The sequence below is a fragment of the Eptesicus fuscus genome, chromosome 3 (genome assembly GCF_027574615.1).
Source record: "Eptesicus fuscus isolate TK198812 chromosome 3, DD_ASM_mEF_20220401, whole genome shotgun sequence".
NCBI classification, from domain to species: Eukaryota; Metazoa; Chordata; class Mammalia; order Chiroptera; family Vespertilionidae; genus Eptesicus; species Eptesicus fuscus.
Genome location: NC_072475.1, coordinates 54,204,276 through 54,329,370, shown reverse-complemented (window position 1 = coordinate 54,329,370; position 125,095 = coordinate 54,204,276). Strand labels below are relative to the sequence as shown.

Sequence of the window (125,095 nt, the reverse complement as noted above, 5' to 3'; positions counted from 1 at the left end):
TTTTTTCATTTTTAACATTTGTCCCAATCTAGCAAAAAATTAAGTAAGTGCACATACCCTAGCCCTGGTCAGGCACATCATAGCGTAATATAAAGGATTATAAGAGAGTACTCTGAATAATTATACACCAACAAATTGGGTAATCTAGATAAAATGATCAATGTTTGTTTTAAATACACAAAACCTATCAAGACTAAATCAAGAAGAAATAGAAAGTTTGAATAAACCTATAACTTGTAAAGAGTTTGAATCGGCAATCAAAATATTCCCAATAAAGAAAAGCCCTAAACCTAATGGATTCACTGGATTCTACTAAACATTTGAAGAAGAGCTAACACCATTCTTCTCATACTTTCCCAATAAACTGAAGAGGAAGGAACACCTCCCAACTCATTTTCTTAGGCCAACATTATCCTGATACCAAATCCAGACAAAGACACTATTAAAAAAAACAAAACACATAACCACTATATCCACTATGACCAATATTCCTTATGAATTAATGCAAAAATCCTCAACAAAATAGCAACAAATCAGGTTCTGCAACATATTAAAAGGATTATGCTAGTAGGCCATGAAATATATTAAGGAAGACATACTCATTAAATACAAATTGCAAAATAGATAATTGAGAGACCAAGCCTGTAATCTCCCTACCCAGACAACTACATTGTTTTTATGTCTTTCTAGGATTTTTTTCTATGCTTTAAAAAATATGTTTCATTTAACTTACCCAGTATTTATAACTTGATATCCTATTTTTAAATTTTACCTAATATCATGAGCATTTCTTCATGTTTTTATTTTTTGTAAACATAGCCTTGGATAGACAAATCTTTTATGTCTTGGATGGTAGTTTTTTTCTCTCTTCCCCTTTTTGGACAGTGGAGGAGCTGGCTCCTGGGGACTGGACCAGCTAAGCCCAGCAGCAAGATTTTGGGTGTTGCATGTAAATAACTCCCCTGGCTGAGCTCTGGAGGGCCCCTTTTCCAGCAAAGCCATGTCCTCAACCTGAATCCTTTCATTGTTGCCATTCCCATGCCCCCAGCAGCACAGGGTAGGTCTCTGTCCTGGAACACTTCCCTGAGTGTGTCCAGCTGTAACCACCTCTCTGTGGCTTAATGAGAGCTTGGGGCTTGTGCACTCTATTGCTTCTTTGCTTGTCTTTCTTTAATAAAATTTACTTCATGCTTGTTCTATTGTGTTGCTAGTATGTTTGTGATAGTGTGTGTGTGTGTGCCCATGCCCTTTCTGGAACATTGGACATCGCCTTTATACATTAAACTAGAGGCCCGATGCACAAAATTTGTGCAAGGGGCTCAGCCCTCGCAGCCCCAGCTTCATCCAGAAGGTCATTCAGCTGTCTGGTCTAATTAGCATATTATGCTTTTATTATTATAGATAATAGTCATCATAAGAATAGCCCATAATTAACTTACTATTTTCAATGTGTCTCTATTATACGAGAAGCTTTGATGACTACCTTTGTGTATAATATTTTGTTTTATTTTTATTATTTCAGCTCATTTTCTTAACATAAGTAGAATTACTGGTTAGTGCTGTTATAAAAGTTTGCATGTCATTAATACACGTTGCTAAATTTCTTTGCAGAATGTCATGCCAATCTACAGTCCCATTAGCAGTATATGAGAGTGTACCTATTCCCAAAGATCCTCCCCCTTTGAAAAAAAATATTTGCTTGGTAATACAAATTTTAAATCTCATCAAACAGGTCTGAGTCTCTCTTTTGAATCTTTACTTAAAGAACTCGCTAGTCCTGAGCTGAGTTGATTAGATGCTTCTCTAGGGAATAGCAAGGTGGGCCACTTCCTGTCTCTGACAGTTTTATTGTGTAAGGGGAGTAGGTGCAGTCTTAACAAGTCTCTAAATCTGTTGGGCTTGTTGCTAGAAGGAAGAGATTAGCATTAGTTACCGCAAAACTACAGTGTTGTATTTGTCTTTCATCGCCATTTAAATAATACCTCTCAAGCCACTCCTTCAACGGATTGTTCAGCTATTTATGGAAACAGTTTGCAGTTAACCCAATGTACTGAGCTTGACTAGGTTATTCTTAGGCTAGTAAACTATGGGGGGGAGGGGGCGCTCCAGCGTTTCTAGAACGAACTGCCTTCCTCGTTTACCAGAATGCAAGCCAGGCTATCCAGTTTCCATCAGCGTTGGCCAACCGAAGCTTATTGATCTCACCTTGGCCAAATACATAACATATTTGCAGAACAGAGAGCTAGGCTTTTGACTGTGAAGAATTGATATCTGAGAGAAACAGGTTCTCTTCTCTTCTCTCTCCTTGCTGTATGACACTTAAACTTTACCAAAAAGACCTAAGCCACCTTACTTCATCTCCTTTGAAGTCCTAGAATCTTCTCCATCAGGAAATGTCTCTGCCTTCACCAGGCCCCCTATCCCACACCAAAAGAGAGGTGCAGTCTCCACTGAAAGGCTGAACACACACACACACACACACACACACACACACACACACACACACACACACACAGTGTCCTGTCTGCTTCCCTCCCCTGTCCTTGGATGGTATAGTCCATCACTTCTCTCTGTCCATGAGTCTCTTTCTGCATTGTTCCTTCTCTTCCACTGAAAATCACATTTAGGTCTCTCTTAACGTAAAATAAAACCCTTTTCATTTGTCTTGTGTCCTCCTTATCCCCAACTTTGTTTCACCCATGAGCATTCCCTTTCTCATCATCTACTTCTCAAAACTTACTGAAAACACTTGCCTCAAAAGTTACCCAAAAAAATTTCTTCCTAATTACCAAGAATAATTTTCTTCTCAGTTCCCATTAGTATCTCTGAAACTTGGCACCATCAATCCACTCATTCATTCAACAAATATTTACTGAGCAGCTACCTCAATATTCTCTCCTTGAACAGTGTCCCTTGATATTTGCACAGTCTTGCCTCCACTAAAGTTGGACGATTCTCCACCCAACACCTTTCCTTTCCTTCTGTTCCTTTGCTACTTTTCTTTGCTTTTCATCCCACAGATGAAGTTAGTCTTCTGGGTATCATCTCCAGTCCTATCCCTCTCCTTCTACACCTTTTTTTTTTTCTGGCTAAATTACATCTACTTTCATGCCTTACACATCTGTAATACTACCCTGACTTCGGACCCATTTTCCAGACTCATCTTTCCAGTGATTTCCTGGCTGGTAACGTCAGTCCCCCAGGTACTAGGGCCAGAAACCCCTGAGTCATCATTGATTCCTTCCTCTTCCTTGTCCCCAACATCATAGTTTGGCAGCAACTATTATTCCTCCAAATTATTTCTTCCATCATGGTCTTTTGTGTTAACCTCATTACTCTAACTTTTTGTTGACATGCTTATCATTGATTTCAGAGAGAAAGGAAGGGAGGGAGAGAGAGAGAGAGAGAGAGAGAGAGAGAGAGAGAGAAACATTGAATGGTTGCCTCCTGTATGCACCTTGACCGGGGATTGAACCCCAGGTATGTGTCCTAACCAGGGACCGAACCCACAACCTTTCGGTATATGGGACAATGCTCCAACCTACTGAGCCACACTGGGCAGGGCTCATTACTCTATTGCCACAGCCTCTTAACTGCTCCTCCTGACTCCCCCATTCTCTACCTTGACTCTTAGCTTCCATCACACCACTGCTGAATTGATCTTTAGCTATGGAACCAGGGAAAAGAGTTTCTTATATCACCTCCTTAGCAGAGATTGCTATAGAAAATGCCTAATTGCCTGCCCTGGAACACAGAGGCTTGGATCCTTAGGGTGTGGGTCTAATTGTCTTATTAGAACCATAGAGAATGATGACTGCAACTGTTCTGTAATCCTCTCACAACTGTCATAAGAAAATCAGAGTCCTGAGGCATGTGTCCTCAGAGGGAAGCCATTTGGAGCTGGTTAACCTTCCTCTGGTTGTGGCTGAGAAGTGTTTAAGAGTCTCGTCAATAGGTCTGTTTGCACTGTGGAATGTTTCTGTAATGAGGAATGCTCATTACCAAGGCATTTCTACCCCATAGGCAGTTTCTGTGGAAGACATAGTCTTCACTTTGAGTTCTTGTGTATCAATTGACTTGTGATTAATGACTCATACAGTTGAGAATACGGATTTCTTTGCACTTTTCTCACTAGGTACATAGATATATTGATACCGCATATTTGTATAGTTTGTTATAGTTTCTCTTAGTTAAGAGTACCCCCATTTAACAGGTGTGGAAAACTGAGATTTGAAGAGGTTAAGTGACTTGTCCAACATTGCATAGCTTGTAAATGACAGGGCTGGGGCTCAAAGGTAAGAGTAAAGACTTGGAAGTTGTGAGCTGCGGCTAAGCTGTGGGACTGTCATCGAGTGCATGGCCTCTCCACAGCTGGGCTCTTCTAACCCTACCTCAAAAGAGCTGACGTAAGAAATGGAGAAATGGTGACCGTCCTGCCCTGAGTTCTTGGCCTGCCACATGCACAGAGGTCTGAGTCTGGGGGCACGTTTTCAGGAGCAAATGATGTGACATCAGGCTATTTCTGCCAATTTTCCTAGTGTCTCCTTTTCTGTGATGATGTCAGGGTGAGTTGTGATGGGTGTTGACCCCTTGGAGTGACAAAACTATTGTCAGAAGACACACGTGGCATCCTCCTAAGATGGGTAGTTTTTAAGAAGTTCTCTCAGGGACAGTGAGGGCCCTGGAGCTGGCACTGAGATGTGGCATTCCTCACTCTGAGCCCTGGGATCCTCCATGGATTTCTCTGCTACCACTGCAGCCACACAGCACTATTTCTTATCCCTTGAACTGTGTCTGGTGGGAGATGTCCAACAGTTGTCCTAATGCTCTCACGGCGGCAGGGATGACAAGGGTGATGGTGCCCATAGGCAGCATTTCTCCTGTGTGGCCCTCTGGTGACTCCACAGGTATGAGGAGGCAGTGGGTGTGCTGTTGACTCAGGGAAAGGAGTGGTGGCAGAGATGGTGATGATGGCAGGAGATAACATTGCCACAGAGTGGTGAAGTCACTCCCTGCCGAGAAAACAAAGCCTGTGTCACGCATGCATATGCTGTGGGCACAGGCTCGTTCTTAGTGCCTGGTCTGTTTGTCTTGAGCTATTCCTGCTAATAGGACTCAGGAACCCATTAGCCACATCACCCACAAAGTTTCACTTTTCTGCTGTTATTTCCTGATTGGTGAGGCTCTTTGCCAGGCTGTGCCTAGGACGGTATAGAACCAAGGAAAGCACCTAACTGCAAGGATAGCTTTGAAGAGAACATGGACTCCCAGATGTGGGTGTCCTGAAAGGGGTGACGGTGGAGCGGGGAGGCAGCACCACCAGCCTCGCTTCCCTGTGTAGAAACCCCAGAGCTATTTGTGTGTCTCAGTTTTGGGATTGGCACAGCCAACAACCCCCCCCCCCCACAACCCCCCATCATGTCGGGATGCAACCTCAGCCCCCTCACGGAGGAGGAAGCAGGTTGTGCAAATTGTTGCTCACACACAAATCTTCACTTCCCAGGATCAAGGATGAAGACTGTCATTCCCTCAGAAACTCTTGGTGTCCTAAGACTGAAATTTCTGAGAGGTTCCTGTGCTGTGGGTGGTTTCAGGAGTCTGCCCCTCTGTGGTCAGGGTTTGTGTTGCTATCTTAGAGGAAACAGAAACTGTGACCAGCGCTGTGACTGCTGGGTATTTTTCCTCCATTGTTCTGAGAACTCAAGAAGAGGAAAAATGCCACCTCGAAATGCCCTTAGGATAACTGATCTCATGATATCTCCAGCACCTGGAACGGTGGCTGGAACACAGGAATTACTTCACAGACATCTGTTGAATAAATGAAGTCTTGTGTCCCCATCTCTTGGTCATTGGTTCCTTCAGCTGAGATTGGAGAAAGGTTTGAGGTTACACCTATTTCTCCTTTGACTGTCACAGTGGTCCTGGAGCTAGGAGGAAACCAACATGAAGGTTGTAGCCTGTGAGGTGTGACCAGCACTGCTGTAGAAGGTAGCCAAACTCCTGGGGGCAACTCTAGGCTAGGAGGGTGTGCCTGCCTTAGATGGAGCCAGGGAGAGATGAGCTCCAAAACCAGGATGGTGGAGGCTGGAGATTGAACTTTTGAGGAGAGGAAGGCATTGGGGGAAAAGAAAGTTGGACCTGTGCTGGTGAGCATATAATCAAAGCTGGGTTTTGATGTTGTTGGCTTAGTTCTGGAGCTTCTAGGATTATCACCAGAGGCAACCTTGGTGCTTGTCACACCAGATGCTGGGAGAAATTAGGTCAAATGACCTGTGGTGATAACAAAGGTGAAGAAATGTCTGGTCAGTAGGCATTGTTTGAGGTGTGACTGCAGTGGTATAGTTGGCAAGAAGAGATAAAGTTCTTGCCTTGGAGCCAACTGTGCAGGGTGGATTCTAAATTGTTTTCCTCGGTGTTATTGAATTAAATTTTTGAAGGCAGCTCAAAGGAGATGGCTCCACTTACTAATAAGGAAAAGGAAGGAGATACGTGAGAAAGCTGTAATGATGTCAGTGACTTTTCTGATACCCCAGTTTCCTCAGAACACAGGTCAGCTGGACTTTGACTTAGGGAGAAGGGAATGAAGCAGGAAAGTGATGGTTGTAGTAACTGTTGTGGTTTGGTGATTCCCGAAACACATGGTTTTTCTGATACCCTCTAATGAGGCCCTTTCTGAGCTTGAGATGGACAATTAACAGACCATGGAATGGTTAAGAGCACGGGTTCTAGAGTCAAACTGACCAACGTTTGCTGTGTGACTTGGGCCAGTTATGTGATCTCTCTGAGCTTGGGGTCTTTATCTATTAAAAGTGGGATGATGGTAGATAATGCCAATACCAATTGGGTAATGTATGCAAAGTGCTTAGCTAGGTACCTAAGCTCAATAAATGGCACTCTGTGCTGCCTATTATCTTGGTCTCTATAAATTTCTGGGACCCTGGCAAAGGCAGCAATCCTTGTGACTGTGTCCTTATTAGGGCAGAATTTCCGTTTACTATTGTTTTCACACTTGTCCCTTCCCTTCCCAGATCCCCACTGCTACCATCAGGCCAAACCACAGCATCTTCTGCCTGAATTCCTGCAGCCATCTCCTATCTGGTCTCCCATTTCACCCTTGCCCTCTTCCAATCTGTTTTCCCACACGGTATCCAAAGCGATTATTCCAAGGTTCAAATCCAATCATGAGACTCCTTCACCTAAAGCTCATCACTGCCCATTTTAGTTCCTTAAAATCCACAACCCATTCCATGGCTTACAAGGCCCTGCATGATCTAGCAGCTGCCCGTTTCTTTCAAGTCTTCTAAAGGGTCAGCTTCATTTTTGACTCAGCCTCTCTTCCCCTGCCTGGCTCAGGCTTTCCCGCCCCCAATGCCCACCCCTCCATCTGGCTTACTACTCAGCCTTTAGGACTCAGCTCATATGTACCACACTTCCTCAGAGAGGCCTTCCTAGATGTACTAATCTAAACAAAGTCTCCTTCTTTTCCTCTCGCCATAACATTTATCCAATACTTATAACACTATCATAATACTTTTCACACTACATTTGTAGTTGGGAATTTTTCTGTAATTATTGTATGTCTCACTGTATGCTAGCTCTTAGCTACAAGAGGCTGGGCCCTGTCCCATTCCTCACTGTGTCCACACAGTGCTGCCCCAGAACAATGTCAGCTACATGGTAGGCACTGCTTCAATAGTAGTTTAACAAGTGCATGGATGAATGAATGATGAATGAATATCTCAGCAGGGGTTGTGAACGCTTCTGTTCATTGATGGGCTGGGCTGCTGTGGAGGTGTGTTTGTCAAGGGTTGTGAGCTGCAGTGCAAACCCAGGCAATGAGGAATTAGAACACTGGGTTGTAGTCCCAGCTGCCCTTTTTATGGGCTGTGTGGCCTTAAACAAGCTTTGGAGGTAGGAACCATGACTTACTCATCTTTGTGTCCAAAACACTTGGCACAAGTAGAAGTTCAGCAAGTAAAATCACTCCAAACTCTTTCCTCTTCTGAATTCCTCCAAACCCACTATCAACAGGACTTTTAGAACTCAAATTGCAACTTGAGTTGGGGTATCTATAGAGAGAGCAGATGTCTGTGTAGACCTTAAAAATGCACACGTGAAGAAGTGAGCTGCCTGCAGCACAAGCCAGTGCCCTCTGTGCGAGCAAGGCCAAGGCTGCAGAGGCCACAGGCACAAACACAGATGCCCAGCTCTTGGGGCCTGGTTAGAGTCTCACAGAAAATCTTTAGTATTTCAACCTCTACGAAGAGCCAATAACTTGATTTCATGTCAGATCAAGTCCTCAGCACTGTGCTGGGGGTTGGGGGATACAACTATGACTAAGTATCTGCTTTCCATGAATCCAGCTTAGTAGGAAGGAAGATGAACAATAGAGGCAAAAGTCTGGAACTAGGAAGAGAGACAGCCTACAATGTCTTCAGTCCTGGTCTTCAGAGAAGCGGCTCTAAGAGCTACATTCTGTGCCTATCTGGAAGGTTTAGCAGTTTCACGAAACCAGAGGACACAGTAGCAAACCACTTGCTTGAGCACATAAAAGGCTAACTGCTCCTTGGCCTCTCAGGCAATGAAGATAGATATCGCTCGCCTGTAAAACACTACCAGGACAGCGTCTGCCTCCGGGGCTGTGCCCAGAAACCAAGGGCGTGGAGGAGATTGCCAGCCAAGGAACCGTGAAGCACTGGTGTCAGCCAGAGCGGGGCCTCTGACTGATGGCAGAGCTGGCATTCAGTCCGTCCGTAAGATAAGCCACCTTCTGAATAAACCACGCTGGCCCGTGCAACCCCACAGGAAGGACAGGGTTTGTTTTCAGAGGTTCAAGGATTCCTGGATGAAAGGAAATGCCTCTGAGACAACAGAGGTGCCCATTCGGTTCCTGGCTCCATCACCCTCCTCACCCCCAATCTCCCAACTCTAGAACGGAGTGGTTCCTGTCTCAAACAAGATTTCATGGCTCTTCCATTTTACACCAAATACTACCTCGTTTTATCCTCTCCACGGGCCAGTGAAACAGCCTCTTCCCATTTGACTCATCTTGTCAATGCAAACACTGGATTGAAGGGACTTTTCTCATGTTCCCTGGGCTGCTAAGTGGCAACCTGACATGGGGTCTTCGGATTTGAAAAACCTGCTCCTCACTATCCATTTTGCTGAACAATTCGCCTAAATTGGATTGATTTTCTTGTCAGGACCTCTTGTTCAGAAACTCTCTCCTTTTGGGTGTCCCCAAGACCAGTGAGAGTTTTTGGAGGAGAGGGAGTAGGTGAAGGGGAAGATGGCCTGTGGAGGGTCTTGGTTCCCTTGGTGGCAAGTTGGGTAGGTCTCTCCCAGACCAACAAACAGATTGGAGGTCCCCTGAGAGAGGGAGAGCAGGAGACCCTTCCCTCTGGGGCCCTCTTGATCATGGATGTCCCTGACCTGCACTTGCTACAGTCCCATAACGTCCCTGTGGCCCCACAGGGTGGTGGCCCCTTGGTTACAGGCCACTGATAGCCTGAGACTGAGGCTTATTTTGACCCAATTTTCTTACTGCAGGGCATGGAATCAGGGTTGCCAGGCTTCCTTCTGAGTCATTCCTGCCAGGAGCCACGGAGTTCCTGTTGGCCCCCTGCCCAGCCCACCTTTTTCACCTCCTTTCTTCCTTCACATTCAAGAGCCAGGGCTTTTCCTTAAGGAAGCCCTTACCACTGTGACGCCTTTGTGGTTTCTCCCTCTGGCCTGTGCAGAGGCTCTGATGCCTGCTCCAGGGGCGACTTGACAAGGGTGTTGGCAGCAAGCAAGTGTAGAAATAGACCCTAGATTCAAATATGGGCAGGTGACCCATGAGCCTCCTCAGGCATCCAAGGGAATGGTACCAGCCAGTGTCCACTCTCCCAGAAGCTCCCACGAGAAGATATGGGAGGCTAACTACCCATTCTGGGGAGACTACTTTCTCCTTCAAGGCCCTCTTGATGCTCAATCAGATGCTTGGGATGCCACCTCCCATCCCACGGCCACCACCTTTCCTGGCCCTTCTTCATTCTGTCCCCTGGATAAAGCACAGGACTCAGGGCTCCAGGGCATCCTTGCCCTTCTCCAGGGTTATCACAGGGACTCCCTTTCACCTTCATGGTCCTTCAACCCCTCACAGCCCATCATTCCCCACCTCGCTTTCCCTGTCTACTCCCACCCCAGTTCTTGCCCCTTTAGGCTCCTCTCCACAGACTTCCTGGCTCGTCCTGAGCTTGAGGACTCTAACTCAGGGCCACGTACGGAGCTGGTACCAAACACTTTTTGTATTGACTTTAAATGACAGAAAATCAAAACTTAAGAGCTTTGGAATCTGGAGGCCATGCCATTCACCACCCCACTTTTTATACAGAGGAACTGAGACCTGGAGAGAGACACAATAGGACCTAGTCACGGGGACCAGATCAGTTAGTGGCAAAGCCAAGTCTGGGCCCCCAAATGCCTAACTCCAAGCCAACTTCTCCCCATTGTCCATGGTCAGGACTCCCACGGACATGCCTTCTTCGCATCCTTCTATTTTATTCCCAGGACAAGCCAAGTGGCCTGGCTCTAAAGGTTCCTTCCTGTGTGATGAGTCGGAGGAAGGGGGCCCTGGTGGGGGAGGGTTGGGGAGGTGGTGGTTGTTTCATTTGCTCTTCGCCAAGCCTTTAAACTTTTCGAAGGCAGACTATTCCCTTCACCAGCATTGTGTCTCTTATTATCTGTGAGAGAGCCTGTTCCTTCCAACCCACTACCCACGAAAGGATTCCTTGGTGAGAGCCTCCCAGGCTTGTTGAGCAGGGAAAGGAGCGGTGATCCTCTCTTTGGTTTGGGTTCCTGGCCCCTCACAATCTCCTGGGCCCCAGATTCTCTCAGGAGACTCAGACATCCGGAAATACAGAATAAAACCTGGTCCTAGGGCCAGGGGGGCAGCTTGGAAGGTGGTGAGGAGAGGTCAGGGGAACGTCATCAACAGGCATAGCTTCCAGCTCCATATACAGAGGGGCCGGGGGGAAGGCCAAGGCCAGCACCCGGGCTAAAAGCCCTCCCCTAAGGACGTAAGCCCAAGAAGAGGCTTTTAAAGCCAAGGTCAGAGGCAAAAGGCTGACTGCCCTCATGTCAGCTGCCCTCTCGTTCCCGCTTATTTCTTCCCACCAGCCTGCCTCTGCCTTTCAGTTCTGCCTGTCTCCTCTGATTTTTCTCCCCTCTGTGTGTCTGTTTTGATTCATCTGTTTCTCATCTGTCTTTTCATCTATCTCTACATCATTATAGAAATGTTTCTTCTGATTCTGTCACCTAGCTCTCTCGTGGGTTTGTTTGTTTTTCTGTCAGTCTCTCTCTTCATCTTTCTATAGTTCTGCCTACCTGTCTTTTTCTCTCCACAAAATAAATGCCAGTTCTCCCAGTGGGTTTCCCCAAACCAGGGGACTCCTGACCCCCAGATATCTCTCTTCTCTCTGTGTCTATCTTTTCTTTTCTCTGTCTCTCTAGCCTCTTCTCTCTGTGCCTAGCTTCTCTGTTCTCTGTCTCTCTATCATGTACACCTCTCTCTCTCTCTCTCTCTCTTCCCCACCCCATGACATGCCCCGGCCTCCCTGGTGATCTTTCCGTCCCCAAAATGCTACCCCAGGTGCATCACTTACCCAGGACCACTGGCCAAAGGAGGCAGGAACATAAGCAGCTCAGGAATACCCAGGGGACCCTCCTCCGATGAGTCCCCCTCATGGCTCCAGAAAAAGTCCTTCAGGCTCCCCGGGGACTGAGCGTGGAGCAATGCTGTGGGAAGCAGAGGTGAACCTGTCCCCACTGGCTGCTGGCCTGAAACAGGTGTATTTCCCGGAGGGGCCAGAGTACCAGGGAAAGAGGACAAAAGAAGGTGGGGCCCCATGCCAATCATCCTTGCCCTGTCTTTTCTTTCCTCAATCTCCGCCCCCTTCCCCCACGAGGAAAAAAAAAACACCCTATACAGTCATTGCTGTGCTCCTCGTCAGCCTGAGCCAAGTAGGAGGAGGGATGGGAGGGAATGTGAGGGAATAGAAACCAGGGAACACTGGAAATGAATGGGCCACCCTCTGGCCCGAGATCCTGGGCCCTCTCCTGCCTCCCCAGGGGCTGCCTCTGTACTGCTGGAGCTGTGGACTGTTGCAGTGGAAAGCAGCTGGGTCATCCCAGGAGAAGGCAGGGGAGAATGAGAAAGAAAGGGACCAAGCAGGGGTGAGTTCAGGGCTGCATGAGTAAGAGAAAGAGTGAGATTTGAACAAAACAACAAGAAAGCCCGCTGCATGGGAGAACGTATTTGCCAATGTTATCTCCGATAAGGGTTTAATCTCCAACATTTACAGGGAACTCATACAGCTTAACAAAAGGAAGATAAACAACCCAATCAAAAAATGGGCAACTGACCTAAATGATACTTTTCGAAAGAAGACAGAAGGAAGGCCAAAAGACATAAGAAAACATGCTCAAAGTCACTAATCATCCGAGAGATGCAAATCCAAACGACAATGAGGTACCATCTCACACCTGTCAGAATGGCTATCATCACCAAATCAACAAAGGACAAATGCTGGCGAGGATTCAGAGAAAAAGGAACCCTTGTGCACTGCTGGTGGGAACGCAGACTGGTGCAGCCACTGTGGAGAACAGTATGGAGTCTCCTCAAAAAACTAAAAATGGAACTCCCATTTGACCCAGTGATCCCACATCTAGGAATATATCCCAAGAAACTAGAAACACCAATTAGAAAGGACATATGCACTCCTATGTTCATAGCAGCACAATTTACAATAGCTAAGATTTGGAAACAGCCTAAGTGCCCATCAGCAGATGAGTGGATTAAAAAACTGTGGCACATATACACAATGGAATACTATGCTGCAGTAAAAAAGGAGTTCTTACCATTTGCAACAGCAATGGATGGAACTGGAGAGCATTATGCTAAGTGAAATAAGCCAGGTAGAGAAAGATAAATATCACATGATCTCACTCATTTATGGAATATAATGAATAACATAAACTGATGTACAAAAATAGATCCAGAGACAGAGAAACATCGATCAGGCCATTAAACCTCAGAGGGAAGGTAGGGGAGGGGAGGGGTAAGGGGGAGAGATCAACCAAAGGACTTATATGCATGCATATAAGCCTAACCAATGGACACAGACAACAGGGGGTTGAAGGCAGGAGGGAGGGTATGGGGGGGGGGGGGTATTGGGGAGATAAGGACACATATGTAACACCGTAATCAATAAAGAAATAAAAATAAAAATAAAAATACAAAGAGTGAGATTTGAGGAGACCCTAAGGAGCATGGGGAGTGGGGGAACAATGTGAGGTAAGAGGTGGGCATCAGAAATACCCTGTATGAGACTTTGGGGAAGGAGCGTTGGGCTTAGAATGTCTGCTCAGTGCCAGGCACATGGTAGACCTTGGCCAGATGGTGGATTTGTTGAGATAACAAGAGTCAGGATCAGGAGAGCCCGTGGCAACCTGGGAAAGTAGCTTGAGGCATCTGGGATGGGTAGTGGGGTGGAGGGTAGAACTGGAGAGAAGGAATTGTGACCCCATGAGGAAGCGAGGGTGCTAATGGAGATGTTGAGGCTCAGGTCACCTCATTTTGACCTTTTGGGATTCACAGGCACCCAGAAGGGATAGGAACCCCAGACAGGGCGTGCCGAACAGAGTTCTGAAGGTGAGAGAAGGCAGGTGGCGTAGCTCTGCAAAGGAAAACAACAGAGGCCTTCCCCCACCCTTTGCCCAGTGAGAAGCTTCTGGTTCCTCCGGACTTGATTCTGAGTGTGGGGTCTGTGAGTGAGTGGTCCCAGAGCAGGGAGCTCAGGCTCTCAGACACCACACAGGCCAGGGAGAGGAATCGACGTTTCCACATTCCCCGGCAACACTGGCCTTGCCCAAGGAGAGGGAGATGCCTGACACAGGGTGCCATCTCAGAGGACCCATGAAGGCCCACCCTGTTGGCTCCTTGCTTTCTGAAGCCAGAAGTCCAATTATAGCCGAGGCCCAAAGGCAGGACCTTCCAGCTATAGCGCAGATACCACAGAGAAGGAGCATGGTCTCCCCAGCAGTCCCTCCGCCTCTGCATGGATGAGTTGATCTTTTCTTTCCTGGGAGCAGGAAACTCACAAAGTTAAGAGGGATTTTAGGCATCTGGACAACATAGGAGGATATCACTGAAGAGAACTTTCGGACACGCCAAGGCCCAACTTGGCCTTCTTAATCTTTTTTTTTTTTTTTTTTTTTGGTCAGTTCTTGCTCATGAGTTCTCCCTATTAAGTTGCTGTGTGTTTTGTTTGGTGGCACTCTCTGGACTAGAGTTTCCCGGCTACAGGAGAGGAGGAAGAAGGCATTTCAGGGTAGACCAAAGTAAGAGTTGGACATCTTGCTGACTCAGCACAGATAACCTCCCACTTTTCAATACTAGGAAGGCCAGAGGGCCAGAGCGTTCTCCAGAGGCTATTGTGGTGGCCAAGACTCCAACCCAGGATACGTGGGCTCCATCACCCAAGGCAAGTCACAACCTCTTCTTTTAAAATGTATTTTTATTGATTTCAGAGAGGAAGGGAGAGGGAGCGAGAGCTAGAAACATCAATGATGAGTGAGAATCATTGGTTGACTGCCTCCTGCACACCCCACACCGGGGATTGAGCCCACAACTCAGGCATGTTCCCCGACCAGGAATTGAACCATGACCTCCTGGTTTATAGGTCAACACTCAACCACTGAGCCACATACCAGCCGGGCAAGTCACAGCCTTTTTGAGCCTTGTTTTCCTCATTTATAAAATAGGGGTAATATATCAAAGAAAAGCCAGCGCTGGACAGTAGTCGATGTGGTAAAAACTATTCAGGACTACTATTATGGGGAAATTATATTCAGGACTACTGCAGTAGGAGAAAAGGGACCTCAGTATAGAACTGGGCTCTACCTGGAATACAAGCAGGAATGGGCAAACAGGAATTTACAGCCAAGGAGCACGGTAGGGGCCAGTGAATAAAACATTACTAAGAGGAAACATCAGGGGGAGGGGGATTCTGGCTAAACCAACCTAACAGGATTTTTTTTGCTGATGACAGGTCAGAGCGATCAGACATCGTCTGGGGGATGGGGGAGGATGAGGAACCTGATCAGACATCGTGGGTGATCAGATATGGAGGAGAGGACACTCCTGCTAAACTGACTTGGCAGGGTTCCTGCTGAAACTGGATTTTACAAATAAGTGCACAGATGGGCCTCAGAGAAGGTGCTGGAGCCTGTCTAAAGTGTGGTCAAGCAAAGAGTCTGTGTCAAATAGCACCTACCCAAAAGGTTGTGAGGCTGGAAAGAGCTCATAGACGTTAAGTGCTAAGTGGTAAAACGTTAAGACACATGTAGAGGGCACGTGGCTCCTCATTTCTTCCTGACAGGTAGAAACCAACGAGGGAAGCCAGGAAGCAGAAGGAGGTGGAGTCTGGAAAAGAATGTCCTGACCCATCTGCATACCACGGTCTTTCCTGTGTCCCCTTAGGGTTTTATAACATTGGCATGTACAAATCTAATTCAGCTTTTCCTACCCCCACCCCCTCCATTTTCCTTCTTAGCGCCCCCCCCCCCACCTTTCTTTTTAATCGAATGTAACACAGCAGTGTTTTAAATATATTTTTATTGATTTCTGAGAGGAAGGGAGAGAGAGAGAGAAAAACATCAATGATAAGAGAGAATCATTGATTGGCTGCCTCCTGCACACTCCCTACTGGGGATCGATCCCGAAACCTGGGCATGTGCCCTTGACCAGAATTGAACCTGGGACCCTTCAGTCCACAAGCCAACGCTCTAGCCATTGAGCCAAAGCAGCTAGGGCCTTAGTTTCCCTTTGAGCCCAGCTTGGTCTTAACTGGCAAATTTTCCTGAGTTCAGATGCTTTTAGGTCTCTGTGATAAATGCCTCTCTCTCTATCTGTTTGTTCTTCCTTCTCCCCTCCCAAGGCATCTGAAGGAGACAGAGAAGGGTGAGGAAGAGGGAAGGAAACAGGAGAGTCTCTGAGTTCCATCTGGGGGAGACCTCCTAGGCCTGCAGGTGACTTGGTTCACCCAGGTTCAAAATGATATTCCATAGGTGGGGGCAAGAGAACTCAGTCTAGACTTGGGGTATAAATAAATTGGAGCAAGGATGAGATTGTAACTTTTTTACATAGAAGGAAGACACAGGCTTGGCTTGAACAGACACAGTCAAGATCTTAAAGGGCGATTTCTTTCCTAAGCTAACCAAAGTGGAAGGCCCTCATTTTGGGAGGACCCCCTAAAATTGCTTATCTCCATATAATATATGTCCTGGTAGACCCTCATAATGCTAATGAAGTTTCTTCTGTCACACTTAAGCACTCAGACTGAGATGGGGCAGGAAGTCAAACATTCGTTTGGTCTGATTTATTAAGTCTTGAATAGAAAGACTTGTAACTAGAGTATCAGGCCCTGTGTTTGTCCCCACGACCCTGTGAGGAAACTGAAGTTCAGGGAGATGAACATGTACTCTCGTCATCACTGAGTCATGGTCCAGGTTGGGTGACCAAGTGAAACTGGAGGATGCTCACTTCCTTGATCACACTTGCCCAGGTCACACAGTAAGTCACAAAGCTGGAATTCGAGACTAGTTCTGTCGGGCTCAAAAGCAAAAGAAGGAACTTAACATGTACTAAGTGCTTACTCTACCCAGAACTGTGTTATTTCCCGAAGGCAAACACGGAGATGCACCTTTAAGAAAGGATTCAGCATCCAGTTGCAAGGAGAGTGGTTAGTTGACAGCCTCTAGCTCTGAGCTCCTTCAGAGTGGCCTCAGCTATCAAGCCAACACATACCAGCTATCAAGGGTCAACTCTTCTCGGGGTGACCCTTGGCCAATGACTGAGCAAGGCAGTGGTGCAAGGCGCTGGCTATTTCCACCCTCACGGGGCTCCTTTAATGGGCAGTCTTCACTCCAGAGCACCCCCTAAGGCTGGCAGAGACATTGTGACTTTGTCAGCTCCCTCCCCCTACCCCCCATGCCCATCCCTGCCTCCTCCCTTTTCCTTTCATAAGTATTACTCCGCAGTAAGCCTCTTCATTTCACTCCATCTCGGCGTCTGCTTCCAGAAGGACCCAACCTGAAACACTCACTTAAAAGAGGATGCCCACTGGGGTGTGGTGCAGAGAGCCCTTCACCCTGGGAAACGGGGTGCGGCTGGAAGAGGGGCCGCCCCCTAGTCCTTTACACAATGCACGTGCACGTTCGTGGGGAACCTGGTGCTAAACCATTGGTAGATGACCTGCTTCTGGGTTGGGGTTTCTGACATAGCAGAGCAGTTCCCTCGCTGCGATCTATTGAAAGTCAGCCCTCGACACAAGGGTTTGAAGAAGAGAAAAAATAAAATAAAGTATTTTAATTTAAAAATGTTTAATTTTCTTTAAAAAATTTTTTTAAATAAAAATAAATAAAAGAGGATGCCCATTTTACAGATACAGAAACTGACCCTCTGAGCTGGGATTCCAACGTAGATCTGCACACCTCTTTTCAATGCCCCATTCGCAACTTTTGGGCAAGAGGGTGTGCGAGGTGCTTGCGGGCCTGGTGGGACTGATGCCTGCTGCACACAGTCCCGGTCCTTGAGAAGTATGTGATCTGCTTGGCAAGACAAGCTTCTCGCACTGCAAAAGGTAAAGACCAATGGGGTTGATGCCAGGCCGGCGGCTTGACCCCGATCAGGAGGGCGCTGTGTGCTGCTGGCAGTGCTACTGCAGACGAGGACACCAGGATGGTAAAAGGGAAGTCCGGCTCCTGAGGGCTTGGCTCCCAGGTCATGGTGAAAGCAAGGGCCATGGCGTTTGGGCCACACAAAGGCCCCCATCATTCTCCCTGGATTGTGTTTCTTAAAAGTACAGAGCATTTTCACACCAATTAGCTCATTTCCCTTCTCATTTTACCTCTGAGGCAGACGGAGGTATAATGCCTACCCAAGCCATGTCTTCTGAGCATGGGGTCCTCCTGAAGGAGGGGCCATCCTGAGTGCACAGGCAGGGGTCAAGGGGCAGTACTGACTTGAGGCCAGGAATCCAAATGTGTCCATTCACTCAACTTTAAGAAGAAGAAAACTAAGGCCAAAAAGTGAACAACAGTGTTAAGTCAAAAACCCAGAATCCTGATGCCCAGATTTGCTGTCTGTGTTATACGGTTAGGCTTCCCTCTTTAAATTCTGAAAGAAAAAAGGAATCTCAACATACTTTTAGAACGGGAAGAGACCTTGGCAATCAAGTAGTGCACACTCTTCATTCTACCAAGGTAGTGTTCAAGTTCACGCAGTTGGTAAGTGGCAGCTGCGGGCCTTGAACCATGTTTCCAGTGCTTTTCCTGCTTTGCTGCTCTGCCTCCCATGCTTATTAAGTTGCCTTTGAGTACTGCTGGCACCCCAGCAGAACCACTGCCCCTAGGCTAAACCTCTCTCCAGGCAACAACCCGTAAATGTTGTCATGATGGGGACTGAACGATGATAGACTATCCTCTCAGACATAGCAGCGGCAGAGATCTCCAACACAGGGTTCTGACAGAGAGCCCAGCCCAGGCCTAAAATAGTTTTTTACAATAAAGTTTACTAGTTGTTGTTTTCCTTATTATGAAAGCAATACATGCTCATTTTAGCAGGTATAGAGAATACTTAAAAGTAGAGAGAGGCCTGGCCGGCGTGGCTCAGTGGTTGAGTGTGACCTATGAACCAGGAGGTCACGGTTCGATTCCCAGTCGGGGCACATGCCCTGGTTGCAGGCTCGATCCCCAGTAGTGGCTGTGCAAGAGGCAGCCAATCAATGATTCTCTCTCATCATTGATGTTTCTCTCTCTTTCTCTCTGAAATCAATAAAAATTATAATAATTTTTTAAGGAAGTAGAGAGAGCCCTAACTGGTTTGGCTCAGTGGATAGAGCGTCAGCCTGCGGACTCAAGGGTCCCAGGTTCGATTCTGGTCAAGGGCATGTACCTTGGTTGCGGGCACATCCCCAGTAGGAGGTGTGCAGGAGGCAGCTGATCGATGTTTCTCTCTCATCGATGTTTCTAACTCTCTATCCCTCTCCCTTCCTCTCTGTAAAAAATCAATAAATATATATATAAAAAAAGAAAGTAGAGAGAAGAAAAACATCATCAATGTTTTTGATAGATTTCTAGTCTGTTCCCCATAAATAGCTCATGCACATAGTTTTAATCTATCATATGATAGATAAAATTTGAATTCCTACTTTATTATGCAACTTTGAACCTATACATTTCCTTCTGTTGGTACAAACACTTTATTCACATATTTTTAAAGACTGTATAATATTCCTTTGGGTGGCCTGCCACCATAACTTATTTAATTACATTGGTCACTGGGGTTATTTACAGCTGCCCCTATTATAAGTAACTCAGAGGTGAAAGTCCTTGTGCCTGAAGCTGCCTGTGTGTTTAGGCTTATTTCCTGAAGCTAGAATCAGGCCTGGTGTGGTTTGTCAGACTGCTCTGACCTTCCTTCTCCTACAGCAGGAAGTCAGTTAGCATGATTTAGCTAAGTCTACAGGATGTGGGTGTATTCTTGGACACTTGAGATCCATTAAAATCTCAAATGCTGCCCGGCAGGTGTGGCTCAGTGGTTGAGCGTCGACCTATGATCCAGGAGGTCATGGTTCGATTCCCCACCTGGGTTTCAGACAAAACCCCCCAGTAGGGGGTGTGCAGGAGGCAGCCCATCAATGATTCTTTCTCATCATTGATGTTTCTATCTCTCCCTTTCCCTTCCTTTCTGAAATCAATTAAAAAAAAATTTTTTTAATCTCAAATGCTGATGGTCTAATGGTAGAGGGAAAACCAGCAGTAAAATTAGATGATTACTCAGTTAAAATGATGGGTAGATTAAGGACTCTGCAGGTGAGTTGGGAAACAGGTGAATTCCCTCAAGGACGCCTTCCTGGGTGGGCTCCCAGCCATGATCCATGACGAACTGCCGGGCCTTCCATTTGAAAGCTGAGCTTTGATCATAGCCCCGGTGAATATTCTAGAGAAAATGATCCAGAAGGAATTTGAAAGAGACAAGGGGTTGGGGGAAGGCACTTATGCAGAGGATTGGAACAGAAAAGAACGTAAATGCCTGGAGCAAAGCCTAGCTGGGGAGTGAGGCCCACCCTCCTCCCCCAGTTCTCTGGGGAGAGGAACCAGCTGAAGCTGGAGAGGAGGCCAAGGGGTGCAGAGCCAGGCAACCCAGCAAGCCCCGATCCACTGAGTGTGGTGGAGGCCCCAGAACTCAGACGGACAGTCACCACAGCACTCCATAGCTAGCTTCCTCCATGAACCTGTGTGTCGGGCACAGTGTTGTATCATAAATCAACGAGTGAGATACCAGACGCCTAATGAGACAATTAATTAGGAGTCGTTTATTGCGAGAGCACCCAGAGGGAGGTGTCTCTTCTAAATCTCTGAGCAACACATACAGGAAGTTTCCCGTGTTTATACTTTCGAGCTTCTTTGTTTGCAGATATTACAAAGAGATCTGTGTGAGTTATTGTCACAGTTTGTAATCTTGGATACATAAAGAACAAACATTTGGCATAAGAATATGGGAATTATTATCAGTGTTAGTCCATTATATTAGATGGCTAGCTTGCAAGGTCAGACAGTTAAGTTTTTGTCTTTTTCTATTATTCAAACTAAAACAGTTATTTTATAGAATAAGAGACGGTCTAAAAATGACAGACTTTACAGAACAAGGGACTATCTAACAATAGCAGATAATTCAAACAGCAGTTTCATACAAGATGGAGGTTACTATGCTTCAACAGGAGATGCTGAGAGGGTGGAGGCACAGTCTCTGCCCTCATAGCATCACAATCTAGAGCCGTGGTCGGCAAACCGCGGCTCGCGAGCCACATGCGGCTCTTTGGCCCCTTGAATGTGGCTCTTCCACAAAATACCACGGCCTGGGCGAGTCTATTTTGAAGCAGTGGCATTAGAAGAAGTTTAAGTTTAAAAAATTTATCTCTCAAAAGAAATTTCAATGGTTGTACTGTTGATATTTGGCTTTGTTGACTAATGAGTTTGCCGACCACTGATCTAGAGGGATCTAGACATGGGGAAAAGGGCATTTAGTGACAGGTCCTCTGGGTCTGTGGCCCTGCAGTCTGGGTGTGTACTGGGCAAGGGAGGAAGCTCATCGAGGGTAATCCAAGAGAATCTCTGAATTCATTTCCTAGGGCTGCCTTAACCAAGTACCACAAACTTGGTGGCTTCAAACAACAGAAATTTTCCTCCCTCTTACAGTTCCGGGGACTGGAAATCCTGAATCAGGTGTTGTTAGGAACGCGTGCCCTCTGAAGGCTCCAGGGAAGAATCCTTCCTTGCCTCCTCAACATCTGGTGGTTGCTGGCATCCTCGGCTTGCAGCTGCACAAGTCCAGTCTCTGCCTCTGTCATCACATGAGTCATTGGAGCTGTACCCATGCTAATCCAGTAACTGATACATGTGCAAAGACTCTGTTTCTAATAAGGTCACATTCTGACGTTCTGGGTGACATGAATTTTTGAGGGGACGCTTATCCAACTCAGTACAATGCGTCTAAAGAAAGTCTGAGAAAGGTACATATGTGAGTCATCACAATAATGATGACCTCTGCGGGAAGCCCAGCAGGGGGGCCCACTCCATCTTGGGCTGGCCTTGGTCCCCAAAAAGGCCTGCCCTCGTCACCACTGTGTCACAGGCCAGGCTGGGTGACCGAAGGAAACATGCTGGACTAATCCCTTGATCAAACAAACTTCACAGGCCAGAAGCTGGGCAGGCAGCAAACTCTCATGTCTGCGCTGAGACCACCCCTCCACTGCTCAGGAGGGCTGAAGAGAAGTGGAGAAAAGAGGGGAGCAGGTCCCACCTGGAGCTGACCACGTCACTGCCGGCCCCCCATTCCCCTCCCCGCCCCCGATTTCAGCCCTGCTCGCTCAAAAGTAAACTTGCTACATCTGAGTGAAGATTTATGTCATACTTCCTGGTTTCCTTCTGAACCCAGAGAACACAATAGGGTGGGCAAGGAGAGAGGGACAGGCCAGTAGATTTAAAAATAGACTAACCCCACCCTGTGCTTGGGCATTCCACAGCGGGGCATGTCTCCAACTCCCCACCCCCAAACTGACACCCCCTACTCTCCAAGGGTGGGAAAGAATAAGACGGAGACATTTTCTTTTTCGCCTACACAATCCCAGACTCTCCCTTTATAGGAAAAAAAGCTACTTCTTGTCTTGCCCCGCCCCGCCCCCTTGACACTACTTCAGGTGCATCTGGAATGTTCTCTCCCAGCCCTGGGCTCCTGCACACATACCCTGGAGCCCTGGAGAACTGAGGTCCAGGCAGGGGGAGGAAGCCAGAGCATGACGATGAGTAAGCCTGTGCCCCACAAGGAAGCAATCTCTGCAAGTTCACTGAAGTGAAAGTTCAGCTTCTGGGGTCTTGAGGCTGCTCTCACCATGAGGTACCAGGTCCAGAATGAACTGCCCGGGACCGGGACCCAGGTCCAGGAGACGAGCCTGGGGAGGAATCACCACCTGTTCTCTTCAGGAAGGAGGGTGCGAGAGGGGCTGTTGTCACCAAGGAGTCACCAAGGGCAAGCTGATTCCTCGCTGAACCTCAGCCTCCCCATCGGCACAATGGTATAGTAACCATAGTTCCTATTAGCTTAGCACATAGAAGGGTCTCCACAAAGATTATTTTACTCCCGGGGGTGGGGATGGGGGGCAATGGTAAGATATGTACACATATAATCCTATATAATAAAACCGTGATATGCAAATTTGTCAGGAACCAAGAGTCGGTCAAAGGATTAACTCTGACCTTCAGTAAGTTACTGTAACTAGGCCCACTTCCTCTTGCCTGAGGACAAAGCATTTCTTCTGTAGCCGCCCTTCAACCGCCACACCCTTTATCTACAGTTACGACTTTAGCCGATTATCTAGGTCAGCCCCCACCCCTCCTAGGCATCCACCCTTCTAGAAATCACATATAAGGAACGCTGTAAAAATAAAGTTTTGAGGCTTGATCAGAATCCCTTTTGTCTTGCCTCCATTCTTTGCGTCCCTTGTCTGTTTCTCATTCTCTTAGGTGCGCCGCCTCGGTACCCCCGCTAGAAGACCCCGCAGGTCGGGGAAATAATGGCGCCCAGACGTGGGGCACGAGAGTCGGCTCTCCGGGGAACATCTGCACATCGGTCCGGCCGGACACCCTTGAGTCGCCACGGAACTCCCGTGAGTGAAGACTCGCCTCTTGAGTCGCCGCGGAACGCCCGTGAGTGAAGACTCGCCTCTTGAGTCGCCACGGAACGCCTGTGAGTGAAGACTCGCCTCTTGAGTCGCCACGGAACTCCCGTGAGTGAAGACTCGCCTCTTGAGTCGCCGCGGAACTCCCGTGAGTGAAGACTCGCCTCTTGAGTCGCCGCGGAACTCCCGTGAGTGAAGACTCGCCTCTTGAGTCGCTGCGGAACTCCCGTGAGTGAAGACTCGCCTCTTGAGTCGCCGCGGAACTCCCGTGAGTGAAGACTCGCCTCTTGAGTCGCCGCGGAACGCCGCGAGTGAAGACTCTGTCCCTTGATCGCCGCGGAGCTGCCCGTCCGTGAGTATGATCTGATTGCAGTTGAGTTTTGCAGATGATTTTTTCAGACAAGATTTAAGAGTGAATTCCTTGTGAGAATGAGTTTTTGTGCCCTTTGATGGATTTCCTACACTTTGAGCTTCTTGATTCAACCTCCAGTCCGCTAATAAGCACTCGTCTCGCCGATCCGGGAAGAGTTAAGGGTACCGCGATCTGGCTGAGCGAGAACTCTGAATCACCCTGAGGAGTAACTTGTCTCTGGTTGGTTCCTCGTCACGTCTCTCGCAAACCCTGAGCACATTTTGTCTTAGTGGTCGCTAACCTGGCATGGGGCTTATACATCCCGACCTATGATACGTGAGCAGGGGCCTTTGGGCAAACAGAGATTGTTGATGAGACAACTGTCCTAGGCAACGGAAACTCAGGGCTGACCTGGCACGGGGTTTATACGTCCCAGAGGCTTACGCGGAGGAGGCAAAAAATTGAGAAGCTCCCACATCAACATGGGCACCTCTCTGTTCTCACAAGGAATTCCTCGGTGGGCTCAAGGAGTCCCTCAGGACGCAAGGAGTAAGGGTAAAAAGAAAGGCATGAAACATGTCCCTGGTTTCCACTAGTGGGCACCATCGATTCAAAGCGATGGAAAAGAGTAGACTTTTGACCCAGAGAAAATCCCTAAAGGTTTAAAAAGACCCCCTTAGATGATAAACTCTCCCCGGAAGATCAGCAACTGCCAATCTTTTTCTTTTCTTAATAATAAATAAAGAAATAAAAATTGAAAAATAAATAAAATAAAAAAAGATGCCAGACCATTACTGAATCTTCCCCCTAAGAAGGAGGTGGGGGAAGGGAGACACGTGGCGATCCAATATGGACGCCACTCCCCAAGAAAGCCACTTTGAAAGGCCTCATCTTCGCCATCTTTATTTATTTTCCAGCTAATGACTTAAAGCTTTTACAAATTCATAAGTGCATCTGGGATTTCTGTGCACATGTGAAGGGAAAAGGACAGTTTAAAAACGAGTGCACATAGTTTTGAGCTGAACTTGACCTTTTGCTGTGTACAGAATAAAAACCCGAGACTGTTTTGGCCTTAAAAATGGCGGAGATGAACCGAGGAAAGAGATATAGGCAGGCTTCCCAAGGCTCTCTTGAAATTTCCCACCCAGAGGCAGTTAACCACCAGGAAGTAGAAAGCAAGTTTACATGTGAATAGCTAAGGGTTTGTTTCTTGACTTCCTCAGCAGGAAAAATTCTTTAAAAAATTTAGTGGCTGTGCCAAGCCTATTGGCTGGAAATTTAAAACTTTTAAGTTCAAATGATCTAAATGTATTGAAATTTAAAATAATGGAATGATGATCTAAGTCTAGATGTTGTAAGTTAACCTATTAATTGAATAAATGTATCCTTAAAAATGTAAAAGTTTTATTGATTTGAGAAATACTAAGTATTTGATTTGCTACCTGAAAAATTGTAGCTCTGAAAGTTTAAGTCTTTTTTCTAACCATGAAAAGGCTACAAAAATGAAAAACCCAGAACCTTTTTTTCCTAAGAAAAATGGTGGATTTGACCAAAAGGAAAAAACAAGCTAGTTCCAGCAGCAGATTGGCATTTCCATAAAGTAATTTTTAAAATGCTAATGGAAAGTATTAAAAATTTAACCTTAAGGTCTTCAAGACAAAATTTATCCAAAGTAAATGCCTTAAAACAATTGTAATTGGATTTGAAACTCAAAACTGTTGAAAAAAAATAAATAAAAATAAAGTAGCCCAGATAAAGACTGGCTATGCCCTTTTTAATGCAGGAAGGCGTAGTCGCCCTTCCCCCAGCATTCAGGAAGGCAAGTTCCCGCCAATAGCCATTTTTAAGAATGTCATTTACATTTGAATAGACCAAACCTGTTTTCGCCATCTTTAAATAGGTTTGGCTTTGGCTCTTAAAATCTTAAAAGTTTGCTTAATTATATAAATAATAAAAGTTTATTAAATATCTAGATATTTTGAAATGGAAAAGTGCTAAGATATTAATCTAAATTTGCTTCATGAAAGATTTAGGAGACAGAATTGAATCTATTTATGTCTTGTGTTTTAGAAATTTATTAAAAATATAAAGGAGTTGTTAATCAAAGAACTGCTAATATTTGACTTGCAAGCTCTGAAAATTTAGAGTGCAAATTAAATTGAGAGAAATTATATAAATGGTAATAAAATATAAAAACGTATTTTTGAGAAAATAAAATGTTTTCTCTTAAATAATTAGAAATTCAAAATATGTTACTTCTTGGTCTGATTTTAAAAAGGGAATTCTGTGATATAGTTTAAATTTAATTGATATTCTTAAGATAATTTAAGTATATAATCTTTAAATCATATATATACATATATATATATATATTATATGTTTGATCTTTCCAAGGTATTTCAAGGTTTTGAGAGTAGCTTTTAAGACATTTCACAGGCCTTGAAATGTATTTCAAAAGTCTATTCTCTCTTAAAAGAAGTATTTTTTTAATTAAACCGATTGATACTTGAAATTGCATGGAAAGCTTTATCAAATAAAAATTAATTGATATATTTTACTTACATACATATATATTAAGTGTTATGAAAGTTTTCACCTGTAAGAAAGGCGGAAACAATATATTTCTTAAATACAAAAGCCTCAAGTAGCCTGCATTTTTGAATCGGCTGGAGGTGGAACAGTGTTTATACTTTTGGGTCAGACCAATAAAGTATCAAATAAGTTTAATGAATGTTTCTTTCCTTTTTTAAATTAAAGATACCTACTTAGGTTACCTTATAAATTGGATTTTTAAAATATAATCAATGTCTCATATAAATTAAGTTACATGAGAAGCCAATGTTTTATAAGTAATTGAATCCTGACTCGTAGCCGCCTGCATTCTTAATTAAGCTAGAGGCGGGCAACATTTGCAGCTTGTGAGGCAGCCGCCATCTTGCCTGCCCCTCTGGCCACGTGGTTACTGCCCGCCATCTTGAAATAACAAAGGCCAACCCCTTTCTTTAAATAAGCCAATGTCTTTGTAAGCAATTTAAATAAATCTTCTAAGAAAGTTACTGAAGCCTTCCCATGATCCCTCTGTATATGCAAATAAGCCTAAGAGGATACTTTAAAAATATAATTATGAATTTGATAAAAAGGAGAAATTTAAAATTTTAAATTCTATTAAACTAACATTTACAGTATAAACTGAAGATTATTGTTAAAATGTTAAATCTGAAAGTAAATTAGTAGTCAGCCTTACTGTAAGAGTACTTGTAATATAGCTAGCTAGTCGCCTGAGGCTTGTCTTTCAAGCTGTATCCATACAGATTGCTTGTTTTAAAAAGAAAGACAAAGATTCTTAAATGAAACTCTGTAGCCTGAAAATTATTTTGGAAGGAAATAGAGAGCCTTCCTTCAAATATCATAGGGATTGTAATTGATAACCAATGCATTAGGCCTCAGAAGGTGTAGATAAGAAAAGATTGAATGACTTTTAGAAATTATTAGGAGACTTTAACTGGTTAAAACCTTTTCTATACAAAAAGAAATTGATAGCCAGTTTGAGATTGAATTGCCATGGCCTAGAACAAAGAATATTCTTACATGGTATTTTACAATTTCATTATTTTTGATATTTTACAACAGCATATTGTACAGTTATCCCAAACTTACAAATTGATTATTTGAATGTTTGGCAGCAATTTATAAGTACATGAAAGGATTTAATCCCTTCCACTGTGTGGAAGGCCCCCAAGGAAAGCATTTGAGGGTTAGATTTGCTCACGGCAGAACAGGGAGGGATATGTTTGGCTCTACAGGAACCATGCTGCTTCTACGCCAACAAGTCTGGCATCGTCCGAGACAAGATCAAGAAGCTACAAGAACCCTCTCTGGAGTGGACTTAATGGACTCCCCTACCTCCTCCCCATCCTTGGTCCCCTTGTTGGTTTTCTCCTTATTCTTACATTTGGCCCTTGGGCATTTAGAAAAATAACCGACCTCGTAAAACAGCAAATAGATTCAGCTTTAGCAAAACCCATTCAGATTCATTATCAACGACGGGAAATGGCCGATAGGTGGGAATCGGATTACCAAGAGCACGAGCACCTCCAGACCCAGACTCGCTCCTTCCCTATGGGGACAGCATCTTAACCAGAGGGATGCTTACCTACGCTCTAGCCAGAGCCAGAGGTATGGGTATCGAACCGGGTGCAGAGCAAAGCATTGCAAGGGAACGTTGGGATATTTTTCCAACCTCCTCTGGATTTCCCTGAGAGTATACCTGGTTTGCATAGAGGTTGACATCGATAAAAATAATGGCTCTGCCTCTCCTCCCCAAAAGATGTCAAGAGCCACACACGGTGGGTATGCAAAGCCCACGGGAGGAACCAGGTCAATGTCTCCTCGGTCGATTAATGCCCACTCCCGTTTCTTAAACAGAGAGGGAGGAGATGTCAGGAACCAAGAGTCGGTCAAAGGATTAACTCTGACCTTCAGTAAGTTACTGTAACTAGGCCCACTTCCTCTTGCCTGAGGACAAAGCATTTCTTCTGTAGCCGCCCTTCAACTGCCACACCCTTTATCTATAGTTAAGACTTTAGCCGATTATCTAGGTCAGCCCCCACCCCTCCTAGGCATCCACCCTTCTAGAAATCACATATAAGGAACGCTGTAAAAATAAAGTTTCGAGGCTTGATCAGAATCCCTTTTGTCTTGCCTCCATTCTTTGCGTCCCTTGTCTGTTTCTCATTCTCTTAGGTGCGCCGCCTCGGTACCCCCGCTAGAAGACCCCGCAGGTCGGGGAAACAAATTGACCAAATGGCAGAATGACCGGTCACTATGATGTGCACTGACCACCAGGGGGCAGACACTCAATGCAGGAGCTGCCCCCAGTTGAGTGTCTGCCCCACCCCAGAGGCAGTGGGGCGGCAGGGCAATCAGGGGGTTGGGCTGGCCAGCGGGTGGCCACCCATCACCCGGCCAGTCGCCCCACAGATGGCCCTGATTGCTGGCCAGGCCTAGGGACCCTACCCTATATATTGGGAACAGCGTCTTAGATTTCTTAGATTTAAAAATTAAAACCTGGCAAGGCTACTCTAACACTGAAAAAACAGGATGATGCAGCGATGACATGCGTGGACTCTGGTTTGCACATTTTGTGGTCAGCCCTGATTCTGACACTTATAACCGTGTGACAAAGCCAATTACTTAACTTCTCTCTGCTTCAGTTTTTCTACCCATTAGATGGGGGAAATGGTACTACTGCCTCAGAAGGATCATGTTATGTACTACTTTTTATAATCAGGGCAAAAAAATGTAGCTGCCCATACACAGCAAGATGCCTTTCACCTGTATGAAAAGTATGGTCACTGGTGCATGCAGCGTCCCAGTTGCAAGAGGGATGTCCAACTGCCAGTTTAGGCCTGTCCCCTGAGGGGTCCCGGATTGCGAGAGGGTGCAGGCTGGGCTGAGGGACCCCCCCCCCCCATGCATGAATTTCATGCACTGGGCCTCTAGTATGTAGCCAAGTTCTTAATGCATTTTTGAAGTCCACGCCTGAGAACGTGCTTCATTGATTTGAGAGAGAAAGAGAGAGAGAGAGAGAGAGAGAGAAAGAAACATCATCAATTGAACTGGCAACCTAGGTATGTGCCCTGATCGGGAATCAAACCACAACCTTTTGGTGCACAGGATGATGCTCCAACCTACTGAGCCACACCGGCCAGGGCCCAGATACGATAATTTTATGCCGTGACATGCAAGTCAGTAAGTTGTTCAAGAACTATAATCTAGAGGCTGGAGGAGAGGAGCATGTTTGAGAAAATAAGCTTTTAAGGATCAAAAGTAATAGTATTGAGTCAACCTACTAAAAAACATAACATGCAAGGGCAAGGACGAGGTGGGTCCCAGGAGGACATGATTTGATTTGAGGGCTTTTAAAAAATTCTAACACCAGACTATCTCACAGAGCAGTGAAAGCCTGCAGGGCCTAGATGCAACCTGACTATACAATGGGAGTCCAAATGTAGGCTTCAATATCTTACTATAGCCACGACGATAATGTGTAATAATTAATACACTGTGATATGTAACACAATAGTTTATATTACATATCACTGTTATATTCATCTAATCTAAGTGTGAATTGGTTTTTTAAAAACGTTTTAATGGCTGTTATTGCCTGGGGAGTCCCTGGATGTCTGATTCCCTGGGCGATCAAACCCCTGGTCACTCTGAGACAATTAGGCCCCTGTCCTCGGTTAGTTTGCCCCTCTGGCACGAGGCAGGCCCATACATGCAAGGACCTGACTTTCAGGGGACCCTGACTGTGGGAAGAACGACCCCATCCCCACCCCATGGCACCAGAGTAAAGGTCACTGTACTTTGCCTGAAGCATTAAAAATATGAAACCCAAACTCTTGTTCTTTTATTAGAGACTCCCCCAACGCCCCATACACACACACACACACACACACACACACACACACACACACTAGCATGGGTAGGAGTGAGAGGCAAAATTAAAATTCACTGGTGTTCTGCCAGGCCTGTGTGTTCAGTGGTTGAGCGTCAGCCTATGAACCAGGAGATCAGAGTTCAATTCCCAAAAAGGGCACATGCCTGGGTTTCGGACTTGATTCCCAGTAAGGGGTGTGCAGGAGGCAACCGATCAATGATTCTCTCTCATCACTGATGTTTCTATCTCCCTCTCCCTTCCTCTCTCTGAATAAATAAATAAATAAATAAATAAATAAATAAATCACTTGTTGCTATCCATGTCTGTGAGTCTGTATTTCCATATAAATGACTGAAGCATTAAAAAAACACACACACACATACAGTGACTTCTAGTCTTCCCAGGTCCTAAAGAATGACATTTCATCAGATGCAGACAGGGGGTGAAGAAGGAGGGAGGAAAAGGGGAGTCCAGGAGCAGTGCTGAGCAAACCTACAGGTTCATTCCGACCTCCAGACCAGACCTTGAACTACTGAATGACAGGAAAGGGCCGCTGTGGGCAGAGTCCCTGGGACAGGGAGGACAGTCGTTTGGACAGAGGCGAAATCTGGGGTCCAGCCCTTGTGAGTGCAGCCCGGGTAAAGGGGGGGAAGGGTGGGGGGGAGGGAGTGTTAAAAAAATAAATGAGGCCGTGAAACCAGAGCCCCTTCGCCGGGGTGCCAGTGGTTTAACGTTGCCACCCTGTGTGGCACCATGAGAAATGTGAGAAGTTCTGGTTGCTGACTCACCCAAATTCCCTAGAATGTGGGTGAAATCCCTTGGGTACCTGGTTGGAATCCAGCATGTCTGCCTGGAGTGGAGGGTGTTACCAGAGAGGGGACCTGGCCCTGAGTGGGTCTGCCTAGGGCCGGCCAGTTGTGTGTGGGTTCTTGTCTTCGTACAGGAAAATTTTCACAACACGAGTCCAAGTGACTGTGAGGGAGCGTTTATTAACGCTGGGGAGAGTGAAACAAGAAAGGGCTTAGCATAGAAGAAGTATCAGGAGAGCCTAGGCTGGGCTGCCTCAGCTCTCTGGGAAGTCAGAGAAAAGGGGGCCTTGGGAGCAGGTTCAGGGATTAGCCAGCAATGAGCTGCCACTGCCCATTGCTCCCCTGGTTGCAAGTCCTCTGGGGTCCTGAAGGGGTTAGGAGATGCATGCCTGAGGGGGCAGACGTTGGGGAAGAAGAGGGGAAAGGGAATGGCACAGGCTGCTCCCTATAGGGAGAGTGAGCCCTGGGTACTTTGTCTTGAGGTTTTATCTCTTTCTCGAAGGTAAAGGCGGGAATCTTAGGGGAGGTCTCAGGGGAGGGTTTCAGCAGAATATTCATCAGTGTTCTAGGTGTGCTCCTTCAGGGTCGTGGTCTCCATCGATGGGTCAGTGTCAGGGCAGGAGGTCGTTAGTCATTGCAGCTGGTCCTGGTCTCACTGACCTGGTTTTGCTGCTTTTCTGGGTCTGGAGCTGAAGTACAACTGAGTCCTAGATGCTATCTCTAGGGAGGTGACCTTCTGCATCTGCTGTAAGTGGCTCTGCCAGTTTGTTCAGCTGTCTGTCTCCGTTTTCCTGTTCCACTTGTCCTGGCTCACTGGCCTGTCTCAGGGGCGCCTCAGAAGGAGGAGAAGTGCAGAGAAGAGCCCTCTGGGCCTGCTTCGTGAGAAGCAACATCTCTCATCTCCATGCTGGCCGGTGTGTGGAAGCGGGGAGGGGGGGTTGTGCAGAGAGTGCTGGTGTTTGGGGCCTTTCTGGGCGTGGGTGTCTGCTTTCTATCTGGAATGTAGGACTTTGAGTTCATGGAGGGAAGTGAGAGAGAGAAGGTGGGTGGGAACCAGAAGGTGAAAATGGTCAGGTCAATGAAAAGGAGCTTTCACAGGAACAGCCATAGCCAGTCGCCCCCAACTTCCTCCTCCCCGGCCGCACTCAGAGGTTAAGCCACTTGTCCAAGATTATGCAGATCATTAACCACTCTCCACTCCCAGGTTTCCAGACCCTTGCCTTCCACGGCCTCTTCTGCAGTCTTCCTCTCTCCAGCCGCCTGGCACACACACAAACACACCCACACCATGCCAGGCCATTTTGCTCATTGATTAATCCATAGATCCATTCAGTACTGCATGCCTAGCTCTGTACTGGGTGCAGGGAAGACAACCAGAGAGGAAGAAAGACCTAGCCACCTGCCTTGGGGAGCCCCTGGTCTGGTGGGGTCACCTTGGCCATGACCAAGCTAAGTTGCCCACGAAGGCTGGCTGAGAGTCAGCTGGAATCACACGTACCCAGGCTCCCAGTGCAGCCTGCAGTCACCCTTCTGCTTGAGCAGAGAGAAGCCAGCCTCTGTGCACGGCGCATTGCCAGCCACGTGCCCTCCAGCTCCTCTGGGCCTCGACCAGCTCCTGGACAGGCATGTCCCTCCAGCAGGCAGCCCCAGGCCACACCAACGTCTGCCCTTCACCCACACCCACCGGAGGCTGCCAAAGGCCACTGACCAATGCCACCACATGCCCAGGTAAGAAAATAGAGCAAACCATTCATGACAGAGAATTTACTTGCTACTAACAATAAAGCTCTCTGCCAGCTCTTTCATGATGTTATCTCATTCGACTTTTCAAGCCACCGTGTGTTGAGCATTCACTGTGTTTGGCATGTTGACATATTAGCTCTAATCATTCATTGAACTTCTTTTTAATTGTTGACACTATTACAGATGTCCTCCATTCCCCGCCCCTCTACCCTCCTCCACCTAGCCTCTGATGATTAGTGATGTTGAGCCTACCCCAGGCCTACCACACTATTGTCTATGTCCATGGGTTATGCATTTATGCACATGTGCTCTTTGGTTAATCTCTTCCCTTCTCCCCTCTGAGATCTGTCAGTCTGTTCTATGCATCCATGTCTCTCGTCCTATTTTGTTCATCCATTTATTTTGTTCATCAGATTTCACATACAAGAGAGATCATGTGATATTTGTCTTTCTCTGACTGGCTTATTTTGCTTAGCATAATAATCTCCAGGTCCCTCCATGATGTCCAAAAGAGTAAGAGTTCCCTTTTTTGTTTGTTTACAGCTGCGAAGTATTCCATCATGTAAATGTACCACAGCTTTCTTATCCACTCATCTTAGTGGGCACTTAGGCTGTTTATAGATGTTAGGTATTGTAAATAACATTGCTATGAACATAGGGGTGCATATATTTTTTCTGATTGGTGTTTCAGGATTCTTATGATATATTCGCAGAAGTGGGATCGCTGGGTCAAATGGCAGTTCCATTTTTAATTTTTTTTTTTTTTTTTGAGGAAACTCCATACTGTTTTCTACAGTGGCTACACCAGTCTGCATTCCCACCAACAGCGCACCCGGGTTCCCTTTTCTCCACATCCTCACCAGCACTTGTTGTTTGTTGATTTTTTGATGACAGTCATTCTGGCAGGTGTGAGGTGATGCCTAATTGTGGGGTTTTTCATTTGTCTGTTTGTTTTAACCTTTTGCACTCGGATGTCGAGTGTGACTCAACACAGTTAGCATTAGAATAAAGGAATCGAGAAAAAAAGCAAGCGAGTGCAAAGAGTTAATATGTTTTTATTGATTTCAGAGATAAGAAGGAAAAGGGAGAGATAGGAACATCAATGATGAGAGAGAATCATCGTTGGCCACCTCCTGCGCACCCCCTTCTGTAGTTTTAACTTGCATTTTCCTGATGATTAGTGACGTTGAGCATTTTTTCATGTGTATTGGCTATCTGCATGTCCTCGTTGGAGAAGTGGTTATTCAGGTTATCTGCCCATTTTTAATTGGATTGTTTGTCTTCCTGGTGTTGAGTTATATAAGTTCTTTATATATATGTTGGAACTTTTTGAAGTAGGTGTTATCCTGTTTTACAGATGAGAAAAATAAACACGGAGGCTGTTTCATTGTGTAAATAATGTTTATTGAGCGCCCATCTGTGCCAGGTACGGGGCTAGAACAGCAGTGGGGAGCAAGACTATCGGTCTTTGACCTCAGCAGTATGATAGGAAGCAGGTATTAAACAAAAGGCAAGCAAGTAATTATAATTGTGGTAAATGTTGTGAAGGAAAAGTGGGGCGTGTTCTAGGGAAAAGCAGCAAAGCATTTACTTTAGTTGGGGTAGAGGAGGCAGGTAGAAGCCTAAGCTGGGCTGAAGGAGGAACACCAGTTAGCCAGGTGGAGGTGGGGCAAGACAGCTGTGAGCAGAAGGATAGCATGTGCTAAGGCCCTGGGGTGGATAGAGACTTTGCCTAGTCAAGGATCTGAAGAAGGCCAGAGGGAGTGGGGTTGAGGGGAGAGATGAGCAAAATGGGGCTAGAAAGCTGGGTAGGAGTCAGATCCTTCAGGTTTTCAAACTCTATGGGCATAAGACTTTCCTGTGGGGAGCTGATTTCAATGTCTGCTCCAGAGTCCGCCCTCCGCCAAGGCTCAGTCAGAGAACCTGCACTTCTACCTGTTTCCCCGAGGGATGCTGAGGCAGAGGCAGGTGGCTGGAGGCGGACACTTTAAGGAATACAGATGTAGGTCTTTATCACCAGGTCTTTAGGACCTGGGCTTTTCCTAAGAGGAGGAAAGCTGTTGAGACCACAGGTGCACATTTGAACCCAGCTCCATCTGATTCCCAAACCAGAGGGCCACTGTCCCTTCCCAAAAGGAAGGTGATGTCAGATGGATGCAAAGAGGATCGAAGGAAGGACCCTTCAGACAAGGGAACGGTGTGAAGCCAGAGGTGGGTGGGGCAAGGCAGCCACAGCGCCCTGGCCTGCTCAGAGCCAAATGTCACTGGTGCAGGTGGCCTCTTCCCATCCCCTTGCGGGGGGGGGGGGGGGGGGGGGGGGGCGCTCCACATGCCTGCCGGAGGGCTTTTGCACCTGAATCCCATTTTAGCTTTACAAAGCCTCTGTGCAGAATTCCTGGGATCATTCACCCCTTTTCCAGATGACACCGAGGCTCAACTCAATGCCCTATGTTTAGGCAGGGAATAGAAAAATGTGGGAGGGAGCCAGGCGAGACTTGTCAGTGGGCAGCCAGGGTGGTCCTTGCACCCACCAGAGGTTAGGAGGTAGCAGTGGCTGCTGTTGTCCTGGACCCTGTGGAGGCAGGAGGCTGGACAGAGGGACCGCTGCATTTTGACCCCTGGGGCTCTCTGCGAGGGCACTGCTTTGGTTCAGGGAGGTCATGGAGATCCCAGAGCCCGAGCACCCTCACCGCTGTGTGACCTTGGGCAGCTACTCCCCGCTCCGTGCCTCGGTTTCCTCTTCTGTGAAATGAGGTTGGACGAGTCGGTCACTGTAGCCCGGAAGTCCTTCCAGCTCTGATGCTATCGGACTCTGAGTTCGGCCTGGGTGGGTCCCTGATTCAGGAGGGTGCAGGCACAATGGGTGTTTTGGGCCAGAATGACAGTGACCCAGGTGCCAAGAGGAACAAGGAAGTCAGGCAGTGTTTCAAATGCAGTTTCAATCTGAGCTTCTCTGAGAACCGGGAGGGAAATGAGGTTCAGGGAGGGGGCTGCCCCAACTCCGGTCTACTGGGCAGAGAGGAGGTGGCTGTGCGCTCTGGCCCGGGGGCCAGGAAGAGGAAATGGTACCAGCTGCCATGGGACCTGGCAGAGAGGGCTCGCACCACTCTCCACAGGCTCACCAGGAGCCCCCTCTCCTCTCACCACCAGGATGGGTCCGAGGGCCAGGACCACGGCAGCGGCTGACGAAAGGGAGGTCCGATGGGAAAGGGAGAGGGGGGAGCAGGGGAAGCTTTGAGTCGTCAATTCCCAGAGCTTTCTTGCCATCACCCAGACCCCAGTCAGGCCCACCAAGCTGGTGCCTCCCCCAGGGGTGCCCACGGTGCTCCGTTGCCCCTGCAGAACCCCACCAGGGCGCAGACCCACAGCCAGCTCGGTCTTGCAGGAAAGGGCACGTGTCTCCTCCTGGCTGGTTCTTCTGGGTTCAGCCTGAAACTGGGTTCAGCTCGGAAGCCCAGCCCACAGCAGCCTGGCTCCTCTGCCTTCCTGTTCCCCACCCCTTTCCTGTCCCCACTGCCCTCGGCCTGGGCACCCACCAAATCTCCCGTCCACGTCTGACCTCCCACCTCTCTGACTCAAGGTGCCTCTTCCTTGTTGCACTTCCCCTGTCTCTCACCTCTCTCCTTCCTCCTGCACGCAGGCAGCTAACTGGTATTTTGCCCATTGCTATGATGGCTGACCCAGGACGACCCTTTTGGCCCTCAGAAAATTGAACATTTATGGAAGATCCACGGCAGGGGTGAATGAAAAGTGAAGGGATTAAGAAGTAAAGATCGGTAATTACAAAATAGTCACGGGGATATAAAGTACAGCATAGGGAATATAGTCAATAATCCTACATAATAAAAGGCTAATATGAAAATTGTCCCCTCAACTGGGAGTTCGACCTGGAGAGCAACCGAGAGTTTGGCCAGAGGGTGGGGCCGGCTGGCCAACTGCTCTCAGCTCCTCCCCCTGGCCAGTCTGGCCCGATTGGTCCTGATCGGGGTGGGCCAGCCAGACCCCACCCATGCACAAATTCGTGCACTGGGCCTCCAGTTTATAATAACTATGTATGGTGCCACGTGGGTCCTTGAATTATCAGGGGCACCTTGTAAAGTATATAATTGTCTAACCACTATGCTGTACACCTGAAACTAATCCTATCTAATAAAAGAGTAATATGCAGATTGATCATCACTGCAACACACAATATAGCTGCCCCCATGTGGTCAAAGATCCTGCCCCCATGTGGACACAAGATGGCCACCACAGCAGCAGGAGAGGGCAGTTGGGAGGCACCTGGCCTGCAAGGGAGGGCAGTTGAGAGGGACCAAGCCTGCAAGGGAGGGCAGTTGGAGGTGATCAACCCTGCAGGAGAGGGCAGTTAGGGGTGACCAGGCTGGCAGAGGAGGGAAGTTGGGGGCAAACAGGCTGGCAGCAGAGTGGTTAGGGGGTGATCAGGCTGGCAGGCAGAAGCGGTTAGGGGCAATCAGGAAGGCAGGCAGGCAAGCAGTTTGGAGCCAGCAGTCCTGGATTGTGAGAGGCAGGCAGAAGCAGTTAGGGGCAATCAGGAAGGCAGGCAGGCAAGCAGTTGGGAGCCAGCAGTCCTGGGTTGTGAAAGGGATGTCCGACTGCCCGTTTAGGCCCGATCCCAGGGATCGGGCCTAAACGGGCAGTCGGACATCCCTTGAGGGGTCCCAGATTGGAGAGGGTACAGGCTGGGCTGAAGGACAATCCCCCTCCGTGCACGAATTTCGTGCACTGGGCCTCTAATATAAAATAACTAGCGGCCCAGTGCAAGAAATCTGTGCATGGGTAGGGTCCCTAGTGGCTGCCCGCTGCCTGCTGCCGACTGGGGTCTCCCTTCCCATGGTTGGCTGGCGGGCCATGCTCCCTCGTCGAACTCCCAGTCAAACTCCTGGTTGAGGGGACAATTTGCATATTAGGCTTTTATTATATAGGATATGGAATGGCAACCGTAATTGAAAAATAAAATGAGCCCTAGCTGGTTTGGCTCAGTGGATAGAGCGTCAGCCTGCAGACTGAAGGGTCCCAGGTTCGAATCTGGTCAAGGGCACATGCCTGGGTTATAGGCTTGATCCCCAGTGGGGGATGTGCAGGAGGCAGCCAATCAATGATGCTTTCTCATCATTGATGTTTCCATCTCTCGCTCCCTCTCTGAAATCAATAAAAATATATTTTGAAAAAGAAAGAAAGAAAAATAAGATGGGGAAAAAAAGATCCACATTTTCTAAAGCCCATCATTCTAGAGTTGGAAGGTGCTCTGTGGGAGGAAACAAGGAGCCTACTGGTCACTTTGGCCGGGCCTGTCCTTTCAGCCAAGCCTAGAGCCGGGTCTTGTCACTGTCCAGCCTCCGGGGAAGTGATTCCTGCTGACCGAACCCCTGAGGACACCTGGTATAGAAACCAGAATGCAGTTTATTAACCGAAAATGTAAGCTGGAACTCCCCAACTGGCTGAATGAGTGACACCTATTGATTTATTCTTCCCTGTTCCAGGCCATTCGTCTTCCCTGGAGGCTGTCGCTTCCCAGAGATCAGATGTAGGGTGTCCCGTTCACAGCCTCTGGGTATCTGAAGGCTAAAGGAGGCAGCGTGGTGAGCCCGGAACCAGAGTTAGGGGAGGGGAGTGCAAGGCCACCTTTCCCAGAGCAGAACACTCCTGCGTGAACACAACAAGGGATCTGAAAGCCACTGTGGTTTGGAGAAGGCTGCGTTCTTCGCCTCCTCCTGGACACAGTGTGTGTTGGCCTATTCAAGGCTCTGAAGTGAACACTGCTTTACCGGAAAATTTCCACATTTATCTGGCATCCCCCTATTCCCTAACACTAGTGGATGGCTCACACCAGGGAGCTGTGTGCCTGTCCACAGGGCCTCTCCCCACCCAGTTCAGCCTCCCGGGCCCCCTCTCTTGTTTTCCTTAGTGACTGGCCTCTGCCAGTGAATCTTTTTTTTAATATATATATATTATTTCAGAGAGGAAGGGAGAGGGAGAGAGAATAGAAACATCAATGATGAAAGAGAATCATTGATCGGTTGCCTCCTACACGCCCCCTACTGGGGATCAAGCCTGCAACCCAGGCATGTGTCCTTGACCAGAATGGAACATGGGACCTTTCAGTCCTCAGGCCGATGCTCTATCCACTGAGCCAAACTAGCCAGGGCTGCCGGCGAGTTCTTTAGCAGTGCTGTCTGCATTGGGTAGGCACTGTCCGGCTTCCGACACCCTGGTGTCCGCCGGGAAGCCTCTGTGTGTTTAAGATGACCTACAGCAGCAGCGGAGGAGGAAAGTGCTGTTTAGGAGAACAGGATGAGAAATTCTGGAAAAGGCTGTAAGCTGTGGGTGCAGTGAGCTCATAAAGGAGCAGGTGTCCTTGAGGGATTTAGAAATGCAGGCATGAACCTGGGCTGAGCTTGGGAATGAGATCTGGTGGAGAGGAGAATTGCTCTGACTTATACAGTGAACGGAATCTGAGAGCCAGGAGTGAGCTTGAGGGGTAAGGAGAAGCCTTGGAAAAGGTCAGGCAGCCAGATTTAACAGATAAAAATATAGAATGTCCAGTAAAACTTGAATTTCACATAAACAATGGATATTTTTTTTAATGTAACAGCCCCCATGTAAGATTGGAGACATACTTATACTAAAGAGTATTTGTTGTTTATGTGGAATTCTAATTGAACTGAACATCCTGTATTTTCTCTGGCAACCCTGTGCAGCAGCAAGAGGGGGAGACCTGGGTGGCTGGGGGAGGGGAGTTGGGGGAGAGGCGGGCTGGGTCGTGATAGGAAGACTGCCTGGTGCTCTGTGACAGGCAGCTGTTTGCTGTGCAGTGTGGCCAGTGACCTGGAGACCACGAGTTCTGCTGAGGTGGGCGCCTCCTGGGGGTGGGGCGTGGTGGCAGGGATGAAGGAGAAAAAGGCCATGTCTCACGTTTGGGTTGACACAGGGACAGAGAGAAAAACAGAGCAGCCTTGTGCAGGGTGGAGTCCAAGACGCCATGAGGCAGGAAGTTGGAGCGGGGATTTGGGGGATTTGAAGGTTTGGGGGTGGCACAGAGCATCACCTCTCCCACGTGTCACCAAAGGATTCTGGGTTAGGGAGAGCATTAGACTTGATGAAGGAGGTGGAATGGGGCTTAATGTCTTTAAACCCCAAGGAAAGGATGGCTCCAGTTGACATCTGGGTCACATACTAGTATGTTTATATACATACACACGTGTATGTGTCTGTGTGATCTCATCTCTTACATGTTAGTTTTACTAGCCTAACTCTTGGAATCCTAGTGGTATCTTGTTATCCTTGAAGGGACCTCAGAGACGGCTTATTTCAGTAACTTCATCGTAGACAGGAAGAAACTGAGGCCCAGAGGAATGAAGTGGATTGTCCCAAGTCACACAGCTGAGCCAGAATTAGAACCCCCTGCCCTAACCACAGCTGTTTTTGCTCTTCTAGGTTCTCTCTCCACATTCAGGAGAGTTGACATCCCTGTGTCTCGGTTTCCTCATCTGTAAAATGGGGACAATAACAGTGTCCCATAGGACTGTTGTGAGGATTCACTAAAAGAATAGGTGTTTGGCAGTGTCCGCCGCTGCGACGTGTTCGGTGAGGCGTGGCTGTTTTGATTGTCATCTGCTGAACCCTATGTTGTTTCAGTCCTCTGAGAAGCGGATGCCGTGACAAGATGAGGCACGAAAAAGATGGGAGGAAATGCCTCAGAGAGAAAAAAGGCGTAGATTAATTATCTGTTGCTGCAAAATAAATTACTCCAAAACTTACATTTATTATTTCACCCTGTTTCTGAGGATCCGGATCAGGAGAGGCTTAGCTGGTGGTTCTGACTCAGGGCCTCTGAGAAGGTTGCAGCAGGGGCTGCCATCAGCTCAAGGATCCGAGCTCACTCACGTGGCTGTTGGCTGGAGGCTGAGAGAGAGAGAGAGAGAGAGAGAGAGAGAGAGAGAGAGAGAGAGAGAGAAGCTGCGGTATTTTTTATAACCAATCTCAGAAGTGACGTACTATCCCTTGTGCCATATTCTGCTGGTCACACAGACCAAGCCTGGTGCAACGGGAGGGGGCCACATAAGAACATAAATAAGGGAGGCGGGGTCACTAAGAGCCATCTTGGAGACTGGCTACCACAGGGAAGGAACCAGAGAGGATGAGCAGAACCTTCAGACCTCAATGCAGGCCTGACCTCTGGGAGGGAAGGAAGGAGGACTGGGTAGGAAGAGTCCTAGACTGCGGCCCAGTCTAAGAAGGTTTCCAGCAGGCCAATAGGATGTCCTCAAGCCAGTGTCACCCATCGTAGGAGTCCCTTGTTTGCTGGAATGTGCCTGCATCAGACCCTCTGTGCTCAGCATCGACCAGGAGCAGCCAGGGGAAGCATGGCCTCTGGGCAAAGGTGGTGGTGGATGCAGGGGGGCTGTGCCTTGGGTGTTATGCTCCCTGCAGCCGGAGAGCTGAGCAGTGTATTTTGTCCGTCACAACACGAAAGTGTCTCCTCACTCTCTATGGAACATAAATGTAATCAAGAAAGCTGTTCTTCAAAAGATAGCACGCGTGGTGGAGGGAGTTGTGGGCCCTGGGAGATGTGAGGCCAAGGGCCAAGTCAATCACAAACAAGTAATCTTTTTCAGTTGGCAAATATTTTCTAAGTTTCAGCTCTGCCTGTTCCCAGCCTGAGCCGGCCTGGCAGGGAGATGTGTATCCGGGAAGGCTTCCTGCAGGAGGTGATGCCATAGCTGTCTTCCAAGGCAGTAGAAATTAACTAGGCAAAGTAAGGAGAGGGGCTGAAACCGGTTTGGCTCAGGGGATAGAGCGTCGGCCTGTGGACTCAAGGGTCCCAGGTTCGATTCCGGTCAAGGGTATGTACCTTGGCTGCGGGCACATCCCCAGTAGGGGGTGTGCAAGAGGCAGCTGATCGATGTTTCTCTCTCATCGATGTTTCTAACTGTCTATCCCTCTCTCTTCCTCTCTGTAAAAAATCAATAAAATATATTAAAAAAAAAAAAAAAGAATAGCAGATCTGTTCACAATTTTAAAAAAAAATAAGGAGAGGGCTCCCGGGCAGAGGGAGAAGCATATGGAAACATCCAGCAGTTTCCTTTCTCCCCCGCCTTTGAGTGGGAGAGATCTGGGCCTCCAGGTGGCCCCAGGCCAGCACTGGGTGAATTTACCCCTAGCCATCAGTCAGTTGGCTAAGTTTCTGGGCCTAACCCTGGCTCCTAGCCTTATTGGACTCCCATGGGGAGAACAATGGAGAGACTGACTAATCAATCAAACCCTCAGGTGTGAGCAGGTAGGACTTGAGTCGTGGAGGAGGAACCCAGGTGTGGAAGGAAAGGTGGCTGGCACAGGGAGGGCCAGACCACACTCTTCCTCCCTGCAGGAGCTGCTGCATGTTTACTTCCTTCCTGGGGTGAGGAGGCAGGGCCCAGAGCCCATACTCTGAAAACAGGATTGCAAGGGGGGGAGGGGGGGTGCTTACCATCAAAACACTGTCCCAAATACCTGCAACTGGGAAGTATTCTCTCCCCTCTCTCCCTCCCTCTCCTTCTCCCTCTCCCTAATAATTGTTTTGCTCCCAATTTTCTCATCCACATATATATTTGAACATGGCTGGAATAACACTGTATATATAATTTTGCATTTAGTTGTTTTATTTGATTATTAAGCATCTTCAATATCACTACATGTCCATAATTTTAATGGTAGAGTTTCATCAGTAGTAATATCATAATTTATTTAACTATTCTCCTATTATTGAATATTTAGATATTTTGTTTGTTGGTAGATTGGTTTAACTATTATAAATAACTAGAGGCCTGGTGCACCAAATTTGTGCATGGGGGTGGGGGTGTCCCTTAGCCCAGCCTGCATCCTCTCTAATCTGGGACCCCTCGAGGGATGTCCGACTGCCCGTTTAGGCCAAATCCTGGTGGGATCGGGCCTAAATGGGCAGTCAGACATCCCTCTCATAATCCAGGACTGCCGGCTCCCAACAGCTCGCCTGCCTGCCTGCCTGCCTGATTGCCCCTAACTGCTTCTGCCTGCCAGCCTGATCACCCCCTAACCACTCCCCTGCCAGCCTGATCAATGCCTAACTGCTCTCCTGCCAGCCCAATTGCCCCTAACTGCCCTCCTCTACCAGCCTGGTCACCCTAACTGCCCTCCCCTGCCAGCCTGGTCCCTCCCAACTGCCCTCCCCTGCTGGCCTTATCGCCCACAACTGCCCTCCCCTGCCAGCCATCTTGTGGCAGCCATCTTGTGTCCACATGGGGGCGGCCATATTTGACCACAGGGGGCGGCCATCTTGTGTGTTGGAGTGATGGTCAACTTGCATATTACCTCTTTATTATATAGGACTAGAGGCCCAGCGCACATGAAATTGTGCATGGTTAGGGTCCCTAGGCCTAGCCTGGCCTCTGTCGCATGGCCTCTGCCACCCTACTATGCTACATGAAGCTCCCTGCCCTGGGATGCTCCGCGATGCTCGTGGCTCCTTGACTGCTCTGCGAGGATCCCCCTGCCCCTCAACTGCTTCATGAAGCTTGCTGCTGCCCCGTGAAACTCACCGCTGGATGCTCCATGAAGCTCCCCCTGCCCCGCCACTGCTCCATGAGGCTCCCCGACCCCACAACTGCTCCACAAAACCCCCCTGCCCCTTGACTGCTTCACGAAACTCCCATGCCCTGTGACTGCCTCATGAAACTTGCTGCCGCCTGGGTGACTGCTCCGCTAAGCTCACAGCCAGCCCGCAAAGCAGCCCACCATCGCCGCTCAACAGTCCCCAGTCCTGCCCCACTGCCAGCCCCCCGTCATGGTGAATGGCTTGAGGGCTGGGGGAAAGGGGGGACTGAGAGGTGCTCCATGCACTTCATGGTGACCAGTTGCCCATTTGGTTGTGACGCCACCTAGCTCTTTTTTTTTTTTAATTTAATAAATCTTTATTGTTCAGATTATTACAATTGTTCCTCTTTTTCCCCCCATAGCTCCCTTCCACCCGGTTCCCATCCCACCCCATGCCCTTACCTCCCCGCCACTGTCCTCATCCATAGGTGTACGATTTTTGTCCAGTCTCTTCCCGCACCCCCCACACCCCTTTCCCCCGAGGATTGTCAGTCCACTCCCTTTCTATGCCCCTGATTCTATTATATTCACCAGTTTATTCTGTTCATCAGATTTTTTATTCACTTGATTTTTAGATTCATTTGTTGATAGATATGTATTTGTTGTTCATAATTTTTATCTTTACCTTTTGCTTCTTCTTCCTCTTCTTAAAGAATACCTTTCAGCATTTCATATAATACTGGTTTGGTGTTGATGAACTCCTTTAGCTTTTTCTTATCTGTGAAGCTCTTTATCTGACCTTCAATTCTGAATGATAGCTTTGCTGGGTAGAGGAATCTTGGTTGTAGGTTCTTGCTGTTCATCACTTTGAATATTTCTTGCCCCTCCCATCTGGCCTGCATAGTTTCTGTTGAGAAATCAGGTGACAATCGTATGGGTGCTCCCTTGTAGGTAATTAACTGTTTTTCTCTTGCTGCTTTTAATATTCTCTCTTTGTCTTTTGCCCTTGGCATTTTAATTATGATGTGTCTTGGTGTGGTCCTCTTTGGATTCCTTTTGTTTGGGGTTCTGTGTGCTTCCTGGACTTGTAAGTCTATTTCTTTCACCAGGTGGGGGAAGTTTTCTGTCATTATTTCTTCAAATAGGTTTTCAGTATCTTGCTCTCTCTCTTCTTCTGGCACCCCCATTATTCTGATGTTGGTACACTTGAAGTTGTCCCAGAGGCTTCTTACACTATCTTCAACTTTTTGGATTCTTTTTTCTTTTTGCTTTTCTGGTTGTGTTTTTTGCTTCTTTGTATTTCAAATCTTTGACTTGATTCTAGCGTTCCTCTAGTCTGCTGTTGGGTCTCTGTATAATATTTTTTGTTTCAGTCAGTGTATGTTTAATTTCTAGTTGGTCCTTTTTCATATCCTTGAGGGTCTGGCTAAATTTATTGGCCTTTTCTAGGAAATTCTTGAAAAACCTTATAACCGTGGTTTTGAACTCTATATCCAGTCATTTTTTTTCCCTCCATTTCTTTCGTTTGTGATCTGTTTCTTTGTCTCCACATTTTGCTGCTTCCTGAGTTGATAGGGTAGCTTTGTGTGCTAGGTGTCCTATATGGCCCAGTGGCTCGGCCTCCCCAGTTACCTGAGGTGGACACTCTTGGTGCACCCCTTTGTGGGCTGTGTGTACAGCCTTGTTGTAGTTAAGTCTTGATTGTTGTTGGTATCACTGGGAGGAATTGACCTCCAGGCCAATTGGCTGTGAGGATCAGCTGTGTCTACGCCAGGAGAACTTCTGTGATGGAGACAGTCTTATGAGACAAGACTTGCAAAATTGCAAAAGCCTCTGTGCCACAGCTTGGATGGGGCAGAGTCTCAGGGCTGAGCAGATAGTCTTGGCTTCCTGTCAGCCCTGCCCTATGAGGCCCCTGTGTCTCAGTGTCCCTCGGTAATTGCTGCAAGCACCTCTAAGAGTAAGCCACCCTCGAGTTTCACACGCTGCCAGACAGTCCAGTTTCTCCCCCAATGAATCTGGATTCCCAGATTCTTGCCCGGAACTGGAGTTCAGCGTAGTGGGGGAGCTTCCGTTTCCCACCTGCTAGAGAAAGCCAGCAGCATTCAGCAGTCAGTCCTCTCTGTGCGCACTCGCATGCGCACCTCCAGACCTCTGCCTTTCGTGGCTCCCCTGAGTTTCCGCCTGACAGTCCATATTCCCCCCATATAAGCCTGGGTCCCCAGGGTCTCACCCGGAACTGGGGTTCAGTGCAGTCAAAACTGGGGTTCAGCGCAGTCGGGAGCTTTTGTCTCCTTCCCGCTAGAGAAAGCCAGCCAGGCACTCAGCTGCCCGCGCACGTGTCTCCGTACCTCAGCCTTTTGCAGCTCCTCTGATTCTCCGTGTGCTTTCCTCTTTCCTTCTAGTTGTAGAATTTCCACTCAGCCAGCTTTCCTATGGTTCTGGATGATGTCCATTTTGTCTTTTAGTTGTAGTTTTGAAATTGTTGTGTGAGGCAGCAGTTTAGGTGTTTACCTATGCTGCCATCTTGGTTTCTCTCCCACCTAGCTCTTTATATATGTTAGGATGCTATGATAAATATGCCAATAGCTTTTGCTTCTAATTATCCTTTTCTTAGAATAGATTCCAAGAGATGGTATTACTGAGTCAAGGTGTATCAATTCTTTGACTCTCAATACATATTACCAAATTACTTTTCAAAAATTTTATATATATATTATAGGCCCAATGCATGAAATTGTGCAAGAGTAGGCCTTCCTTCCCCCGGCTGCCGGCACCAGCTTCCCTCTGGCACCTGGGACCTGGGCTTCCCCTGCAGCCCCAGCGTCATCCGGAAGGATGTCCAGTCTAATTAGCATATTATGCTTTTATTATTATAGGTATATATATATCTGAGAGAGAGAACAAGACAGACAGAGACAGAGATTTGAAGGAACTGGCTCACACAATTGTGGAGGCTTGGTGAGTCCAGAATCTGATGAAGGTGGCTGGGTGGCTGGAGACTTGGAAGATTTGCAGTTCAAGTTCAAAGGAAGTCTTCTAGAAAACCAGGAAGAGTCAGTGTTCAGATGAAGTCAAAGGCAGCCTTCTGGAGAATTCCCTCTTGCTCAAGGAGATCAGATTTTGTTCTATTTAGGCCTTCAACTGATTGAATGAGGCCCACCACATTATGAAGAGCAATCTACTTTACTCAAAGTCCACAAATTTAAATGTAAATCTTATCCAAAAACACTCACAAAGAAATGTGCAGAATAATGTCTGACCAAATATCTGAGCACTGTGGTCCAACCAAGTTGATGCATAAAATTAACCAGCTCAGTGCCACTTTCAATAAACCTTTGCAAGCACTAGGGAGTATTTGAGAAATCACTTTTATAGTTTAATAGTTTAAAAAGTATACTATTAGTTTAATTTACATTTTTACCACTTCTGAGAATTGAACAGCTTTTTCCCCCATATATACATATGTGCATGTATAGGTATGTGAATATATATTATTATGATCTCTGAATGCATAATAATCTGGCCACTCAGTGTATATCCTATATAATAAAAGGCTAATATGCAAATTGTCCCCTCGACCAGGAGTTTGACCAGCAGGCAGGGCAGCCAACTGCCCATGTCCCCTCGCCCTGGCCAGGCTGGCCGGACCCCACCCATGCACGAATTCATGCACCGGGCCTCTAACACACACACACACACACACACACACACACACACACACACACACTGAATGGCCAGATTATTATGTGTTCGGAGATCATAATAATCTGGCCACTCAGTGTATATTCTCATAGTAAATTATTCCTTTCAAATCCTTTATCCAGTTAAGGAATAGGTAATTTATCCAGTTGATCTTAGTATTTTTCTTATTAATTTATGTGTGTGTGTTTTAATATTATGAGGGACTCCTTGTCAGATTAGTTGCAAATATTTTTCCCATAATTTTTGTTTCTCCTTATCTTCTTTTTTCAAAATGTTAAAATTGTGTGGGGCCTGCAAAAAAAAAAAAAAGATTTTGAAAGAAATTCCAAGAAAAAGAAGCAAGGTAAGAGCAACTAAAAATGTGAAGGGTTGGCAAACTATGACCCATAGACCAAATCCAGCTGCTGCCTATTTTTGTAAATAAAGTTTTATTGAAACACAGCCATGCTCATTCATTTTGGACTGTTTATGATGGCTACAATGGAGAGTTGAGTAGTTGTGACAGAGACCATATGGCCCTTGGTAGAAAAATTTTGCCAATCTCTGCTCTATATAGTTGAACTAGAATAAATTAAAAGTTAGATGAAGGATATCTAATTATGCTATAATTTATTTTTGGTCAGAAAAATGCTCTATTTAATTAATTATTGTGTATTTATAATCACAAAATAGATGCAATTATATCTTACAATTTGATAAATAAAAGGTAAAATTAACATTTTTATGTAAAGTGTAGGGGTTAATATTTTATATATCTTTGGTTTTTATAAATTTTCTTTATCTCATAATTCATTTTTTAAAAAGTATACTTACTTGATCCAAACTGAGGATATATACTGGGGAGTAAGATCTCAAATGCTCTCTCATAATTCATTTTTAATAGCCTTTTAAAAGAGAATAATTTTAGATTTACATAAAAATTGTTAAGGGTAACACAAAGAGTACCCATATACTCCACACACATTTTCTCCTTTTATGAATCTGTTATATTAGTGGGTACACTTGTCACAAATAATGAGTTATTATTAACTAAAGTTACTATTAATTTATTTGTGATAGTTATCCATACTCTGTTCAGATTTCTTTACTTGAGGTCCTTCTTCTGTTCCGGGAGCCCGTCCCGGTTACCACATCACAGTTAGTCGTCAAGCCTCCTTAGTTCCTCTTGGCTGTGACAGGTTCTCAGACTTGTTTTTGATGATCTTGACAGTTCTGAGGAGTACAGTCAGGAGTTTTGTGTTATGTTCCTCAACTGGAATTGTCTGATGTTTTTCTCATGAATAGACTGGGGTTGTGAGTTTTGGGGAGGAGAATCACAGAACTAAGGTAACATTCTTTACTTCAAGTGTACATGCTCCCAACGTGACCTGTCACTGTTGATGTTGACCTGGATCACCTGGCTGAGGTAGTGTTTGTCAGGTTTCTCTCCTGTGAAGTTACTCTTTTCCCACCCTTTCCATACGGGGCTCATTAGAAAGAAGCCATTGCAGCCCACGGTGCAGTGTTGGGGGTTCTGTTCCACCACCTTGAGGGGCAGTATCTCCTAAATTAACCTTCTTCTGCAGAGAAGGTTTGTCTTTCCTCCCCTATTTGTTCATCTATTCAATACTTTATTTCTATCAGTAGGGACCCCTCAATATTTACTTTATACTTGGGGTTATAATTCAGTACTATTTTATTTATTTTGTTGTTCAAACTGTTCCAACTTTGGCCATTGGGAACTCCTTCCATTGGCTCCTGTGTCCCTTTGACATACTTCATCGTGTGTGTGTGTTTTTTAAGCACTTCCTTACTTTCTGCACTTCTACAAGATGCTCCAGTTCATCTTGTGTATTTCTTTCTTTTAAAATATATTTTTATTGATTTCAGAGAGGGAGGGAGAAGGAGAGAGAGGTAGAAACATCAATGATGAGAGAGAATCATTGATCAGCTGCCTCCTGCACACCCCACACTGGGGATCCAGCCCGCAACCTGGGCTTGTGCCCTAACCTGGAATCGAACCATGACCTCCTGGTTCATAGGTCGATGCTCAACCACTGAGCCATGCCGACTGGACCATCTTGTATATTTCTTGCCTCAGTCATAGAATTAGTCCTTTCTCCAAGGAACTCAGGCTCCCTTTCATTCGAGAATGGCATTAGAAATTAAGATCTTGCCTAGCCGGTGGTTGAGCGTCGACCTCTGAACCAGGAGGTCCATGGTTTGATTCCTGGTCAGGGCATATGCCTGGGTTTTGAGCTTGATCCCCAGTGTGGGGTCTGCAGGAGGCAGCCAATCAATGCTTCTCTCTCATCATTGATGTTCTCTCTCTCTCTCTCTTCCTCTCTTCCTTCCTCTCTGAAATCAATAAAAACATATTCAAAAAAAGACCAAAGAGAGATGAAAAAAACAAATGTTAGCATTTATTGTGCTTTCAAATACATGGTAAGTAATTGAATGACTGCAAACCTTTTGCTTCATTTGGCGAGGGAGGAGAATTATAAATGGAGTTGTGAAATGTGGCAAAGAAGCTCAGTGATTACGTTACAAAAGAAGCCAAAAATCCCTTTTGGTGATTACAGTGGAGGTGGAAAGACTTTCAGGTGGACTTTGGGTTCATTTTGATCCAGGAGAAACCAACCAGTGAGTGACTGTGAGTGTTGACACTGGGAAAAGCTGGATTCCTATTCCCAGAGAGCTGACTCGTGTTCCCATAGGACATGCTCTGTGCCAAACAGTGTAAGTCCTGGTGGGCTGGGTCTGCCTTGGGAGCCCGTTTTGTCATACTGTGTGCACACTGAGCCAACCTCTCTCCTGACATGAAAATACAAAAAGGCTGCATCGCAAAGTAGACGGATAATGAACACAAAGGGTGACCTGGCCTTTGTCTCCATGGGCACGGACCTAATGCATCCACAGGGGCTCCCTAAATAGAATGGATTGGAAGAATAGGGGCATTTTTTTAAAAAATTATATATGTTTTTATTTATTTTTTAGAGAGAGAGGAAGGAAGAGGGAGAGAAGAAAGAAACATCAATGATAGAGAAACATCCATCGGCTGCCTCCTGCAGGCCCCCTACTGGAGATCAAGCTAGCAACCTGGGCGTAAGCCCTGACCCAGAATCGAACCATCAACCCACTGATGCTCAATCCACTGAGCCATGCCAACTGGGCAGGACAGGGGTATCTTGAGGCTGAAGTGGTTGGTGTCTGTGTGGTTCTCTGTATGGATAACTCCATTTGAGGCCTCTTTCCTGAGTCAAATGCCACGAATACCTACTGGGCAGTTCCACCTGGATGCCTCAGGCACTCCAAGTTCACGTCTCCCCCCAAAAGCTTATCATTGTGTAACAAACTAGCTCTTTTTTAAAAAAATTAAAATTTGTATTAAGATAAAATTCACATAACATAAAATCTAGCATTTTAACATTCACTCCCCATTCCTTTCTCCCCCTAACTCTTAATGACCACTAATCTACTTTCTATTTCTATGGATTTGACTATTCTGGACATTTCATATAAATGGAACCATATAATAGGTTGTCTTTTGTATCTGATGTCTTTCACTTAGCATAAATTTTCAAGTTCACCCATGTTGCAGAATGTACCAGTACTTTATTCCTTTTTATCATCAAATAATATTCCATTGTAGGGATAGACCACCATTTGTTTATCCCAAACCTGCTCTTGCATCTGTTTTCTCTATCTGCTGAGTAGCGCCCTTCATCTAGTGTTCCAAACCAAGACTTGGGATGTCTTCCTTCGTCTTTTTCTCTCATTCACCCTCAAAATCCACTCAGACAAGAGGGAAATCTTGTCGATTTTCTTCTCCTCTAAATCTCTCCTCCCCATCCCTTCCTCGACCCTCTATTGTCATGGACCCTCCCCTACTTCAGGACACCCTCCTCTCTCACCCAGATGACTACCCAACTCCCTTAACTGTCACTGCCTCCAGCCCTGTCCCTTCCATCCATTCTCTACCTCATAGTGGGAGTGATCTTCCTTATTCTCAGAGCTGATCTTGTCTCTCTCCTGCTTACCCTCCAATGTCTGCCCAGTGCCCTCAGGATAAAGTCCAAATTTCTCACCACAGCTTATAAACCCTCCCGGGGCATGTGCCCTGCCTGGCTCTCAGCCTCATCTTACATTCCACACTTCAGCCTACTGAACACTGTCTTGAACCAGCCGGGCTGTCCCCCGACCAAGACTCACCACTTTCTCTCTGAAGTTCTTCTCGAGCTGCCGCCCACCCTGCAGACTGGACGAGACCTCACACAAGCCTCCCCATGGCATCATGTTTAGCTCTGACCCCTTCTCCTTGTTCAGATCTCCACTCAGTGTCACAGTGTCAACTCCACAGAGAGGCCTTCCTCATTGATACTAGGTCATTGCCCACCCGTCATTCCATCACATTTCATTTTTAGCACTTACAGCTATGTGAAATCTTGCTAACTTGGTCGCTTGCTTATTATCCATCTCCTTGCCCTACAATATACACTTCCTGAGAGCAGGAACCTTGCCTGACTTACTTATCTCTGAACCTCCACAGGAGAACAGGGCCGGGCACACAGAAAGGACTCAGTAACTATACATTCAGTGACTAATAGATGTTCAATGTGAAAATTGTTTTTTAAAATCACATAATGATGTTTTTAAGTCACACATCAGAAGACCCCTTCCCAAAGGCCCTCTGTCACTGGGATGCACACCTCTCCTTGACTTCATCCTTCTTTACAAAAGGTCACTCTCTGACCTCCATAGCTCCGGGGCCATCCTGGTTCTCTCTCTGACTGGTCCTTTGTCTACTTGTTTCCTGTTTCCTCTTCCTTTCTTCTCCTCCCAATTGTGAGCTCTCCCCACGCACCTGAGTCTTACTTCTTTCCTTCAGCGTATCACGCACCCTCTGGATGGCATCTGGCTCACTGCGTGGACGGCTCACCAGTCCTCGCACCACCTGCAAACCACAGGGTCCCACTTGGAATTCCCTTTGTGCCTTTATTTATTTTTATTTTTTAAATATATTTTTATTGATTTCAGAGAGGAAGGGAGAGGGAGAGAGAGATAGAAACATCAATGATGAGAGAATCATTGATCGGCTGCCTCCTGCATGCCCCACACTGAGGATGGAGACTGCACCTGGAATATGCCCTGATTGGGAATGGAACCGTGACCTCCTGGTTCATAGGTAGACACTCAACCACTGAGCCATGACAGCTAGGCCCTTTGTGCCTTTAAACGGTGTCATGGGAGACTGCCAGATCCCAGCAATGGACTCTTGGGGACTTTGTAATTCCTATGAACTTACCCTGTCAAAACCTCATTATAGAATCGTCACACCATTGTATAATGTGCGACCAGTGAAAAGAATGAGACGGCTGCACACATATTGATTTGGAACAATTTCCACAATGTGTTAGGTAAACAAAAGCAAGATGTGGAGCAGTGTGCAGGGCAGTGCTGTCCAGTAGAAATACAATGCAAGTCATGCATATAATTTCATTTTATTTTATTTATTTTTTTGCAATTGTATATTTCAATGTAAAGCTTTAAAATTTAGCTTGGAGAGAAAAGAGGTGAAAAATGATAAATTACCTCCTGGTACATTATTGGCCATAGTGAACCAAAATGTTATAATGCAGCAATTTTCAACTGGTATGCTGCAAGAATTTTTGAAACATGCAATACCAGACTATTTGGTCAGGGGCACTCACCTCTTTTTCACTTAGATTGTCAAATTAAAAAAATGACAACAACCAACACAACAATAGCCATACAATGTGAACATGCATGTAATTTTGAATTTTCTAGTAGCCACATTAAAAGTAAAAGAAAGAAAGAAAGAAAGAAAGAAAGAAAGAAAGAAAGAAAGAAGATGGGTGAAATTAATTTTAACAATATAGTTTATTTAACCCAATATATCCAAAACAGTATCATTTCAACATATCAATATGAGAAAGTATTAATGAGATAGTTAATTTTTTTTTCTCCTACCAAGTCTTGGAAGTCCAGGTTACTTTATATTTCCTGTACAACTCATACTGGCTTGCCCATATTTCAAGTGCTCAAAGCCACATCTGGCTAGTGGCTGCCATATTGGACCATGCAGGTGTCCCCCTGGAAGACAATGTGAATAGCAAGCACATGCCAGGAACAACTACACAGCACATCCCGGAGCACATCCTCCGTCCTCAGTCATCGTTCCCCCTTGAATGCTCTGTGGGACCATGGGCCACAGGATCAATTGGAGGTCCCTTCCCATGGCCCTGCTTAGATATTTCAAAAGTATTGCCAGTCTAAATTTTCGCCCAGAGGCTGTGTCTCTCCTAAGAAGCAAGATAGCTCCTCTGGTTGAATCTCTTTAATATCAATCAGTCAATCAACAATGCTCGTTGAGTGCTCACTTTGTGCCAGTTGCTTGCCAGGCTATGGGGACATGATCCAAGCCTGGTTCCTGCCCTCACGGAGCTCCCCATTTGTCGGGGAATTTCTTCCCATCCTTCCTGACCCACTCTCTCCACCTGCCCCTCTTTTTTCCTTTGGCCCCCTTCCTTGCTCTCCCTGGGCCTCAGGTCTCTCTCCCGGCACCCACGGACCATGATGAGTGGCTGCCAGGGTTGCCAACCACATCCCTTTTGGGCTTGGTTTCCACTGCCATGGTCAGGGTGGTCTCTGTTCTCCCTGGGAGATTTCTGTGCATTAGTCACTTTGCTCGGGAACATGAGATGACAGAAATAATGTGGTCACCAGGAGGACAGGGAGGAAGTCTGGCCTGCAGAGCAAGGACTCAGCTTGGGGTCCCATAGCCTCTGGGCTGCTCTGAAATGGCCGAGGCCAAGCGTGTCCTGGAGAGGCAGGAAAGCGTGGGCCGTGGTGAGTGCAATTGAGCTGGTCCTGGTGTAGGGTTCCAGCAGGGATCTGCCTGCTCTGTCCACACACCCAGTGGAGACAAGTACTAGCTGCCCGGGGTGTCCAGTCCTGCACTAACTCTTCTCTCCCCTTCAAGTCTGTCACAGATCAACTTCCTGCTTGTCCCTCAGTCCTGCTCCCTGAAACCATGCAACAGCCTCTTTCCTAATCACCTCAATGCCAAGAGCCCCTCGGTGGTGCCCACTCCTGCTGAACAACCCTGCACAACACTTTGCCTTGGGGTTGCCTGAGACCATACCATCTCAGGTGTTTCTCCTACTAACCTGGGAACAATGTAACAGGCCACCACATTCACCCCACCCCACACTCTCCCTGGGGTGGGTTCTTTAGGAAAGTGAAGGGGAAAATACCACTCTTAGCATAATAGTGCACCAAAGTTGTGAAGCTGTCCGTGTTGACAAAAGAAAGGTTTGTTGGCCCTCACCGGTTTGGCTCAGTGGGTAGAGCGTTGGCCCTCGGACTGAAAGGTTTCGGGTTCAATTCTGGTCAAGGCAAGTATCTGAGTTGCAGGCTGGATCCCTGGCCCTGGTCTGGGCACGTGTAGGAGGCAACCAATCAATGTGTCTCTCTCACATCGATGTTTATCTCTCTCTCTCCTCCCTTCCACTCTCTCTAAAAATCAATGGAAAAATATCCTCAGGTGAGGAGTAACCAAAAAAAAGAAAGAAAGAAAGAAAAGTTTGTTGGTTTTGTGGATGTGCCTCTCTGAGGCTCGACAGGGAGGGCCATCTTCCACATCCTTTCCCTCCCTGTTTCCTCACCAGCTCCAGGAGTCGTAAAGGCTGACAGAGCCAAGATCCTGGGCTGATGGAAAGGCCTACAAAACCCAGTGTGTGTGTGTGTGTGTGTATCTGTGTGTATGTCTGTGTTTGTCTGTGTGTGTGTGTCTGTGCCTGTGTGTGTGTCTGTGTACCCGTGTGTGTCTGTGTGTGTACCTGTGTGTGTGTGTGTGTGTGTGTGTGTTTGTGTGTGTGTGTCTCTGTGTGTATCTCTGTGTGTGTCTGTGTGTATCTGTGTGTGTGCCTGTGTGTGTGTGTGTGTGCCGGTGTGTGTGTGTGTGTGTGTGTATCTGTGTGTGTCTGTGTGTGTGTGTGTGTGTCGGTGTGTGTGTGTGTCTGTGTGTATCTGTGTGTGTCTATGTGTATATGTTTGTTTGTGTGTGTGTGTGTCTATGTGTGTATGTGTGTGTTTGTGTGTGTGGGGGGGGGACGGTCTTTGGGGTCAGTGCAGAAGACCCCCAGTGCCCCCAGCTCCCAAGCAATGACTGACTGTGGCAGGGATAGTGCCCGTTCCTGAGAGACACAGGCTCCAGGACCCCCGACGGCCTTGCTGAACCCCGTGTAGACAACCAGGGGTCCATCACACGCCCCTCCCTCCCCTCCCGCTCCCCTTCAGTGGGCTCAGACTTGTTGGCAGCGGAAGGCTCTCCCAGTGTCTCTGGATCCCTCCTTATTTCCTCTCACACAGTCACTTCCCCAAATGAAAGCCTTGACGCTTGGTCGCAAGTTGGTGACGGCTTCTCGGAGGATCTGGACTAACACAATTGGTCCGTGCATATTCTCTCCACACACCCTCAGCCCAACCAGACGCAGCTCTCTGAAGAAGGTGCGTAGCAGGGGCTGTAGGGACATGGAGGGAGTGCGCTCAGTGCTCCTCCTGCAGGCCAGTGAGGGGGCACGGGGAGAACGTGCCCCTCGCCTCCCATCTTGGCCCCTACCTCCACGTCTTTGTCGGCTCCCACTTACCCCTGCCACACTCAGGCGTCCTTCTAACCCTCACTCAAGGTCAAGTCAGTTCTCGGTGAAGCCGCGTGGCCTCTGAGCTAGAAATTGGAACACTCTTCCCTCCATCTGCGGCCCAGGTGTGGAGGGTGGGGAGGGCCTGCAGGGCTGACTGGTGCCTCCTGGATCCTGGCCTGCGGGTCTCTCTGGGGGTCTGTTTGTGATGTGTGGGGTGGACAGCTACTTGGGTGTCACCAGAGGAAGGAGGCCTGGGCTGTGGCCCCATCTGCCCACCCAGGCTCTCGGGCACAGGCAGCGAAGGTGGGAGTTCTCCAGGGAGGCCCAGCAGCTTCAGCCTCAAGTTGCTATAGTTGCCCTGTTGTCCCCAAACAGAGTGGGTTTTAAAGGCTTATTCTCTTCTGTATAAACAAACCTGGCCACACCCTGGTGACCATGAAACTCTTGATAAGCTGCAAACACTTGCAAAACAACCCATAGGGGGAAACAGGGGCTTTGGCGATGGGCAGAGTTGGGCTCAAATCTTTCTTGCTCCCCCAATTACTAGCACTATGAGCTTCTCTAAACTTGATTTTCTCCGTTAAGGAGAGGGAGTCAAAACACCTACCTCCTAGACACTGGGAGGATTCGATGAGTAACTTTCCCAAGTTCCTGGCACAGGGCTTTCTGTAGGGCCCAGTGGTTTTCAGCAAGGACAGTAGCGACCCCTAGTGGAAAGTGCTGGGTGTTTTTTAGTGGTCACTGACAGGCCACTGCTGTAAAAGGCAGGAACCACGGATCGCCTACACTGCACAGAGCAATTGTACAATGAGGACAAGCCCTCTATTCTACATGGCAAAGTAGGTGTGGGTTTTTGTTGGTGGTGGTGGGTTTTTTTTTTCACAATTTTAAGACCCTGAATTTTCCAGGAACACAGCTACTGGGTAGATTGAGGGGATTTCATAATGTCTTTTGTTTGGCACTTTTCCAAGAGTTGTTCACTGATTTGGAAAATCTTATCACTGACAGTACTTCCACTTAGCGGCCAGGTGATACCCGTGCGTCAGTCCACATTCGTAACGTCACACCTGACCCGTGCGGTATCTCTCCGTGAGGCTCTTCTCACGCTCTCTCTGCGCACACATCCCCTGGGGACCTTCCTATGGGACAGATTCAAATTCCTGCAGGTCTGAGGTGGGGCCTGAGGTATGCATTTCTCACCAGCCCAGGAGAGGCTGAGCTGCCAGGTCCTCGTGCAGTCACAGCTGAGCAGCGACGTGTACAGAACACGTGTTATTGTGAGTTACATTTGTTATTCCCGTCCTTTGTATGACAGGACATTGTCTCAGGTCGAGTTCTCCAGGAACCAGGCTCGGAGGGAGATTTCTGTGCAGGTGGTGAGCCGGATGTGCTCTTGAAAACACCGTGAGGGGTGGCAAATGCAGCACTGGGCAGAGGAAGAGGTTGGGATGCGAAGCCAACACAGCAGAGGCCTCAGCTTACCCCTTGGGGAGCTCAAGACCCGGGGTGGCCCTTCAGAGAGGTTTCCAATTTAAGCAGGGGACCAGGCTTCTGCTCTGACTCCAGAGGATTCTGGTCGGGTTTTTGTGGGTTGTTTTTTATTTTCACCCATCCTTTAATTCATTCACTCACTTATTCATTTATTTATTAAACTAGTGGCCCAGTGCATGAAATTCGTGCACATTAAAGGGGGATTAATTAGAGGAAATAATTTAATATTGCTATTTGTCCTTTCTCTATAATAGAAGTGTCAGAGATGAAAGAAAATGAGTAAAATGTATATAAAACCTTCCTCCTGTCAGAGTCTGGGGCGCACCACAGGACCCAGAGTCAAGTCCCCACCTACCCACATACACCTCAAAATCGCGTGAGACCCAGACCGGGCTGGCCCCCCACCCCATTGGGCTAGATCCAGACCCGGCCAGTCCCACCCTTGTCAAGCCCTTCCAGGCAGGGGGCATAGCCTCAGGTCCCCTGGCCCAGCGCCAGGATGGGAGGCATGGCCTGAGGTCCCCAGACCAGACCGGGAGGGGGGCACAGCGTCAGGTCCCCCGTCAAGCCCCACTGGGCGGGGGCATGGCCTGAGTTCCCCTGACCCAGCACTGAGGGTGCACCTTGAGGTCTCCCATCAAGTCCCACTTGGTGGGGGGCATTGCCTGAGGTCTCCCGTCAAGCCCCACCTGGTGGGGGGCGCGGACTGAGGTCCACCGACCTGGCGCTGGGGCGGGGGGAGCAGCCTGAGGTCCCCTAGCCCAGCACCAGGATGGGAAGCACACCTTGAGGTCCCCTGTCAAGCCCTGCCAGGTGGGGGGCGCAGCATGGCCTGAGGTCCCCCGGCCTGGTGCTAAGGCAGGAGGCGCGGTCTGAGGTCCCCCAGACTGACGCCAGGGCGGGGGGCACGGCCTGAGGTCCCCTGTCAAGCCCCACGGGGGCAGGAGAGGGCGTAGCCCAGGTCCCTGCTGATTGCTCTTTAAGGCTCCTTAAGGGAACTTGGCCTCAGCTGTGGGTGCAGCCATCTTTGTATGGAGTGATGGTCAATTAGCATATTCCCTCTTTAGTAGATAGGATTCTTACTGAGGGCCTGAACCCACTCCGGGCCCCCTTCCCTCTGCGGCTGCCCCTCCCCCATGTCAGCTCGTACCCCGCCCTCACTGACTCGTGTCTGGGAGAGAGTGCGGAGACTGGGGCTCAGTCCAGGAGAGCAGGGGTGGGCCCCGAGCAGGAGGCCCTGGTGTCCTCCCACAGCAGCTGTGTCCTCCCCTGGTTGCACGGGCCCCTCCCTGGGGCAATTCCACCTCTGCCCCGAGTCAGGGTCCTCATGCCTCAGATCCAGCCCCAAGCCCCAAGGAGAGCCAGGCAAGGGCCCAGGTTGGGGAACAGAGTGGCCATTTTCTGTGCAAATGGACACACACGCGTTTTTCTGCACATTCCTGAGTGTCCATCGTGGCAGTCAGGACCCAGTAACACAGAATAACTTTCTAACGCACCAAAAGCCACAGTTATTACAACGGTCTATTTCTATAATGTTTGATTTCCTCTGAGCATAGAACACCCACACACACATACATGATTTAGAAAGTTGAAAAACCTTTATAAAAACAAAAGAACTGAAAATCACCCACCATTTCACCACCCACAGCCAGGCACTGCTAACATCAAGATGAGTAAGGTCCTGGGCTCTTTTCTCTGCAGAATTACAACTGAACTGCATTTTCCCTTTGATTTTTCCGAGAGAGTGGAAGGGGAGACAGAGACACATCAACATGACAGAGACACAGTGATTGGTTTCTCACACACACACACACACACACACACACACACACACACACACAGAGGACCCGACGGGGGGCAGGGATCTGACCTGCAACCCAGATACGTGCCCTTGACCGGGAATCCAATGCATTTTTATTAAGACCTTAGCATGTGTTCAAGGAACATGTGTTCCAGCCACATTGCTGTCCACCGATTAGGGCTCCACCCCTCCCGGCACCTTCTCCTGCATCCCTAGCCTCTAGCTTGCCCCACCCCCTCCAAGAGGAGAAACTGCCATTTGTGCCGAGCACTTTACATTCTTTACCTCATCGAACCTTTACAACCGCCTCAAAATAGGTTTTATCACACCGATTTTACGGATGAAGGAATGCAGGCTCACAGTCCAAATAGTTTGCTAGAAGTGGCCCGTGGAGCACCCAGCTCTCTGGGTTCCGAAGCAGCGGGCATGTCCCTCGGGGACTTTCCAGGGTGGAGAAGAGACTGAAGGGAGATGCGGGAGCTATCTCCTGGTCCATGTGGAGGTTTCATTGGGCTGGTGCCTGTCCTGACCCGAGAACAAGGCCGAGCCTGTGGCCAGAGGCGTGGCTTAGCATCCCCCAGTGGTAGGGTGACGCTGTGGGGTCCGTGCTGGGACACTTCTGAGAGTGCAACACCCCGTGTCCTAGCAACACCCAGGAGCAATGGGCATCAACAGGAATGTGCCAGAGACACTGGGAGGGAAGGTCACCCTGCCCGGTGGAGGCGGGGGTGGTGGAAGGGCTCTCCTGGGGGATTGCCCCGCGTGGCCGGAACACACAGCTCGGCCCCCTGGGTGAGCTCTGCGCACCAGGAGAGGTTCCCGTGGTGCCTGGTGCCCTGGCTGGCGTGGCTGAGTGGTTAGAGCGTCAGCCTGCAGACTGGAGGGTCTCGGGTTCAATTCCCAGTCAAAGCCAGGTGCCTGGGTTGCAGGTCCGATCCCTGCTCCCCATCAGGGTGTGTGTGGGAGGCAACTAATCAATGTGTGTGGGAGGCAACTCTCACACGGATGTTTTCTCTCTCTCTGTTCTTTCTCCCCTTCCACTCTAAAAAAAATCAATGGAAAAATATCCTCACTCCTCGGGAGAGGATTTTAAAAAAACCACAAAAAGTTCCGTGGTTTCTTCAGTTGTCCTCTGACTCTCTTCATGGCTGGGCTCCTAGGATCCAGTTTGGTAGCCACACTGGGTGCTTATGCAGCAGGCAGCTATGTGGGTGCTGGAGTCACCCAGATCTGAATTTGGATTCCAGAGGCATCTCTTTCCATGGCTTTCGGTAAAGTCAGCTGACCTTTCTGACCCTCAGATTCCTTGTCTATAAAATGGGACCAATAAAATCTAATTTGTGGGTTATTATCCATATAGTAAAGAGGTAATATGTAAAGTGACCCTCACGCCATTGCACAAGATGGCCGCCCCCATGTGGTCAAAGATGGCTGTCTGGGGAGGGCAGTTGTGGGTGATCAGGCCAGCAGGGGAGGGCAGTTGGGAGCGACCAGGCCAGCAGGGGAGGGCAGTTGTGGGTGACCAGGCCAGCAGGGGAGGGCAGTTGGGGGCAATCAGGCAGGCAGGCAGGTGAGCGGTTGGGAGTCAGCAGTCCCGGATTGTGAGAGGGGTCCAAGATTGGAGAGGGTGCAGGCTGGGCTGAGGGACACCTCCCCCCCCCCACCCAGTGCATGAATTTCATGCACCGGGCCTCTAGTATGGGATAAGGTCTGTGAAAGAATCAACTGCTTAGTAGGTGCTCAATAAAAATAGTGTTAGCCTCTGAGGTGGGGTTTGTGGGCGGGTGGGAGTGGGGTCATCAGGGTGATGTTAATTAACTGATAGGTCCAAGTTTTCTAGACCAGGGTGAAGCCTCAATTGGCCCGTGGCTTTCTCCCACATGGACGCCTCAGGAGCACGAACCTGGGAGGCAGATCCCTGTTCTAGCCTGCGACGGGAGACTCTGGGAAGTAAATGGTGGCCGGTGTGTGAGGAAGAAAACCAGAGCCTGAAGCAACACCAAGCCAGCAGTGAATTTTCCTGTTTTTCCTTTTTTGCTGGCATCTCCCAGCCTGAACTCAAAGACAACTGAGTGGAGAGAACTTGTACTGAAGGGTCCCAGGTTCGATTCCAGTCAAGAGTACCTGCCTGGGTTGAAGGCTCGATGCCCAGCCCTGGTCGGACAAGGTGCATGTGGGAAGCAACCAATGAATGCGTCTCTCTCACATCGATGTTTCTCTCTGTGTCTCCTCCCCTCCCTTCCACTCTCTGAAAATCAATGGGAAATATCCTCTGGTGAGGATTAACAAGGAGGAGGAAGAGGAGGAGGAGAGAGAGGGAGGGGGGAAAGCTCTATTTCTGGTCAAAGAAGCAGAAAAGGGGGCTCCTAGGAAGTAAAGTGAGTGGAGCAAATCTAATTTTTTGTTGTTTTGTCCATCCTTCTCCACCCAGTTTCCCGGGCACACCTACAGCATCAGTGGCAGCAACAGCTGGACAGGCACCTAACGCTCCAAAGGACGGGGTCGCCTCTCTGATTAGAGAATCTGTGGTCCCAGAAGTATGGAGGCAACCCCACTGCTTCTTTCCCTCTCCCCATTCCTGCTCTGCCTGCTCAGAGGCCGTTGTGGTAACGCTTCCAATGATCAGAGCGCGGGTGTTTGAGGGTGTTCTGCAAACCACCGGAGGGTAGGCGCCGAGTCGCAGGACAGCACAGGGCGTATAGTCAGCCGTTCTGCACCTGGTAATGACTACGCATGGTGGCAGGTGGTACTAGACGTATCGGGATGATCACTTAGTAAGGTACAAACATGTCTAGTTACTATGCATACACATGAAACTAATATAATAATGTATGTCAACTGTAATTGAAAATGTAAAATGATTTAAATTAAAAAAATAAAAAATTTTAAAAGTCAAGAAGAGAGTTAGAGAAGAAAAGTGGGAACTACTTCTACTCAAACAAAGGAGAATGATTAAGACTATTTGGCATTTGTACTGAATGAACTATGTTTATGAATCTATGGTGAAGTGAACATAATAAAAATAAATAAACAGAACTGGGGAGGGCAGTTGTGGGTGATCAGGCCAGCAGGGGAGGGCAGTTGGGGGCAACCAGGCCAGCAGGGGAGGGCAGTTGGGCGCAACCAGGCCAGCAGGGGAGGGCAGTTGGGGGCAATCAGGCAGGCAGGCAGGTGAGTGGTTGGGAGTCAGCAGTCCTGGATTGTGAGAGGGGTCCAAGATTGGAGAGGGTGCAGGCTGGGCTGAGGGACACCTCCCCCCCCCCCCCCCGTACATGAATTTCATGCACCGGGCCTCTAGTATGGGATAAGGTCTGAAAGAATCAACTGCTTAGTAGGTGCTCAATAAAAATAGTGTTAGCCTCTGAGGTGGGGTTTGTGGGCGGGTGGGAACAGAACAGAAACATCAAGATGTTAAATAAACAGTAGTTGTATTCAAGTATCTGGCTACAAATGAACTGAAGATTCTATTTTTCTGTGTTCCAGAAATTCTATAACGAGAATGTCCTTTCGGCAAAAAAGAAAAGTGTTTTATTTGGGGGGGAGGGAAGCCACTCCTTTATTTTGGTGGGAGGACAACAGGTGGAACAATAGCAGCCTCCATGGCTGGTAACCCATTTGTATTTTGCTCGTGACTATATCTCTACCTCCTAGTACAGTGCCAGGAACCCCATAGGAATACCGGAAATGTTTGGTGATGAATAAATGGACGGGTGGATGGATGACATATTTGGAAATATTTAATACTTGAAATTTAAAAACACCTAGTCGAGAAATGAAGGAATTAAGTTTTATTCCAAACAGGAACTATGTAACGGAGACAAAGGAAAAAAAAATGTGCATGATAGAGGAAGCTGTCAGCCTTCTTCCCGTGGATTAGGCTGTGGTTAAACACACAGAGCTCAAACCCAGAGCTACAGCCGCCAAACCACCTGTCCAAGACGCAGGCCTGACGCTGATTTCTGCGCCTCGGCCACCCTGCTCCCACCAGCTCTCCCTTCCCTCCACGGCCAGGAGGCGCTCTGAGGTTCCCAGGCGAAGCAAGTACATGTGAGAAGTGGGCAGCTGGCTGGCCAAGAAGCCCTGGGGGCTTTCCCTCCAGGCTGTGTCCCCCCAGAGGCCCCAACAGGTGCTCACGGCCCCGAGGGCCTCTCTGGTTCTGGCTGGGCGGGGAGGGGCTGGGGAGGCAGTGATTTACCATCAGAGACAGTGTGTGTTAAAGTAACACAACTTATGTATTCTAAGCACCCAACAGTAGCCCCTCCATTACAGCAGGGCCACTCTGGGTAGGAGGGAGGGGGGAGTGAGGGAGGGAGGGAGGGAGGGGGATGAAACTGAAGCAGGATAGTAAGAAGCTAGGCAGGAGGAATGGGGAAACTGACACGGTAATTAAATGAGGCCAGTTTGAACTACTGACAGCCAGTGAATCGCAAGACCTTACCTTCCCTAACCAAAGTCACTGAGAACAAACACTTGATACCTCTCCTCTATGACCAGAGAACACATCGCTTAAATCACCATGGCCAGGGAGAGAGAGGAGAGACCCAGTTAATGCCATTTGTGCCAGCCAAACGCAAGGGCGGATGAGGTTGGGGGAACACATAACAAGGTGCTTCTCCTCCAGGAGCAGGCTGGCAATCCCCTGGACAATGGAACAGGCAGGATAGAAGGTGCTGGTGTGCCTGGAGGGAGAGCCGGGCCCACATCACGGGCTGGAGAGAAGAGAAGGCGGAAAGCAGGATTCCTAAAGCCAGTGAGCCAGATGGTGAGCGATGAGGCTCCAGGTCATGGGGTCCAGCAAAAGCGCAGTTAGAATGACAAAAACCCAAACAACCCAATTAAACAACAGAAAACAGACAAATGACCAACAAGCAACAAGATGCTCCCCATCACTAATCATTAGGAAAATGCAAATCAAAACCACAAGATACCACCTCATGCTCAGGAGAATGGCTGCTACTTTGAAAATAACAACAAAAAGCCCAAATGTTATGTTACGCGTATTTTTTAAAATATATTTTCTTGATTTTTTTACAGAGAGGAAGGGAGAGGGATAGAGTTAGAAACATCATTGAGAGAGAAACATCGATCAGCTGCCTCCTGCACACCCCCCACCAGGGATGTGCCCGCAACCTACGTACATGCCCTTGACCGGAATCAAACCTGGGACCTTCCAGTCAGCAGGCCAATGCTCTATCCACTGAGCCAAACCAGTTAGGGTATGTTATGCGTATTTTACCACAATAAAAAAGTTGAAAATAAAAAGTATGACAGAAGCCATTTTGTAATAGAACAGAATACAGAAATTAAAAAAAAAAAATAGCCACAATCTCATCACTCAAATTAGTTAAATATTAATGAACTCTCTTAAGGATGAATGGATTGCTGTGTTATTTCCCATTCTGTGGATAAAATAAAGTCTATTTAACCAATCCCCTATTACTGAACTTTTCCCCTCATCAGAGGATATGTTTTTATTGATTTGAGAGAGGGAGAGAGAGAGTGAGAGAGAAACATCAATGTGAGAGAGAAACATCATGAGTTGCCTCCTCCACACGCCCTGACCGGGGATCAAACACAAAACTGGGTATGTGCCCTGACCATGAATCAAACCCACAACCCTTCAGTGCATGGGACGATGCTCCAACCAACTGAGCCACATTGGCCAGGGCCTATGACTGAACATTTTGATGGTTTCCAATTGTTGACTATTACAAACACTGTTGTGATTAAATTTCATGTATATTTTTTTAAGTTTTTCTATTCAGAAAACGGGGGGAAGTTAGGATGGGTGATAGGTCATCGAGAAGGTGGGCAGGGAGCACAGCCCCTGCTTGGAGAGGACCAGGGGCTCCCGGGAGCCAAGGCCACCAGCGTTTTAGGATAGAGCAGAGCTGCCTTCGTTCAGGGTTCCACACACGTGACTGCATCCACGGATCCGGGAGGAGTCTTCGGAGAAGGACGATTCCAGCCAGTAGGTCCCGGAGGGGGCCTGGGTTCTGCATTTCTAACAGGCTCGCAGGTGTTGCTGATGCTGCAGGACCTCAGCCCACCCTTGAAGGCGCACGGCCCCGGGATAAAGGGTGAGCACACTGGAGGCTGTGGCGACAGGACTGCTGGTGTTTCCCTCAGAATTTGGCCCGGTGGTCTGTCGAGCTCCACCTTGTCTCTGCCTCACACAGGCCAGCAAGGGAAGGGGGTTCCGTCCATCTTGTGCTGGAGCCGAGAAGCGAGATGCGAGGGAGAAGCCGTGCATCCCAGGGGCCATCCTGGTGGTGGCAGCAGGAAGCAAGTGAGAAACCTCCGAAGGGTCAGCTCCAGAGAAGACAGCTGGGCCGGTGGGGATTTCCCCACCTGGAGAGTGTGTGCATTTCTGTTTAACTTTTCCTTGTGTGAAGGTTCATTCATCCTCTTAAGTTGAGGAGTACAATGACCAGCTTCAACAATTACCAACTCATGGCCATTCCCTCCAACGGTCCGGACTCTTCTCAACAGATCATTTCATTCAGAAAATATTTCACAACACATCTGCAGAACAGAAGTCCTCTCTTTCAAAACATACGTATTTTGTTTTAATAAGGGAGACAGATCTTTCTGGAAAGCCATGTAGGAACATTTGCCAAGATAATTTGTTACCAAATAAGAAGGTTAATAAAAGAATGTGTTGAATAACAGAATTATATTTCATTTCTATCAAATGGAAAATATGCAGCGTCTAAATATTTTTTTCAAAAGATGAATTTTAAGATATAGAAAACTGCTTGCGATATAAAATATTAAGGAAAAAAAAAGTCAGGTTACAAAACAGTACAAGCCCCATGACTTTATTTTTATAAAACCATAATGCATACAGCATATATGTTCCCAGGAACCAAACTGGAATAAAATATTTCCAAATTTCAAGTGGCTTTCTGGGTAGTTTAAATTTTCTCATTGTGCTTTCCCAAATATCCCAATTCAACAACGAGCAGGTATGACAATAATAAAAACATTATAAGGAAAATAGTGGTGTTGCTTCACGAAGGGCCTTTTCATTGGCAAGCGATTGTATGGGCTTCCTTAGCCTCTATTATCTCCCAGAGAACCCCTGGTTTCCTTCCTGGGTTTAGGGGTTGCCTCCTTCAGAGCCCCCAACCTAGTCCCTTTTCCTGGCTTGACTAGTTGGCTTTGGCTTGCCTCCAGATGGTGTTCCTTTCCCTCCCAGCTTCCCTGGGATAGAACCCTTTCAGCACCCATGGGCCTGGACCAGCAGCTCTTGGACTTAACTGCTTTATTGGGCAATGACTTTACACAATCTTACCCCTCCCCTGCGTTACCGAGACTGCAAAGTCACATGCTGCCAATAGGTGGCGCTGCCTCACACAAAAGCACTCTGCCCAAGGGATCTGAAGATTGATTTCAGGGATCATTAAAATAGTAATTGCTGGAGCGGGCATACTGACTGGCACAGCACTGCTACATAAAGGCATGGGGACAAATTTCCCCCTACCGCTACTGTTACCATCACAAGAATAGTCATTTCAATACCAAAAAATGTAGGAAGTCAAAAATCTCAGAGTAAAGACAGTCCTTGAAATGCAATACGTTTCATTTTAAGAAAAACTCAATTGTGTGGCTCTTATTCTTTTTATTTCACCTCAGGCCTGTGAAAACTTGAACCTAGATCAGCACTGGCCCTGGTCTAGACTCCAGGAACCCCTGCTCTAGCCAAGGATTCCCCAAGCTCAAATTTCTGTAAAAATTAATTTGCTTCAAATTAGGAATACCTTTGTGTTCCCAGTGTGCACTGGGACACATGCTTTCCTCCACTCGTGGCTGAGCGGAGCAGCAAGCCTCTTTTAAGCGGAATCCTCTCTCTTAAAAACACATAATTTATCTGCTTATTCTCCTTTGCTGTCTCCTTTTGTCTATTAAGTCAGAAAACTCACCATTTCACACCATGGCTTCGTGGTCCAGGCCTGCCTCACTCGCCAGGACCACATGAAAAACCACCTCTAACCCACAACCAAAACATAAAAGGATGGGTGCTGGCTTTGCTGGACGTCAGCACTGAGCCAGTTTGCACCTCCACAGCTTTGCACTCACAACTCCCTCCACCTGCCATGTTCTCCTGCCCTCTCACCTGCCTGGCGAATGCCGTTTCCCCCATCAAGTCAGCACAGTGTCACCTCCTCCTCCGGGAGCCACCTCCTCTGCTCTCAAGGCACCTGGCATGTAATGACCTGGGGCACTCATATTCTTTCTGTGATGCCAGGCTGCTGGGGCACAAACTGTTCAACTCGTATCCCCCCTTCAGGGCTTGACACAGAGAAGATGTCCAATGACTCCTTGCTGATTTATCGATTCTCCATGTTGGCAAACCAACCCCAGTCAGCTTTTTCAACATCCTCCCTTACTGTCTTTTCAATAACCCCAGGAAATTCTGGCAAAAGCTAGCAGGTTGATTTTTTTTTTTTAAGATTTTAATTTTTTTGCCGAAGCCGGTTTGGCTCAGTGGATGGAGCGTCGGCCTGCGGACTAAAGGGTCCCGGGTTTGGTTCCGGTCGGGGGCATGTATCTTGGTTGCGGGCATGACCCCAGTGGGGGGTGTGCAGGAGGCAGCTGATTGATGTTTCTCTCTCATTGATGTTTTTAACTCTCTGTCTCTCTCCCTTTCTCTCTGTAAAAAATCAATAAAATATATTTTAAAAAATAAAAAGATTTTAATTTTTATTTCTTTTGTTAATGCTCAACCAAGGGTATTCTTTTCTATTGATTTTTAGAGTGGAAGGGAGGGGTAAAAACAGAGAAACATCAATTGGTTGCCTCCTGCAAGTACTCTGACCTGGGGCCAGAGATCAAACCTGCCACCAAGGTACGTGCCCTTGACTGGAATCGAACCTGGGACCCTTTAGTCCTGGGGCTGACGCTCTAACCACTGAGCAACCGGCTAGGGCTAAGTGAGAAAAACAGCAGGAAACCCTGGGGTCTGGAGAGCTGTGTCTGGCAAGAAAAGTACATTGGGTTTCCTGATACCTTGAAGGACCCCCAGGTGCTTTCTGGAATGTATTACCTCTGCCATCATTTACAAAAAAAAACAAAACATTTTTTTTTTAGAGTCGAAAACATCCATGATCTGTAAAATAGGAATGACTTTGTAGCAAAACAACAAATTGATTTTTTTTTTTTTTTTAATAAGGGAGGCCCTAGCCAGTTTGTCTCAGTGGATAGAGCAATGGCCTGTGGACTGGAGTCCCAGGTTAGATTCTGGTCAAGAGCATGTACCTCAGTTGCAGACTGGATTCCTGGCCTTGGTCAGGACACTTGCAGGAGGCAACCAATTGATGTTTCTCTGTCTCTCCCCCTCCCTTCCACGCTCCCTAAAAGTCAATGGAGCCGAAACCGGTTTGGCTCAGTGGATGGAGCATCAGCCTGTGGACTGAAAGGTCCCAGGTTCGATTCCGGTCAAGGGCATGTACCTTGGTTGCGGGCACATCCCCAGTGGGGGGTGTGCAGGAGGCAGCTGATCCATGTTTCTCTCTCATCAATGTTTCTAACTCTCTATCCCTCTCCCTTCCTCTCTGTAAAAAATCAATAAAATATATTTAAAAAAAAAAGTCAATGGAGAAATATCCTTAGGTGAGGATTAAAAAAAAGAAAAAAGGAGCCCTAGCTAATTTGGTTCAGTGGATAGAGCATCAGCCCACAGACTGAGGGGTCTTGGGATTGATTCTGGTCAAGGGCATGTACTTCGGTTGCAGACTCAATACCCAGGATGGAGCAGGCAACCAATTGATGTGTCTCTCTCACATCGATGTTTCTCTCTTCCCCCTTCCTTCTACTCTCTCTGAAAATCAATGGAAAAAAATGTGAAAATTAACAAAATAATAAGGGGAAATGTGAAAAGACAACCCTGTATACAGAGTTGTGGTCAGTGTATAATGTAAGCTGTTGATTGGTAGAGAAAGGCAAGAACCTGGAGAAGTAAAATGTATAATGAATACCATTTATTGAGTACTTACCATGGTCTATGCACTAGGCACAATGTTCTACCCACATGACCTCATTTAATCCTCCTGACCGATCTATAAAGCAGGAATTACTCCCCAGTTTATAAGCTCAGGAAGGTTAAGTAACGTTCCCAGGATCAAACAGCTGAGAATGGAACCCAGGTCTAATAGCAATCCCCTTAGGTTACCTAATACTAACGTTGCCCTTTTATATCATATTTGACTACATTTTAAAAATCTCAGTTAAACATAATTTAATTCCTTTCTTGGTGAAACTGAAGGCTCCAGAGCTCCCAAGCTTCAGGGCCCACCACATAGACCAGTGATGGGCAACCTTTTGAGCTTGGTGTGTCAAACTTAGCCAAAAAACTGAGCATAACTCGGGTAGTGTGTCACTTTGAGGAAAAAACATTATTTCGCAAATGTTTCATCCTCAGGAGCAGCAAATGTTTCATCCTCAGCATGCGGCTGCCTCAGCGGCCGCGTGTCATCAGAAATGGCTACGCGTGTCAGTGCTGACATGCATGTCATAGGTTCGCCATCACTGACATAGACCAACCTGGGGCCAGACACACAAAGATCATCCTGAACGGCCTTTGTTTTATTTTTAACAACCCAAGCCATCATCTCACCTTTTTATGATTTACCTCTTTTTTTAAAATTCAGGAAATATGGTAAAGCTCAGAGGACTAATTGCTTTGATCTAGTCATTTCCTAAAAACCAATGAGAAACAGGTTAATAATCAAGCTTTTTTAATGGACCAAGGGTAGTAATAGGTAACTCATAGGAAATATAAATGGTCTAAGTTTTTTTTTTTTTAATGTTCATTCATTCATTTGAGAAATGCAGATTAAAGCTATAGAGACACATTTTTCACCTGTTGGACTGGCTAAAACCAGAAAGCTCCATAAAAGCTCTCACACCCCGGTGGCTGTGACAACTGGAACCACCCCTTCTAAAGAGAGCAATTCAGCAAGATCCATCATTACTGCGCACATTCTCCGACTCAGGAGTCCCATTTCTGGAAACTCATCCTTCAGTTGGAGGTGAAAAATAACCCGCATATGCTATTTATTGCAGCAGGGGTTGCAATTGCAAAGGATTAGAAACAACCAAAATATCCCTTCATCAAAAGGGGCCTGGTTAAATAGATTATGGTATATCCATACACACATGCCACCCCAACCAAGAACAGTGACGCTCTTTCAGTGGCTAGGGAACTCTTCAAAATACTGTTAAGTGGGGAACACTCACACACACACACACACGCACACACACACACACACACACGAGAAACTGATGATCAGATCAGCTTATGGGGGGCGGGGGAGGTGGGCCGCTGGGGTGGGAGACTTCACTGTATACTTGTTAGTACCTTTTGAATTTGAGCCATGTGAAGTATCAGGTATTCAGAAACACGAAATTAAAATACGTATCCACATTGAAGCCTTGCTTGTTACTGAAGTTTCTGGCTGAGCCCCAGCTAATTCAGTTACTGTACTCTCTCCTGCAGTCTCTCCTGCCTTACGTGGCCTCTGCAGCAAAAACATGGGGACTGTGAGCCATGGGGGCTCTGCCCCTCTGCCAGCTCAGGAAAGGGAGAAACCCTTAGGTCCACCAGCCCTGCACTTCCTTCCTCTGCCCACAGGTGGCGCTCTGAGGCCTGCTGCTCTGGACAGATGCTGGTGGCCTAGGGAGCACCCTGAGGTCTCAGGCTGCTGACCAAGATGCAGACACAGGCAGGCACAAGGAAGTAACATAAAATAGAAACTAATTTTATTTCTCTGGAAGAAGCAGGTATCCATAGCTGGGGCAGCAGCTTTGGCGACAGAGACCGGTGGGAAAACGGAACAGCACAGGGGAAGAGCTGGATCCGAGGAAGCTCTAGTATCCCTCCAGGGAAGCTACCCCTTTGGTCTCCTTCCAACCTGGGCCTTGGGCCCTGGTCCCGGCCAGAGAACTCCTGGCACCAATGCTCTGCTTCCTGGGCCACTTCAGGCTATTTCCAGGCACAAGATCCCGAGAGCAGCCAAGTCCCAAAACACTGTCTACGGTGAGGCCCCAGTTACATCCTGTCCGACACCCCAGAACCCAGGGGCTCTCTGGAGAAGGGCCCAGCCGCGTGCTCGTCCACCTTTCAGTGTGGCCAACACATCCTCCCCGCCCAAGGTCAAGCCTGGCTTTCCCCTTGGCAGGTCTTGGGGACACACTCCAGCGGCAGCCCTACCAGGGTGGATGCAACCAGAGGCACGTCAGCCGCAGGCCTGCTGAGGCCACGGCCATGATAGCCTTCACGGGCAACTTCTTGCACCTTGGCTTGGGGCCCTGTGGGCTGAACCGAAGTTGCTGGGATGGTGCTGGGTGAGGGAGGGACAGGCAAGGCGGGGCTCCCAGCCTCCTGCTGCCTTAGCCTCGCTCTGCCCGTGGGTGTCCGCAGGTTCTCCAGGCCTGGGATGGGCATCTTCCCACCCTTGTCAGACGGACAGGCTCAAGTGATTCCTTCAGGGCAGATCTCCTGGCTCTCCAGACAGCTCAGCGCCTAAAGGAGGAAACACAACCAGAAAACCCTTCATCAACAGTGGCCAGTGCAAAGAGCAGGCCCAGTGCGGGCGTGTGCCCAGTGCGGGCGTGTGCCCAGTGCGGGCGTGTGCCCAGTGCGGGCGTGTGCCCAGTGCGGGCGTGTGCCCAGTGCGGGAGTGTGCCCAGTGCGGGCGTGTGCCCAGTGCGGGCGTGTGCCCAGTGCGGGCGTGTGCCCAGTGTGCCCAGTGCGGGCGTGTGCCCAGTGCGGGCGTGTGCCCAGTGTGCCCAGTGCGGGCGTGTGCCCAGTGCGGGCGTGTGCCCAGTGTGCCCAGTGCGGGCGTGTGCCCAGTATGCCCAGTGCGGGCGTGTGCCCAGTGTGCCCAGTGCGGGCGTGTGCCCAGTGTGGAAGTATGCCCAGTGCGGGCGTGTGCCCAGTGTGCCCAGTGTGGAAGTATGCCCAGTGCGGGCGTGTGCCCAGTGTGGAAGTATGCCCAGTGCGGGCGTGTGCCCAGTGCGGGCGTGTGCCCAGTGCGGAAGTATGCCCAGTGCGGGCGTGTGCCCAGTATGCCCAGTGTGGGCGTGTGCCCAGTGCGGGCGTGTGCCCAGTGCGGGAGTGCGCGCAGTGCAGGAGTGTGCCCAGTGTGCCCAGTGCGGGCGTGTGCCCAGTGCGGGAGTGCGCGCAGTGCAGGAGTGTGCCCAGTGTGCCCAGTGCGGGCGTGTGCCCAGTGCGGGAGTGCGCGCAGTGCAGGAGTGTGCCCAGTGTGCCCAGTGCGGGCGTGTGCCCAGTGCGGGCGTGTGCCCAGTGCGGGCGTGTGCCCAGTGTGCCCAGTGCGGGCGTGTGCCCAGTGCGGGCGTGTGCCCAGTGTGCCCAGTGCGGGAGTGTGCCCAGTGCGGGCGTGTGCCCAGTGCGGGCGTGTGCCCAGTGTGGGCGTGTGCCCAGTGTGCCCAGTGCGGGCGTGTGCCCAGTGCGGGCGTGTGCCCAGTGTGGAAGGGCATCTCTGTACCAGGCAAATCAGTTGAAAACTGGTAGTTCTAGGCAATAATTCTGGAACTTATCATCCTGGGATGCCTTTTTTCTTTAAGGAACTGAAAATAAGAGACCAGCAGGATTGTGTATTAAGAGTATCCATGATGACAGGCACAGTAAAGCCTAAATTTATTTGGAGGCAAATTAGTAAGAATTTACTCATGGTGTTGTGTGTGCTGTGAAGTGTGACAGATGCATCCCTCATTAATTCTTCTACTCATGTCTGAGGCAGGCAGCGTCATTCCAACACCGATGAGGCCCTGAGAGATGGGGACACGTGTAAGCTGACGCTATGTGAGCGGGCACTAGGCCCCAACCCGGACTGTCTGCTGCCACAGCCCAACTGCTCTGAAAGCCCACATCCCACCAGCACCTCCCAGAATGATGCTGGAATTTACCCATTCCACCACTTTTTAACTTGATAAAACTTTCATATATTTATACTACATATCGCTGTATGTTATTTTTATAACTATTATTCTATTACATATACACTAGAGGCCCGGTGCACGAAATTTGTGCACAGAGGGGGCGGTGTGTCACTCAGCCCAGCCTGCACCCTCTCCAATCTGCGACTCCTTGAGGGATGTCCGACTGCCTGTTTAGGCCTGATCCCATAAACGGGCAGTCGGACATCCCTCTCACAATCCAGGACTGCCGGCTCCCAAAAGCTCGCCTGCCTGCCTGCCTGATTGCCTCTAACCGCCTCTGCCTGCCAGCCTGATCACCCCCTAACCACTCCCCTGCCAGCCTGATCGCCGCCTAACTGCTCCCCTGCCAGCCCGATTGCCCCTAACTGCCCTCCCCTGCCAGCTTGGTCACCCCTAACTGCCCTCCCCTGCCAGCCTGGTCGCCCCTAACTGTCCTTCCCTGCAGGCCTGGTCCCCCCCCCCCAACTGCCCTCCCCTGCAGGCCTGGTCACCCCTAACTGCTCTCCCCTGCCAGCCTGGTCACCCCTAACTTCCCTCCCCTGCCGGCCTGGTTGCCCCTAACTGCCCTCCCCTGCAGGCCTGGTCCCACCCAACTGCCCTCCCCTGCAGGCCTGGTCCCCCAACTGCCCTCCCCTGCCGGCCTGGTCACCCCTAACTGCCCTCCCCTGCAGGCCTGGTCCCCCAACTGCCCTCCCCTGCCGGCCTGGTCACCCCTAACTACCCTCCCTTGTGGGCCTGCGTCCCCCCCAATTGCCCTCCCTTGCAGGCCTGGGTCCCTCCCAACTGCCCTCCCCTGCTGGCCTGATCGCCCACAATAGCCCTCCCCTGCTGGCCATCTTGTCGCAGCCATCTTTTGTCCACATGGGGGCAGCCATCTTTGACCACATGGGGGCAGCCATCTTGTGTGTTGGAGTGATGATCAATTTGCATATTACTCTTTTATTAGATAGGATATACTTACATTTTTTTACAGAAAAGTAATGGACTTTTTTGGTTACACATTCCTTTAAAAAGGCACTTAAGCTCTAAATGTTACTTTGAACTTGAGGTGCAGAGGTGAGAAATACCTATTTAAATCACTGGGTCCCAAACTGCTGCCCCCCGGAGTGGCTCAGGGTGCTGTGGGGCAGCTAGGGAAACAAACCCCAGAAACCAGAGAGGCTCCAACGTCCTCTTTCACGTATTAGTTCATTTGAACCACGTGGCTAAAAGTCTAAGTAAAGGCACTTAGGAGAAACTGCTTTTACCCCGAACTACCTGCGTCCTGGGATTGGGCCCAACTTCCCTCCTCCAGCTGGGGAGCCTGTGTCCCCTGGCTGTGTGTGGCTGTGGACACCCCTCTGGGAACAGGAAGGTGACAGGGTACGGGGCTCACTCACTTGTGGTGGGCAGGGCCACAGGAGCCCAGGAGGTGGCAGCCGGCTTGCTCCAGGTTCCAGTCAAACATCTCCAGCACTTTGTGGCACTCGCCTCGCGGCCGCAGACCCAACCCAAAAAGCTGCTCCACCTGAGGGCAGAGGGTGGTGCGTGGGACACACGGGGCCGAGGGGAACCGGACAAGGGTGGGGCCGAGGAGAACCAGAGGGGTAGGGCGTGGGAGAGAGCAGCAGAGCCAGTCTTCAGGGTCCCTGAAAACCAGAGTGGGCAGGCGGTCGTGGTACCTTCAGATACTGGGCAGCCCTTTGCACGTTCCAGCTGTGGCTCTGCAGGGCCGCCTGGCACTCCTCTGTGGTCACCCCATGCACCATGGCCTGCAGCTGGGCACACCCACCCCCGGTCAGCACCAGTTGGGCCCATTCCTCCGGGCCCCTCAGGCTCCTGCCCGCCTCACCCAACAGCCAGGCCTGATAACTCACCATCTGGATCTTCTCTGTGGGCCGTACAGCCTCTGGCCCGTCCCCCGGGCAGCCCCTCTGTGACAGCCAAGCGGTGGCCCTCGGGGCTGGCGGCCGGACCCCTGGATTGCTGTTGTTGGTGGAGAAGTTGGCCTTGGGGTCTGGGGCAGCCTGGGGCATGGGTCGAACAGTGGCAGTGGGGGCAGCAGGGGCTGGAGTGCTGGGTGGGGGCAGCAGGGGCACAGGCAAGGGGGCGGGTCCTTCGGGGCTCTGTGCCTCACGCAGGAAGCGCTGGTAGCGCTCCAGGTAGGGCGGGCGCTCAGGCAGCAGGTAGTAGTGGGTACTGCTGACCTTCTTGCCGTCGCGGACGATGGGCAGGATGCAGGGACCAGCCCGTGGGCCAGGTGCCTGGATCACCTGGGGGGTGGCGTACTTGGGGTCTGAGGCAAAGCTCTGGGTGGTGGGCATGGCCTTCCCAGGTGAACTGGAGAGCCGGGGTGGCAGCGGGGAGCTGCCACGTGGCACTAGGGGGCTGGGGGTCCTTGAGCCTTGAGGGGACAGGGGCTCCCGGGGAGGCACCCGGGGAGGGGAAGCAGGTCCAGGCCACCACCCCGTCTCCTCCTCACCCGAGGGGGCTGGAGACAGCTCCCCGCGTGGGCGCGTGGGCCTCGGGGGGATGGGCACCCGGGGGGGCACCTGGGGCTTGTCATCGCCCCCTGGGCTGGGTGAGAGGGCCAGCGAGCTGGCGGGGACCTGCAGCCTCAGCATGCACTCCTGCTGCAGAGCCTGGAAGATCTCCGCGGTCTGGGCCGAGCTGGGCGGCTTGCTGCCGCCCTGCGGAGGGAGGAACAGGTTGTCCTCCAGGGGCGCCAGGAGCCGCGCCTGCTCGGGCACGAAGCCGTAATTCGTCTCACCCTGGCCGGGCCCAGGAGAGACCCCTGCGCCCACCAGGGTGCCGTTGATGGAGCAGACTTCGAAGTCGTCCTCGTCCTGGGCCACATCGTCGTAGGCGGGCGGCGGCGGCAATGGGCGGGCATCCCAGTCCACCACGGGCGTGGGGTGCAGGGGCCGGGGCAGCGCCCGCGTGGGGCTCTGCGGGGGTGTCTTGTCCAACAGGGAGCAGGCATCCATGGCCAGCTGCGCCAGCGAGGGCGTGCAGGGCCGTGGGGACGGGACCACCGGCTCCTCGCCGAAGTCAATGAGCGTGACCTCGGCGCCGCTGCCCCCGCGGCCGGTCTTGGTGCCTGACACCCGGGCCGAGGGCTTGGTCAGCCACAGCCCACGGGGCAAGCCCGGCTTCCTCACAGCCGGCCTCTTGAAGTCGCTGGACAAGGGGTCTTGGTCCTCGCTCACAGGGTCATAGGTTGGTTCTGCAGTGGACGGGAGACCCGGACAGGGAGGCAGTGTCAGGCAGGGGGACAGGGAAGGTGGGGTGTGGGAAGAAAGCCAAGTTGTCCCTCACCCACTCCCCCCGGAAATTGGCCCTCGGCCGCCAAATTCTCAGTGCACAACAACTCCATTCAAACAGGAGGGCAAAGCCTGCTCTGGACACTGTCAGCCCTCTACATGGGCGGGTGAGCCCCTGCCTCCCTCAGCTAGAGCAAGGGACACCCACACCCACCTGCCTCTGATGCCCCTCCATCAACACAAGACCCCAAATGCCCCTGCCCCTGGTTAGCAGCCCCTCTCCCTCCCCGTTACCACACACCATTAGTGCAGGCGGGGGGCTACGGGCAATCTCCCACCACCAGGAGCAACAGGAGCTCCTGGCCCCCCCTCATGAAAGCCCAGCCTCTGCAGGCTGCAAAGGGAGTGAGGCAGCCAGGCAGGGGGAGAGGCAGCGGTGGGCACCAGGACCGCACACCTGCTCCAGGAGCCCAGGCTTTTTTGGGAGGGGGAGGGGCGGGGGGAGGTTGTTGAAAGGAGAGGCAGGCATGCTGGGCCAGGTCAGCAGCCAAAGCTCACAGCACACTCACTTCCCCTCCCACCCAGCCAGCCACAGGGCTCTGTACCTTCCAGGAGAGGAGGAAGGAGAGGAGAGAGGGAGAGGGGGCGGGGGCCAAGGCGCCGAGAGCAGCCCCACTTACTCTGAGTGAAGATGGCAGGCTGAGGTGGGCGAGGTGGAGGCTCCCCTGCAGGAAGGGCCATGCAAAGAGTAGAGGGGGCAGAGCAGGACAGACAGAGGACAAGGGAGGAAGGCAGAGCCAGACAGAGAGCGGAGGGTGGAGAAAGAGAGAGAGAGAGAGCAGTGAATAGGGGCGAGTGAACGTAGAACTAAGAGCAATGGGAAGCAATGGGGCGGCAGGATGGGGGACTGTTCCGGAACGACAGGCCCAGGATCCAGGGGGCGGATGAGGCTCCTGGCCAAGATGAAGCCTGTGGGGTGGTTGTGGCTTAGGAGAGGAGAGGGGGGTTAGAGTGTGAGGAAGGCCCGGCTCTGAGCTTGGCGAGGAGGAGGGTGAAGAGAGCTCAGGCAGCCGATGCAGGGCCGACCGAGGAGGCCCACCTCGGCGGATACAGCTGCCTCCCATCTCCCACCCCACACCCAGCTGGAGCCAGGGACACGGCTGTCGCCTGCTGTGCTGTGCTGAGCCAACCACCGCAGAGCCAGGACAGCCGGCTCGGAGTGCACCCGAGAGGACGGTGCCCCTGGGCAGCCAATGAACTAGGGGACGCCAGGGAGTGGGGGCTCTTACTTTTCACCCTTCCCAGATGCTGGGTGGGGCGGGAGGTGCTCAGTTCCACGCTCAGCAGGTCGGGAGGGTCCATAGGGTTTCCCAGATACAGTCTGTGGGGAGAGCACGGGGTCAGAGGGGCGCCGGCGTGCAGTGGTGGCAGTGAGGACACCTCTGGGGGAGCTGCTGGGGCTGCCCCCTGGGGTCAGGCGTCCAGGGCCCACCTCGACCAAGCCCTGCAGACGTGGGTCCGGGGCACAGGACTCTGACTCCCAGCAGCGCCCTTCGGGAGAGCCGGGCTGCACCCAGGGGAGGGTGTTGTGGCGAGAGGGCAGGGAAAGGACTCCTGGCTGCAAGTCAAACGTCTAGGACTGTCGGGGCTCCAAGAACACCCTACAAGGGCAGAGCTGGCCCTCTGCAACCCCCACAGCACCCCAACCCACACCCAGCAGCCACCTGCTGGCACGCTTTCTTCTCTCCTGCCAGGCCCGGAGGCATCCGGCTACACTCCCCGGTCAGGGTGGGCAGGAGACATCCTTCTGCCCCACTGCCAGGGGCGGGGCCCCCGCCCTGCTCCCAGTTCACCCTCACCCCTGTGCCGACTGTCAGGATCTGGGACTTAGTCACCGGGGCTGATTAAAGCCTGGAGGAATGGGGCTGGGCTGGCACGGCACGCCAGGAGCAGGGCAGAGGGCACCCGGCCTCCTTGGGGAGGGTGCCTGTGCTCTCCTGCCCCAACTCTCTCGGGCCCTCACCTGGCTCCTGTGAGCGAGACACACACACACACACACACACACACACACACACACACACGCGTAGTGTTCTGGTGTGGGGAGCAGGGGAGCATGGAGGTGAAGGGTCTGCTTCGCCATGTCCCTCGGGGCAGTACCGCGTCCGAAGTCAGAGGAGCAAGGGCTGCTGAGAGGGGCCTGGAAGTCCCCGGGCAGCAGAGGCTGGAGGCCTGGTAGGAGGAGCTTCAGGGGGAACCCTGGGGCGGGGCCCCCAGGAAGTGACTAATTCTGCTCCTCTCTGCTTCCCCAGATGCCCCCAGGGACCTCATCCTTTCACTTAAAGGAGACCGCACCCCCTCCCAGGTAGAGCGGGTAGAGCGGGCAGGCAGGCGAAGCACTGAGCTGCTGCCTCACAGGAGCTCTGTGCCGCGCACCTGGGCCGAGCCAGTACTCACTCATCGATCTTGTCGGGGAAGCCCCAGCAGTGGCGGGGGTCGCTGTCGCCATGCCCCGTGTGAATGAAGCTGTTCTGCAGGGGCTGGCTGATGTCGTGGGCCGACAGGCCAGCCACGGAGGTCACCACGTTTCGGGGGAAGGGCCCCACACACAGCGTCCGTGTGTTCTGCCCGCGCCACCAGTAATTCTCAGCCCTGCCCGAAGGAGACGACATGGTCAGCACCAGGGTGTGGTGGGGCGGCCGAGGAGCAGGACCCTTTCCACACCCAGCTCTTCAGCGAGGCCATCGAACCCGCTGGCAGAGGGGACGGGAAGGCTCAGGCCCAGGCCCGGGCTGGTCTGCCATCAGCCTGCCTCCTCCCAGCAGCCCCCCAGGACCACACCCCAGCACAGGGCCTGGCTGTTTGCACTCAGCCTTACTCTAAGCTACCTCGGTGAGTCACCCAGCTCTCCCTAAACTTTACAATAAAGAAACAGGTTCAAACAAGTGGCACGACTTGCCTGCTGTTACCAGAAAGATCGCAGAAGACCCAGGATCCAAACCCAGTTGTTAGTCTGTAAGGCCAGGGCCCTTCTCCCAACCGTGTCACCTCGCCTGCCTCCTCCCGGACAAGGCCGGGGCTCCGGTCCTTTTCTGGCCACCCGGTTTCACTCTCGAGCCCCGTACCAAGAGTTCTGAGCTTCAGGGGCCCAAGGGAGCGCCATGGCAACCCACACTGCACCTCACCCATTTCCACGTCTCCAGTGCCTTCCACCAGCTCCTGCCGGGCTGTGGGACCCTCGCCCTTGCCCCATCCTCCTCCTTGGAGGAGCTCCACTCCTGTCTTAAGACAGGACACAGAAAGGAGCCCAGCCTCCCAGCGTGGCTGGACCACCAGCTCCTCGCTCTGACCTCAGACACAAAACCTGGTAGGCAGCCTAAGCCCCCTGGGGCGGGAGGGGGGGGGGGCAGGTAGAGAACAGAGCGCCCTCCTGGACACTTCAAACACCAATAAGCCACAGGCCCTAAGGCTCCTGCCTCTGCTGCTGGGACCACCCACCCCGAGCGAGGACGTGGGCCGAGTCGGGGCTAAGGCAGAGGTGGTGACAGCGCACGCTGCTGTGGTGGACACGTGTGGCACCAAGCTGCATGCTCTCACTGTCACCCCCCACCCATACGTCACCTGTCCACAGCCAGGCGCGTAAAGGAAGGTCTCCTCCAAACCGCAGCTAGACCGGAGGGACTGGAGGCTGGAAGGAGGCGGAAGGCCTGAGCACCTGGACCCCCCTCTGGGAGGGGGTGCGACCCGCTGGGGCAGCAGCAGCCCCACACGGCGATTTCCAGAGACCCAGAGTCGAATCCCACGAGCGTAACCGTCCTCGGGGAGCCGAGAGGTGAGGTGAGGGATGGGAGCCCAGCCTCCCTGTAAACAAAGCCACTGACCGGCCCACCACAGACACAGCAACCCTGCGATTACCACCCTGCCCTCCGGGTGGGAAGGGCAGGAAAGGAAGGAAGGAGTGAGGACAACACCCGGGAAGGAAGAAAGCCCGTCCGAAAATAGCAGGCCATTCCGAGGAGAAGAGTGCTCCCCCGCCCGGGGCCGACGGAGGGAGGGCGAGGGCCGCCTGCGAAGAGGGTGGGAGGCATGTCTGGCACCGGGGACCCTGCTGCTGCTCTCCCCAACACTCACTGGCTCCCTAGGTTCTGCGGGCCCCTCCACAGAACCGTTTTAGACACCAGCCCAGGGCGGAACGCTGGACTCTGCTCCATACGCCTCGTCAGGGGCCCTCGCTATCCTGGTGAGGAGCACGGCGGAGGCAGAGATGCAGTGCAGAGCTCATGCCCTCCCGTGTGGGCCTGCGCAGAGCCCGACTGGCGGGAGGGCACTCGCCGCTTCTTTCCTTTGCCCACAAGCCAAGCTCCTTCCCTAGGAGCCTCATTTGGACTCACTTCGGAGAGCAAGATGGGGCGCCAAGCCCACCTCCCTTCATCACAGGGATGGCGAGGTGAGAGCCCCCATGCCTGCTGGGCGTCCTGACGCCCCTCAAAAACATCTTGTTCCTAGGAGGGGAAGTCAGAGTGTGAGTGTGTGTGTGTGTGTGTGAGTGTGTGTGTGTGTGTGTGTGTGTGTATGTGAATGTGTGTATGTGTGTGTGTGTGTGTGTGTGAATGTGTGTATGTGTGAGTGTGTGTGTGAGTGTGAGTGTGTGTGTGTGTGTGTGGTTCTGAGTGTGAGTGTGAGTGTGTGTGAGTGTGAGTGTGTGTGAAAGAGGCCCCTTGGAAATTGCACCCCAAGCACATCGGCCTGACAAGACTCAGATGTACCTCCTGAGACAGCCAATGAGTGGCCACTGCTGCGCCACACTGTCCACGTCTCCCCTGAGGCTCATGGGGCTGAGGTTCCAGCAGCCCAGAGAGGACCACGCCCAGTGCTCCCACCAGCCTGCTCTGGCCACACCCTCCCTTCCGCTTCCACCAACAGGCCAGCGTCTCCACAGCAACAAGAGGGCCAGGCCCACCATGCCATCAGTCACTGCTGCAAAGACGGACACAGAGGGGGAGTCCCTGGAGGAGTGAGAAAAGGGCCCAGTACCTCCAGCAAGAACTACTTCCTGCTTCCTGTCAGTGTCCTGGGACAAGAAAAATGTGCAACAGCACCTAGGAAACCCAGGTCTGGCTACAGCGGCCCCAGCCCCATTGGGAACCAGCCTCTGTAATCCCAGCCCCGGTCCCAGTCCTGGCCTAAGGTAATCCAGAAATGGCTGACACATGTTTAAGCATTCAAACCCACCCCACCCACTTCTCTCTGGTGTCCCAGGAGCCCCCGGCCTCGAGGAACACCACAGGCCTTGCCTCCCCGGCCCCACATACTACAGGAATCAGAGGCTCCAGGGACCTGCAGGACTTCAAAGCCTTGTCCCTGTTTTCCAGTTCTGCAAACACCGAAGAGAAAAGTGCCACCAGCCATCCCAGCCTCCAAATAAGAACCCCCGAGAAAGAACAGGCACTGTCTGCCCAATCTAGACCAAGCCCCACAAGCGTGGCTCACACGACATCGAGGTGTCTCTCTGCCTGCTGCCCGGGACCCCGAGAAGCACTGAACCTACATATAGAATCAGAGCCGAGGACAAGGGGGTTCCCAGACTCCGGACCAGGAAACAAATACCGGAGAGAGCTTCTGGCAGACTCATTCAACACCGACAGAAGGGGCCAGATACGGAGAGAGCCGAGAGCCAGGCTAAGAGGAGACGGAGAAACGGCCAGCAGCCCACACGTGCAAACACAGACCCAAAGGGACACACAGGAACAGAGAGCCCATCCACCCGGACACCCGGAGACAGAGCCAGCCCAACAGAGACCCGGGCCCTGAGAAAACAAGGGGGCAGGGGTGAGGCTCTGGTACCACGGACATACAGGCCCACTCCCAAAGCCCCACGGCTGTCCCGGCCTCCCGCCCCTCACCTCCCACCTCGGAGCCGCTCCAGGGACCAAGGGCAGGCACTGTGGTCCACGTCGCCGGTGCCCTGGAGGAGGAGCCCAGCGAGCCCACACTGGCAGGCAGCAGGGAGTCTGTGACAGAAGGCGGGGCAGGGCATGCCCACGGCAGCCTCCTGGGAGGAGCGGTCCCCTCCTACCCCCTTCCTCCTCCCCCGCCCCCTCCCTTGCTCCAGAGGTGACCCGGGTGCCAGCCAAAGAGACACACGCCTTAGAAACACAAGGAGCTTCTGAGTCACCCCTGAGGAACACTGGGCCTGGCACACAGAACCCCCACTGAGAGCAGGGACGGGGCAAGTGAGGACTTGGGGACTGCAGGGCACGGAGCGGGCAGGGTCCTGGGTTCCTGGAGGTGGGAATGGCTGTAGGCCCAGACTTCTGGCTTGCGAGCTGCCATGCACCTCCAGAGGGGCCCTCACCCTAATCTTCCTATTTCCAGAATGTTCCCCAAAAGGCCAGGCCTGCAGTCCCTTCTCCTGGCCCCTCAGCTCCACACCACAGACTATGTTCCTTCCTGTCCCTCAGGCCTCTATCCTAGAAGCTCTCTGCTTTCGGCCACTGCCACCAACACGCTGGTATTAATGCTTGTTCCCAGACGCTGTGCCCACAGGCGATGGGCGCCTGGCCTAGGATGAGGTGCTGGGGCCACGGCAGGTGCAGGCCATGCTCCTGCACCACCAGCCTGGGTCCCAGCACCAACTCCATCACTGACGCAGCCCAGGGGCTCCGCCCTGTCACCAACCCCCACGTGGCACAAGGTTTAACCAGAGGCCCCGACGCCCCACGCCTGAGGTCCAGGTGGAAAGGGCTCTGTGGGGAAACAGCCTCTGCCCCATCCCTGCCTGCCTGAATCAGAGGAGCTGGGACCACAGGGCATTCCCTCTCGCTCCCTCCCTCCCTGGCCCTCCATGCCCACCCACCACCTACTCCAAAGGTACCTCAAGCTCGCCCTGCCCCAACCAGTCCCTCAGACACCCCGAGGCTCAGATAACAGAGGGTGGGGTGAGGGGTGGGTGGAGCTCCAAGGCAGGCGTCTGTGGGGCTGTGGGGGCTGCTGGTCGGAGATGTGACTCAGAAGATGCTGCTCACAGGCAGAGAGACACGCTGCCAGGAGTGGCGGGGACGGAAGGCTGAGGAACAGAGGCCCTGAGGGGGAGCCTGAGGACGGGGGCCAGGGTGAGAGGCCCCGCAGAGGACCGAGGGGAGTCCTGGGAGCAGCAGGGGGGCTCGGTGGGAGGGTGAGGCTGCGAGGGTGGGCGTGGGGCTGCCTTGGGGCTCTGAAATGCACCCAGTCGGGTAGTGAAGAGTCCTTATCGTGCCCCACCTGGGTGGCTCAGTTGGTTGGCGCATCGTCCCATACACCAAGAAGGCTGTGGGTTCGGTCATGGCACATGCCTAAATTGTAGGTTTGCTCCCCAGCCGGGGCAGGTGGGGGAGGCAACTGTTCGATGTTTTCCTCTCACAGCGATGTCTCTCTCTCTCTCCATTCCTCTCTCCCCAAAATCAATGAGCATTTTCCCCAGGTGAGAATTAAAGAAAAGAAAAAGAAAAAAAAGAAAGAGTCCTTCCCCTGGGAGGAGGTGGGAAGGGAGGGGAGGCTTAGAGGAGGAATGCTGAGGAGTTCCAGAGTCTCCAGGTGTGGCCCTGAGGCCCTGACCCACACAGCCGAGGCCGGAGCCGAGTGGGAAAAGGGTGACGGAGGCGGACCTCGCAGGGGAAATCCCTCTGAGCCGTGCACCTGCAGACTCGGCCCCCAGCGCTCAGATGCAGACCCGGCCCTGTCCTCCCTGCCTGCACAGCTCAAGCCTACCACAGCCTGCGTATTGCCGCGAGGACCTGGAGGCAGGGCCTCGGAGAGCCTCGGCCCGCAGGACCTCCACACTGCGCTCCTGGAGGCGGTGCAGGTGCAGCCCCAGGCCCCTACCTCCCCTCGATGACGGTGATGACATCGTTCATCTGGATGTGCAGCTTGTCTGGCTCCTCAAAGTCCTGAAGGGCCCGCATGTCGGTGGGCTGGGCCTGCGGTAGAGACAGGTCACTCCCCGCTCTGGGCCCGACCCCTGCTGGGATAGCCCAGACCCCGTGGGCAGACCTGCCCTTACCTCCAGCAGGAAGTCCCTCAGGGCCACGAAGGTGGGCCTGTCCTCCGGTTTGTGAGCCCAGCACTGGACCATGACATTGTAGATGTCTTGGGGGCAGTCCTCGGGCCGGGGAAGACGCTCCCCTTCCTTGTCGATCTTATGCAGGATCTGGAGAGGGGGTGCAGTCTGAGTACAAGCGGAGCGCCCAGCTCTTCACGTCCCACCCTCCCTCCGGCCCACGGAACACCTGGGGCTTTGGGCTGCCGTGCCCGCACCCCGGAGAAGAGGTCTGCCTCTCGTGGGGGACAGAGTCTATCCCCAGGCCTCACTTGTATCCCCAGGTCTGGGCCTCTGCACAGGAGGCTGTGGCAATGACGAAGAATGGGAGCAAGCCCCACCTGTCCCTCTCCTGACCGCTGGGGGCCCTTCTCTTCGCTCAGCTTTCTGAGAGGTCACACAGACATGGAGCCTGGGGGACAGGACTCCCGCAGGTAAAAGCCAGTTCTAACAGGGTCAGGTTGGGAGCCAGGAATCAAACCAACCCCCTCCCACCCTATAGGGAGCACATCCCCAGCCCCTCACCTGACTGCCATTAAGGCCAATCCAGGGCTCCTGGCCGTAGGTGAACATCTCCCACAGCGTGACCCCAAACATCCAGGTGTCGCTGGCATGGGAGAAGGTGCGTGTCTTCAGGCTCTCAGGGGCACACCTGGCAAAGGCAGGGGTCAAACAGAGGCCTCTCCGAGCATCCTCACCCACATCAGCCCCAATGGACATAAAATGCTCACTCAACAAACATGCCGCTGCCCCATGTACTAGGCTCCACAGCAGGTACTAGGGACGTGGTATGAGGAGGAAGGGCAGGGCGTCCCGACTGTGGGATACACAGATTTGCAGGAAATAATGAATGCTCAGGTCTTTTACCCACAGGCGGCCTACAGTGGGAAGAGGGTGAAGCTGCCAGGTCAGGAAAGCAGGGAAAGGAAGACAGTCAAAGGCTCTAGGAGGAGCAGAGGGAGGGGGAGAGAGCTCAGGCTGTTTTGTAATTGTGGTGGGAGGATGACAGTTTCCAGATTTGGGGCAGGATCCTAGCATTTGGGTCATTTCAGCAGGAAGGTGTGGGTGGGAAATCTGGATGGGGCGTGGGGGAAGGACACAAATGGGTGAAAACAGTCACACCAGCTTCACACAAATACCCCACACGCTCTCTGGGGTGCCCTCTGGCCGAGGAGGACAAACACCACTGCAGCGAGGCTGGCAAAGGGGAATTCCAGCAGCGCCGAGGCGCAGAGTGAGGAGGAAGCCACTCTGGATGAAGAATCAAAGGATCGCTCATGGGACTGGACTAGCCCTGCCACCCAAAGGGGGTGGAGCCAGACAAGTCACTCCAAGCCTCCTATTCCTCATCTGTGAAATGGGAATAATAATAATCTGCTCACTTCACAGAGCTGTTCCAAGGGGGCTGCATAAAAATAGGTGACCTTGCCCTAACCGGTTTGGCTCAGTGGATAGAGCGTCGGCCTGCGGACTCAAGGGTCCCAGATTTGATTCCGGTCAAGGGCATGTACCTTGGTTGCGGGCACATCCCCAGTAGGGGGTGTGCAGGAGGCAGCTGATCGATGTTTCTCTCTCATCGATGTTTCTAACTCTCTCTCCCTCTCCCTTCCTACCTGTAAAAAATCAATAAAATATATATATTTTTAAAAATAGGTGACCTTATAATTACCATCCAAACCAGGATGCTTGGGTACGAAAGGGGGTGCTATCAATTACTCCAGGACAACAGGCACAGCCTAGGATGCATGATCCCCTAGGTATAAAGTCCATTACTAAGTAGGGTGACTGTACATCCTGGATTAGAAGGGTTTTCCGGCCAGCTGAACTAGACCGACGCCTTCCACCTCAAAGCAGGGAGACCAAGCTCCTTAGGGTGCTTTTGACACCAGAGGAACACACTGGTCTCAGCACAGGACTGGCTCACACAGGGGCCAGGGCAGAGCCAAGGTGAACATCCCTGCTCACGGAGGACAAAGTCTAGCCTGGTCTGGCCCTGCCTTCCACTAGCTCCACCTGGAACAGGCTTACCAACCAGTCTTTACCTGGCTAACTTCTGATATTTTAGGAGCTTAATACTGAGTTCTCCAGAAAGCCCTTATGAGTCCCCACAGCACTTATCCCTGTGTTCCAGGGCCTGGCACATGAACATTCCTGAATGAATGAGTGAATGAATGGGCACACAAGGACACCCCAGGCCCAGAAGAGACAAGGGTTGTTGTGGGTATAAAGGACCCAGATACTCTGAGCCTCGGTGAGCGGGGACCAGGGTGGGGTGGGTGGGGCCCAGGCTCTGAGGCAAAGCCCTCACCAGGCAAAGGGCACCTTGCGATGCTCCTGCATGACATAGTGGTCGTCATTCTGGGGTAGTGCTCGCATCAGCCCGAAGTCCCCAATCTTGACCAGGTCGCGTGTGGCCAACAGCAGGTTGCGGGCAGCCAGGTCCCGGTGAATAAAGCGCTTGGATTCCAGGTAGCCCATGCCCTCAGCCACCTGCACAGCATAGCGGCTCAGAGTCCCCAGAAGGAAGTGGCCCTGGTGCTTGCGAAGCCGGTCCAACAACGATCCCAGAGGCGCCAGCTCTGTCACCTGAGGCCACAGAGAAGGTGGGAGGAGTAAGTGTGGCTGAGCCCTGCCCCGCCCTCAGCATCCTGCCAGAGCCACGCTCACTGCTCCTTCCTGGCCTGGCCTCTGCGGGCCTCTAGGAGTCCTACAGCTTCCCCAGCCTCTCTCTCCAGGCAACGTGGGAAACGGAGGCCCAGAGAAGCAACCCGAAGAGGCTCATGTTAGAAATCCCAAAGATTACACTCTAGGACCAGCTCCTCCCACAGGTGTTACTCTGCCAATGAGTACAAGCAAAATGCAGAGGTGGACACGGTCAGTCCCAGGCTAGGCCCCTGTGAGCCCCTCTGCCACCTCAGGTGGGGGACCACAGCAGGCTCTGGGGGGATCCCTGACCTTCGTCAGGATGGGAGTAACCACAGCACAGGCAGGAGAAGGGGCGGGCCTGGGGCCCGGAGACCACAGCCAACTCACCATCTTCATGGGTGGCGTGAGCACCACACCATAGAGGCGAATGAGGTTTCGGTGGTCAAGCGAGTGCATGGCATTGACTTCCCGGATGAAGTCGTCCATGGCCTCCGGCTGGCTCAGCACATCGGGCTTCAGGCACTTCACAGCCACACTCACCTGCCCAGAGTGGAGATTGCACGGAGTCAGGACAGGCCCCAGCCCCCAGCACTCTGAGCCAACCTGCTCCTCCCGCCAACTAAGCTCACACATCCTGGCTTCAGATCTGCTCATCTGGGTGGGTGAGCACGGCACCGGTGCCCTGGCCTGGCTGGGGAAGGGCAGCTGGCTGACCCCCAGGGCCATTCGCTGGGTCTCCCTCTCCTGAGGGAGTGCCCAGATTAAACAGCAACCATTTGGTGAAGATGACCAGTGTGAGACGGGACGTTAAAATGTTACAGACGTTATAAAACACGAAAAGCGGTTTTGGTGAAGGAGGAAAATGCTTTAAATATAATAATACCAAACCACGAATCTATGGTGACAGAAGTCAGAACAGTGGCCTTCCCTGGAGGAAGGAGACACTCAGCACAGAGGCAGGAGGGAGGCCAGGCGGCGGGAAACGCCCGATGCCGTGACCTGGGCGTGGTTCCCTGCGTCTGTGCACAGGTGAAAATCCACTGAGCTGGACACGCAAGAGCTGCGCGTTTTATTATGTACACGCTATTGATCCCTCTGGGGGGAAATTTTAAATAAAATACCAAGAGAAAGGGCAAGATTTCAGAAGTTGTATTTAAAATTTGTATCTTAGCTAAATCCAACAAAATACCTGAGGGGGGGAAAAAGGCAGAAATGCTAGCTGCTTCCTGACTGATGAAAGTACAGCCATTTCCCCCTTGTTTTTAAAACAGTTTCCAAACTTTTATAGTAAGTAAGTTATTTGTGTAATTTTAAAAAGAAACAGCTGTGTCTGGGTAAACCTGAGTGAGAATCCAGGGCAAGGACTCTGCGACCTGTCCCCACCCCCTTCACATCCTGGCCGAAGGGCCAGAGCCACTCGGAGGGCAGAGTGGGGGGGGTCTCTGCCGGTCTCCTAGGGGCCTGTCTCCTTGCTACACCCCACAGGACCCGGACAGCTCACCGTCTTCCCCGAGGGGGCGTCCCACTCGCCCCTGCGCACCACGCCGAAGGAGCCATCTCCGAGCTTCTCGAAGAGACGCAGGTCCTTCTCCCCAATGAGGCAGGTGAGGCTCTGCAGGGGCCCCTCCCCTGCGGGGCCACCAGGGGTGGGCGAGGTCTTCGGGAAGGTGCTCTGAGAGTGATGAGGGGGGAACTCAGCCTCCAGCCGCTTTCCACTGAACACCTGTGTGAAGGCAGCCCGAGGCCAGATGGAACCCTGAGGCCACAGTCCAGTCCCAGCCGGCCCTCACCCAGCCTCCAGAGAGGTCCTGGCTTTGCCGAACTGCCGGGGGCAGCCTGGCTAGAGGTCCAAGCCCCCTCCTGACCACACCCCCACGACAGGAACCCAGAGCTGCGGTGTGGCCTCAGGGTGTGTGTGTGGCAGACATGGACTGGCAGGCATGTAGCTTGTGGCTACTGTGGCCCCACACCCAGCTGGGGGACCCGGGGCAGCCCAAAGCTACTCTAGGCACCACCTTCTACGCCATCCCTCCCTTTCTGCACCTCCTGCCCCGAAGAGACTCCCGGCCCTAACCAGAGCCGATGGGCAGGAGCCGGAGGGGCCTGCCACAAACACCTCTCTGTCCATTTTTAGCCTCGGCCCCTTCTCTGGGCTGCCCATTTGGTGCTGTCTGTCTCCACCCTCCCCGGGGAGCCGGCTGCCCTTCTTCCTGCCAGCGCAGAGGATAATTTGAGCCTGAGGTTAGGCTGTGAGTGTGTGTGGGGTGCAGATGAAGCAAGGCCTTGCTGGGGAAGGGCCTGGGAAGACAGCTGGGTTTCTGGAGGGGCGCCTAGAGCTGAGGGCTGAGGAAGGAGGGAGACGAGAAAGAACTCTGCAGCCGGAGCTGGACAGGGAAGAGGACAGAGGTCAGGGGACAGGAGGAAGGAGGCCCTGAGGGTCAGAGCTGGCCTGCCAGTTGGATTTGGCCACCCCTTGGCTTCAGGCTGCAGAGTCTACCCAGCTGGGCCCTGCCCCCAAAGCTGGAAGAGTCTTATCGGTCCGGACAGGCTCCAATCCGAGAGCCTCTTCTGGCTGCTGCTCTGTCCTTCCTCCCAGTAACTGGAATCCCTGACGCTTGCAAACCATGTTCAGCTGACAGGACGGTGCACACAGCCGGTGAGGTGAGGTGAGCTGGCCAAGTGTGGCAGCACCGTCTTACTGAAGACATGCCTCACGCCTCAAGTCTGGAGAGGTTCAATGACCGGCCCGGAACCTCCTGCGAGTCCACGGTAGATCCAAGACCCCGGAAACCTGGCACACTGCACAGCTTTTCCCTCCTGCCTTCACCCGCCCCAACATGCTCATTCTTCCCTAAAACCTGGGCAAGGGACCAGGACAGTGTCCCCAGAAAAGGCCACAGGATCCCAAGAGACAGCCCCTTTGCCAGATCGCAGCCAGGAAATCTCTGCTGTCCAATCCGGTCCAACTGTGCTGCCCTGCCTGCCCCCCACCCCAGCCCTGAGGCCAGCAGTGGGGAGGGAAGGCCCTGGCTGTTTCATTTCCTCCCTCATTGTCTTCCAGACAATGGGCAAAGTTCCACTGAGTCAGACAGGGACTCACCACTCCACAGACCCAAATTAGGACAAAGGGGGGGCGGGGGAGGGGAGCCTGTGGGGAAAGGAGCTGTCAGCAAAGCCAAATGACCAGAGGAACCCTCCACAGACTAAGGAGGGTGGGGAAGAGGGAAGCAAAGCAAAGATGTCCTGGGTTCAGACAGTCCGCACCGCCCCAGGCTTGACACCAGCCCCGATACTCAGACAGAACAAGGGCTCAAGTTACGGTGTACTTGTCAGCCGGTGCCTGCTCCAGGCCCAGCACCGTCGCTTAGCGGGAGCGGATGTGAAGCCATGGCTGTACACAGGCTACTCACGTGCCGTCTCTAGCGGAGACAGACACTTAGCCAGGCAGCTCCACAAGTGCCCTGCCCGATAAGATCCTGGAGGAGGGAGGTCTGTACCAAGTGTGAGATTATACTGCCCAGGAATGGGGGAAGTTTCCTAGGACTGACATCAGAGTGGGGCCCCACGAGGCTGCTCCAGCACGGCTCACTCCTCGTCCACCTACCTTGCTCATCCAGGACTTGCGCTTGCACATGGCCTTTCTCCTCTTCACAGCCTCCCACAGCCGCCGCTGGCCTGCAGGGGGGACAGGGAACCCAGTGTTATTAAAGCTCACGCCCCACCCCCCCCCCGGCCCCGAGAGGCCCCTGCCCACTGCAGGCTCCCTCTGTCTCCCGTGGCGAGTCCACCACTAGATACTGCCCAGCACAATGAAACCAAGGAAACAAACCATCCCAACCAACCAGGGGCTGCAATTATTAGATGATCCTGCATTCCATTTCCAGGCAGTGGTTCTTGAATTGGATGGAGGTATTTAACCACCAACACCGACCAGTAGTTCTCTGTTCCAATTTTCAAGAGCAAAGGAAATCAAGGTAATAGAATTTTCCCCAATTTTGAGTTTTTCTCCCATAAAATGTTGTTATGTGACTGGCATCAGACACCAACTCTCCAGGCCAAAAGTAGCAGAAGTCAATGTCTAATTCAGCACACTACTACTTATTTAGCTACTTTAAGTTGAATGCACAAATAAGTGTCTATGTCCTATAAGGAGCACCACGCGTTCTATATGCTGTGACCACTACTTTTAGGATCAATACGTCCTGGTTGAGCAGATCTTTGTGAGAGAGACAGAGAAAGAAAGACAGATCAAGAGAACATCAGCAAAACCATCTGAGGGTTTTTATCTTCTCTTCTTCATACAAATCTCTGGATACTGAACCCTGGTGTTCAAAATGGTGACTAGAACAGACTCAATTCTACAGGTATAAAGGAGGAGAAGATGGAAGAAATACGTCCTACAACTGTCTGAACAAACCACAGGGGCGGGAGTTAGTTCTGAGTGGCCAGAGCTTTAAGGAAGACTCCTCAGAGTCCCCTTCACCTTTACAAGTGCAAACTGTTCTCATGCACTAACCGTGTGCGGCATCGACCGAGGCCCCTCCACCCCACCCCGGGGGCTCTCGGGCAGGCAGGGAGGGTTCTCAGCTATGCCACTCCGTGCAATGAAGCAGGGAGGACCTTCCCTGTGCTTGGCAATCCTGAGGACAGAGGAGGCAAATGGTCAGGGGGGAAACGACGCGCAAGGCCAAGGTCCCCACCTACCAGGCCGGCCCATGCCAATCTTCTCCAGGTCCTCGTTCTTGACATACTCAAAGTGCGACAGGCGGGTCACATTGAGGTCGTCGCGGAGCCGCAGGAAGTACTGCTGCAGCTGCACCTCGGACAGCAGCTCCAGCAGCCAGCCTGTACCCTCTTCTGGCTGCATGCTGCTGCTCCCCAGCCTCTGTGGGGAAGAAAGAGTCAATCAGGGCCCGGCCGACGTGGCTCAGTGGTTGAGCATCGACCTACGAACCAGGAGGTCATGGTTTGATTCCCAGTCAGGGCACATGCCTGGATTGCAGGCTCGATCCCCAGTGTGGGGCGTGCAGGAGGCAGCCAATCAATGATTATCATCGTGGATGTTTTTCTCTCTCTCTCCCTCTCCCTTCCTCTCTGAAATCAGTAAAAATATTTTTTTAAAAGACAGCCATAAAAAAAGAAAGAAATATATTAAAATAAATAAATAATTTTAAAAATATTATTGTTTTTTTTTAAAAAAAGAACGAATCCGGGAACTAGGGATACAGGGAGGTAAAAGGGGATCCTGCCCGAGTGCCCTGGGCTCACCCACATCCCACTATGCTACTTCCAGGATGGATTAAAATCACCTTCTTGCTCCTCAAATCAGCTGTACAGAATAGCAGATACCCACCTGCCCCTTTCTTGCCAGCAACAAGGGTAGAATTAGGACAGCTGGGATACAGCCCAGGCGCTGGAGTCAGGGTCTTACTCACAAAATCTGTGGCTCAGGGACCTGAGATCAACCTCTGTGTTCTCAGGTTCCCAGTCGGCTCAAACGCTCTTGGGGCCACAAACCCTTTGAGGATTTGATGAAAATGATTTGTGTCTCCAGGGGAAATAACACATTCTTAATCGTAAAGTTTCACTAAAAAAATGGGAGGTGACAGGGTCCCTTGAGACACATCCATGGGTTGGTTCTCCAGACCTGATGGACCCCACAGAAAGGACTCAGGACTAGGTGAGTCCTCCCAACGCTTGACAGAGCAGAGCCTCTCTCCCCAACCCAAAGCCCTCCCCACAAGTGCCTCCAGGACCACAACGTGGGAGACAGAGGGACAGGCAAGGGCTGGGGAGAGCGGGGGCTTTCAGATCCAGCTCGAAGAGGCAGCAGTGCTCAGCTCCTGTCAATGGCTATCACAACAGACTATGGCCCGGTATTGCCAAAATTTGCAATTCTTAATCGTAAAGTTTCACTAAAAAAATGGGAGAAATACTAGCTATCTAAATCTACATGTGAAATCAGTAATAATAAAAGCGCAATATGCTAATTAGACCAGACGTCCTTCCTGACATCCTTCCAGACGAAGCCGGGGCTGCGAGGGAAGCCCAGGTCCCAGGTGCCAGAGGGAAGCCGGTGCCAGCAGCCGGGGGAAGGAAGGCCTACTCTTGCACGAATTTCGTGCATCGGGCCTCTAATCTTGCCATATACATTTTTTTTTTTTTTTGAAAAGGTAATATAAGCACATGGTAAAATATTCAAAAGGCACACAGGAGCCATAAAGTCTCATTCCCTCCTCTATTGCACAGACACCTAGCTTCCCTCCCCAAAGCCAGATGCCATCAATAACTTTGCAGATCTTTCCAGATTTTGTTTTGTTTTTTAAGGAGGAGCTTTCTTCTAAAGCTTTTAATGTGTTTTTTTTAATCCTCACCCAAGGGTTATTTTTCCCATTGATTTTTTTAGAGAGTGGAAGGAAGTGAAGTGGGAGAGAGAGACAGAGAAAGAAAGACATTCACTGGTTGCCTCCCATTCACACCCCAACCTGCCCCGACCAGGGCCAGGGATCAAACCTGCATCCCAGGTACGTGCCCTTGAATGGGAATTGAATCTGCGACCCTTTGGTCCAAGGAATTTTTAGAGTGGAAGGAAGGAGGAGAGACAGAGAAAGAGAAACGTTGATGTGAGAAAGACACATCAATTGGTTGCCTCCCGCATGCACCCCGACCAGGGCCAGGGATCAAGCCTGCAACTAAGGTATGTGCCCTTGACTGGAATCAAACCCAGGACCCTGCAGTCCACAGGCCGACGCTCTATCCACAGAGCCAAACTGGCCAGGTATCTCCTGACTTTTTAACTATGTCAACTAATTCAAGTTTGAAACACACACACTCACACACACACACACACACACACACACACACACACTCTCACACAACATACTCTATGTTGGCCAAACAACACGTGTTTGCAGGCCACAATCAGCCAAAGCCCCACCAGTGAGTGACCTCTGATCTACACTTCCTTGGGCCCAGAAAAAGAGGCCAGTGGCACCCTCAAAACTAAGCAACCTGACCCACCAGACACCCAGCCCATCCCTGTCCAAGTAAGACACCTCAGAGCTGAGAGCTTGGCCAGGCCAGCCCCTGGCCCATGTTCAATCCCAGAGCTATTTAACAGGGAGGAAAAGGCAAGAGGCTAAAGGTCAGCTGCCCGAGACCTCATCCTCCCCAACTTAGAGGTTGCCTTGTCCCCCAGCTCTCATCACAGGTCACACTGAAAAGCAGGCTCTCAGAGCCGCTCACAGCCTGGGCCCAGCACGAGCCTCCCGCTCCCACAGTTCCCAGCGGTGCTGCCAACCCAGTGCCAGGAGTCCAGACTTTCCCAGGCAGCTCGGGCAGTACAGAGTGACAAATGGGAACCAGAGGACCTCAGTTCAAACCCGGGCTGGCTCTCCTGCCAAGGTGGCTGGGCCACAGGGGGTTCCCAAACTGGAAGCCGGAACCCTTTGCCCAGAAGGTTCTCAGGAAGGCTGTACAGCCCCCTAGAGGGCGTTTCTGGTGGTCACAATGTTGGGGGGCCACTGGTGGCCTTTAGGGGAGACAAGAATGTGAGTTATCCTGTAATGCACGGGAGAGTTTCACACACTGTCCCAAATCCCATACAACTTAATTCACGGACGTGAAAAATCTGTTTGTAGCCCTAGCCGGTTTGGCTCAGTGGATAGAGTATCAGCCTGCAGACTGAGGGGTCCCAGGTTTGATTCCAGCCAAGGGCACATGCCTTGGTTGCAGGCTCAATCCCCAGTGTGGGGCGTGCAGGAGGCGGCCGATCAATGATTCTCTCTCATCATTGATGTTTCTATCTCTCTCTCCCTCTCCCTTCCTCTCTGAAATCAATAAAAATATATTTTTAAAAAATGTGTTTGTAATTATCTGAATCTAGAGTTGAATTTCATTTTACATTTGAACAAAAAAGTATTTTTGCAGTCTTGATACATACTGAATTTTTCCGGAATGGAACTAGCGTACTGTGTAAACTGAGGGAAAACCGGCCTTTGCTTTGTTCAGAACTTAGCAAAAGTGGTTCACTATTCAAAAAAAAAAAAAAAAAGTCACTGAAGGCAACCCATCCTCATTCTTTCCAAACACCCCTCGGTCAGCACTTGCAGAGGTGCTTCCTGGTGGTTCTACGTGAGGTCTTAGCGTCTCCTTCACGATGTCAGAGTGTACTGACATGGAATACGTGAAGTGGCGTCATTACTTGCCTTTTATTTCTCTTTTATAGTACAGGTGGCATTGCATTTGCTGACTGACTGACTATAACACACACGGTAAGCATGTTATATTTCTGTTAATTTTAAGAATAACAATAAAAATAGCTAACACTTCAACTCCATTACTATATGCTGGGCACAGTGCCAAGCATTTAGCAGTATTAACTCATCCTCAGAAAACCATCTGTTATAAACAAGGGGTGTGGGCTTAGGAGGGAGGGACACCACTGCCTTCCAGAAGAAAACCCCAAAGGTGCACTGTGACATCACTGCCCTCAGAAAGTTTCCATGGCCTGGGCCGGTGGGGCGGGGCCAGCTTCCTCACGGCCAACCCATCCCCAACATGGCTCAGCCCCCAGATGGGGCTTGCCACCAGGGCAAGCGGTCTGAAGGTCCTCTCCTCTTCTTCCCCAGTGCCCAAATTCCAGGGCTCCAGGGTCCCCATGCCCACCCTCCTCTGGGGCAGGAGGCAGCCGCTCCTAAGGACAGCTCAAACCCACGCTCTGGTGTTCAGGGCTAGGGAAGACCCAGAGGTCCCTCCCCTGAAAAGCACAGCCCAACCTGTTCCTTTTCCCTGAAATAGCAGCTAACAAATCGCCCGACTCAGCTGGACACTCTCCGCCCTGCTCCGCAACCCCAGGCAACAGGGCTGCTCTGCACAGGGCCGTGTGTGGGAAGACTGAGAACACTGGGATCCCGGTGAGGAGATAGCAGGCAGGGTCCCAGTCCTGTCGCTGCCGCCAAGCCCAGGATGACCCTGGACCAGGCCCCTCCTCGCCCCTACCTGCCCCTCCGGCCCACGTTTCTTTGTGAAGCACAGAGCACGGCTGCAGCTGTCCCCCATGTGCCTGGGCCCCAGCGGAGCCCAGAGCCCGCACACCTATGGCTGACACGTGTAGCTCTCCAGGCTGCATGCACATTTCCCAAGTCCACTCCTCTACCACTCGCCAACAAGAACGCAGCACCGGAGGGGAGAAGCCACTCAGCCCGGACCCCCCGGTCAAACCCTCACTGAAGGGGTCCCTCGGCCTTCCCCAGTCCTGCTCTCTGCCCCTCAGCGAAGCGCTGCTGGCTCTGAGGAGCTGATCCAGTCTCGTCAGTCCGCCTGGCCCCAGCCCCCCACTCACTGTGTAGAGTCTTCTCCGCAGTCTGGCCAGGAGAGGAAAGGAGAGCTCTAGGCCAGGGAACCGACGGGCTGCTGGCATCTCCACGGAGCTGGGCCCCTGACTGGGTCCCTTGGACTTTGGCTTGAGAAGTGGGGGAGCAGGGACCTCAGCTCCTAAATTTCAGGTCTTGCCCAGAAGGGAAGCTGGCCAGAGGTCTGCCCTAGGAGCCCCCAAAATCCCACACCAGGGTTGGGATGTCGGGCAGAAGAGTAGGGTAGGTCCCGCTCTCTGCTGCACAGCTGTTTCTACAGCTGGCTAGTCTGCCAGGGAGCGGGTTCGCTCTCCCCTAGACTGCCTGCAGCCCGAGTCCTCTCTGTCCCGTTGCTCTGTCTTCTCTCCAGTGCAGTGGCCACAGCTCCAGCCCTACTCCCTGGCTCCCCCTCCTGACTGCCCTCCCTCCCTCCCTCCCTCCCTCACTCACTCCTCCCTCCCTCCCCAGCTGAGCAGCTCTGACACTGGCTGAAAAAGGACCTTTCTGAATCACTGCCAAGAAGGCGGCGGGAATGGGGGGACTCTTCCTTCCAGCCACCCGCACTGGCCCCCCTGCCTCCCCATACACAAGGCCCCCTGTCTCTGGCTTCCACCCCAGCCCCCATAGTTGCAGACAACTCCTGGGATTTTAGGGTGGGGGCTATGTGAATCAAGCAGCAATGTACAAAGAATGGTTACAGGCTCCCCTATGGGCTTATCTGGGGCTTGGGAGCTAGTACAGAGCCTGAGTTAGGGGCCAGGACCCCAGAGTCATTCTTGGATCCTGCAGGCAGACCCTTTGGAGACCCTCCCCCATCTCCCAGTCCCAGCCTTGGCTGGGTGTCTCCTGGCTCAGGCCCTAATGTGGCCCTGTTACCCTGGTGCCCGACGGAAATAGGAGGCCGGCAGCCTGCCAGAGTGGGGCAGTCCAGCCAAGATCGAGAGGGGGTGGAGGGGGTAAGGAATCTCCACCTCCTCCCCTGGGGTTGCCTTGTCTGCTGCCCACAACACCCAGGGTACCTCCTCCCCAGACCAGCTGGCCAAGTTCCAAAGCCCCCTCAAAACAAACAAATATGCTTCTAGACCCAGCTGGGATTTATCCCCACCCCAAGCTGTAGGATTCAAGGCTGTATGATGTCTCTTGTATAGCACCCATACACACAGACAACAGCCCCAGCTAAAGGGAACTAGAGACACTCCATCAAGCCCCCATGGGCCCCCCATGTTCCCGGAGCCGACAAATGATCCCTCGGCCCCTCCTCAAGAGAGCCAGCTGCTCTTACACCTCCCCTCCCCACAGCCCCCAGGCACACCTGACAGCTGCAGGAAGTCCTCTCGGCTCCCTCAGCTCCCCCACCCCATCCCCCCACCATGCCCAGGGAGCCCCTGTTCCTTTCACACTGCTCTCTTGTCCCTATCCAGCTGGCCACCAGCACTGAGAGCCCCAGCTGGCTAGTGGGGCAGGCAGCTGGGGTGAGAATTTGGGGGAGTCAGCATCCCAGGCTCTCTTTCCAAGGCCTCTCTCAATGTTTGGAGAGGAGGTACCCAAAGGGACAGCCATTTCCTGGTCTGAGCCCTGATTGACAGGGCGGGGGGGGGGGGGGGCGGGTTAAACACACCCCAGCAATCAGTCCTTCTTCCCCACCCCCCTGTCATCCACTACCCAAAGCTTGTGGAGCCAGCCAGGTGCAGCCTCCCCTCTGTCCAAGTGAATCACCAGTCTGAGGCTGGGGTCACAGATAATGGACAAGACCAGGCAGAGGTCACCCTGGAGCGGACTTTTCCCCAAACCCTGGCAGGCAGTGTCCACAGCTCAGAAAGAAAAGCCTACCGCCTACCTCCCACCAGGCACCACTCTGAGTGAGGCCCAGGGACCTGATCTCGGGAGACAATTTAAGCAGGATTACTACCCGAGACGGGGCTGCTGGGTCAGAATGGCCAGATTAAAAATCCTAGGCACCCCCTGAAAGATGTGGCCCAAATGCACCAGCACCCCATGCCTGACTCTCCCTCGGTCCTGAGGTAAGAACAAGCCTCAGCAGCTTGCTCAGCAACCCAGCTGTGAGAAGCTGTCAGAGAAGAAAAGCAGGGGCAGGGGTCTGAGCTCAGGCCCCGTCTGGGATCCCTTTCTCCCAGTCCTGGAAAACAGCTCCCACCTTTTGGCCCATCTTTGTCCTGTCAGCTATTGCCCTCTGCCGGCCAAGAGAGGAAGTGCTTGATCTCCAAGGAGAAGGAGCAGTGGTCCCATAAATATGGATGGTGACCTTATTTTCTAGAGCAAACAGGGACATTTGGCTTGATGTGTGTATTGGAACGGAATGTCCACGGGACCGTCCAGGCACAGGGATGCAGTGCCCGCAGAAGACTAACCCCAAACCCTAGTGTGCCCAGGGCTCTCCTGGAGAGCGCTGAAGAAAGCCCAAAGGGCAGCTTAATTGGGACCCAAGGGACCCAGAGACACTGAGGCCAATGTCAGCACCAGTAATTCATCACCCTTGATTCACCCCACCCCCTCAACTCCCCACAGCAACACCAGTTCCTTACCCAGCCTCCCAGGATCTGTCCTGGGCCCAGGAGCTTAGACACCCCTCACTCCTGGCAGCAGAGCGCAGGGCTGGGCCCTCAGCTCACCAGCAGATGATGGGGGCGAGGGCCCGGGTACCTGGCTACCCCCCAGGCTTCCCCCATTACCTGCAGTACCTCCTCGCCCCCAGCCAGGCGCTGATAGGCAGAGGTCTCCCCCATGGAACCCAAACTGCCCGCGTTCAGGCCAGGAGGGGAGCAGCGCCCTCCCGCAGCCCCCGCCCCTCCAGCGGCACTGGCGGCGTCACTGCCCTGCGTCCCGAGGGGCCGGGCCTGGAGCATCCTCTAGTCTAGAAGGGCAGGGCTGCTGAAGCACAGTAGCCGGGGGAGCTCTGGTCCTCGCCCCCACCCCGCACTCACCCCACAGCCTCCTTTCCACCACCCACCCGCTGGCGGGAGCCCCCCGTGGTTGCCGTCTCTCCGGCTCCGACCGCGGCAGGCCCCTCCCCCAATCCTGTCCTGTCTGCTCTCAGCCTGATCCCCAGAGAGCCATGGCTCCCTCGGCCCCTTGGTCTCCAGGATCCCAGAGCTCCACAGCCACCAGCTTGGTTCTGGGGATTCAAGGGTCCCCATAGTCCATGATAAGGAGGGGGTGGGGGGTGTTCCATCCCAGAAGCATACAGAACAGAAGCACCCCCTGTCCTGAACCAACCTGAGACCCCGCCCTCTAGCCATGCGGCCTGAAGCCCATCCCTCCTCCCCGCGCAGCGTCCACTGAGCTCCACAAAGAGCCCACCTGCCCGGCTCCCTGCGGCTCCTCTTCACTCCGCTCCACCCGCTCTGCCAGCCGCAAACCTGCCGGGCCCTGCACGGTGAGAGCCACGCCTCCTCCGGCACGGCCCCAGCCCCCACCCCCCTACGCCTCCTCGTAGCCCGGCCTTGACCTTTTCCCTTCCGCCCCCTCCCCCGGAGAGCCCGGGCTGTGCGCACGGAAGGGCAGGGCGGAGTGCTGGGGCTGACCGCTCCGGCCTCAGGAGAGTGCCCGGGTGCCCACGCTGCCTGCTGGAGGGGCCGCTCCTATGCCTGCCCACCACGGACTCTCACCCAGCATGCAGGTGAGGCCTTGGCTGGCACAGGAAGCCCCACCGCACAGGCTCCTCCTCCCCCGCCGGCCCCAAGGGCTGCAAGGCGGACGCACACCCTCTCATTTTGCTGGCATCTGAAGCATCCACTGACTCCACAGGAACAGGTATTTGCGGCTGAGCTCAGGGAGCTTCACCCCTTCCAGGGTGGGGGCAGAGGAGGAGAGAGAGGCTGAGACGCCCGGCCACACACTCACCCTCAAGAGTGAGGCGCGATCCCAGGCGGGCACTAGGCGAGTTTTCCCCAAGGCTCCCCCCCCCCCCCCTTCACAAGCATGACCCTGCCAGGCAGCGGGTTTATTCTAGGCAGAAGCTTCCCTGCACCTTACTGCAGCTATGACAGAAACTAGTTGTGAGAGTAGCTGCAAGAACCCGAAGTCCGATGGCTGTGGAGAAAAGAGGCTGGGAATGCCAGGCCCCTTCTTTCTTCTCCTGGTCGGGTGAAGGGTCTGATCCAAACCATTCCTCCTCCCTGCTTTTTTCTCCCTTCCTCCTCCCCTATCAGCCCCCTGCCATCTTGCTATAAAGATATCCACAGGACCCAACCTGCCTCTAGGATTTGGGGAATCCAGCCCACTCGCACACCTCTCTGGTCTGTAACTTGCCCCCATATCTCTAAAAGGGAGCCGGGAGTAGCCAGGAATCTGCTGTGGACCCCCCCCTCCCCCAGCCTCTCCAACAGCATCAGTGAAGTGACAAATCCATACCCAGGAGCAGACGTGACATGTAATTTCCGGCCAAGAGGATTTTTCCAAAACAATCTACCGTATTCTCGGGAATATATGCCAATCCCACCTCCAAGCCAGCCCTCCCTCTGCCACCTCTGCCCTCCCTCTTCTCCAAGCCCTAGAGGAAAAACAACATATTGGGGGCGGGGGGGGGGGGGGGGCGTAATACTGGTAGCTCCTCTCTCAGCCAGAGGATTATCTTGCCTTACATGTCAGTCCCACGAAGCCCAGTCAGCTTCAACTCACCCTCTGTGAGCAGGACCCAAGCTTCTGGATCCAGGCCAGGCTGGTTCCCTCAGGTCCTCATCCCAGAGGGAACTGCATTAGGCAGCCCCACACCTTCAGGTCAGCCAGGTCTGACATCATGCTGGTCTGAGGAGGAGGCTGGCCAGGGGCCAAAGGAGAGAAGGGGATGATTCAGATGCATACCATGGCTGTTCACACCCTCTCCATCTCCAGGACACAGCGGCCCGCTCCCTCCCAGGGGAGCTTGGCATCTGAGAGCCTGAGGACTGGCAAGGCTGAGGCATACTTGGCAGCAGGGCTGGGCCCACAGGCCCCGAGTCCAGCCCTAAAGCCTCTTCGCCCTTCTCGTTAGCTGTTGGTGTTTCCTAAGACTTTTGAACTCTCCCTTCTTGATGGATGTTCTGTCCGTGGGGGTCATCACCTCTCCTCCTAGAACTCGTTACCACCATGAGCTATCTGTCTCCGTTCCCGAGTTCCTGAAGCTCTAGACCCACATTCCTATACATTACAGGACAGCCCCACCAGGAGGATGCATAGTAAGTACCACAAATTCTGCATCTCCAGACTGAGCTCATCATGAACCACTTAAACCAAGCTCATGGGTGCTCCTGCATCCTGATTGAAAATCACAAGCCTACACCAGCCACCCAAGCTAGAAACCTCACCCCTGGCCCCCACAGCCATCCTACCTTCCCTAGGCAGGCCACAAAATCTTATTGTTTCTGCCTCTTTATTATTCCTCCCATCAATACCACTGGGACCAAAATGCAGGCAGGCCTGGGCTGAAATCCTGACTCTTGTCACTTTCTAGTTGGGCAACTTTTGGGCAAATGACTCAACCTCTAAGCCTCAATTTCCTCATCTGTAAAATGGGGACAAATAGTACCTCCTTCATAGAGTGTAGACTCAATGAGATCATGAATAGCACACTTAGCACAGCACCTGGCACACAGCTGCCTATTGTTATTATTGTCATGTGAACACAGATCTGAAGTCCCTCCCCTGCTTAAAGCCTTCTGTAGCTCCTCATTGAGCCAAATACAAGGCCCTTCAGGATCCACTCCTTGTCTATTTGTCCATCTCTTACCACTTCCCTTCAACTCCATCTCTTACCATTTCCCTTCAAATGTCTCCATGAAAGGGGAGTGACAGGGAGGAAAGGCAGGGCACAGAAGCAGAGGCAGGTACATCAGACCGAGGGCCCCTCCTATGCCTCATCTCCTTAGACCTCCATGGAGAAAGAGGTGTAAGGATCTCCAGAGAGGAAAGGATCTGACTAAACATCATGACACAGACCAACACTGAATTCAACACCTCCCCGCATGTACCAACTTGGTCTGGAAAGTATTGTGTAACTGTTTCATGCTCCACCAGCTGGACACTGGCATGCCAATCCTGACACTCAGAGACAGGACACTGCGAGCCCTAATGTATTCCTAGAGCACTCTTCCCCTCCAACACACACACCACTCAAGTGCGACAGGATAAATTCCTGCAGCTGCCCGGGTCTTACGCACACCATGCCACCCTCTGGCCCAGGCACCAGCATGGCACCAAGGCCCGGCAGTGTCTCTGAGGAAGGGGAGGCTGTACTGCCAGCAGCCAGGCACTCCCAGAGCTCTTCCAGGGCTGGGCCGAGGACGCCCAGCTAGTCACCCGCATTCTGGCTCAGGCCTCACCCCACCCCCACCCCTGGGGAGAGCCTAGAGCTGAAGTGGCCTATTGTTGGGCCCTGGAGGTGGGGTGGGGAAAGCCGGAGCTGTGGATTGTAAATCATTGACTCGGCCAGGGGGACTGCTCATCCCCAGGTCCACAGCAGAACCCCAGGAGCTAGGTACATCCAGTGCAGATCAGGCTGTGGGGGCCCAGGAGACAATGGGTCTGAACCTGGGAGAGAAATGTCAGGGACTTCAAGATATTTAAGATACCATAAATCCCACCATCTCCTGCCCACCCATTTTAGCAATAGGGAAACTAAAACCCTAAATTGGAAGGGACTGGCCTGGTCCAAAGCACTTAAGAACCTGTCATAGGGAATGAATCTCCAGGAGCTGGGGGAGGTCAACACTTCAGAGTGGCCAGCAATGGTCTCTTCTGACCATGGAGGAGGAGCGGCCCGGCCAAGATCAGGGACAAGTAAAGGTCAGGGGCCGAAAGAGGAGACCCTGACTCCGTAGGAGACAGCATACAGAGGAAAGGCAGAGATGAGAAGAACCCGGTGTCCTCAGACCCGCGGAGGCCCTTGGCTTCAGGTTCCTCAGGAGGTACAACCGCTGAAAGGAGAGACCAGGCCAAACCTCTCACCCTGCACCCCTCCTCAGTCCCTCATATGCCTACTATGTTTTCTCCGTGTGCTAGGATTTGGGGGAAGTATAAAGGAGAAGTCACAGTCTGGGCTCTCAAGAAAATATTATGTGCAGGTTCTTTACTAAAAGCTTTATTTTCATTGGCCGGTTTAAACCCCCACCCCTTACTACTCTACATTATTCCCATCCTATCTAATAAAAGAGTAATATGCAAATTGACCATCACTCCAACACACAAGATGGCTGCCCCCATGTGGTCAAAGATGGCTGCCCCCATGTGGACACAAGATGGCCACCACAAGATGGCAGTTGGGAGGGATCAGGCCTGCAAGGGAGGGCAGTTGGGGGCGATCAAGCCTGCAGGGGAGGGCAGTTAGGGGTGACCAGGCCAGCAGAGGAGGGAAGTTGGGGGGGACCAGGCCTGCAGGGGATGGTAGTTAGGGGCAATCAGGAAGGCAGGCAGGCGAACAGTTGGGAGCCAGCAGACCCGGATTGTGAGAGGGATGTCTGACTGCCCGTTTAGGCACGATTGGACATCCCTAGAGGGGTCCCAGATTGGAGAGGGTGCAGGCTGGGCTGAGGGACACTCCCCCCACCCCCATGCACGAATTTCGTGCACTGGGCCTCTAGTTTTACAGATAAGAAAACTAGCTCTGAAGAGGTGGCCATGATCACCCAGAAAGTAAGCAATGAAGCCAGAATGCTGTACACTACATTGCTTGGCTCAAGGATGCAGGCCCATGGTGGATAGTGCATCGGCCTGCGGACTGAGGGATCCCAGGTTCGATTCCGGTCAAGGGCATGTACCTTGGCTGCGGGCACATCCCCAGTAGGAGGTGTGCAGGAGGCAGCGGATGGATGTTTCTCTCTCATCGATGTTTCTAACTCTCTATCCCTCTCCCTTCCTCTCTGTAAAAAATCAATAAAATATATTTTAAAAAAATAAATAAATGTATACTGGATACTGAATGAATTCATGGATTCTCTGGTTAAAGCGGGGATAGATGTTCTAGGAGAAAACTGTAGATTGCAAACATGCACATAATTTCACTCCTTCCCAAAACTCTACCAATACTACAATTGAAAAAGGAGAAATTTCTGCATGGCAGAAGTCCCCAAGGATAAGAACAGTAGAGACAACCACAACAAAACTTCGGAAGCTGGAAAGCAGATGGCCCTGTGACAAGTGAGAGGGTGTGCTCCACCAAAAAAAAACTACAGAGTAAACCAACAAAGGAGAAGACACCAGATACAGGAAACAGAAGATCCCAACTCCGAAGGGCTGTGAAGGAAATGCCCGGGATGCCAAGAGGGCAGCTCAGCATCATGATAGAAAGCAACCAGTCCGTGCTGCTTCAGGGCACAGGGCTCTGAAACCTCTTCAGAAAGATGAATCTGACAGCATACCGAATGGAAAACAACATCTTGATAAATTTAGACAGTTACTGGAGAGTTCGACGAATTGAAAGATACACAGAAAACTAAGCAAACAGAAAAACCAACTCCAGGGAGAACAAGGAGTGGTGCAGGAAAGGAAAAGTCATCATAGTTTACTATACCATCACAAGGTAAACTCGGACAGTAGGGTGAAGAAAAAAAATGAGATATACCTAGAGTGGATGGACTGAAAGATAGGAAGCATTAAAAGGTGGAGAGGTGGAATGAGGGAATTAAAGTCAAATCCTCATCTTGGACCAAGATGGAATAATAGAGATTAGATTTCATTTCCTGTCTGAAATAACAATGACAGAAAAATAGATAAGATATACAAAATGGCTTTAAAGGAATCAGATATCAGCCGAAACCGGTTTGGCTCAGTGGATGGAGCGTCGGTCTGCGGACTGAAGGGTCCCGGGTTCAATTCCGGTCAAGGGCATGTACATTGGTTGCGGGCACATCCCCGGTTGGGGGTGTGCAAGAGGCAGCTGGTCGATGTTTCTCTCTCATCAATGTTTCTGGCTCTCTGTCCCTCTCCTTTCCTCTCTGTAAAAAATCAATAAAATATATTAAAAAAAAAAAGATGTTTTAAAAAATAAATAAATAAATAAATAAAATAAAATAAAGGAATCAGATATCAGGAAACAAAAAACACTGATACCCATGAGACAGGAAACAAAGACCCCAGCCCTACAGTGGGGTTTCCAAACTACAGCCCAAGTAAGGGCACCAGTCACACCCCAAAAGACGCCCTTAGTTGGGGAGATGGAGCTGAGTCTGGTGATACTCATGTGGCCAGAGTTCACAGAACAGATCATCAGAAAAGAGAGGGCACTTTAAAGGTCTATAAAGGGCCCTCTCCAATATTCAGCTGAGTTCTGATCATCACGTGAATGTGCAGAAACTACCCAAGTCTGTGGGGGAAAACACTCAAAAGGATAGAAGTAACAGTGTCTGGTACTCACAAGTCTGGGAAAAGTGCCTATTCCTAACAGGTTGGAAAAGCTAGGCATTGAGTAGAATATACAAATGGGCCTTGCCTCAGCAGTGGGGAATTATTAGCCCTAGACTGAGCACAGCTCTGGTCCCATTTAACAAATCTTAAAACAAGACCCAAGAGGATCACACTATGTCCAAGTCACTTAACTACATCCCTGAACAAAGCTCAAGAATATTGAATACACAGCAATCAACAAGAAAATTCACACTGTCTGGCATCCAATAAAAAATTACTAGGCATACAAATATCTGTAATCCTATATAATAAAGAGGGAATATGCAAATTGACCATCACTCCATCACAAATATGGCGGTGCCCACAGTGGAGGTGGGGGTTTCCGTAACATAAGATGGCTGCGCCCACGGCAGAGGCCGAGTTCCTGTAAGGAGCCTTAACGAGAGCAATCAGCAGGACCTGAGGCTGCACACCCCCCCCCCCGTGGGGCTTGACAGGGGACCTCAAGGTGTGCCCCCCACCCCAGTGCTGGGCCAGGGAACCTTAGGCTGCTACCCCCACCCCAGTGCTGGGCCGGGGGACCTCAGGCCACACCCCCAGCCCTGGCACCAGGCCAGGGGACCTCAGGCCATGCCCCCCGCCCCGGGCTAGGGGACCTGAGGCTGCGCCCTGCGCTGGCAGGGCTTGACAGGGGACCTCAGGCTGCACCCCCCGCCCGGCAGGGCTTGATGGGGGACCTCAAGGTACGCCCCCCCTCCGCCCCAGTGCTGGGCCGGGGGACCTCAGGCTGCTTCCCTCGCCCTGGGCCGGGGGACCTCAGGCCACGCCCCCAGCCCCGGCGCCGGGCCAGGGGACCTGAGGCTGCGCCCCGCGCCAGGGGGGCTTGACAAGGGTGGGCCCAATGGGGGGGGCGGCGCCAGGTCTGGGTCTTGTGCGATTTTGAGGCGCACGTGGGTGGGCGGGGACTTAACTCTGGGTCCCGTGGTGCACCCCAGCCTCTGACAGGAGGAAGATTTTCATATACATTTTACTAATTTCTTTCATCTCTGACACTTCTATTATAGAGAAAGGGCAAATAGCAATATTAAAATATTTCCTCTAATTAATCCCCTTTTAAATGTGAACGAATTTCGTGCACTGGGCCACTAGTCCATAATAAGGAGAAAAAGCAATCGATCAAAACCAACCCAGAACTGACATACATTAGAATTAGTAGACAAAGACATTAAAACAATTATTATAACCATATTTTTAAAAGACTATAATTGAACTTCTAGAATAAGAACTACACATTATGAGATGAAAATATAAACTAAATGGAATTAAAGGCAGATTAGACACTGCAGAAGAAAATCTTGAAGACACAGTACTAGAAATTCCAAAATGAAACATAGAGGAAAAAAGAGATTCCTTTTTAAGTGAACAGTGGGACAATTTCAAGTGGCCTAACATACATATAATTAGAGTGCTTAAAGAAAGAAGAAAGTTGGGAACAGAAAAAATATTTGAAGAACTTACAGCTGAAATTTTCCAAATTGGATGAAAACTAAGCCTACAGATTCAAGAAGTTCAGTGAACTCCAAGTACAAGGCACATGAAGGAAACTACACAAACACATATCATAATCAAACACATATCAAAATCAGTGATAAAGTGAAAATCTTAAAAGTAGCTGGGGAGCCGAGACCGGTTTGGCTCAGTGGATAGAGCGTCGGTCTGCGGACTGGAGGGTCCCGGGTTCGATTCCGGTCAAGGGCGTGTGTATTGGTTGTGGGCGCATCCCCCGGTGGGGGGTGTGCAGGAGGCAGCTGGTCGATGTCTCTCTCTCATCGATGTTTCTAACTATCCCTCTCTCTTCCTCTCTGTGAAGGATCAATAAAATATATTTAAAAAAAAAAAAGTAGCTGGGGAAGGCGAGGGAGACATGTTGCACACATAGAAAGAAAGATAAAGATGACAGCACATTTCTTGCAGAAATAATAGAAATGAGAAGACAATGGCACAACATCATTAAAGTACTGAAAGAAAAAACTAACTAGAATTCTATTTCAATGGAAATATCTTTTTGTTGTTAGTTCATGTCTTTTATTAACCCATCTACAATTACTTGTCTTCTGGTTTGTTGAAGCAATAGTTCAGGCAACATTTGCCACAATGTCTGTCAAAGTGGCTGGTCATAAAAACTCCAGCATTCATCTAAAGAGCACTCCCAACTAAGGCAATTGATTTTGCCATTCTCATCCACTCTGTAGCACTTTAGGACAGCCAGCTTAATCTTTTTTCTCTTATGTTCATTCTTCTGGGGACTGGTGTTTAAAACTTCCTCTTCCTTGTCTTAGCACCAGCACGAAGTTTCAACACAAGATAAAGAGGAAACTTCTTTGGAATGTTGTAGTCAGACAAAGAACATCCATCTTCCAGTTGCTTGCCAGCAAAGATCAGTCTTTGCTGATTAGGAGAAATTCCTTCCTTATTCTGGTTCTTGGCCTTTACCTTTTTTTTTTATTGTGTCCAAGGATTCAACCTCGAGAGTGATGTTCTTCCCCGTAAGGGTTTTCATAAAAATCTGCACCTTGGCCTTCATTCCACCGCAGATGGCAGATCAGAAAATGAAAATATATTTTTTAAATAAAGGCTAAATAAACTTTTTAAACATATAAAAGCTGAAAGCCCTAACTGGTTTGGCTCAGTGGATAGAGCGTCGGCCTGCGGACTCAAGGGTCCCAGGTTCGATTCCGGTCAAGGGCATGTACCTTGGTGGCGGGCACATCCCCAGTAGGGAGTGTGCAGGAGGCAGCTGATCGATGTTTCTCTCTCATAGATGTTTCTAACTCTTATCCCTATCCCTTCCTCTCTGTTAAAAATCAATAAAATAGATTTTAAAAAATAAATAAATAAAAATAAAAGCTGAAAGAATTCAGCATCAGCAGACAAACCTACACTACAATAAATGTTAAGGTCCTTCTGATAAAGGAAAATAATGCCATATAGAAATATGGATCTCTGCAAAGAAATGAGCAGCATTGAAAATAGCAACTACATGGGTAAATAGTTAAGATGTTTTTCCTATTATTTAATTACTTTAAAAGATAAACTGACTGTTTAAACAAAAATAATATCAATGTAGTATGGAGTTTATAGCATGTATAATTTTTAACAATAATAGCACAAAGAAAGGAGATAAATAAAAATATACTACTAATATCACTTGGAGGCAGACTATAATAAGTTAAAGATATATATTATAAATCCTGTAGACATTACAAAAAAGAAAAAGAAAGCTATCCTCATAAACATAGATGAAAAATTCTTAACAAATACTTAGCAAACAGAATTCAACAATATATGTAAAGAATAACACATCGTGCTCTAGCCAGCTTGGCTCAGTGGATAGAGCGTCAGCCTGCGGACTGAAGGGTCCCAGGTTCGATTCCGGCCAAGAGCACATGCTTGGTTTGCTGGCTTGATCCCCAGTAGGGGGTGTGCAGGAGGCAGCCGATCAATGATTTTCTCTCATCATTGATGTTTCTATCTCTCTCTCCTTCTCCCTTCCGCTCTGAAATCAATAAAGAAATATATTTTTTTAAAAATAAAAATTAAAAAAAAAGAATAACACATCGTGACCAAGTAGAGTTTGTCTCAGGAATGCGAGGTTGTTATAACAATTAAAAATCTATCAATGTAGCCCTGGCCGGCTTGGCTCAATGATAGAACGTCAGCCTGCAGACTGAAGGGTCCCAGGTTCGATTCCAATCAAGGGCACATGCCTGGGTTGCGGGCTCGATCCCCAGTAGGGGGTGTGCAGGAGGCAGCCCATCAATGATTCTCTCTCACCTGTGATGTTTCTACCTCTCTCTCCTTTTCCCTTCCTCTCTGAAGTCAATAAATAAATATTAAAAAATCTACCAATGTAATTCAACATTTTAGAAACCTAAAATAGAAGGTCCTATGATCATTTTGATAAACACACAAAAAAGCATTTGACAAAATCCAACATCCATTCTTATTAAAAATCTCAGGAATAAAAGTGAGCTCCTTCACCTGATCAAGGTCATATATGAAAAACCGACAGCTGACATCATGAGTAATTGGGAAAATCCCTGAAGATCAGGACCAGGAAATCTAATGTTCTATTCAACATTATACTAGAGGATGTAGCCAGTGCAATCAGGCAAGAAAAAGAAATAACAGGCATAAAGATTAGAAAGGAAGAAGTAAAACTGTCTTTATTAGCAGATGACATCACAGTCTATGTATAAAATCCAATGGAAGCTACAAAAAAGCTACTAGAATAAGTCAGTTTAGCAAGCTGGCAAGATTCAATATCAATATACAAAAATCAATTGTATTCATATATACTAGCAACAAACAATTGGAAACCAAAATTTAAAAAGTAACACCATCTTATAGCAGTATTACTGACAAACAAAAGTTAAGAAGCAACTGTCTGAATGAATCAACAAAATATAGAATCTATACTAATGAAAGGGTAATATGCTAATTAGAACAGGTAACTGGACATCTTCCAGATGTCCGACTTCCTTCCAAATAAAGCCACGGTGGTGGGGGCCAAGGAAGAGGTGGTTAGGGGCGATCAGGCCGGCAGGGGAGGGCAGTTGGGGGTGATCAAGCCGGCAGGGGAGGGCAGTTGGGGGCCATCAGGCTGGCAAGGGAGGGCAGTTGGAGACCATCAGGCTGGCAGGGCAGGGCCATTGGGGGCCATCAGGCCGGCAGGGGAGGGCAGTTGGGGGCCATCAGGCTGGCAGGGGAGGGCAGTTGGGGGCCATCAGGCTGGCAGGGGAGGGCAGTTGGGGGCCATCAGGCCGGCAGGGGAGAGCAGTTGGGGGCCATCAGGCTGGCAGGGGAGGGCAGTTGGGGGCCATCAGGCTGGCAGGGGAGGGCAGTTGGGGGCCATTAGGCTGGCAGGGGAGGGCAGTTGGGGGCCATCAGGCCAGCCAGGGAGCAGTTAGGCAGCGATCAGGCTGGCAGGCAGGCAAGCGGTTAGGAGCCAGCGGTCCCGGACTGCACAGGGAAGGGGCCTAAACCGGCAGTCGGACATACCCTGAGGGGTCCCGGATTGGAGAGGGTGCAGGCTGGGCTGAGGGACCACCCCCCCATGCACGAATTTCATGCACCAGGCCTCTAGTATTCATATACTAGATTATTTTTTTAAATATATTTTATTGATTTTTTACAGAGAGGAAGGGAGAGGGATAGAGAGTTAGAAACATCGATGAGAGAGAAACATCGATCAGCTGCCTCCTGCACACCCCCTACTGGGGATGTGCCCGCAACCAAGGTACATACCCTTGACTGGAATTGAACCTGGGACGCTTCAGTCCGCAGGCAGACGCTCTATCCACTGAGCCAAACCAGTCAGGGCCATATACTAGATTATTATTCAACCTTAAAAAAGAAGGAAATTCTGACACATGCTACAACATAGATGAACCTTGAATACATTATGGTAAGTGAAAAAAGGATAAATACTGAATAGAGAGTCACTGTTTTGGGGTGTGTTTTTTTGTTTGTTTGAGAGAAAGGGAGAGGGAGAGATAGAAACATGGATGCATGAGAAGAGAAACATCAATCAGCTGCCTCCTGCTCGTTCCATACTTGGGAATGAGCTTGAAACCCGGGCATGTGCCCTGACTAGGAATTAACCCTTTGCACTCGCTTGCTTTTTTCTCGATTCCTTTTTTCTAATGCTAACCGTGTCGAGTCACACTCGACATCCGAGTGCAAAAGGTTAAACCAGCAACCTCTCGGTTTGTGGGTCGATTCTCAACAACTGAGCCACACCAGCCAGGGGGAGAGTCAGTGTTTAATAAGTACAGAGTTTCAGTTTTACAAGATGAAAAATATTAAGAAGGTGGATGGTGATGATGGCTGTACAATATGAATTTACCTAACAATACTGAACTGTACACTTCAAAATGGTTAAAACAGTAAATTTTATGTTATGTATATCTATAATAATAAAAGCGTAATATGCTAATTAGACCAGACATCCTTCCGGGATGAAGCTGGGGCTGCAGCTGTGGCTGCGAGGGAGGGATCCAGGCAGCCGCCCACAGCTCCGAGGGAGGGATCCAGGCAGCTGCAGCTGCGAAGGCCTACTCTTGCATGAATTCCATGCATCGGGACTCTAGTTTTACCATAATTAAGCTAAATAAAAATTTAAAAATAAAAAATCAAACACCATAAAAAAGTATCATTTACAATGGCACCAAAAATATGTTAATACTCACGGATATATTTGACAAAACATGTGAAAGATGTACACACTGTAGACTATATACCATTGGTGAAATTCTTAAATAAACACAGAGCTCTACGGTGTTCATGGGTCAGAAAGTTCAATGCTGCTAAGATGTCAATTCTCCCCAAATTATTCTATAGATTCAATATATCCCAAATAAAAATCCCAGTAGGTTTTGTGTTTTTTAGAAATTAATAAATTGATTCTAAAATGCATATGGAAATGCTAAGAACCTAGAACAACTAAAGCAATTTTGAAAAGGAAGAACAATGTTCAAGATCTTACCCTAATATTATCAACACTTACTATAAATCTACAGTGATTAAGATAATGGGATAAAGATATTCCAACAGATCAATGGAACAAAACAGAGCCCAGAATTAGAACTACACATATACAGATTTTTAAAAAATATTTTTTTACTGATTTCAGAGAGGAAAGGAGAGGGAAAGGGAGATAGAAACATCAATGATGAGAATCACTGATCCGCTACCTCCTGCACAGCCCCCACTGGGGACTGAGCCCATAATCCCGCATGTGCCCTGACTGGGAATCAAACCATGACTTCCTGGTTCATAGGTTGATGCTCAACTGCTGAGCCACACTGGCCAGGCCAGACAATTGATTTTTGACAAAGGTGCAAAGGCAACTCCATAGACAGACAAGTCTTTTCAAGAAATGGTGCTGGAAGAACTGGATCTCCACACATAAGAAAGGTAAGAATTTCAATTCATACCTTGCACCATATACAAGAATTAGCCCCAAATGGAACAGAGACCTAAAAGCAAAACCCATAACTATAAAACTTGTAGGAGAAAACACAGGAGCAAACCACAGTGCTTTGGGTTAGGCAAAGGTTTCTTCATCATCACACTAAAAGCACAATCCATAAAAACCAAACCAACAAGTTCATAAATTAGAATTCATTAAAATTTAAAACTTCTGCTCTTCAAAAGGCACTGTTAAGAGAATTAAAATGTAAGCCAGAGATTGGAAGAAAAAATTTGCAAATCACATATCCAATAAAATGGCTTGTATTCAGAACGTATAAAGAGTTCTCAAAACTCGCTGAAACCGGTTTGGCTCAGTGGATAGAGAGTATCGGCCTGCGGACTGAAGGGTCCCGGGTTCGATTCCGGTCAGGGGCTTGGCTTGTGCCTTGGTTGTGGGCACGTCCCCAGTGGGGGGTGTGCAGGAGGCAGCTGATCGATGTTTCTCTATCATCGATGTTTCTAACTCTCTATCCCTCTCCCTTCCTCTCTGTAAAAAATCAATAGGGTGTGTTTAAAAAAAAAAAAAAAAAGAGTTCTCAAAACTCAATATGGAAAAAAACAAAACCCATTCAATTAAAAACTGGGCAAACAGCCCTAGCCGGCTTGGCTCAGTGGATAGAGCGTCAGCCTGAGGACTCAAGGGTCCCAGGTTCGATTGTGGCCAAGGGCACATGCCTGGGTTGTGGCTCGATCCCCAGTGGGGGTGTGCAGGAGGCAGCCGATCAATGATTCTCTCTCATCACTGATGTTTCTATCTCTCTCTCCTTCTCTCTTCCTCTCTGAAATCAATAAAGAAATATAGCCGAAGCCGGTTTGGCTCAGTGGAGAGAGCGTCGGCCTGTGGACTCAAGGGTCCCAGGTTCGATTCCGGTCAAGGGCATGTACCTTGGGTGCGGGCACATCCCCGGTAGGGGGTGTGCAAGAGGCAGCTGATCGATGTTTCTCTCAAATCGATGTTTCTAACTCTCTATCCCTCTCTCTTCCTCTCTGTAAAAAATCAATAAAATATACTTAAATAAATAAATATATATATATTTTTTAAAAATGGGCAAACAATTTGAAGACATATCACCAAAGATATATAGATGATGAATAAGAACAAGAAAAATGTTCAATGACATTATTCATTAGGAAAAATGCAAATTAAAACCACAATGAGATACAACTACAGACCTATTAGACTCTCTCAAATTAGAGACCAAGTGTTGACAAAAAAGTGGACAAACTAGGACTATCATACACAACTGGTGGGTATGTAAAATGGTACAACCACTTTGGAAACAGTCTGGCAGTTTCTATCATATGATCCAACCGTTCTAGTCCTAAGAATGTCCTCAAGAGAAACAAAAAGCATTTGTCCATACAAAGACTTCAACAAATGCTTGTAGTTTTATTTGTACAGGAAAACCTCGATCCTCAATATAACAGGTTAATTCGAGTAAGGGGGTGTCTGTTAAAGCTGAAAGTCCTTCTATATATATAAAAGTCTAAGCGACCATCCGACCGTTCAACCGGTAGCTATGACATGCACTGACCACCAGGGGGCAGATGCTCAACACAGGAGCTGCCTAGCTGCGGTGACTTGGCAGCTGCGGTTCTTGGATGACGCACCCAGAACCAGAGAGGAGGGAGCCTGATTCCGGGGTGCGTTACCCAAGAACTGCCCTCTTGCAATCTAGGATCCTTCGGGGAATGTCAGAGAGCCGGTTTCGGCTCAATCCCCACAGGCCAGGCCAGGGAACCCCACCTGCCGGAGGGACCCTGCTCACTCCGCAGATGCCCTTCGAGCCCCGGCGCCACCCCAGGTGCAGCTGGCTGGGGAGGGACCGAAGGAGGTTGGCTCCAGGGTGTGTCCAGCCCGTCTTGCCCAGTCCCGCCCCACCAGCCACCTTCTAATTAATTTCCTTTCAATGTGCACAAATCCGTGCACCGGGCCTCTAATTATATAATAAAGTAGATTTTCTGAATGCATATGTTAAAAAATTGACAAATTAGTTTACCAGGTTTTACTTATGTAAACATGTTTGTGTAATTAAAATTAAATATGTATGAAAAGTAATTTTAAATGTATATTGAATAGATCTAGTAAATATGTGCATTCACCAGTCACCACAAGTAAACAAATGCACATGGCTGGGGAGTGGCTCAGTGCACACCTGAACATAGGATGGCCATCTGAATATCTGATGGCTGGCAGCCATTAATATTGCTGCAGAGCCCGGCTGTGTGGCTCAGAAGTTGAGCGTTGGCCTATGAACCAGAAGGTCACAGTTCGATTCCCAGTCAAAGGCACATGCCTAGGTTGCAGACTCAATCCCCAGAGGGGGCTGTGTAGGAGGCAGCCAATCAATGATTATCTCTCATCACTGATGTTCCTATCTCTCTCTCCCTCTACCTTCCTCTCTGAAATCAATAAAAACGTTTAAAAAAAAAAAAAAAAATATTTAAAAAAACTGCTACAGAGCCCTGGCCAGTGTGGCTCCGTTGTTAGAGTGTTGGCCCATTCACCGAAGGATCACGGGTTCGATTCCCAGCAAGGGCATGTACTTGGGCTGCAGGTTGTATCCCCGGACCCAGTTGGGACACGTGCAGGAGGCAACCAATCGATGTGTCTCTCTCACATTGATGTTTCTTTCTCTCTTTCTCTCTCCCCCTCTCTCTAAAAAACATTAATGGGAAAAATATCCTCAGGTGAGGATTAACAAGAAAAAAAAGAAAACTGCTGCAGAAAGTGAGACCAGGCGATAACAGAACCAATAACGGCACAAAATGCTGTGTAATCACATGCTAGTCATTCACTGAACACTCCATGAGCAGTGACTCTTGGATTTAAATATGTAGACTATAGTTATAGATATGTAATATTTATTTATGTCGGCGAAATTACTAGTGTTTTTCCAACATATGGCTTATTCCCTAAAATTTGTTAAAAACAGTGAATATTAATAACAAAAAAAACCAGCCTGTTAATTTAATTATAAGCAAATCTAAGTTAAAAGCATTTTAAAATTAATAGGATGTTAATTTTCACATGATATATGGACCAGAAATTTTGTCCATTAAATCGAGGTCCACAAAATCGAGGGTTTACTGTAATAACCAAAAACTGAAAACAACCCATTGATATGAGAATGAATAAACAGACTGTGGTGTATACATACAATGGAATGCTACTCAGCAATGAAAAGGAATGTGCTATTGATATTCAAAACAACGTGGATGAATCTCAAAATAATCATGGTGAGTGAAAAAAGCCAGGCAAAAAAAGAGCTCATGCTGTATGGTTCCAGTTACATAAAATTCTAGGTAATGTCAACTAATGTATAATGACCGAAAGCAAACCAGTCTGTTACCTGGGGAAGGGGGATGGCAAAGGAGGGGTGGGATGGAAGGATTACAAAACCTTTGGGATTTTGGGAATAATGGGTATGCTCATTATCCTGATTGTGGTGTGATTTCACAAATATATACACATATTAAAACATTAAATTATGTTTAAATACGTTCCACTTATCTTATGTCATTATACCGCAATAAAACTATTGTTAAAAACAAATAAAAAAGCACTTCATGTTCCAGAATAAAGCATAGGGCAGGGGGATAATTGTGGGCTTATGGGCCAGAGTAAAAGGTCTGGAAGCACTGGCCCCTCCTCCCCAACATCTCCAGAGCTCCCGGGGAGGGGGTACCAGACTGACAAAGCAGGGTCTGCGCCCTCAGCACTCAAGACACTGGGGAGCCAGCATGCTCAGTCGCTGAGCACTGACCTATGGACCAGGAGGTCACAGTTCAATTCTGGTCAGGGCATATGCCCAGGTTGCGGACTCTATCCCCAGTGTGGGGTGTGCAGAAGGCAGCCAATCAATGATTCTCTCTCATTATTGATGTTTCTATTTTTTTCTCCTCCCTCCCTTTCTAAAATCAATAAAATATATTTTAAAAAAAAAAAAAAGACACTGTGGTGAAAGGCATGGCCCCCCACACAGAAAAGGAAATTGAAACCCAAAGGTGTTATCTTGCCCCAGGAGGTTATGTAGCTCATAAGTAATCGAAACCCAGATCTGGCAGAATCTTCCTCCTCATCTTCATCTACCACAAATTCAAAAAAAGGGGACTTGAAGTAAGTGAAGATGTGTGCTTACATGTACATGTTTAGAACCATTTTTGTTGTTGTTGTTAATCCTCACCAGGGGATATTTTCCCATTGATTCAGGGGCGGGGGGAGGGGGGTGCAAGGGAGGGAGGGAGAGAGAGAGAGAGAGAGAGAGAGAGAGAGAGAGAGAGAGAGAGAGAGAGAGAGAGAGAAACATTGATGTGAGAAAGACACACAGATTGATTGCCTCCCACCGGAGACCTGACCAGGGCCAGGGATCTAGCCTACAATCCAGATACATGCCCTTGACTGGAATCGAACCCAGGACCCTTCAGTCTGCGGGCAGACACTCTATCTACTGAGCCAAACGGGCTAGGGCTGGAACAGACAATTTTATGCACTGAAGCCAGAGAGACAGAACCAGTCTGGCTATCCCAGAAGAACCAGGCACCCTGGACACAGCACCTGAAGTTCAGGTACATGAGTATTTGGGGTGGCAGTGAGACAGGCCGGCGTGGGATGAAGCTGACAGACAAGTCTGGGTTTGATGGAGGAGCAGGCTAACCGGCTTCCAGAGGCCCAGGCTGCCTGGGGGCCAGGCGCCTGGGGGCCATGTGACCTAGAGCCACACCTCGGGCTGGGGCGGAGACTGGTCCCAGTGAAAGGCCCTGAAGCAAGCTGCAATTCTGCACACCATCTCCCAGTCCCCAAGGACTCGTGAAGCAAAAACCCAGACAGTACCGGATAAGAGGTGAGCAGCCCCTCTGGGGCCAGGAATGAGAAGGCCTGACACCCGGGCCATGAAGGAATCAACAGAAAGTCAAATCTAGCACTGACGCCTGCAAACCCCACCTCTAGGCTGGTCTAGAAGCTGGCTTCAGCTGGTACCAAACCCACGATGCCACCCACAGCCGACCATCTGTCTACCTCCACAGGCTAGGGCTGAGGTCTGGGCCACAGAGGATGCCCAGAGTCCAATGGTGTAGATCTCCTGTCCCCTCCCACCCCTTTCAGGCTGGGGTCCTCTCAGGAGACAGACAGCCTACCTAGTAGCTCTCCACCCTTCTGCCCACTATTCATCCTTGGCTCCGGGCCCTCCACATTAATCAGCTGTGACAAGAAGGTGTGGCGGGAGCAGGTCAGGCTCGTGCCCAAGTCACCGGCTGCCACACAAGATAAGGTCCTGTTCACACAATGCCGCCCTCTTCCCTTTTTCGGAACGTGTTGTCAGGACTTGTGGCAACAACCTATTGCACCATCCCGGCTACGGCACGGCACGGAGACACCCCCATCTCCAAAGGTAGACAAGTGGGGGGATGACAGCCTCCTCCGCCACCTCAGCCTGTGGCTACCCCTCTCTTCGCTTCTGCCCGGGCCTGGCAGCCACCCAGTCTCACCTCCAGTCTAGACTCTAAGGAAATGCCCCATCACTCTAGTTGGCATATAAGGGACTGGGGGGCGGAGTTCTGCCTCGCTGTTGAAAACTGCACTGCTTCCTTCCTCCCCAGGTTTAAACACGGGGCCGTGAACAAGGGCAGTTTGGAGAGCACCCTCACCCGAGGTCAGGGCAGTCTCCCGGCTCCCAAACACACCAATTCCGGCGGAGAGCAGCAATGGGCTTCCTTACCTCCGGGCTGCCTCTCTGCAGGCACGGCTTTGGCGATGTCCAGGCTGGGGTGGCAGGAGAGGATCCAGCAGGACACAGCCTGCTCTCAGGCAGTCGCTTCCCACGCTCCCAGGTGCACAGCGCTCTTCTGCTCCCCACTCCTCAAACCCCTACATCTTGTGCTCCCTTCCGCCCCGGGGCGATCCTGGTCCTGGGCAGCCCGCCTGTGGCTTACCACCTCCTCCTCCGCCGGCGCCTCCGGGTCCTGAGCCCCTCAGGGGGCCCCTCTCCCCCCTGGAACCCCTTCCCGTCCAGGTACGTTTCCTGGACCGCCCGCACCACCTGTCCCTCCTGCACCCCGGGAAGCCAATTTGCTTCCTGCACCCCCAGGCGCCCCTCTCCCTCAGGGCCCTGGGGCCCCACAGGCCGTGCCCTCCCCACCAGCTCGAGCCTCTCTCTGCGAGTCCGGGCCTCTCCTAGAACCACCGCCTCCCGTCTGAGGTGCCCGCAGCTCTCCCAGGGCTGCTCGCCCTGCTCCCCCGAACTTTCAAGCCCCTTCCCGCGCTCCCAGGAGCGGTCCCCGAATTCGGACAGCTGCGGCAGCCGGCGTGGGCTCCCCTCCCCCCGCTCCTGCACCCCGGAAAGGGCCTCCCCACGCTCCTGCACTGCGGGGCTGCCTTCCCCCTTCTCCTGGTGCTGCTTGCGGGCCCCCAGCCCCTCCTCTTGCACCCCAAGCCAGCTCACAGAGCTTGTCCACTGCGACGGGCGCCTCCAGTCCGCGCCGTCCGGCGTCCCCCACACCACCCCCAGGCTGGGCTCCCGGCCGCGGCCGCCCCGCTCCTGCACCCACGGGCCCACGCCGCCCTCCTCCTGCACCGCCGGCCCCACGCCCCCCTGCTCCTCCACGCCGAGCTTCAGCCCGCGGAGCTGCTGCGGCCCCCAGCTGAGCACTCCGACCCGCTGCGGCTGCTGCTCGGGCAGCGCCGGACTCAGTCCGCCCCGCTCCTCCTCCGCGCCCTGCTGGGGGTCCCCCGCCCGCGCCGCCCAGCGCACTCGCTTGCCCCCCAGAGGCCGCGCGGTCCCGCCTCTCCAGATGGTGCTGCCCGGGGCGCTCGCTCACACCGCCCCCCGCCCGCTCCTTCCGCCCCGTCCCCCGGGAGGGGGCTGCGGAGTCGCGTCCCTCCGACTCCGCCGTCGACCCCACGTCCCCGGCACGTCTCCCGCCCTCCCCTCCGGGCGTCGACGTTCGCCCAATGGGCGCCGAGCCCTGCTCCGGCCCCCGCAGGTGCTGCGGCCCCGCGCGCCGGCCCGCGAGCCAGGAGCGCCCGCCCTCCCGCCCGAGTCCCCGGAGCCAGCCTGCGCCTGCGCTGCCGAAGGCGGGGCGGGGGGCGGGGCCCAGCACGCCCTCTTAAAGGGCCAGGTTCCGCTTGCTCCTCCCCCCTACCCTCTCTCTTGGCCTCCCTCTCTCCCCTTTCGTCGCTGCACTCCTCCTTCCTCCTTCAGGCTATGTTTGCGTCTTCCAGGGATGCCAAAAAAGGAAGGAGAGGTGAAGCATTAGGTCAGGAGTTAATACTGGGAAGGTGTAGTCAACCACACCCAATGGAGGAGCACTGAAATAGGAGTCTTGAATTCGAAGTAGCAGTTCAGTTGTGCTGAGTTACCATGTGTCAGAGTAAAAAGTCACTTCCATCTGGCCTTAGTTGCTTCGTTTCTAAAATGAGGAGGATGGATTGGAAAGTGTACCGGGGCATAATCTAATGAGTGTTTGATTGCAGAGAAAGATTCTAGTCCTAATAGATAAAATGAAGCCCAGAGGCCTAGGAACCTAGGCCAACCCCATCCTTTCCCAACAGAGGGCAGCGGGTACTTGAAGGGTATTTCAATAAGGGAGAGCTCTCTCAGGCATGTGACACTTTCTGCTGAGAACACAGGCAGAAAGAGCCCCAGGCAAAAAATAAAAAGGGGGGGGTGGCTTCCTCCTGTCAGGGTCCTTTTAGGGGTAACCATGAGACTGAAAGTGGTACAGAATTATAAATTTATTAGGTCATCTGTAAACCAGATGGGCTGAGCCCTAAAATGGCACCAGCACCCAGGGATGGGAGTCAGAGAATTTAAAGGACTCTAGATGGGCTTTTTGTGCGGGGCATTCTCTGGGCCTCTATGGCCCTCTTCTCCCTGTACCCACAAAGGAGGAGAAAACTTAGAGCTCCTCCTCCCAGTGATAGTGCAGCCTACAGACCCAGTTCCTGGCCCAACTGGAGGCAGCCTTGGGATGTGGAGTTTAGAACCCAGAGGCTTAGGGCCAGTTGGCCGTTCTACTGACTGTACCTCATTAGGAAATCTATATATATAAAAGCCTAAGTGACTGTTACGACCAGCCAACTGAACGACTGGCAGATGCTCAACACAGGAGCTGCCCTCTGGTGGTCAGTGCGCTCCCACAGCCAACTTTCTGCAGCTGGCCAACCTCCCTCAGCCCTTCCCCCCAGTCTGCCGGCCCCTATCGGGACTGGGCGAGATGGCTCCGATTGGCCCTGATTGCCAGCCAGGACGAGGGACCCCACCTGTGCATGAATTCGTGCACCGGGCCTCTAGTGGGTATAATAATAAAATAACTCCAGGAAGAAGTGTCCCCAAAATCGGACATCAGAGAGCTGTGTGAGGGTGGTTCCTTCTGCACTCCCATTGTCTGGCATTGGGCCCAAGGGCCCTGGCCAGAGGACAGTAGGGCAATGAGAAGGGGATGGGTTCCAGACACCCATGGGGGCTAGGGGGAGGGGGGGAGGCTGGATGGGGTGGATTTGTGTCCAGACACCTATGATGGGGGACCAGATGGGGTGGATTTGAATCACTGCTTCTTACCCTGTGAGGCAGGCAGCACAACTTTCTACTAAACCATTGCATAGCAGTGTGTATCACAGCTGCCTTTCCCCATGGAGCCAGGGCTGTTGAGCAGGAGGTGAAAGCACCCTACCTGGGCCAAGAGAGGGTCTAGGACAGACAGGACTCCTGACCCCACCTATGGGCACAGCTAGGCTAAAGTCTTCCCCCTTGTTGCCTGACCTCAGGGGGGAAAAAACGTCGCGGGAAGGAATCTGAGAAGGTGTCCTCTCCCCAATCTTCCTCACGCTAACCTCAGTAATGACAATTGCTAAAGTTTTTGGACCCTTCCTATTGGTAAGGTCCTGTCCTTGGCATTTATTTACATCCAACTCCCACCACACCCCAGTGAGGTACACATTATCATCCCCACTTTACAGATGGCAGGACTGAGGCTCTACATGGTTAAGTACTGTAACTTGCTCAGGATCATACAGCTGGTTATATAGTGAAGCCAGGATTCAAATCCACTTTTCTGACTCACAAGTCTGCTCCGAGCCACTGAGGCACAACAAAGCGATGCCAGACCCAGGAGCTTCATTTTGGGAAGCACTGATTTTGACTAGATTTTCAGGGGTCAGTAGATGCAAACAACTGATCTGGAGCACGCTTCTCTGCCAGTAAATCAAGCTGCAAATCAAACAAAGCAGGGGATCAAAGCACCTGCATCCTGGTGGATCCTGTTTGGTGATTCATCGGGGGAGCGCAGGTCCCCATTCTCCCACCTCTCCACCAGTTGCCCTCAAGAGCCAGATCCACGCCTCTAACATCCTTAGTGTAGGGTTTTCTGTTGCTTTAGGCTCAAACAAAAGAGGCCTCCTGCTCCCTTCCCCCATTCCGCCTAGTCCTAACCCCTGGACTGTCCTCGCCTACCACCATGTTGAACACGAGCTTTGCTGGGAGTTGTCTCTGAGGCTGTCTTCTCTGCACTGTTCTGTGACTCCGTACTAGTAGCCAGGGAGACATCTAGGGAGACTGCTCTCTCCCCCCCACCCCACCCCTCCCACCCCCCCTTGGGGAGCTGACAGCATAATGGAGGAGAGAAGACAGTTTAGAAGCACAAGGCTCAGGAGATACAGGAGGTGCTGTAGGGATAACCCCAACCCTCTAACATGCCCGTGCTAATCGCCTCCCAGATTTGGAGCTTAAGGAGAGCTGCCCACAGCAGTGACTCTGCAGAGAAGAGGGCTTGTCAGGTCTAGTTCAAAGTGGAGGCTCCTGATGGTGCCCTTAAGAATCTCCTCTGAGAGATGATTACACTGCGGGCAAGGCAAGGAGGGCAATTCAGGGGTGATGCAGCCTGACTCATACCTGCAAGCAGGTGCTCAGCCAAGAGTGGTGGAGGCTGCTGAGGACTGGGCTGAAGGCTTTTTTGTTCTGTTTTGTTTTCTAAAATAGAATCATGTTTTTTAAACGACTGTTGCAACGCATTAGAAGGAGAGGAACGGAATTTAGTGGGTTTTGACTGGCTTATTTTTTCATGGGAGAAGACACTAATGGAATAGAAAATACCAGAATGCAATTTTTTGAACTTTTTATTGAAGTATACCATCCAGAGAAGTCCAAAAACATGCACATTTTACAAAGTGACTATGCCCAGCACCCAAATCAAGAAACAGAACCAGGCCTAACCGGTTTGGCTCGGTGGATAGAGCGTGTGCCTACGGACTGAAGGGTCCCAGGTTCGATTCCGGTCAAGGGCATGTACCTTGGTTGAGGGCACATCCCCAGTAGGAGGTGTGCAGGAGGCAGCTGATCGATGTTTCTAACTCTCTATCCCTCTTCCTTCCTCTCTGTAAAAAATTAATAAAATATTTTTAAAAAAGAAAAGAAAAAAGAAACAGACCCAGCTTCTGAAAGTTCCCCCCATTGCAATCTTTAAAAGAAATGTTTTATTATATTCATCTTCTAGCATGCCGTTTGTGGGGGAGGAACAAACTTCCCTCTACCCCCAAAGCTCTTCTGGCTGGCCTAATAATCAAATAAACATGAAACAAATTAGCAAAAGAAAATAACCAAATGTAATATATACACATGTATGGGAACCCACATGCATGAGTCAGAGACCTCACATGCATGAGAGGTTCAGAGATAGAAAGGGGGATTGAGATACATTAGCCATCCTAAGCTAGGGATGAGGGAATGCACCTTAGAGGCTTTCCCTGAAGATAAAATTTCTCTTGACCCTGAAGATAAAATTGCCTTTAGCTCACAGTGATCTACATATAACTGAGGTACAACTTGGCGTGGCTTATTCTGAACCCTCGCACTTTCATATTCACGATTTTAAATTTCCAGCAACCTTCTCTGCCCCCTCCCCGACCCCTTCCCCGGCCCCCACACAACGACAGGGATTTTTGTCTGGGAACAGACTGACACAGGCCCCTAGAACACTGCCTAGCAAGAAGTAAGTGCCAACAGCGGCTGTTGAATGAGAGTGCATTTCAGGTAGTAAAGGTATGGTTTTGTGACGTTTTTGTTTCATTGTGGATACACATGTGCATTTTACCTTGAAAATGAAATCTATTTCTTTCTGTAGGTCACAGCCAATAGCTTCTGAAAGCCACTGCTCCAGCTTGAGAAACTGGTTATCAAGTTACTCAAGGATCTTAATAAGAGCTTCAAGGGCCTTAGTGAGAGTCTCAAAGACATGAAGAAAGACCAGTCAGAAATTAAGCATACACTAACTGAAATAAAGAATAATTTACAGGGATTCAACAGTAGTGTAGAGGATTCTAAGAATCAAATCTGATTTGGAATACAAGGAAACAAAACAACAACACCCAATCAGAAGAGCAAAAAAAAAACAACAATCCAAAAATATGAAGTTGAGGCGGCGATTCAGGCCAGAGCAATGAGCAGGGGTGAAGCAGAACGATATGCTAATGAGATCCATGCTTCTCAAACTTCAGTGTGGGACCGAATAACCCATTGAAATGCAGACTCTGATTCAGCAAATTGGGAAAGGTATGCTGAGATTTCTGATTTGAGTAGCAAGCCCTTGGACCCAGAGATTCTCAATAATGCTGCACATAAGAATCACATGAGACAATTTTAAAAACACTGACGCCCAGACCCCGCCCCGGAACAATTAAACTGGAATCCCTGGGATGGGGCTCAGCATCCAGTTTTTAAAAGTTCCCCTAGTGTCTCCCAATGCCTGAGGCAGGAGAGAAGTGAGGCGTTGGATCGGGACTGACATCCGAGCAGGCAATCTGATTTGACAAAGGGCAAAGATTTCTGAGTCGGGCAGGGACCGTTTGCCTCTCCGTGGAAGTAAAGGGAGGGGTGTCTGAAGGAATTCTTGGGCATGAGGCTGTTTGCTAACCCAGGCCATGTTTTCCCAGGACCAAGGACAAACAGTGCCTTCACCCTATCCAGCAAGTCAGAACTCCCCCGATCTGCTTTGGAGACCAGGCTCACATGCCCCCAAGCCACTCAGACAGTTTCAAAACCTTACCAGGGCTCCTACGTGTCTGCCCCCGCTGCCCAGCTTGCGATAAAGGGCCAACGGAGCCAAGAGATGACAAACCCTGGATCAGCATGGGCTGATCAGAAAGGAATGCCAGAGTCCTGGGTTCTGGCGCCCCCTGGCAGACACCTTAGCGTTGAAGTCGTTAACCAATAAATAGGTATTCATCTATCCTGAGTCCAGTCAGTGTCGGGCAACTCCTGTAAGCCATGGCCCAATATGCATAATCCAGAAACCGCTTGGGGGTAGGAGAAAGGCCAGACAGCATATGAAGAACTGGCTCTTTTTATTCACCTACTCCTTCACACCCCTGAAACTGGGCTTCTCCTGGAACTCACTGTATTAAGTTTGGGAATGAGAAGCACTCAGGGCTTACCATTAAATGGTGAGGTGTTTGTTTTTTTTTCACTTTTGTACCTTCTTGCTATTCCTCTCTTCTTCCTGATTATTTTATTATTTTGAGGCTATTTTAAATGGAATTGTTAATTTCCTGTCAGATTGATCTTTGCTAGTGTATAGCAGTGCAACTGATTTTTTTGTGTGTTGATTTTGTATCT

The 125,095-nt window shown here is 50.5% G+C and overlaps 1 protein-coding gene and 1 long non-coding RNA gene across 6 annotated transcripts; one reads left to right on the top strand and one right to left on the bottom strand.

Annotated features, from left to right (window-relative positions):
• Positions 1-70,580: 70,580 nt before the first annotated feature.
• Positions 70,581-118,341, bottom strand: TNK2 (tyrosine kinase non receptor 2). Of its 4 annotated transcripts, XM_054713890.1 has the most exons (16): positions 118,208-118,341; positions 91,468-91,648; positions 90,368-90,438; positions 88,265-88,486; positions 87,151-87,303; positions 86,426-86,703; positions 84,643-84,769; positions 84,082-84,228; positions 83,904-83,998; positions 78,501-78,695; positions 77,336-77,427; positions 76,727-76,771; positions 74,661-76,009; positions 74,466-74,561; positions 74,184-74,311; positions 70,581-71,365 (listed from the first exon to the last, which is right to left on the bottom strand). In XM_054713890.1, exons 2-16 carry the CDS (start codon positions 91,628-91,630, stop codon positions 71,359-71,361), a joined length of 3,168 nt encoding a protein of 1,055 aa, XP_054569865.1. In that variant the 5' UTR covers positions 91,631-91,648; positions 118,208-118,341; the 3' UTR covers positions 70,581-71,358. The 4 variants fall into 4 exon arrangements, with proteins under 4 accessions (XP_054569865.1, XP_054569863.1, XP_054569866.1 ...); XM_054713888.1 differs by lacking the exons at positions 76,727-76,771; positions 118,208-118,341 and adding an exon at positions 100,755-100,879; XM_054713891.1 differs by lacking the exons at positions 70,581-71,365; positions 74,466-74,561; positions 76,727-76,771 and having other exon boundaries at positions 74,180-74,311.
• Positions 99,619-103,960, top strand: LOC129148578 (uncharacterized). 2 transcript variants are annotated; one of them, XR_008555566.1, is made up of 4 exons: positions 99,619-99,887; positions 100,286-100,372; positions 101,107-101,290; positions 103,699-103,960. It is a non-coding gene; the product is annotated as an uncharacterized LOC129148578 (long non-coding RNA). The 2 variants fall into 2 exon arrangements; XR_008555565.1 differs by lacking the exon at positions 100,286-100,372 and having other exon boundaries at positions 100,968-101,290.
• Positions 118,342-125,095: the final 6,754 nt, after the last annotated feature.

Coding starts and splice junctions, on each gene's coding strand:
- TNK2 (XM_054713890.1), bottom strand. CDS start 91,630: ATGCAGCCAGAAGAGGGTACAGGCTGGCTGCTGGAGCTGCTGTCCGAG. Junction 76,010..76,726: donor GCCTGCCATCTTCACTCAGA/GTAAGTGGGGCT, acceptor CGTCCACTGCAG/AACCAACCTATGACCCTGTG. Junction 74,562..74,660: donor CCACAGAGAAGATCCAGATG/GTGAGTTATCAG, acceptor GGGTGTGCCCAG/CTGCAGGCCATGGTGCATGG.